At 41.8% G+C, this 144,179-nt stretch overlaps 1 protein-coding gene across 3 annotated transcripts; it reads right to left on the bottom strand.

Moving 5' to 3' along the window:
- Positions 1-47,419: 47,419 nt before the first annotated feature.
- On the bottom strand, positions 47,420-117,324 carry ARK2N (arkadia (RNF111) N-terminal like PKA signaling regulator 2N). Of its 3 annotated transcripts, XM_054583592.1 has the most exons (6): positions 117,042-117,324; positions 92,290-93,073; positions 71,055-71,237; positions 60,384-60,510; positions 57,277-57,337; positions 51,442-51,472 (listed from the first exon to the last, which is right to left on the bottom strand). In XM_054583592.1, exons 2-5 carry the CDS (start codon positions 93,002-93,004, stop codon positions 57,310-57,312), a joined length of 1,053 nt encoding a protein of 350 aa, XP_054439567.1. In that variant the 5' UTR covers positions 93,005-93,073; positions 117,042-117,324; the 3' UTR covers positions 51,442-51,472; positions 57,277-57,309. The 3 variants fall into 3 exon arrangements, with proteins under 3 accessions (XP_054439566.1, XP_054439568.1, XP_054439567.1); XM_054583591.1 differs by lacking the exon at positions 57,277-57,337 and having other exon boundaries at positions 47,420-51,472; XM_054583593.1 differs by lacking the exons at positions 57,277-57,337; positions 71,055-71,237 and having other exon boundaries at positions 47,420-51,472.
- Positions 117,325-144,179: the final 26,855 nt, after the last annotated feature.

The raw sequence follows: 144,179 nt of genomic DNA, 5'->3' as shown, positions 1-144,179 counted from the left end.
CTGCTTACCTCCTGCTGTGTGGCCAGTTCCTAACAGGCCACAGACTGGTACCAGTCGGGGGCCCAGGGTTTGGGGTTCCCTGTTATAGTGCATCATGTTTCTTTGTTTCAAGAACTACTTTGGAACCCAACATCAGATCTGGGGTAACACCAACATTGATTGTCCTTTAAGTAACAAATGGAAATCAATCTACCACACCAGTCATGTAGATCTCAAAAAATTTTCCAAGACTGAGGGCAGAATTCTTGCTCTACTTCAGGTTGAGTTAGCCTCATGTAGATAGAGCTTTCAAAATCTGTGTAAAACAGCTGTGCTTCAACCAGCACGCCCCCGTGACTGGGGTCACGACAGCCCTGCGCTAAACGCGGTGGGGGTTCCGGATGCAGCCCACTGTGGGAGAGGCACGCCCTGGCCACTGACAGTCACTCAGGAGTAAGGGCACAATCCCAAGAAAATGAAGAGGGATTTGAGGGACTGCCCATAACCAAGGATGATGGGCAGTCAGGTGGAAATACAAGTGGCATGACAGGAGAGAGCCTGTAGGCGTGAGTTCATTTCAAACAGGCTGAGAACATAGGGAGACACTGAGTCAAAGAGGCAAAACATAAGCAAAAGCCCAGAAGGAAATGTAGGAGGAGAAGAAGCTAGAAAGAGAAGAGGGAGGAGGAGGAAGAGGAAAGAAGAAAAAGAAGAGGGAAGGGGAAGGAGCGGGGAGAAGCAGCACCGGTAGCTTGTGTTGAGTGAGGCTGTAGAAGGGAGTTCAGCGACCTGTGCTGAACTGGAAATTTGGGACGTGGACTGGACAGGAGCAGTGAGGGCTGGACCATTTGCTTGAGTGTCCCATGTACATTCACTGAGCAGGGAGCCCAGTGCACCGGAAACGGTCTCAGCGCTCAGACAGGAAACGAAGAGGAAGCGCGGGCCGTGACCCCTTCTTCACTATAATAGAAACAGTGTCTGAGCACCTGGCCGTGAGGGTTAAATGCTGAAGACCGCAGACCCCCTGGCAGTGAGGTGGGGTCCTGTGACTGTCCTGGGAAAGGAATGAAAGCAGGAATGCTGTAGAATGGCTGTCTCAGAAAAGAGCTGGTTTGGAGGATGCTAGGAAATTATTGAAAAACAATGACTTCCTTTCCTTCTACAAACTCCCCTTCAGGAGAATGAAATATGTGATTTGGGAAGTTTGTTATGATAAAAGTATTGCCTAGGAAATGAATGACAATGATATAATGAAAATATTGTATTAATGAATTGACAGTTCTGGGCAATGACCATCAACAGCTGGTAATATCACTGAAAGAGAGACACTGGGACATGCCTTTTCCTGAGAGAAGAATGGGCCAGCACCTATGAAACAGACTTTCTGGAAAATGGAAACTGAACCTAATCAAACCTCTAGATTTAATTCCCTACTAAGAGAAGGCACAGGAAACAGAGAAATATAATAAAAGATATTATTGGAGTGCAATTAGCAAAATCCAGATCATGGAAACTCTATGGGACAAATATTTTCTTCAAAAACATAAACTGTAAGAGGAAAAAAAAGAGATGGCGGGGGAACTTACAGAGACATAGGAGACATGTCAACCAAATGCAACATTCAGACTTTTGTAAATTGTGATTAGAACAAATTCACTACAAAAATAACTGAGGAAATGTGAACACTGACTAGATATTAATGAAATTATGGAAATGGTGGTTTGCATAGATGGGATACTAGTACTGTGGTTATGTTTACACAATATTTGCAGATGCTTCACCGATGATATTAAATGATGTCTGGAAGGTTCCTATCTCTCCCAGGAGGAGGGACTTAGATGAAATTAGATTGGCATTGACATGATAGTTGTAGATATTAGATGAAGGATACATGAGGGTTCATTATATTGTTCTAACTTTGTTTATGTGATGGTTAGTTTTATGTACCAACTGGACTGGGCTAAGGGATTCCCAGAGAACTGATAAAACATCATTTCTGGGTGTGTCTGTGAGGATGTTTCTGGAAGAGATTAGCAAATGACTTGGTAGTCCAGCAAAAAAGATCATCTCCCCCACATGGGTGGGTGTCATTCAATCCACCGAGGGCCTGAATGGGACAAAAAGGCAGAGGGAGGGTGAATTTACTCTCTCTGCTTGAGCTGAGATGTCTGTCTTCTCCCCTTGGACATCGTGCCCCCGGCCCTTGGGCCTTCACACTCGGACTGAGACTTGGACCGTTGGCTTCCCTGGTCCTGGGTCCTTCGGGTTTGGACTGGAGCCATTCCCTTTTCCTGGTTCTCCAGACGGCAGACCATGAGACCTCTCAGTTTCTATAGCCATGTGAACCATTCTGTTATAATGAACTCCTTCTATATACATACCGTGTTGTTTCTGTTTCTCTGGAGAACGCTGACTAATACAGTTTGTATTTGAAATTTTTCAAAAAGAAAAGTAAAAACTAAAACACAACAAGACAGCTGGCACACAGCCTTGCCCTTTGCAGGGACACAGGAAGATATCTCCTCCGGTCGGGTGAGTTAGAAAACAGGAGCTGTCCCTCTCATTCCTCTCAGCCCCAGGCTGCGAGCTGGGCTGAATGTCAGACCCTATGTACCCGCTTGGACTGCCTCTGCTCTCCTGCATGAAGCGCTTGGACCACAGGCTGCTCCAGCTCACCAGCCGTGGCTGCTGTGGACAGTTGCCTACTTCACAGCCTTCCTACCAGAGAAAAGTAAACTCCTATCTTGTTTTAGCCACTGTGGGAAGAGGGTATCTAGCGAGGTGGATAGGTTAGTTCTTGCTGCAAAGACATTACACAATAAATAGTTATAAAGTCACAGAGGCACACAACAATGGGCATGTATTGCCACAGACCTGCGCAGGCCAGCCGCACCCCTGCACAGAGGCAGCTGTGGGGAGTTCTGCCTCTCAGGCTGGTGTGTGGGTTGCTGAATGGCTCCGCTCCACATGTCTCTCATCCCCACTTCTGCTGGCCAGGACATGCTCTTCTTCTCAGGGCCAGTAGGGACTTGCTAAGGAGTGTCAGTGGTGATAGCAGCTCCCGCGGAAACCCGGAGAAGCCAAGGCACGGGGTGAGTTTCAGAAAAGAGTGTGTGGTTTTATTTGAAGGGAATTGTGTGTGTGTGCGCGCGTGCACACGTGCGTGCATGCACTCCTGATAAAGAACTAGGAGTGTACTTGGTAGGCAAAGGGAAGCCCTGGAAGTTTCTGAGCAGAAGAGTAAACTGATCAGAAAGAGTAATCTATGCACAAAATGAACAGGGTGTGGGTAGATTCTAGGTCTGGGAAATCAGGGGATACACCATGGGGTGGGGTTGTAGGTCAGACTACAAACAGCACATTGATCCTGATTGCAGGGGTGTGAGGGAGGAACACAGGAGATCCCTGCCGTTTTTAACAAGGGAAAAGAATATTCTGTGGGTGCTGCCCCTCTTATGAGGATATAATATTCCAAAGGTGGTTCCCATACCCAATTGTCCCTAAATCCAGTGATTCTATATATTCACCTGAAAAGTTACACTATACTCCTACTCCTTTGTAATGATCCGACTCTAACTCTTACTAACTTTCCACGTTTTCTCTGAATTTGCTCTTATTAGATGTGAGGTAGTCATACACATACATATTCATAAATCAACTCAAATGTAAGCATCACCATAGCAAACGTCGGTCGGATTGAAGGCTACAATGGTGCCTCACCGTGCTAGCAGCCCCATTTTCTGTTCTCTCCTTTTTGATTATACAACCTCTGGCTTTTAATTAGATATATCACCACCTGGAATAAAGACTCTGTTTCCCAGATTCCTTTGAGTCAGGTGTGGCTGTATGATGAAGAGCTAACCAATGGGATGTAAAGAAAAGTCATGTGTGACCCCCCCCCCCCCCCGCAAAGTGTCTTTAAGGCAAGGAGTGTGCCTTTCTTCTCTTTATTTTTGGTACTAACTGGAAGATGGATATAAGGGCTGGAGCTGGAGCAGCCATATAGGGCCATAAGTGGAAAGTACACAGTAAACCTCATGCAGGTGGTAAAGCCACTCTGAAAGCAAGTTGGATATTGAATGTTTTCATAGAGCCATTCTACAAGCCCCAGACAGCCTCTCTCCATGACTTCTTTAAAATAGAAAATAGTTCAATTTCTATCTCATTGAATTCATTGTTATTTCGCAACTTTCTCCCACTTTTTCCACATGCAGCCAGGTGTAAAAACCACCACATGACCGCTGATTTCTGCCTCTATGGGTACTAGACAGAGGTGATGTGTTTCGGCTTTGTTCAGGTTTATGGAAATGTATCAGTTGAAAGTTCCTAAGTAGAGCACTTCTTTCATGCACGTCAAGAGGTAACAAGCAAGGGAAAAGCAGAGGAAGGTGGCCCAAATGTATTCAACAAATGTTAAGGGCAGATCAAGCAAATTGGATATGACAAATGAATGATTTAGCCTGTCCTTGCAGGCAATGGGGACATTATGACTTTATCTTAGCTCCTTAGTTCCCTCATTCTCCTTCTCTGGTTGGTTGCAGTAGGTGAAGGGTGGAAATCCCTGTGAGGGCAAAGAGCAGTCCATAGACTCACCATCCTCAGGGGCCGGTTCTCATACTTCAGAGTGTGTAGAATCACATGGAGAATTGGCTTAAAATGTAGATCCCCAGGTCCCAGCCCCTGAGATTCTGATTCAGGGGCTAGGGGGCCAGGGCAGGGCCCAGGACCTGTTTTTTAGCAAGTCCACCCTCCACCCAGGTAAATTTCATGCAGGGCCCTTCTGGGAAAACCCCGCTGTAAGATCTAGGCTGCCAGACTATGGGCAGCCTGCACTATAATTTGCTCTGCACCATGTGCCCAGCACCCAGCACCTGGCATGCTGTTGGCACTGGTGGCTCTTCAGTGCCTATCTATTGGCAATGGGGAGCCACTGTGCGTTCTTGAGAGAGAGAATGACTTTAAAAAATGCTCCCACTTCTGTTGACTCTGTTGCAGAACTGGGGAACTACTTTAAAAAAAAAAAAGGTCAGGTTCTCAAGACAGCATTTTGACCCTTAGCCTATTTTCTGACTTTGCAACCAGTGTCTCATTGGCCCGAAATGAACTCTTTGTAAGTAGGTGATTCATCCTTTTGGAGGCTGAGCCTGAGAAGACCTTGAGGGAAGAGACTGCGTGTGCAGGAGACACAGAGTTTACGGCCTGAGGCCTCACAGGTGCAGAGTCTGCCGTTGTGTCCACTGGCCTTCTTGCACAGTGCTCCTTGTCCCTCTCTGGGTGACAAGCATGGTGACTGTCCTTGCCCTCATTTTATAGGTAATGAAACTGAGGATCCAAGGGGTTAGGTCACTTTGTCCAAATCAAAGGCAAAGATTCACACCCAAGCCTGTCACTCCACCATGGGACACTGTTCATTGTTAGTGTCATGTCACTCTCTGTCCCAACCCCTAGAAGCCACGTTGGCCCCATACTTTGTTGGAGGTGTTGGTCTCACTCTACAATGGAACTTGGGGGGCCCAGGATTTCTATCCCCTTAACATTTCTCCCCAAATCAGGCACAGTGTCTTAAGATGCCACCATCCCTCACTTCTTAGGGTTCAGTGACTTAGTCAGTGGAGCATTTTGTTCACTTGCTTAAAATGTGGCCTTGGGACAAAGCATAAAATGTTCAAATAAATTTATGCATGAGCCTCCCTCTGACCTGTCAACCCTCCAGAAGCTGAGTCTTCCCACAGCTCAAGAAGCCCACACTCAACCCTCCTTAGAATGTTTACCAAGTCAGCCAACTTGACCCCGGAGCCTTTTGTTTCCCTTTCCACTCTCCTGAGTCTCCTGTCCCCACTTCTCTGGGTGGTCTCCATGCCTTGGGTCAGATGCCAAAGACAGAGTTTCAGGTGTGGGCCAGGCAGAGGGGTGGATCTGAGAGGGCCGCTGGTCTTTAAGATAGGGAAGGGGGAGGGAAAGGCTTAGGGCAGAAGGCTGGGCGCTACCCCCTACAGAGCCTGAAGGGAGGTGGGAAGAAGTCAGGGCCAGCCAGGCCTCCTGGGGATGTCCCTCTGTGAGACAGATGTGGTCCAGGCTTCCCCACACAACGCGTTCAGGTTGCATCATTAGGGCTGGATTGATGGTTGATTACCAGTAATAACTGCTCCAAAGCAAAGCCAGATGGGGAGTGTTCAAACTGAATGAAGAAGGAAATGAGCTGCCATCCACAGGGAGAATGGCTTCATGGGGGGCCTTGGATCAGACGCTCAGATCCCGAAGACACGGTTCACAAAATCCAGTCTGTCCCTGAATCAGGAAGGAAATTTTCATTGTAGCATCACCCACAAGTAGTCCCTCAGCCTTTGTAAAACTACTGAAGGTAACAAAGGGCTCCTCCTCTCATGTGACTGTCCTTCTGGGTCCCATCTACCCATCTGTACATTGAGGGGGCCGTCCTAGTGCTCTCCCGGGTCCCTGCCTGCTTTAACACTCTCGCCCTCAGAGCTCTAAAGCTTATTGGGCATCGGCCCAGAAGACTTGCCCTTCAATGAGGCTGCAGAGGTAATGGCGATGTCCAGCCAGGGGTCTGCAACCCGTCCCTCCTAGGTGCTTGCAAACAAGGCTGCGAGAGTGAGTCTCATGTTCTTACACAGCCCGGTGAGACACCTGGAAGCCACCTGAGGTGAGAGCACATGGGACCGGAAGCCGTTTCCGGGTGGGTCACAGCTTGGTGGCCCCAGGATGTCCAGCTCAGCAGAAGTGGGGGCTTTACATGTGATTGTTTAGCCAACAGAGGCTTGGTGGTAATTGATTTTTGTGTCAAAGCTTCCCACTCTACCTCATAATCCCACTCCCTATGGTCTTAGTCCCTACCCAGACACACACATTTCATTTCATCACCTGCCTGGCCCTGAAGGCGCTGGAATTCGCCATTCCTGGCTCATTCCTCTTCCAGGATGCCCTCCCAGATTGACACCTCCCTGCCCCACCCCCCCATCCCCCCATTCCCAGGCTCTCCCTCACCCCACTGCAGCATGAGGCTAAACCAGCCCTGGATCCTTATTTTGCACGTGTTCTTAAATTTCTTCACTGGCTTTGCTTCTTTCACGCCCCTGCCTGTCTGTATCATTTTTATTTCCTGACACTGTCTAATGGAAGGTGCAAATATTCTCAACCTGGGAAAAGTCTGAGCCTCACTTTTCTGTTTTTGTCTTGTTTTATTATAGTCAAATATACATAACATCAAATTTACCATGTTGACCATTCTTAGTGTACATTTCTATGAAGTACTGTCACATTAACATTGAGCGCATTCACAATGTTATGCGACCATCACCGCTATTTTCCAAACTTTTTCCACACCTCAAACATAAACTCTGTACCCATTGAGCATCATGCCTCCTCCCCACAGCCCCTGGCCATCTCTAATCTACTCTCTGTCTCTATGCATTTGCCTCTTCCAGGTACCTCATATAAGTGGAATCATACAACATGTAACCTTTTGTGACTTGCTTATTTCACTTATCATAATGTCCTCAAGGTTTATCCAGTTGTAGCCATGTGTCAGAATTTTCCCCTTTTTTATGCCTGAATATGATTCCACTGTCTGGATAGACAAAGTTTTGTTTATCCAGCCCTCTGTGGGTGGACGTTTGGGTTGCTTCCACCTCTTGGCTATTGTGAATAAGGCTCAATGAACATGGGCACATAGTATCTGTTTGAGTCCCTGTTCTCAATTCTTTGGGGTATACACCTAGGAGAGGTAATTTTACATTTAACTTGCTGAGGACCTTTCCGTCTGTCTTCCTGATGCTTGCTTTTAAATCCACAAAGCAACCCCTCCAGTGGGAAGCCTCCGTCTCCAGCTCTCTCCCTATCGCCTGCATCAAAATAACCAGGCCCTTCTCCTTGTTCTGAAGCACCTATGCGCATGACAGTGCAGCCCTTGTCACATTGGCCTCTAGTCGCCATTAGCTGGTGTCTAGGCTGTTGGTGTTCTCATGTTCCCAAAGCCTAGAGCGTGTGCTCTTGGTTTGGGGCAAGCCAGCAATGAAATGAATCCACATTTATTTGACTGGTGGGTGATCAGTTCCTCATTTACTCACTGACTGGCTACCTGGTTGGCTTACTGACTAAACAAACACAGCACCCTCCCTATTATCTCTACCATATTGTATCCTTTTATTCTTGGCTGGAATAGGGACACTTGTTACCTGTATCCCTGAGAGGTGATTAAGTGAGGGCTCAGGGTCCAATGCTTACTAGCTGTGCTGCCATGAAAAAGTTTTTGGAAGCTCTCTGAGCCTCAGTTTCTCCATCTGTATAATGGGGATAATACCACTACCTACCACAAGTGGCTGATGTGCAAACTGAATGAACAATACTTAGCACAACGTCAGCCATAGCACTGCCCCGTACAAGGCCTGATGTCCTCAGTGGCAGCATTAGGAGAATCCTGATTAGTCTCTTTCTGCTTGGTGCCTCCTGCATCTTTCTGGTTTCGTTCTGGCACAGGAGAACGGGACTGCTGTGACTGGCTTGGACCGCTCATGATCGACCCTGGCGCTGGCCCAGTACTAGCCACACCAATCAATATCCTGTTAGGCAGGAAGAGCGGCCATGGCTCTTGAGTGGGCACCAACAGTGTCCCTTGAATTACAAAGTCCCTCAGGGAGAGACACAGGCTTCAGGCTCCAACATACAGGAGGACATTGTCACCAGGAAGGAGCTGCTGACCTGACAGAAAAGAGTCAGCTACAGTTCTGAAAAGAGGAACCAGGGCCCCAAATGACTGGGCTTCAGAAGGCAAGCATTTAAGAAAAAGAACAGAAAGAACCAGGTCTGTGTCTTTCTAGTGAGAGGTCCATCCTCCCTGCCATCATAGCGCTCCGCCACGTGCACATGAAGGCAACCGGACTGCCCGCTCAGGCTGCTGGGCTGGGTTGTCCTTGGCCCTGCCTGGCTGGACTCCCTCCCCTCTCACCAAAGCAGTACCCACTGGTCCATCGCAGCTCCCTGAGAAGGAGCTGCAGGTCTTTGAGGCTCTGAGAGGCCCAGGTCGAGGATGGGGAGTAGGGGATGTGGGGTGCATGGGGTCCTATCCTTAAGAACCTGTCCCTGCCTCCCAGCTGCACCACTTTGAGAAGAAGCCCAGCGGGGGCCTAGCCTAACCGCCAGTCTGCAGAGAGATAAGTCATCAGGACTGAGGCCTTTAAAAGGATCCGATCACTTGATATTGTAGAATAATCAGAGCATAGGGGGAGATCAGGCAAAAATGATAGGCTGAACACACACACCTGGGTTTGTTCCCTTCCACAATTCACTAAAACTAATTTTAAAAAATTTTTAAAGACATAAACCTACAAGGACAGAGAAGACAGGAGAAGATATTGCAGCAAAAACTTTGAGGAGGCTGCAAAGCAAGTGGACAAGAGGTAACTGGACATGCACAGCCCCAAGGGCACTGAATCCTAAGTCAATGGGAGAAAAACACAGAAAGGATTCAGTTGCAAGGCAGAATTCTCAAAGGGCTCAACAGCTGACCGCTATGTTATCCTTGGAACTGGGAATAAGGGGGCTGCTGAAAATGAGGAGATCTGAGCAGCAGTCCACAGTGCTGGACATCTGGACATCAGGGAAGGGAAGCTAGAGGTTTATTCTCCATGGAAGAGAAAGCAGAGAATCTTTGAGCAGGGAATTAATTAGTGCCCTCACTCCAAGTTCTCCCCAACTCAGCCTCCACAGAACTGGCACCAGACACTTATCCTCCAAACAGATCAGACAAGAACTCCCTAGCCCTGGCTGGTATGGCTCAGTGGATTGAGTGCCAGCCTGTGAACCAAAGGGTCACCGGTTCGATTCCCAGTCAGGGCACGTGCCTGGGTTGGGGGCACATGGAAGGCAACCACACAATCATGTATATCTCCCTCTCTTCCTCCCTTCCCATCTCTCAAAAGAAAGAGAGAGAGAGAGAGAGGAAGGAAGGAAGGAAGGAAGGAAGGAAGGAAGGAAGGAAGGAAGGAAGGAAAGAAAAGAAAAGAAAAGAAAAGAAAAGAAAAGAAAAGAAAAGAAAAGAAAAGAAAAGAAAAGAAAAAAGAAAAGAAAAGAAAAGAAAAGAGAGGAAAGAAGAACTCTGGGCATTGGACCATCCATAAGAAAAGACCTAAATAAAGACATTGACCCAGAGGTTCCCCAGCAAAGGGCCCACCAAAATCATCCTACAGTGAAGCTCAAAGTCAAAGTGCCTGACTCACCACTTAAGAGTTCCCAATCAGCGCTTCAGTTCCTCCTCACCACCACCACAATCCATCATAAGCAGACAACCAAAGGTCACCAGACTTCCTAGAAAAGCCTCTCTAATACAAAGACCAAATGGCCTGGCAGCAGACACTGTGCAGGAAGAAGAAAAAAGAATTTTAAGATCATTAATATCCCCAGAGAAATAGAACAAGATGGTGCATACTAAGAATGGAATGTTATTTTAAAAAGAAACATTTAGAGAACAAGAAAAAAAAGAGTTCTTGGAAATAAAAAACATGAGAGCAGACATGTGAAACTCAATGAAGGGTTGGAAGTTCAAGTTGAGAACCAAAAGACAAATACAAGAGAAAACCCAGGAGCTCCAGCATGGGGGCAGGAGGGGGGGAGAGAGAGAGAGATGATTAAATCATTCTCAAGATAACTTAAGAATTTATTTCCCCACCCAAAAGAACGTGAGTTACAGAGCTGGTGTAAACATGGGTCTTCTGTGTCTTCACCTCTGACATGGACCAGAGTTCAAGGAGAATTTCACAACATCTCCCAGTATTTGTAAGACATAGTTTTTCCTGGAAAAAGAAAAACACACACAAGGCCACAGTCTGTAAGAAGAGACAAGAAGATAAGGGGTGAGAACCCTTGAATCTCACATCATTCAAGAGAAATGTGTTGGGGCCAGGGCACTGCAGGGACACAGTGTGAGTCTGGTTCCAGTCGAGGGACCCCCGTCCTCACTGTGGGTCTCCTTTTTATAGGCAACTGTAGGAGAGCAGCCATGGCAAGAGAGTAGCAATAGGCTCCTGGACACCGGGCAGACTGGGTTCAGGGTACTTGATGTTTGCTGTTGTTGGGTAAGGCCAACTGCCCAGCATCTGTGGAGTGTGTGGGAATTTGTAGGTGTACGCCAGCGCCCCACTAGGAAAGGATGGGAGAGAGGAAGCTGGTGGTCTTTTAGAAAGCTCAGCTTGGGTGTACTTCCTCCTGCGCAGAGATGGGGACTCTGAGGCCCAGCTGGCTTATATCTGGGCTACCCAGGGTCTTTTTAGTAATTCTGCACCACGCAGACTGGATAGCCCACTGAGCGTCCAGCACGGAAGCTAAAAATAGTCCCATTCCAATGCATATCACTTGACATTTTCAGAACACTGAAGTCAAGGAGAGAACCTTACAGACTGCCAGGGAGAAAAACACAAGCCACATAGGAGGGGTCAGAGATCCCAATGGATTTGAATCTCTCAGCCTCCACAATGGGAGAGAAGATGATAAAGCAAGACCCTTATTGTTCTAGAAGAACATGATTTCCACCCCAGAATTCTGTATCCAAATAAATTGCCAATAAAGTTGGGAGAGTGTTTGTTTGTTTGTTTGTTTTTTCAGCCATGCCACATCCACAAAATTATCACTCCAGACCCTTTCTTAGGAAACTACAAGAAGCTGTTCACCACTAAAACCCAGAAGGAGGGAGGCAGGAAATAGAAGGTCCAACCAAGAGAAAAGCCAAAGGCATTTCGTGGAAAACACAGGAGGGAGGCCCCGAGGGCAGCCAGGGCAGAAGGGAGCAGCCACAATCACGCCGCTGGCCCACGCTGCCTGCCTGCCCACGCTGCCTGCCTGCCGGCGTGCTCTATCAACCCCGGAGAGTGAACCGAGGCAGCAAAAGCCATGAGATCCGGGACACATAGACTCCCACCCAAAAGGAAGGCAAAGGGAATTTTGGAGATGACAGCAAGATGAAGTCTCAGGATGACAACTGGATGGCAGAGAGAACAAGTCCAGATTGGAGGAAAATGAAAGTCTCCAGGAGGAACGACTCCAGGAAAGAGAGTTGGAAAGGAGCAATTATCTCCTATGATTGACCCTATGGAAGTCTGCTGTGGGAAGAAGATGCAATGGGTGAAGCAGAGCAGATGAAAACAACGAAACTATCATTACCTTCAGAAAAAACAAAACAAAAGAAAAAAGAAAAAATAGTGTGCATTACAATGCTCAGTTCTGAATAATTTTTAAGCACAATAGGCATGATAAGTAGACTCTGAATGTTGATTTAAGGAAAAATTGTAAAATAACCATATTGGGAGGATGGGGAAAGGGAAGGAGAGAGGGTATTGGTGTGAGAGCACTAAGCCTCATCTGTCATAATAAGAAATCAATGGATAAATGCCTATAATTAAACAATCAAAGATGACAAACAGCATACTTATATTCCTCAGACATATAGAAATGGGTAAATTCCAGAAGAAATAGGTAATATAGTCTGCGGTTGCCCTGAAGGCAGAGAACTCGATAGAGCAGGGAACTACACCACATTATGTTATAAGCATTTTAGTACTCTTTAACTTCTTAAAATGTGTATATGCATCATCTTGACTTTTAAAATTAATTAAACAAATAAAAGTATAGCAATAGTAGAAGGCTATGAATTGGGAATTGTTCCAATGTCTGATTTGAGTGACTGACTTGTAAATACTGTACAAAGACTCACAAATTAGCTCTAACTTAATAGCTTTGGGTGTGTGATTCTCCCCAAGGAGGTGAATGTTTCCAACATATACAATAAGCATTTGCGGAGTGACCAAATAAACCAAAAATCCAGGTAGTCCCCAGAAGTATAACACATTCTTAAGATCCCAGTGGACAGGGGTACTGTGTCACAGAAGCCATCGGTTAGGGGCCGAGGCAACGACGACCGCACAGGAGCAGGCAGGCTCTTGGTGAGAAATGGTTGGGACCCAGGAAACTGTCCCTCTCTCTCAGAGGTGTCACAGTCCCAATCCCAGACCCACATAGGACATCTCACCCCATGGCACGAGGGCTTGGGCTTTGTTAGTTGGTCACCTTTGGCAGAAAGATACCGAGACTCACCAAACCTCCTTAAGAAAGGTGGACATGATCACTAGCCGGTGTGGCTCAGTTGGTTGGAGTGTCATCCCACAGAGGTCAAGGGTCAAGCATTCGATTCCCAGCCAGGGCACATACCCAGGCTGTGGGTTTCGATCCCCGGTCACGGTGCATATGAGAAGGCAACCAATCGATGTCTCTCTCTCACATCAATGTTTCTTTCTCTCTCTCTCCCATCCTCTCTCTCTAACAAGCCAATGAAAAAATTGTCCTCAGGTGAGGATAAAAAAAATTCTTTTTAATTAAAAAAAAAAAAAAGGTGGACATGATGATGAGGAAATGTGAGGACCAAATCTAGCATGGGATAGGACAGATGGGGAAGCTTCCAGATCTAGCTAACTGGAGGATGAGAGGCCACATGGAGGGGAACTGAGCCATCCAGCCCTCACATGGGAGCACGGCTGGTGTGAACCCTCTCTCCTGGCCAATCTCCAGCTGAATGCGGGTGCATGAGGGAGCCTAGGTGAGAAGGCGGAAGAGCTGCCAGCCAACCCACAGAATCATGAGAAATAATGAATCATTGTTGTTTGACACCACACAATTTTTGGACAGTTTGTTCCACAGCAATGGGTGCTATATGAATCTAGTTACCACTTGGGACAATTGGAGCTCGACCCTGCTGGGAAGCTCTGGGAGACGCTGCAGAACGAGCCTCAGAGCCCTGGGGTATTTATTCACTGACCCGCCATCCATCACAGCTTGGCAGCTGCTTCCAGGGGCGTGACCACTCCAGTCTTTCTGGTCTGCCCCCCACACAGGTCAAGCATGTCCCTGTGGCCAGAGCTCTGTACATTGTCCCATTAAACAGACTACAGTGGCGAATGCAAGGCAGTCTGGGCAGGGGACTGACAGGGCCTTCCACGGTGTGTTTTTCAGAAACTTCTTTCCTATTTCGACAGCCAGTCAGTGTCTGTTGCTTGCATCCTGGGACTCTGGCTGATGAATGTGCACCTCCATTCCAGTCCTTCCAGGTCACCAGCTGACCTGGCCCCTCTGTATCCCACAGTCCAAGTTCTGGAGGCAGCCAAGTGGGCGGTCCTACATACCTCCCTCGCTCCTGATGGGCTGACTCTTCCAGCCAGACTGTCACCAAGTGGCCTGCGCAGAGGCTGCCTGCAATCAGGGACCAGCATGGACCAGTCAGGGTTCAGTTGCTTCCCTGAGCAAGGCCATTGAGTGTGTGCAGGCACTGTGACCAATCTGCTCCAACGAGGTAAGGCGAAGTATGCATCTGAATTCCTACCCTTGCCCTATCTCACCGTGGAGATTTGGACCATTGTCCCCCCAATTCAGAACCTCTGGGGCATGGAGCCCTGTGTCTACCCAGTGAGGGGGAGAAGTAAGGAGTTCCTGACACCCAAAATAGTTGCCGCATCCCCCAGCCTCCTGATGCCACTTAGAAGTGAGAGGGATACTCGAAGTCCAAATTGGAGCCTGAAATGCACTTTCTCTCATACATCCCATCGTAAAGGTTGACCAAGTGCAGTTAACATTGCACTGTTAATGATAAACTTCAGGAACATTATGAGTTAAATAGAAATCTGTGGACTGGCCTGAAAAACCAACCACCATTTATAACTTGGTTTCTATGGGAAAATGCATTCTGAGTTCCAAACAACTGGCTCACATAGAGATTTCTGGAACAGTGCCTGGTCACAACGTTGGGAACTGTAGGTGGCTTCTCAGTATACCCAATTAACATGGTCATTGTGGGTAGTCAATAGTGGGCTCTGCCTCCAGACTCACAGAGCCCTAAAGAAAGGTGTGGGACACTCTGAGCGCCGGGTGGAGCATCCCACCCCTTCCTTCTGCCAGGGGCGGAGCTGATGGTAGTCCAGGGAGACATCCCTAATAGTCCTTGTTTACATGCCCCCAGGACCAAGGTGCTTCACAAACAGAAATTTTATGGGTCCAACAACTCTTTCTTATATTGAACTGAAATCTGCCCACCTCTTTCTCCTACCCTGATTCCACCCCTGAAATTTCTACTCATCCTTCAAACCAGGCTCAGGTTTTAATTCTCTGTGAAGCCTTTCCTCACCCCCACCTTTCTCCACATTAGTTAATGTTAGCTGCTATAAGAAATAAACCTTAAATGTTTTAGACTATACCTCTCCTTATCCTAGTGTGGGTCTTAGTTAGCTCGGGCTGCTGTAACCGAATACCACAGAGTGGGTAGCTTAAACAACAAGCTTTTATTTCTCACAGTTCTGGAGGCTGGGGGCCCTGTGATCTGGTGCTGGCAGATGCACTGAGCGCTGAGAGCCACATCCTGGTTCCTAGACAGCCATCCTCTTACTCTGGGCTCACATGGCGGAAAGAGATCATCTTTCTCGTGTTTCTTTTTATAAGGACACTAATCTCACTCATGAGGGATCCACCCTTATGCCCTAATTACCGCCCACAGGCCCCACCTCCTAACACCATCACATTGGGGTTAGGGCTTCAATGTATGAATTTGGGGGCCACAGATAATAGTCCACACACAGCAGGGCTGTATCCAGCTAGCCCTTGCCATCTGCTAATTTCGGGTTCCAGGCTCCTGCCAACCTGCCAACCTCCTCTCGGAAGGTGGGAAGGAAAGCAGGCAGAAGGCATACCTGCTTTCTAACAGCCCACATTTAGCTCGGAAGGGAGCCATCACTTCTACTCAATGCCATGGGCAAGAACTAGTCACATGGCTCCATCCACATGAAGAGAGAGGAGAGGCCTGAAAATGTTATCCATAGCTAGACAGGCATTTCTACCAGTGACAACGATAGACCAAGGAAGCAGAAGCACAAAGTTTTGATGGACATCAAGTTCTCTCTCTCTCGTTCTCTCTCCCCCTCCTCTTGCAAGTGTACACCTCCCCCCACACCAAGTCTGCTGTCAGCAGGTCCAGACTTCCCAGCCAGTCTGCATGTGTTCAGCAGTACCTGGAGCTCAGTCTTATTGAGGCAAAAGACCTGGCCAATCTCTTCCCCTCAACTAACCCAGGTGTCCCAGGGGTCACAAGACACCAAGGGCAAAGGAAGAATAATGTTCCCAGAAATCCTTCCTCTGTCTGGACACACCATAGGAACAGAAGCCTTTCTGATTAGGGCTGGAACTACCTGCAAATGCACAAACTTGAGAATGGCCCTGAGAACTCCCTGTCCCTACAATGTTCCCTGTTGGCGGATGCCAGCAAGTCCACCATTAAAGCAGCCCAGCATGGATAATAGGCAACCAATAATAATCGCTCACATTTACCGGGCACTTAATGTGTGCCTGCATTGTTCTGAGAACTTGACACTGTTAACTTGATGACCCCTCTTCCCCCCTATGACTGAGCTCTGTTATTATGCTGTAGATTACATAGAGGAGGGACTTAAGTCACTGAGTTTAGATCACTTGCCCAAGGTCACAGAACCAGAATGGGGAGGAGCCAGGCTACAATCCCAAACTCTAGCTGCAGAGCCAGTTTCAACTAACCACTGGACCCCTCAAGACCTTTGCACATTATTGTAAAGCCATCCTAGGTCCCTTCCATTCCAGGGAAGGTAGAAAAGGGAGGGAGCAAGAACACTGGAAGCTAGGTTGAATTCCTGGGAGTGGATGTCACACAGAGAGCAGCACTCATGTGCCCTGCAGTTTGGGGCTCTGGGCCCACCCCTGGACCAGCACTCTCCAGCTGGCTACCTGTCACCAGAGCACAAGGAGCAGCTGCAAGCCTGGGGGCCCCTCCCTTGAGGAGGCCGCTAGGCTGGGAAGGGGAAGCTCACCCAGGCTAGTAATGCTTAGTAGCTTTTCTGCTGGGGGCTTGCAGCAATCCCCCAGCCCAAGTGCGCCAGGAGGAGGTGGCTCTCTGCCCCGGCACCCTGCGTGGCTTGGCCTGCTGCATACCTCGGCGCTATGGTCTAGCTCACTGCTCCTGGGCTACAAACCTGTACAGCATGTTATTGTATGGGGTCCTGTAGGCCACCATAACACAGTGGGAAGTACAGTACTTTTATACAACTGGCAGTGCAGCAAGTTTGTTTATACCAACGTCACCACACCCACATGAGTAGTACATTGTGCTATGCCTGCATTAAGACCGCTACAACATTACTACCATGTGGTATATGTTTATATATATACCGTGTGGTATACGGTATATATATATATGTGTGTGTGTGTGTGTGTGTGTATGTGTGTGTATATGTGTGTGTGTGTGTGTGTGTGTATAGAAAACTACCATAATGATAATAGCATGGAATAATTATGGGGAAATTTTCATTTTCTTTTTGTGCTTTCCAGCTTTTCAAAACACATTTTCTACAGGTCTTTGGTACCAGATTAAATTTTTTTTTAGGTACCAAAAACTTTAATTTTACTGTGTTCACTCTCCTGCCCCAAAACACTGGGTACCAAAGGCTCTTTTCAGTTCCCATAATGAAGTCAATGAGCCCTGTCATGCTGAAGGCATCTGATTTTTCACCCTGGAGGCCACAGACGTCTGAGAGAGTCTGACGGTGGCTGTGGGCCTCTCTCCAGAAAAAGACACACAGACTTGGCAGGAAGTTCTCTGATCCCATGAAGCCTGTCCACGAACTTCAGGTTAAAAGCTCCTGATCTAAGTAAATCCCCAGATTTTATCAATACAGGTCCCCACATAAGTCCCAGGGCAGGAGAGAGAAAGCTGCTTCCTGAACTTCATGACAGGCTAGTGACGTTCAGGTTCCTTCAAGGCCATTACAGCCTGGCCCCCACCAACTTCCTGGCCTTACCTGCCACCACTCCTGACACGGACAAATGGGCCTCCGCTCAGCACACTTGACCTTCCCCGGTCGTCCTCCAGCCTTTGCTCCCCACTCCTCTGCTAAATGCCGTTTCTCCTCCCCTCTACCTCCCGAGGACCCTCTCCATCAGTATCAAGATTGGCTTCAGCTGCCTATAAATGACCCCCTCCTCCCCCAAAAGAGTGGCTCAAACACGCAAGGATACAGTCTGTCTGAGTAAAGTACATCTGGGAATAGGAAATATTTGGCTTGATGTGTGGAGAAGGGCTGAGGGTCAGCTGAAATTGTATTAATCCAAGTGGCATGCTCGTATTAGTGGAAAAAATTTTTTAATTTATTGCATAGTTTTTTTTCATAATCTATTATGATTAAAATAATGTTTTTGTTATGTGAAAAAAAGAAGTAGAATTATCCCATATTGGAGCCCTTTTTGGACAACCAGCGTGTGGTTCCTACAGGTGAGCAATGCAGGGATGGGGTATGGGAACCCCAAAAACTCATAAGGCTCCCTCTGTCTTTTTTGTACATCCTCGTTGTACACATCCTCATTGGTGCCTCTTAGACCAAGATGACTACCAGCAAGCAGAAAGAAAGGGGGCCACACCTGACCCATTAGGCACTTCTTCTTAAGAAGGCTTTCCAGAAGTCCCACGTACTACTTCCATGGCATCTCACTGATAGAAGCGAGGCTCCTGCCACATCTAACTACAGGGGAGGCTGGGAAATGTAATCTTTTCGAGCGGGCACCCCGCTCAAGGTTCTGCAGCTAGGGAAGAAGGGTGGGGCGGACACCGGCCAGCCGTCTTCAGCCTCCGCCGCACCAGCTCCAAAGCTCACTTTATTTGTTGAAGTCTGGCCCACCCATTCCTAACTGCCAGTGGTCTCAGCCCCCATGCAATCTTCCAGTCTGTGTCTAAGCCTTTTGTTTTCCAGTCCCCATCTCCAGCTATTTTTAAAATACTTTATTGCTATTTAAATGGTTTTCTATCACAAGATATCGAAGTCTATGGAATGCAGCTAAAGTAGTGCTTTGAGAGAAATTTATCATTTTAAATGCTTTGATTAAGAAAGAGGATCTCAAATTAGTAGTCAAAGGTTTCACCTTAATAAAGTAAGAAAAGGGTAAATTGACCCAAAGCAAGCAGAAGAAAAGACATAATCAAGAGCAGAAATCAATAAAACCAAAAACCCGAAAAACAATACATAAAATTAATGGAGCCAAAAGCTGGTTCATAATGAAAACCTGTACCTCTTGAGCTTTCACTAGATCCTAGGTACCATTCTCAGCATTCGCGTGCATTATCTTGTTTGATACCATGATCCTCTGAGGTTGGGACTCTCGTCCCCATTTATAAAGCATGGAGGCTCAGTGAGGTTGCGTAACTTGCCTGCGGTCACAGAACTAAACAGAGGATGGATGCGAGACCCCCAAGGCAGGCACAGCACCTGCGCACCAGCTTCGGGGAAGTGGGGGCTGAGTCAGAAGAGCGTGGGTGGAAGCAGGGGGAGAAACAAGAAAGCAAACAAGAATACAAGAATTTGTATTCCACTAGGAATACAAATGCAAACTCTTTTCAGCCATCTCTAACTTCTGTTCTCTTGGAACCAGTCCTGACTCAGGTGAGATATAGAAGAAAATGGAGCTTTGGGGGCTTCCTCCTCCTCCTCCTCCCCTTCCTTTCTTCTTTCCTTCCCTCCAGGGGTCTGCTTCCCCCCAGCAGGGAATCCAGACAGGGCCTCTCAGAGGCTTCAGTTGCAGAAAGCTGCGTAGTAAAAGCTACTGCAGGGCATTGCAGATCCCCTGTGGATCCGGGCAGGAGCTCCAGACATTAGACCGTGTGTCCAGCGGATGACGACCACTCCTCCTCCAGGGGGAAGGGGTGGATCAGCGCTGCCCTAAAATGAGTCCCCAGGGGCTGGATATAATAGGTGAAATTCCATCCTAAACTCGAGGCAACCTTCCCCACCCCGCACTTAAAACTACAAGTGCCCTGGGGGTGGGGGGAAGGGAAGCTTTGTCATCAAGCCCAGAAAAAAAAGAAAGTTTATTAGACCCTCTAAAAAGTGTTGAAAGCGGCCAGGCTGAGTGAAGGCAGGGCAGGGCTGAGGGTCCTCCAGGGAAACAGATGCCTGTGGTCAGGAGAGGAGACAAGGCCGCACATGGGGAGGTCAGAGGTGGTCTGACTTGACCCTCCCTTGCTCCCTCCTTTGGGCTCCTGGCCAGTCCTGCAGACCCTGCTGCCCACCCCCAGCGCCTGGCCAGACGCCCCACCAGGCAGAGCGGATTCGGCCTCTCTCTCCACTCCACGGGGCATCCTCAGGTCCTCGGCTGCTGGCACAGCTGCTCCTCCTCACAGCGGGGGCCAGGGCGGCCGGTGGGGGAGGTCGCAGCTCAGAGCTCCCAGAACAACCCTTTCAGGCCTGGAGACCTACCTTCTCCCTGCACAGGGCGGATGTCCACGAGGGGACCCAGGAGGTGGGAGGTGGTGGGTGAGCTCTGCCGCAGGAGAACGATGCAATTCAGGAGGCAGTCTCTGGGAGGGACAGAGCTTCTAAGAGCTGTGTCTTTAAAGTCCTCCTGGGCCACTCTGTGTGTCCTAGGACTGTCGTAACAAATTACCTAAGCCTAGTGGCTTAAAACAAGGGAAATTTAATTCCCTCAAAGGTCTAGATGCTAGAAGTCCAAGATCAAGGTATCAACAGGCTGGTACTCTCTCCAGAGGCTCTTGGAAGAAATCCTTCCTCCCCTCTTCCAGTGTCTGGCGGTTCTGGAGGTTTCTTGGCTTGTGGCCACATCACTCTAATCCCTGCCTGTGTCTTCACCTGGCCTTCTCTGGGTCCCTGTGTCTTCTGTCTTCTTCTGTCTCTCTAAGGACACTTGTCATTGGATTTAGGGCCCACCTGGGTAATCCAGGATGATCTTATTTCAAGATCCTTAATTACATCTTCAAAGATCCTTTTTCCAAATAAGGTTATACTCACAAATTCTGACGGTTGGACATATTTCTTATTAATTTTTTTTTTAGACAGAGAGAGGGAGGGGAGGAGAGAGAGGCATTGATTTGTTGTTCCACCCATTCATGATTCATTGGTCGACTCTTGCATGTGCCCTGACCAGCGATTGAAGCTGCAACTTTGGCATATTGGGACAGCATTCTAACCAACTGAGCTACCCAGCCACAGCATAGACATACATTTTGAAGAGCCCGTGTTCAACCCACTGCACTCACCCACGCACATGGGCTCCTCACAGCCTGTCGCCTTCATTTTCAATGGACCCCCCAAAGGCAGGTGACATTTCCTCCCACTTTGCTGGGGAAAGGTACCCAGTATAGCTGTGCATAGTGTCCCCTTCTACTCTCACAAGTGTTGGAGACAAATTCCCTAGTGACACTCTCTAAGGGTCAGATTCCTCTCAAGACACACTGACACTTCATGTCTCCAGCGCCCTGTGCACAGCCTTGTAACAAGGCAAGTTCCTTCCTCTCCATCTTACCCTGGCACCTGCAGGGAGGAAGTCCCAGGTCTGGCTGCAGCCCCTGAGTTGGCGCAAATGCTAAGGTACATGTGCCCAAACACCCTGCTCCTATGACAGTCAAGGGGAAACAAAGCTATTTTAATGACAAGGGCAGCCTCATGATGGAAGGGGAGCCTGAGGGACGGGCAGGGGAGATGGTGGAGGCTTTATTAGGGACCAGGGCAGTGGCTTCCGTGCTGTGCTTGGGGGCAGGGATGGCAGACGGGGTCCAACCACCTTGCGTTAATCAGAGCACCTCTTTATTCTTTTGCCAACAGGGGTTCTGCCAGCAAAAATGTAACATGACCATCCCTGGAGCAGACATCAGGTGCCTCCCTCTTCTCACCCCGACGCCGCACCTGGCCTCCCAGCCCTGCTGGTGGCCAGCCAGGCACCTAATCATCTAGACCCAGCCCACCTGTCTCTTTCATTTTGGTGAAGAATGAGCTGAACGACCCCTGACTTTAACTACAGGAAGAAACAGAACGATCCGCACATGTGGAGGTTTCTCCCTGAGCAGGGCTGACTCCCTCTTGGAAAAGCAGAGAGAAGGCCAGGAGTTATGGTAGGATGTGGCCCCATCCCACTTAGCAGCAGCCTCACTTGCTTCTTCGACGCAGTCCTCTCCCCACCCTCCCCACCCACAAGGAATACCCACTGGCAAGATAGGAGAAGTATCTCTGGCTGATGGAATCAAGAAAGGCTTCACAGAGGAGGTGACCTTTAGAAAGCTATCAACAGCGCAAAACATAGAAAGGCAAACAGGTGCAGGTGGGAAATGAGTTGGGGTGAGAAAGAGGTAGCCCGGACCCCAGGGCCTTTCCCAGCTAGCACCTCTGACCCGTAGGCCTAGAGGCCAAGTTCAGACCCCTCCCACGCAGCCCTCTTCCTGGGCCATACCAGTGTCCTTTCGTGGAGTCATACTTCCGCCCAGCCTGTGGTCAGCCAAGGCCTGCCAGCTGCCACAACTGCTTTTACTTCCCCAAGCTGGCGAGACCAGTGGGGCAGTGGACGCGGATGGCACTTGCCTGCTCTACACCCAAGGGCTCAGCTGTTTCAGGCACAACTGGCCTCGCTGTCTTGTTTGTGGGTCTGAAGACATCTGCGTGTGCGAGAAAGAGCATGAGAAAGAACAAGAGAGAGCGTGCATGGGGCACGTGCCCAGGAACACCCAAGAGAAATGTAATCCATTAACGAGAGGTCATGTTTGCTCCTCACGCCTGCAACCTGTGGGTCTGTAGTTAAAATTAGCTCTCACCTTCCCTCTGGCAGTGGAGACGCCCACCACCCCAGCTGGGGAGGATTCACATTCCCGCCTCCCTGCCTCAGGACCAGGAAAGGAAGGGGCCTTCCGGACGGGCTGGGCAGGGAGGGTCAGACCTACCAGAGGCCTGGCCTGAAGCGGTCAGGGAGGGCTTCCAGGCAGACATGGGGTCTGAAGTGGACCGTGGAAGTTGAGTGGGATTTAGAGAAGCTGGAAAGGCAGTGGGGAGTGTGAGCAACAGAAGGAAAGAACAGGGATCCAGCACTCAGCACAGTGCGGATACTGAGGAAGGCCCATAGCTGTTACGGAGTCGGAAGTTGAGACACACGCAAGAGGGTTAGGATGCTGGGGTGGTCGGGAGGGCAGTAAACTGCTGGGATAAACAGATCCCGGATACAGACTAGGCTCGAGCACAGGAGAAATCCATTTCTCGTGCCCCAGGCTAAGGCACAGCAGGAGTCCAGTGTTGCAGCAGCCAGACACGTTCCCTGTTTTGGTTCCACCCCCCATGACCTGAGGCCTTACTGTGTGCAACTGCCTATTAGAAAGAGAGTTTGGAGGGGACATGCCCACTGCTCAAAAGCCCCAGCCCAGAAGTGACACATGGCATTCCCCCTCACACTCGGATGGCGGCCACCCCTCCAGGCACAGGGGACCCTGAGCCCTCTCCCTTCAATGGGCCCTGTTGGAGTCATGATACTCCGCTCTTCCCTGGCTGACCATGGCCTCTGCAAAACTGGGCCTGCTCCCCTGGGCCCTGTGCTGGGGTTTGCTGGACTGGGTCTCCATGCTTTCTGGTGAGAAAGCTAAAAACTGGGGCTCTCTTCGCTGGTAAGTTTGGCCCCTGACAACCCTCTACATGCCCATATTTGCATGTGCCTGCACGGAGACACACGAGTGCATGCAAGCTGGCCAGCTCGGCAGGAGGCCCCAGCCTACCTTCAACACGTGCATCTGCAGAGGAGCCTCCAAAGTGGACCCAACTCCTACAACGCAAAAAGAACGTCGCCCAGCTCCTGTGCTCACGCGGTGCTGAGAAAGGCTAATTAAGGGAGTATGCCCGGGAGGATGGTCTCACCTGTTCCCCTACAGATCAAGGGCCCCAAATCAGCTGCACCCACTTCCAGAGACAATATTTCCTGCCTAACTTGTCAGCCTCAGGCTTTGTGCCTCTGGCCTCTAGCACTCACCTCCTCCAGGAAGCCTGCTGGATTAACGCCCCCTGACCACAACCTATCACGCAAAGCCTCAGCGAGGGTGTGTATATCTGGCTCATATTTGACCTATGGCAGGTTCCAGGAATCCTCTCCCTCATTATAGCAAAGCTCTCCATTCTTCTTTCTTCTTCTTTCCACCTGGTTCGGGTCCCACCGTGGAACTCTTCTGGAGCTTCACTGTTCAAAGTCTGACTCTCACAGTAGCACTGTCAAATGGTACTGTCGTGGGGACAGTGTGGCCAGTGGTCGCTCACCTGTGATTGGCTCCACGATGCTCCTTTTCCAATACGCAGAGACACTTGTTTCTCTGTTTTGAACTATGTTTTAAAGAGAACATTGTATCCATCCTTTGTCCTTTATTATGCAAGCTTTGAAATGACTTTTGGACGAAAGAAAAAACTATGCCCTTAAAAAATATTAATACACTTCCCATTTTTTGAAAATTGTATGTGCTTTATGTTTTCATGTGAAAAATATGCATGTTAAATATAATAAATCCAAACTTCATTACCAGAAGAAACATTCAGAGGTGGTTTGTAAAGACTTTTCCTTCCTTTCTTTCTTCCTCTCCTCCTTCTTCATCTTCCTCCTCCTGCCCTTCTTCTTCCTCCCACTCCTCTCTTTTCTTTTTTTTTTAAATTTATTTATTTATTTTTAGAGAGAAGGGAAATGGGGGAGAAAGAGGGGGAGAGAAACATCTATGTGAGAAAGAAACGTCGACGGGTTGCCTCTTGTACGTGCCTGGAGGAGACCAGACCTGAAACCCAGGCATGCGCCCAGCCTGGAGTTGAGCTGGCGACCTTTTGCTTTGGGGAACCACGTCCAACCCACTGAGCCACACCAGCCAGGGCTCCTCTCATTTCCTTTAGAACCCACTCCTCCCTCTCTCTCCCTCTTCCTCTTCACAGGGCACCTATCATGTTCCGTATTTGTCCCCCCCTCCTCAGCTCCCAGAAGCAAGGAACAGAAACTTTCAGAGAAGGGCTACGAGCCCCCGGGTTTGGGGCAGAGCAGGCCTCGCCCTAGGTCCATGCCCAAGCTTCCAGGAGTCAGCCTAGCAGGGTGGGCAGCAAAGAAGGCCGCGCCTCGCCCCCAGCAGGAGTCGGACAGAGCTCTGAATTCAAGTCCCCATTCTGCCGGACTGGCTCCAGGAGGGGAAGGGTGGGGAGGGGCCTCGCTGTGGCTGAGGGGGCCCTCTGTGTACAAGCCCTGTGCTCCTCAAAACGGCTTCCCCAGCCCCAGGGCCCCACAGAGCCCTCTCAGGGAGGATGCCCAGCCCTCAGTCTGTCCGCAGTCTGTGCCCTTAAGAGAGAGCATTTGAAGAAAGGACTCCCTGCCATTTGAAAAGGCATTGCCCTGCCTGCAATGAAATACATTCCTTAATCCCTCCATGAAGATGAGTTCGTGAAACTCCCTCTCTCCTGGACGGGCCCTCTGGTAGTGTGAGGGGGGCCTGAGCACCTTGGGGACGGGGCTGGCAGGAAGGAGGAAAGGGGGGGGCTGGGAGCCTGAGAAAAGCTGCCGCCTGCACAGTGGTGCCAAAGACAGCGCCAGGCGCCCCCCCAACCCCTCGCCGCTCCCCCGCCCCCCACCGTCCCTCCCCCCGCCCCCCCCCCCCCCGCCCTGCCCAGCCAGCTTCCTCTCCGGTTCCCGGCTTCACACCTGTTCCTGCTGAAAAGGAAACACCGTCTGCAGGACAGCCCCCAGCTCCCTGCCGAAGGGGTGGGGAGGGGTGGCACCTAAGGCTGGTTCCCCAAACCGGTCTTCCAGGCCCCAGACAAAAGAGGGTGGTCCCTGCCGAGCTGAAAGGAGATCCGTCCGGGCCGGATTTCAGGACAAGGCTGGCCTTTGCCCCCTGCCTCCTCTCTCCTCTGGGTGAAGGAGAGAGAGGAGGCCGCCCCTCGCCTGGGCCTGAGAGACGGCAGCAGACCTTCCTCTTCACCCTGCGCTGGTGGCCACGTAGGAGAGCACAGAAGGCGCTCACATTTTTGAGCGCTCTGTGTCTAGTTCTGCGCCAAGTGCGTTATGCGCATTGTCACATTTGAAGTAAGGTGCGTCATTATTGTCATTTTATAGAGAAGCAAGCAGATTCCAAGGTCAAATGGCCAGCGCGGCGGTGGGGCGGGGATTCGCCCAGGCAGCCTGGCCCCGCGCTGGCTGCACAGGCGGCCGCGGCTCCGCCCTCCGCTAGGAGCGGACGGCTCCCTGCCGCGGTGAGCCGTCGGCGCGCCCCTCCCCGCCGGCTCCTCGTCGCTCCCGGGAGCCACCGGCCTGGTCTCATCCCCAAAGTGGGTGGGTATCCGATTTGCCTGGGAAGTTTCCCAACAGGAAGCTGCCCGCTTCTCACTTGGGCTGTATCAGGACAGGCTGGAGTGAGGGGCACAGCGCATTATTGGAAAAAGCTCCCCAGTGATCCTGCTGCTGCCCCCTCCCGCCCGCTGGCCTGGACGTCTGGAGGCCGGTGCCCGTCGGGCCCCTGGGAGAAGCCGCCTCAGTCCCTTTCCATGGTAGGAAGGGCCCCCTGGGCTGCCTCTGGCTTCCTGCCCGGCCCCTCCAGTCGGAGGTTCTGCCCATTTCCGAGCCGAGCCGGAGGAAGGGAGCAGAGGTGACCACAGTCCTGTGTGTCAAGCGCCAGGAAACGCGGGGCAGCAAGGAGAGAGGATCCGGCCAGACCGCGCGGTTGGACTTCTGGCTCCTCCGCTGCCTCACCGCGCCCAGCCTGCGGCGTGGGCTTCCCGTCATCCCCGCCACCGGTCCCTCTGCCTAAGTTTGAACATTTCTATAATTAAAAAGTGGGGGGGGGGCACTCCCTAATGGTTTGCAGTATGGATCAAATGACATAGTGGATGCCCTGTGCTTTGCTTCTGCAGGCGTGAGGGGCGCCGGCAGGATCAACAAGCTCATCTCTTGAGTTCTCCCTGGAGGGAGGTCTGGTGGGAGGGAAGGGCACCAGTCCTGCCTGCAAGGAAATAAATACACAGAGGCCCAAAGGCAGTGACCAGGCCGGAGATCAGCAGGCAGGGACAGAAAGGATGACGCTTGCACAGTGTTTTGTTTTGTTTTCTTTTCTTTTGTTTTGGTGGGGGGGAGCTGTCAGGGAAGAAGCTCTAACAAAAAGAATGCAAAATTAGCACAACACAAACATTTACCTAGAATGAGAAAAGGAAGCATAGCAAATTACAAATGTTAAAAAGCTGAGACATACCACAAACGTCAGAAAACCCACAAAATAATCTAACATGTTAATTTACAGCCCGATCCACCTCTGTTACACTTCCATTTTGTTTTGTTCTGTTGTTTTCTTTTTGGCCACATCCACGTTGGTTACCTCTTCTTTGTAATTCTTTTTTTCCATAGAGAAAATAGAGAAATATTCTAGTCCTTCCTCAAACATGGTGGATCCAAATTTGTTTGTTTTGTTTGTTTTTTTTTATGATGGATAGTTTGGAAAATGCTCATGTTTACAAATGAGTATTGCTATGTTCATCTAAATGTTTAGGATTGTTACTAAACCTGGGAAAATTTCTGTCAGCTTCTTTGTACGTGGCTATATAGGTATTAGGGGCATTTCACGTGTTCTTGTGCAAATCAGCCAGAAATGTAAACACAAAAATCTAATAAATTCTGTTTCAGGGGATCCCCAGTTTTTTAAAGAGAAGTAAGATATGTAGGTGTTATGTTTAAAAAAAAAATGTATTCATGCCACTAGTTAAAGACGCTAACGAGACTTTACTCAAGGAGGGCTCCTGGGGTTGTCAGTAGGGGAGTGAGATCAGGCTTAACACAAGGGAAAGTGGGAATTGGTAGGAGCAGGGTGAAAAGTTACTAAGAGGAAACATCAGGAGTAATCGGGGACTCTGGCCGAATGGACCTAGAGGCTTCTGACTGAAGGCAGGCCAAGGTGATCAGGCATCATCTGGGGGGGGGGGGGGGGGGGCGGTGGATGGAGGACGAGGGTGATCAGATATGGAATGTGGGGGATTCTGGCTAAACTGACTTAGCAGGAGTCTTGCTAAAATTGGACAATGAAGAGAGGAACGTGGAAGCCAAAAAATGAGGGCCTGGCTGAGAAGAGAGTTCAGAAGAACCTGACTAGAGTTTGGTCCAGGAGAGAATCTTTGTCAGTTATAGGATCGCATTTCCTTTTTGAATAGGGATTGATGAGAACTCAAGTTTCTTATTTTATGCATTCAATGGTCAGAATAATGTTTTCCGGGTTACCTTCTAGCTCCATCATTACAAACCTTATTTCTCCCATGATACCCACATGTCCCATAGTCCCACCACCAAGGACACACTCACGTTGCAATGCAACCTGCGCCTGCACCTGCGGGTCCTGCTGCTCACAGTGAGCCCCGAGAACACTCCCTGGAGCCATTCCTACACTGGGATGACTTGCCACGAGTCAACTAATAACAGAAGTGACTGCAAACCACTTAAATAAATCTCACTTAACCCTAGCTGTCCTGAGTCTGGTTCAGCAAGTAAGGTCATTCTCAGTGCCTCTGGAGTGACCATCAAACCTACATCGTTCTGCCTGATTTTCAAAGCCCTCTACAATCAACCCCACCCTGTGTATCTATCTAGAATATGCTCCTTCCTACCCTCTCCCTAGGCTATTTCTTTTTTTATTAAAGAAAGTATCCTCACATGTACAGGAGACACATTTACTTTACCATAATATGAAATGTAATAGATTTTAAAATAAGCCAATTGTCGAAAACTTGGGAAAATCAAAACAGCCCAGAGGGGGAAAAGCATCTCCCACAGCCCAAGCATGAATAATCATTTTCTTACCATCTCTTCTCAGTGAATGGATACTTAATTGTATGCTTCTAACAAAACCGAGAGCACCCGTTTGCAACACACTCGTTTGCAACACACTCGTTTCTCCTAACGGTAATGGAACACATTTCTTTCTGCCTCCTTGACTTTACCTCTGGATACACGAATGTAGAGTTTGAAAGGAACCAGAGCAGGGCAGGAAATCTTCAGTAACATTCAGAGGAGGATGTGACTAAGAGCCAGCTTCTGCCTGAACACTCCCCATGAACGGGAGGCCCTCCCAAGGCAGCCTGTCCCAGTGGTGGGCCGAACTACTTCCTGGAAGGCTCTGGAACTCTCATGGAGCAGAGACTGGCCTCTGGGAGCCTCCGTGTTCCCGCTCTGCCCCCTTAAACAGTACAAATTAGCCTGCTCATTCTTCCCACAGCCTGTCACGTCTTCAAAGACTGATAGAGCACAAACCGTTTTCTAGGTTCAACAATCCTGAACTCACCATCTTAAATATCACCTAAATTCCCATCTGACCATCATTCTGCTTGGTCGTGCTATTAAACCATGCCATTCACAGGACACACTCGTGGCTTTTAGTTACTTTTTTATGATCTTCTATTTCCTAGATTTTCTACCATAAGCTTGTATTACTCCCATTAGAAAAAAATAATTTCATATGTAATATTTCTTCTCTGCTGTTCTGCAATTAATCTCAGGGCAGGGCAAAAGTAGGCTTACAGTTGTGAGTATGCAAAACAGACTTTATTGTAGTAGTAGTATACTTTCCATACAAACAACTGTAAACCTTCTTTTGCCCCAGCCTTTATCTTTTGCTCCTAATTAGCTAAGTACCTAGGTGCCAATGACACACTCTATTGTGCCTCCTCTCCCTGCCACATGCTTCCTCTGGCTCTTCAATGCCTGGGTTGGGCCCCGTGGCCACCCACCAGGGACAGCTCTCCCAGTTGATACCGACTCACTCGCCCAGTTCTTGGGGGGGACACTGTCCATACTGCCACAGACCTCACCTCACTGTGCATCCCCCTGCCCCCGCTTCTCTCTCCTGTCCACATGGAGAGCGTGGGAACCTTCATTCAGTGCATCGCCAATATACGCTTTGCTTTTCCAATCGTGCTGATAATAAATATGTTGAATGAATTTAAAAAAAAAAAAAAACTTCACTAATGAAATCACTGGGAGTTTAGTTTGATGTGATTTAATGAATTAATTCTGGAACAAGCAGGGTTCTCTGTAATGTGCCCCTAGACCATCTGTTTAATAATTCTAGAACACTGTTGAGTGACATTAAGCTCACATCCCAGGAACCATATTCTCTTTTTAAAAATCAGAACGTTTCGCTCCTTCCGGCCGGCCAAGCCTCTCGGTCTGCTCTCACCCACCCCGCAGGCCCTGTCTCCCCAGGCCGTTCAGGACCGCCCCCGGCTGCGCCCTGTCCTGGACTCCTGTAATCATTTGTACCCAGAAAGAAACAGCTGCAGTAGAAATAGCTACCACTTATTAGAGCCTGCTCTGTGCCAGACACTTCGCTAAGGACTTGACATACTTCATCACATGTATCACCTCATTATCACTGTATCATCCTTTTGAATATATAGAATTAAAAGTTTTAATCACTTGAGTAACAGGTGCTGTTATCATCCCCATTTAGCTGGTGAGGAAAGTGGGAGTCAGGGAGGCACAGTTTCCTGCGTTGCTCACCGCCCCTCAGCTGGGGAACGCCCTTGGTTAGTTTGGGTCCGAGGTCCGAGCTCTAGTCTCCTTACCTAGCAGGTGCTAGCATCTGTGGCACACAGTCTAGCCTTTCATTTTGTGCCACTCTCCTATTGTCCCTGGGGCTTTCATATTAGGATGTCTGGCACCTCCCAGGTAGTACCTAACGTGGCCATAGGTACACAGTCAGTGGGCCCTTAGTGGCTAAGTGGCTTCTCCTGAGCGCTGCCCTGGTCCCACCCCACCCCCCACCAACAGGTGCTGGCAGCTTCTATCACCTGCACTAGCAGGCACTGGGCGAAGCTTCCTTGGAGGGGGCTGGGCAGCGTGCACAGAGGGCCCGGGCCAGGGGCCTCCACCCCTCACTGCAGGATGAAGGACACACCATGTCACAGAAACCAGAGGGATGTACCCATCTCCCTGAGACACAGGGAGGGGACCGGACAACACTGTGAGAATTTTCTACCTTCAGTTGTCTTCCCATGGAGCCCCTAGGGGCTGAGGCCCCAGCTGATAATTCTGATAATCTAATTCTCACCCAGGCCTTCCTGGCTGGTAATTACAATCCTTGTTTCTTGAGTAATTAAATTGTGTGTCTTCCTCCCAATCCAGTCAGGGAGCTTTACCGCCACCTCCGTTTTGCAAAATACTGGGTCCAGCAGCTCGGGAGGGGCCGAGCAGGGAGCCCTTCTCAGCCTGCAGGTGCTTATATTTCTTTCGCCACCAGTGCAGGACCAGCGACAGAACTGAGTGGCACATCTGCGATGGCTCTCTTTTCCAGGACAATCACTGTGGCTTGGAGGGCTTTAAGGAGGTGAGCCCTGGACTGTGTTTGTGGAGGAGGGAGAAGGGTTGAGAGCAGGATTCTGATAGACAGGAAGGAAAGGCAGAGGCATGGACAAAGGCCTGGAGACAGGAAGACGCATCACACATTCAAGGGACAAGATGTGAGCCTGCGTGATGGGCCTTCGCTGCCTTCAACCAAGGAACGACTCCATCGTACTCAAGCAGAGCCTGGGAAGCCCGTGTGCAGGGCAGGGCTGAGGGGCCACTCTCACCAGGCCTCCCGCTGGGCCGCTGTCTGCTTTCTAGGACATTCTCCCCACACATCTGCCCCGGGCTGTCCCACACCAGACTCTCCAGTGGCTTCCCAGAGCCTTTTCATCAGAGTGGGGCGATCAAGCCCTCTGTGACTTTGTTATCCCCTTGTCACACCTAGCCACTTAGCTCCCACGATTTCCTGGCTCATCTCTGGGCCTTTAGCTTCATGTATAATTCAACCCCATCCCAACAGCAATAAGTAACATTTCTTGTATCTGCTGAATCCTCAGGGGAACCCCCCATGGATGAGGAGCAGGGAGGCTAAACAACTTGCCCGTGACCTTGTGAGGAAGGGCACAGCAGGGCTCACAGCCAGTAGGCTTGTCTCCAGAGCCCGGCTTCTTCAACACTGGATTGCAGTCCCTTTGAACTTTCTGTGGCCACCAGCAGCCCCCAGCCCCTCCACATTCCCTCCACCCACCCCATGTTCACTGGCAAGCCCCCAGTGCGTTTACGGGTTCTGCCTACACGACACCCCCTCCAGGAAGCTTTCTCAGTGCCCCACACCCTGGGCTTGGGCTGGGGCACAGGGTCCCCTCCTTGGCTGCACACTGGAATCACCCTGAAAGCTCTTTAAAAACTACAAATGCTTGTGTCTGCTCCTAGATATTGTGATTAAATTGGTACTGGGTGCCCCCCAGATGGCTGTAAAGTACAGCCAAATCTGGTAACCACTGGCAACCATGCTCAGATGGGAGTGGGCGTCCGCATCACCGGGAGGGCTAGGCCCATCCCAAGGGGGCTTCTGATCCTGTGCATCAGGGTAACAGCCACTGAGCGAAGGAGACTTCCAGGTGCCCACTGTTCCCAGATTGCCCGTGCTAATCCCCACCTCCACCCTTACCACATCATGTCCGTCTTAACTGCGCTCCGCCGCCGCCTGGGCCACCGCAGCCAGGCCCAAAGCTTTCTGCTCAGGTGTCTTTGGTAACAGGTGTCAACACGTGTTGGATCACTGAATCCACAAGATACCAGGCAGACTTCTGCGGTGACCGGCACTCTGCGGCAATCCTTGCTTCGCAGTAGAAAAGGAGCTGCTGTTAGAACCAGTGCTGTATTTTACTGAGCACCGAAGGGTAGATCAGTCGCCCCCGCCGCAGGCGAAGAAAAAGGCAGAGCTTGGATTCCACACCGCAGCCTGGTTCCCAAGCCCACACTTCTAACCGCTGTACTGAGAGGCCCTTTACTAGGCGACCCCAAATTCCACACACGCCCCCCCCCTCCACTCCCGAAGCTTAGACTCCCAGAGGGTTTCTGAGTACAGATCTCCATCTATTGGTGAGCGTGAGCAGCATTTTTAAAATGACCAAATGTTGGACAGAACTGAACTAGAAATAGCTCAGAGTACACCCATTAGAAAGGGTAAATATGGCTTAGGAAAACACGCACGTGCGTAAACCTACACTGATGTCAAATGCAGGTCCATCTGCGGTCATGATCAAAAAAGTCTTCCAAATCCTACTGTAAAGAGCCTCCACCAAATCTCCGCGCGGCTCCCAGAGGCGGACGGAGAAGAGCGAGGCCTCCCCCTGCCGGGCGCCGCCAGCACTGCACCAGGAGCCCTCTGCAGCCCCGGCTGGGTGGTCTGCGGGTGTGAGGTTCTGTGCGTCTGTGGAGGCAGTACCAATTTTCTCATGGGACCAGATTAAAACACACACCAAAAAAAAAGTGAATAAAAGAAAAAGATTTAAACAAAGTGTTAATCTATTTTAATTTCCAAAAGGAACACTGCCCTGGTCATTAGTCCCACATTCAATGTACACTTTGTCAAATCATGTCACCTCCCCAGGGAGAGTTGAAGCTCCTGAGGACACCTTGGGTTCTTCTGTCTCCAGCTGAGACTACCTGGTGAGGTACAATGTGGGTGTTCAGCCCTCACGTGCTAACTGACCACCCAGCACTGAAGAAGGAAATTGTCTAGAGTCACCAAACATTCAGCTCATGATTCTGAGCACCCTGGCAAGAAACAGTGAGGCGCTGGTCCTTTTCTGGTTGCAAAAGCAGAGGGAACTGTGGCACCTGGAACATATTAAGTCTCTACCATGAGGCAGGTATTCACAGATGTCTTTCTTCCTCCCACGTCATCTTCACTTTGCAGAAGAGAAAACCGAGGCTTAAGATCACAAGGCTGACAAGAAGAGGAACAAGTTCTAGAAGCAGGGCCTTCTGAGTTGTAGGCCAGTCCTTCGGAGCCAGAGACGGCGGGGGGAGGGGGGCGGGGGACGGGGGGACGGGATGGGTTAGGACCTTTTTCCCTGCAGGGCCTCTTATTTGCCTCTAGCTTTTCTCTGCCTTCTCACTTCTCCCCAGACTGTCCTGGGGGAGCTAATCCCTTACAAGGTGAGAAGATGATCTTGAAAAGTGGGGCCTACCTGGTTTACAGTGGGTAGCTGCTGTGGGTTTGGGCATAAATATTAGAGGTCCCCAAACCCTAACTGCTGAATCTGTCGTCTGACTTTTCAAGCACATTTTCATCATTTTTAACAAACACCTTCTTTTGGAATCTAATAGGAAGCTTTCTTGTCCTCTGTGTACCATGATGGTTTGAGTAAGCCAGTTTCGGGGTGGGGAGCTCAAGAGGGCTGAGTAAATAGAGAGAAGGATTTGGAGATGAGTACAGTTTGCAGGAAACAGGTGAGCAGGGAAGGGAAGAGAAAGAGCCAAGTGCTCACCAAATGGCACAAGGGTAGGCACTGCAAGACCCCAGACCTGGCCCCATGCTCCAATGCTTAGTGTGAGGTGATTTTGTAGAATGAAGGAAGAGTTTCATGTCCAAGTTTAAATCCACAGCAGAACAGAGAGAATACCTATGGACACAGGAACCAGGAGACAGAAGTGGCCCTAAAAAACTAAACCCCCTTCATAGAACCGACTTTCTCAACTACTGACATTTCGAGTTAGTTCTTTGTTATTGGGATCTGACCTGTGCATTGTTGGATGTTTAACAGCATCCCTGATCCCTACTTCCTAGATACCAGTGGCAGCATCTGTCTTGCCTTCCACCCACATTTGACAGCTAAAAATGTCCTCAGGAGTTGTCAAATGGCCCTAGGATGGGAACCACTGACTTAGGAGGGCGATCCTCCTTCCACTGGCCTCTTAAATACAAGTCGTCCAGGGGCCTGTGGTGTTATCTGCCACTTTTGCTAATATATAAGGCCTACATCTCCAAAAGTCCTGTGGCCGCTGCCTGCTCTGAACTTGGCCTCTCCCTCCAGGTCTTTGTGTGGATTCAGCCAGAGGCAGAGCCTGCAATAAGAACTCAGGTGCAGGTGGCTTAATTGGGAGGCAGTCTCAGGAAATAAGTTATAATGAGTGGGAGAGAGAGAGCGAGCGAAGGAGGAAAAGCCACTATAAGGTCTCTTATTAAATTACTGCTGTGAGCAGCGGGGACTCAATTCCATGGGGATCTCCTGAGACGTATACAGAATGCCCCCAATAACTGTCCAATCAAACGTTATCATTTATCCCCTGGCTAAGGTGGAGAGGGGGGGGAGGGCATCTATCCACTGACTCCCATCCTCTGGGGTTGAGGGCTGTCCCAGGGCCATTAACTCCACTAACTTCCGGGCTGTGTTTGAGCCATGGAAGCCAAACAGACTCCTGTGGCTTTGAAGAAGGCCCCAGGCTAGACGTCAGAGCGCTGCACTCCTGCACATAGAGCAGGAGTGCTGTCAGCATTGAGTCCAAGCTCACCAAGAGCTGCCTACCATGGCTGCAGCTGGAGGCGGGGGTTGATGAAAGGGAGGCGAGCAGGGCACCCACAATGCTCTATCCAGGCTGCCCCTTGCACCTCTCTGACCCCTGTATGCCCCATATTAAGTCCGTCCAGTCACTGAGTCTTCAAGGTAGTGGCCAGCCATAAACTAGTGAAAATACATTGTACAGGAAAAGTTGGTGGGAGAAGCTACAACCGCATTCACTGCTGCAGCAGGTCTAGAGACTACACTTGCTGATCATCTTCCTTCTCCATCTATTCTAGATTTGCCTCGTCCACTGATCTCGGTTGCTTGACCAACGCAGATACACACCAGCTATAGTCTGGATAAGAGCATCCAACTTGAGGGCCATCCTTGAGCTGGCACTTCAGCTGAGTTGTTTTAAGATAAATCATTCCATCACTCTATTAGATCCACTGCTTCTAGTGATTTGGTATACATCAAACCAGAGGGGCCTGTGGTCACACACCCATTGTCGCACCTCCGTGCCATAAAATGGGCCTTAGTCTGAGGTGATGTTATAAGACATCATATGTAGAGAAATCAGGCACTCTGAAAACCCTCAGATTAACGCTAGACTAGGTATCAGTCCCAGGAAGAGGATTTGTTGCTCCTCCCACGGTGGAAGGGGCGCAATGTAATCAACTTCCCTGAAGGAGGTGGCCGGCCAAGAGCTCGGGCCTGTGTGCTGACAGATCAGTCAGCAGTGGCTGTGGCCCAACCTCCTTGAGAGGGAGCCTGAGCTGCTGGGCCCATGCCTAGCCTCCACCCTTCACCATGGTTACCCTATTCGTGGGTCCATCTTGCAAGGCCCGGGATGGCAGAGGACAAGGCTGCCCTCTACAGGGTGTCCCGTCATCCACCTGGTTGTTCTGAACCTCCTCTGTGGAGGGCGCCGACAAGCATTAGCACAGACATGGAGACCCACACACTCTGAGCCTGCTCCCACCAGATCATCCACATGCCCCTTCCCCAGACCTCTTCACTTTCCTTCTCATCCTTTTCCTTTCAGACCGCTGACAGACACACCAAGCCCTATGTCACCACCCGAGGTATGTGTCTTTTATCGGATACCCAGCACTTCTCCCTCTAGACCATGCTGATGAACAGGTACACTGCCTGAAGCTCTGCCCACTGGGAGAGCTCCACCAACCACTGCCTTTCAAAGCTACCCTGACTGGGCCTCTAGTGAAGCCATCGGTCTGCTTTTGGCCAACACCAACGCACTGAACCAGGCCTAATGCCTTTTTCCCTCTATCAGCAGGTCACAAGAAAACGCTTGGTGTGAACTGAGGGAGTCGTCAATGCAACAGGGGGCGTGTGCCTTGGAGGTCTGCAGGCGAGGCATGCGCCGCTAGGCCACTTGCACTTCTTACTTGTGCCCTCTGGCCCTGCTCACTCCAATCCTAGGTGTACCACCTCCATCTAAGAACAAGCTGCTGTTGGGCCTGCCTGGATTTACAAGATGAATGGTACAAGACCCAGCTTATGATGAGCAGTTCTGATGCCTCAGTCAACTGATGTCCCATGGTCATCAAGGGCTCAAGAGCATGGTGGGAACTGCTTTTTAAATGGTAAGTAGTTCTCCGTGCACAAGGCATGGTGCCTCAAAACCCGTGGGGGCCATGACATGGCTCTCTTACTGGGGCTTGCCAGAGACTCCACGCTGCATCCTTATCCTCCATGAATACCTCTAGCACCCATGGACCACTAGGTCAAACAGTCCGAGCAGCAGGGCAGCTGGCCCGGTAGCCTGGGCTTGCTGCAGACCCCTCTCTTGCTCCAAGTCACTCAGTGAATGGGCTGGAGCAGTATTTCCAAATACAACCTGTATTGTGTCCCGAAGCCAGCAGGACCCACCAAGCACTGTGCCTCCCTCTTAATGGCAGGGGGTACAAAGGGCAAAAACTAAGATGTCCTCATCTTAGAGGAGTGTGACTTGGGACATGAAAGCCTCTGCTACGTTCTCCAAACCTGACCCCCTTTTCTGCATCTCCTACTCAGTGGGTGTAATACCTGGGAGCTTCTCTTCCTGACCCCTCCTTCCTCATTCACATGCTCTACACGCCCTGGCTCCCCAACACTCGGTCAGCTGAGACCTGAAGACACGACATCTTCCACGTGTTCCTTCGTGCTGACCTCCTTGCTCTCCTGCCCACCCCCTTGATTCAAGCCTTCCTCATCACTCTGTTCAATGGCTGCAGGGGGTTCCTAATCAAATTCTCCGCCTCCAACCTCCGTGCTCCTCTAAGCCACGCCCCCATTTTGCTGTCCCCAAGAGCTGCTCTTATTCTTCCCCTCCATACAATACCTCGGTGCGCCCATCATTTCAAGGGAGTGTATTTATGTATTTGGGTGCTTATTTTCTGCCTCTAAATGTAGGCTTTGTGAGGGTAACATACATGTTCTGTTGGAGGAGACCAGCACCCAGAGTGCCTGGGGGTGTCAGTGAGGCAGTCAAGGCCCTTTTCCACGTGGCTCCCAACTATGTCTCCAACTTACTTCCACTACTCAGCCCTTCCTCCAACTAGCAGTTCACCTACGGAGCCCTGCTCTCTTTCCTCCAGGCTTTGCCTGAGCTTTGCACCTGGAATGACACCCTTGCACACCCTCCCCTCTCTACTTCCCTTGACCACACAGTTCCTCCCCATCCCGCTAACTTGGCTTAACCATCACCCGCTGAAGGCACTTTTCTCCCATTTGCTCATTCCACCCCAACACCAGCTTACAGAGCCTTCTCTCCCTGCCACCCCCAACCCCTGCATTGAGCTGTCTTAATGCTTGTCAGGCTTTGTGGCGATGATTTGTTACACCAGACAGAGCAAGCTGCTTGAGGGTGAGGACTGGCTTCCAGACACCTTTGTGTCCCTGGGGTCTGGCTCAGTGCCTAGCTCATAGCAAGTGTTTACCCTTTGCTGAACCAGTGAAATTTGCATGGTACAAATGTAGCAAACTGGCAGCCTGCAGGCTAAACCAGGACTGCAGACAAGTTTTGTTTGGCCCACACACTTCCCAGCTGAGCTAGGCCAAAGAGGATTGATAGGTTACAGGGTTAGTGAGACTGATGACACAGAATTGGCCTCCATTCCCTTTGGCTGACTGTCTAACCAACCAGAGAGATGTACTCAGGCAATACACCAGACCAAGGACACAAGCGACCACAGCTCCCTGGGGTGCACTCTGCCCCTTACAGCAGAGACTCACCTGCAGCTCGAAAGTCTCAGCAGCCGCAAAGAATGCAGGTGGGAGCACCGCAATGCCCCAGGCCCCCTTTCTACCCGACTCCAGAAGGACCCAGGGGGCGAGGAGTAGGGGAGGAAGGGGCGGCACAAGTCCACCCTATTTTTATTTCTCCTGGTATCAACATGTCTATTCAAGCTGTATATTCAACAGGTCTGACCATGGCCACACTAGAGTTTCTATACAATAAGAAATCTCACATTTATATTTTTAAAGTTCCTTTGTTGTTGTTGTTGAAAAACCCATTAATTTGGCAACACCAAGCCTGTGCTTTCTCATGGCAAGAGATACCGCTTTCCCCCGTGTTTGCCATACTCCCCGCCTTGCCGGCCCAATGCTTTATTACTTCCCCTACAAGCCTTGCTCCTGTAGTCATTTGAGTCCCCAACTTCTAAAGGGCTTTGAATCATCCTATGCTGTTCTATTACCTTACATGATCACCTGGCCCCTCCGTGGTGGTAAGACTGAAAGTATCCTCCCTTCGTAGATGCACTGAGATCCAGAGGTGACTGACCTTGGTCAGTCACACAGCTGGTTGGCAACGAAGGCAGGACTTAAACCAGATCTTGGGACTTTTTTTTTTTTTTTACCACCCCATGCATTATCATATACCCGAACAATTGCTTGCTTGCTTGCTTTAAAGTACTTCACTTTGGTTTCCAAACTGCTATTGTGAAATTGTCAGCAGCCTACAGACAATTTTTATTTGGTCTGCATGCTTCCCGGCTGAGCTGGCCAAACAAGGACTGCTGCCAGGCTGGCAAGATCGATGGCATGGACTTGGCCTCCATTCATTTTCACTTTATAATGATGGCATACGGTGGGTACTATTATTCCTATTTTATGGGCGAGGAACCTGAGGCATAGAAAGGCCAGATGAATGCAAGACTGATATTCCAATGGTATACACTAGTTTGGCCCTATCAGTTGCTAAAATAATGACATATTTAAATTGTAGTTGGCAAACAGCCCCTGACCTTCCCCAACATCTCAGTGGCTCCCCCAGGATCCAGAGTCCTGCAACGATTGGGTGACTCCCGTAGCCGCCCCATGAGCCTGGACCAGCCACACTCCCAGTGCTACTTCTTGACGGGTTGGTGTCTGTGCTGAAAGGATTTTTAAATAGTTCACTGCGGAGTGGTAAGTTTGCATTTTTAATGATACACATTTTTAATGTCAGAACAAAAGCTTGAAGAGCTTATTAGAATTTAGCCACCTCCTTTAGGATGTAGAAAATTGCTAAATGGATGAAAGGGAGAGGTGCTGCTACCCAGTACTGCCTAAAGCCAGAGTCCCAACACATTCTGCCTCGGTATCTCTGAGGGACTCCACAAACTCAGAGCAGAAACAGGGAGTGACTGGGCAGCTTGTGGCAGCAACTCACAGGGGAAAAGGGCATGTATAGTGTGAAACTGCATCCCCCAACCCCCTTGTCACTCACAGCCAAAGGATGGCTGCAGTTAGGGCCACTTGGCAGGATGTCAGCTGTCAGAAATGGTCCCTAAGGGGAGCTGCACACTTTCTGAGCAACAGCTGGGGTGGGTCCCAGGAGCTCACAGGCTGTGGCCCTGCATTTGCCCTGAGGGTAAGCACTCACATTTCAGTGGGCAACGGTGGGTTTTCTCTCTGAATCATCTTCACCCTCAGGTAGCAGGCTGCGACACCAAATGGAAACCTCAGCAAGCCACATTTCTCTTCCTAGAAGGTAGGTCCCTCCTAAAGCTGCAGCTCAGGGTGAGGGCAGTCTGCGCTCAGTGGGGAAGCTGATCGTTCTTGCCTTCAGTTACTGTCCTGTCATCTTGGTCTCCGGGGTCCCCTTCATAGCTCGGGTGCAACTTCCCCTACTCTTTATGCCGTTATCTAAACCCATTTTCCATACGTTAACATCTGAAAGCATGGTATCCTCAATTCCAAAGGTAATTGGCATTTTTGTAACAGTTTTATTGATATGTAATTCACATACCATAAAATTCACCCTTTTAAAGTAAAGAGTTCAGTGGTTTTTAGTCTATTCAAAATGGCGTACCATCACCCTATGGAATTTTAGAATATTTTCTTCACCCCCAAGAGAAACCTCTTACCCATTAGCAACCACTCTCTATTTTCCACCTCCCCTCAGTTCTTGGCATCACTAATCTACTTTGTTTCTATAGATTTGTCTATTCTGGACATTTTCTCTAAATTAAAAAAAAACATGGTCTTTTGTAATTGGCTTCTTTAACATTTTTTCAAGGTTCATCCACGCTGTAACATGTACCAGTACTTCATTCCTATTTATGGACAAATAGTATTCAGTAGTATGGTTACAAGACATTTGGGAGGTTGCCATTCTTTGACTATTATGAATAATTCTGCTACAAACATTTGTGTTTTTGTGTGGACACATTTCATTTCTTTTGGGTGTATACCTAGGAGTGGAATGTCTGAGTCACATAGTAACTATGTTTAACCATTTGAGAAACAAACTATTTTACAAAACAGCTACTCCATTTTACATTCCCATTAGCAATGTATGAGGGTTCTAAGTGCTCCACTTCACCACCATCTGTTGACTTTTTGATTCCATTTATTCTTTTAAGTGTCAAGTTGTATCTCATTGTGATTTTGACTTGCATTTCCCTGATGACTGATGATGTAGCGCGTTATGTGTTATTGTCCAACTGTGTATCTTCCATGGAGACACGTCTGTTCACCTTTGTTCACTTATTAAGTTGTAAGAGTTTTGTATTTTTTTTAAAGATTTTAAATTTATTTTTAGAGAGGGGAAGAGAGGGAGAGGAAAGAGAAACATCAATGTGTGGTTGCCTCTCACATGCCCCCTACTGGAGACATGGACCTCAACCCAGGCATGTGCCCTGACTGGGAATCGAACCAGTGACCGTTTGGTTTGCAGGCTGGCACTCAATCCACTGAGCCACACCAGCCAGGGTTGTTCTTTGTATATTTTAATACAAATCCCTTATCAGATATAAGATTTCCAAATATCTTCTCCCATTCTGTGGGGTGTCTTTTCACTTTTTTGATGGACATTTTTGAAGCACAATATTAATTTTGATAAAGTACAATTAATCAAATTTACTTCTTCTTGTTGCTTGTGTTCATGGTGATACATCAAATAAATGTTCAGGGCTCCTAAAGGGAATCAGCTTCAGATCTTATTCATTCCCACTGATACTATCTGAAAAGTCATGAAGAGCTTTTATTCTTTCTACTTGAGACAGAGGGAAAATTTTATTATGAAATATTCAAGATATACATAAAGGTACAAAGAATAATATACATCTACCCACCTTAAGAAATTTTATCAATAAAGTCCCTATGACCCCTCTGTACCTCCACTCTGGAGGTAACCATTATCCTCAATTGGGTGTTTATTATTCTCACGCACTTATTTATACTCTTACTATATGTGTATTTATCATTTTATCAGTAAGTAGCACTGGTCTTTTTAAACTTCATGTAAACAGCATCATGTAGTACATATTCTGCAACTTGCTTTCCTCCACATTGTTGAGATTTATTCATGTTGATATAACTGGGGTAAGCTTATAAATATAGTTCTAGGCCATTTACTTCCACAGTGGCTGAACACTGTATAAAGACATTGATTACGCATCCTGTAGGTGGATATCCATGTTGAAATAGTCAAAACTGGGGAAAATGACACATGCTAAACATTTTTGAGCACATAAAACTAGTTTCCCTAGAACCACGGCTTTATGTATCTTTTTGACTACAGCCCACAGTAAAAAATACATTCTATAGCTCAACCTTATGCACATACATACAGTTGTAGACAGACGTACAAGGTCTGTCCGGAAAAAGTCCAGCCATTGTTAATGTAATAGGAGTGCTTTGCGCCCCATCGATGTAATCTTGCAGCCAAGGAGAATGGACTGGGATGCGCATTCATGAACAATGATGACTTCACTGTACTAGTCAGTGGGGGTGGTAGATTCCCTTGAGTGAGCATGTGTACTGTGTGGCTGTCACATTCAAAATGACTGAGCAAGTCGAGTAATGAATCTGTATCAAATTTCCCATTTTCCTCCAAGGAAAATTATTTGGGTGATTTGGAAGGCCACAGCTATGGGTAACTGGTAATTGGCAGCTTCATCGTGACAACGCGCCCGCTCATGCATCACATCTCATGCAGAGTCTTTTGGTGAAACATCAAGTCACCCAGGTGACTCAGCCCCCCTACAGCCCAGATTTGGTGCCCTGCAACTTCTGGCTTTTCCCAAAACTACTGTCACCTTTGAAAGGGAAGAGATTTCAGACCGTTGATGAGATTCAGGAAAATACGACAGGGCAGCTGATGGCGACTGGGAGAACTATGTGACGTCCCAAGGTGTCTACTTTGAAGGGGACTTATGTATCATTGTCCTATTTATCATCTTTCTTGTATCTTCTTCAATGTATGTCTCTTTCATAGTGTATGGCTGGATACCTTGTGGACAGACCTCAAATATCAGTATTTAATAAATTTCATGTAACACCATTATCCTTTATGTTACTGTATTTCCTTAAACATATAAACAAAAGATGATTTAGACACAATGAATGGATCCCATGACTTCCCTATATAGGTTAGCATCAGTTTAAAAGCTGCTCAAGGGTAGCATTCCAAGGAGTGGAAGAGTGGAATTTTGGATCATGGGGTGTCTTACTTAGCTTGGGTTGCCATAACAAAATACTACAGAATGAGTGGCTTTAACAGTAGACTTTTTTTCTCTCAGTTTCAAAGGCAGGAAGCCTTAGATCAGGCTGCCACACGTGGTTGGATTCAGGTGAGAGCCCTGTCCCGTGTCCTCTTGTAAGACTCTCCTTCTCTTCTGGTAAGAATACTAATCCCATCATGGGGGCTCCACCCTATGACCTCACCTAAATGTAATTACCTACACCAAGGGCCCCACCTCCAAACAATATCCCTTTGGGGAGTAGGGCTTTTTAACAAACAAAATGGCGGGGGGCAGGGGAGGCGGTGAACGACAAACATTCAAGCTTGAAGTATACACATATTCAGCTTTACTAGACAATTCCATTCTTTTCCAAAATAGCTGAAGCAAACTATGCTCACTGAAGCAAGACAAGCAAGTTGCCACTGTTCCGCCTCCTTTTTGGATCTAAATGTACTTCTATCTGATTCTATGTGGCATGGCCTCCGGTAATGTTAATATATGTTTCCATAATTAGTAGTGAGCCCAAGAATCATTCCTATGTTTACTGGTCATCTATATTTTCAAGCTCCATAAACTGTGAGACAGGAAATCTATCTACAGAAAAAGTGCCCGTGGCTATTCCAAAGCCTGAGCTGGAATGCATGCTCAGGTGTGTGGTTTTGGTGTGTAAAACTGCAACTGTTTGCCAAAAAGAAAACTCAGTACGTCTTTTTTTGTCAGGCCAGAGCAAGTAGAATCAGCAGCAGCAGCAGCAAAAAAAAAAAAAAAAAAAAAAGAAGAAGAAGAAGAAGGAGGAGGGAGGGGCCGGGGGTGGGGGTAGGAGCAGCTGGAGCAGCAGGAGCAGCAGCAGCCAGGTTTTTAAAAAAAGGTTTGTTTTTCTTAAAGCTAAAAAGCCCCAATTTGAACCTTAGGAGAAATAAATTTTCTCTTACATAAATCTAGATAAGCTGTTACTCTTCTGTTCTCAGTCTTCCAATATGCAAAATTAGGCTAACAATCTGTACCATTTCTTACCCTCAAGTGGAAATTTTGAAAGAAACATTCTTTTAAAAATGTGGAAATAGTTTGTAGAAATTCGAGGTTCTGTGAGTGATCCAAGCTTTTCTAAATCTTTTAGTCATCTAATGCTTTTTTCTAAAGCTTAAAGTGAGATGATGGAACTGTAGTCATCTGAACAGCTTTTCGTAGTAGGCAGTTCTGCTGAATTCCTGCCTAAATAGCTGGATGGCTCTGCAGAACAAATTATCTCCCTTTGGTCTGAGAAAAGAAATCTAAGAAATTCTTCATTTTACAGGTATAGAAATCAAATCCCTCAGTGGTCAGATGGCCTTTGGAGCCTCCCGTTCCCTGGTGCAGGCTTTTTATACATTAGTACCTCCACCCGCTGGGTCTGACCCCTCTCAGGCTGCAGGTGCCAAGATCCATCCTAAAGTCAGACTTGCTTGCTTCAGCCAGGTGGCTCAGTTGGTTGGTGCAAACCCAGAAAATTGTGGGTTTGATGGTTGCAGGTTTGATTCCCGGTTGGGGCACGTATGAGAGCAAACGATCAATATTTCACATCAGCGTTTCTCTCTCAAAATCAAAAAAACATATCCTCAGAAGAGGATTTAAAAAAAAAAAAAAGTGAGGAGTCAACAATACCTTCTTTACCTTTCCACTCTTAGAATGAAGCTATCACAGAAAGGAATCAAGAAATGACTGCTCTCAGGTGTCAATTACCAAATCACAAAGGAAAAATCTGGTACCAAATAGCTGCTTTTACCAAAAAATAAAAAGGAAGGTTGGTAACATTTACAACTAAGGGGTGTTCCCAACGAGCAGGCCAGGATCTGGAGCCGATCACACCTGCTGCTGCCGCCATGCCGCAGCTCAGAGGTTGACTTCTCGGCCAGGAGGCACCTCTCATCCTTTACTCACATCCACCCTGCCAAAGGGTGGGGCCTGGCAGGAAGAGATCCAAGCTGCCTGAAGCCACCTCTAGCTAGAAGGCATGCTACCTGCAGAGCAGCACAGTGGCAGCTGAACTGAGCCAACAGTGTCACAACCTGTTTTGGACCAATGGGTGGGTACTCTTGCTGCATCTCTGTGAGGTTCGTGATCTTCACTAGCATTTTTTACTGAGTTCCTTGCTCCTTGCAGTATTTGCTCCTGCCCTCTTTTCCTCCAAGCAGATTCTCTCAGCCAAAGTTCCACCGTAGCCCAAGACCTTCTCTAGTTCTGTTAATCAGTGTTCTCAAACATGCAGTCAAGCAAGTAAAGAAAATCATACCTACCAATGACCTAAGAGGATTCACTCCTTCATAGATCAGCAACATGGTTAAAACAAAACCTAGAAAAAATTCATTCTGGTTGCAAAATTGGAACTGAAGAGAGATTTATATATTTGGTAAAGATTTATCTATAATTTTTCTGTTTGGACTATACTTATAAATAGCTGACATCTAATACAGGGTCCCCAATCCTTGGGCCATGGACCCAACTCTTGGGCCATGGTTCCTAACAGTCATGGCCTGGTAGGAACTAGGTCACAAAGCAGAAGGTGAACAGTGAGCAAGGGAAGCATCATCTATGTTTACAGCCAAGCCCCATTGCTCACATTACCGCCTGAGCTCAGTCAGGTCAGCAGTGGCATTAGATTCTCATAGGAGCTCGAACTCTACTGTGAACTGCGCATGCAAGGGATCCAGGGTGTGGGTGCCCCTTATGAGAATCGAATGCCTGATATCCGAGGTGGAGCTCAAGTGGTGGTGATAGCGCTGGGAAGGGGCTGCAAATACAGATTATCACTAGGCAGAGAGGTTTGACTGCAGAGAGACCATAAGTCAATTGCTTGCAGACTCCTAACAAAACCCTTTCAGTGAGTGGCAAGTGACAATTAAGCTGCATATGGTGGCCTGCTATAAAGCCATCTCCCTTTTCTCCTCCCTCCCCACAACCCCTGTCCGTGGAAAAATTGTCTTCTGTGAAACCGGTTCCTGGTGACAAAAAGGTTGGGGACCACTGAGCTGATTTGAAAAACATACAAATAAGGGAAGGCAAGGCCAAAAGCCAGCAAAGAAAAAAGGAGGCAGCCAGAATGAGATTATGTATTACCCATGGCTTATTCTACTTACTCAGGCCTTGTCTAGTATTCGAAAGTATAGCATCCAAAGGCAAAAGGGTTTAAGAGCAAGGCCTTAGGTAAACAATTTTCTTCTCAGGCCCATGGAAAAAAAGTGTTATATCATAGCACTACTATGTCTAGGTCTCAGATACAAGATAGTATACAAGAACCATTTCAAATAACTGAAAATATTTCCTAATTGTTAATAGACATCCTTCTAGAACAAGCAGAACTAAAAATTCTTGGGGAACATTAAGAGATCTAGGAGTGTATGTTTTAATAAATATAGGCCTCACTCTCCCTGGTTCCTCTTTCTCCTTTACATGATGTTACAAAAGTTTTGAGATGTTAATATGGTAGCTCCTACCATTTTGATACCCAAGTAAGAAAATCTGAAAATAGAATCAAATAAGTGCAGAAAAGTTAGGCTACTGTATTTTGCTGTGTACAATGCACTCCTGTGTATAATGCACCCATGTTTTGGGCCCAAACCTTCAGGAAAATAAATTCTTTCATTTTAGTTTCTTAATTAAGTAATTCATCCATTTATATTTAGGAACAAAACTGATTATTGTATTTCAGGGTATTATTTTGCATATGGATATTGTTATTGCTTTCTAGAGTTACGCTTTTAATGTATAAGCACAAATAAGAGAGTCAAAAACATTTATATAGATACAGAATTAGTACTACCCACATATAATATGCATCCTTATTTTTCCCTCAAAAATTTAGGCAAAAAAGTGTGCATTATACACAGCAAAATATGGTATTTTTGAAACACCCTGTATTTGCTTCAGTGTTCAGCCATGTGCAAAAGTGCATGCAGTCACTACATCTTACCCTAGTGCACTGGCCTCTGGGAAGGCACTGTCAGCTGATTTTTAGTCCCAGGAACAAAGGTGCCCAGCACGAGAGAGCCTTCAGCACTCTTTGAAATCTCATGGTCCTAGCCAAAGGGAGGTGGGGGATTATAGGAAAGCTTATCAAAGCTATTTTTATCTAGACCTAACACACCAAAGGTTAAGTGCAAAACATTTTGGAAGTAGGATACAGTTATTGCTTGGGAAAAAACAGGCATCTTATAACAATATGACCTGTTAACAAAATATAATCCACTTTCCCATCCAAAACTAACTTGGGAGCTGCTCCAGGCACAATCTAATTAACTGAAGCAGATAGAAAAAAAAAATCCTCAGAAATTATCATTGTTTAAATACACTCTATTTTATTTTTGTCTTAAAATAGTTTAACCTTTATGCTACAGACTTATTTCAAAAAACAGAAAATCTTATCTTGCACCAAAAAATATATATATAACACTCTGTTTTATTATTTTTTTTTCTCCAAAGACCATTAAATACTAAATGGGAACAAAAACTAAATAATGAATGTAAAGAAGAACCAAATTTTGTTTTAAAAACTAGAGTTGCACATTTTAAAACATTAATTCTAAGCAATGATTTGTCGTCACTGCATCAAGTCCACTCTCACACTCCAGCAACAGCAGATCTGTTAACCACCAAGTGCATTGATTCCTAGCCATACAATGGCTAACATTTCATTTTCACGGTAAGAGGAGCAAAAGGCTTCAATGACCTTTGTACTCTCTTAAAAAAAAAAAAAAAGCAAAAAACAACAACAACAACAAAAATATTTCCTAGTTATCCAGTGATTTTTTTTTTAAGATCACTACCATTTAAAGTTTGTTAAAAGAATAGGTACATAGTGTTTTAAATAAAATGAAAAAATACAACAGCGTTGGACTAAAATACGTGATTATTTTAAACAAACAGTGCACAATCTGAGGAAGTTTGGTTAGGGTGCAATCATTTTTATATATACATCAAAGTCACATCATACATATACTGGAAAACAGGGATTAGGGGTTCTTTGCCTTAAAAAAAAAGTTAAACTGAAAGACAAAATTGTGTCCCCAGCTTTTTCACAAGCCTTGTGACACTGTACAAAAAAGCAGGCAACAAATTCATTTTTAAGTTACCTATGGTTCTAATCTGCTAAAAAGTAACATTGATCAACTGACTAAATTAGCAAATCAGACAGTTATATTCACAACTGATGATAATAAAAACAGAGTTTATGGGACACTCAACTGTAAAGAATAATGGAGTCCATTCAGTCTGGCCCCTTCCATCAAAATGAAAAGACAACTACTGGTGAGCAGCAATGACATGCTATAGGGCAGTTGTGATTATGTAATAGCTGGTTATTACTGCTCTGTGGTTTCAAATTGGGTGGAGGGGAGACAACCAAATTAGTTCCATAAACCAATCTGTGACCCAAGCGCACCATTTAGCAGAGATATTATTTTAAATGGACAATGTCCTATGAAGCATAAAGAAGTATTTATGCTACTGAGTGCAAAACTTTGGTTAAAAAAGATCCCCTTACATAAAGAAATTCCAAATGTTACAGGAGATGTTTACCACAGAATTTTCTCATCAATACCTTGCCAGAAACCACATCCCCACTCTACTGGATCTGGCAATGAAAGAACAGTTGGAAGTAGCCTCTCTAGTTAGTAGGTGGAAAAGTTCCAGTCTAGTAGGGGGAAAAGCTGACTATCTTTACCATCCCTTCCACTCCCCATTCTGCATCTAATTTCTAAATCTCTATTCTGATGCATCAACTCAGGTAGGCAGGGTGCTGAGAGGAGGACAGGTGAGGGCCAAGTGCAACCTAGTATAAAAACAAACGGCCAGAAAAGAGCTTGGTTACAACTTCACTCTGCTCTCAATCTGCAGTGCACAAAGCACACCAAAAGAATTCTTTTTAGAGGGTGACTATTAGGGGCTAAAGAAAATATGTCATGGGAAATTGCCTGCTCTATGGAACTGGACAAACATACTGTTAACATGAAGAGTACGTAATGCAAAACATTCTTTAAAACAGGGCTCTGCCCTGATATTGGGGACAAAATAAGCTGCAAAAAATTCAAGTCAAATAATCCATTCTGTTCTTTTCCCAATGATTTTCCTGGAATACACAGACCAGAAATTGTACATTTCTGCTTTGTCTAGCATTTTAATTCAAGTCAAAAACAATGTGTAACAGTAAAATTTAATAAATTAATCCTAAAGTAAAATGTGAAGGTCTAATGATACACCAGTAGTGAATCTGCAGAAGTTCCTATTTCACTCTGGCCTCTGGGTCTTTGGTTTTTGTCTAGAACTAGGGCCATGTGAGAGACTTGAGATATGAGGTGCTAGAAATAGAGGTTAGTAATCTTTTAAAGACATGATCTGTTAATAGTAGATAGAAAAATAAGACGTTGATGAAGATCAGAGGCCAGGTCAAATGAGATATTATCAGAGAAGCTCAAAGAACACATACTTTCATACACTCCCAGGGAAGAAGTGTATGGAAGAAGTACAGCAGCAGGAAGAAGGGTAAAGGAACAACTGAGTCTTTCTGAAACATAAAAAGCCAGGCAGGCGGAGCCAGGCAGACTCTGGTGCGTGCACACGCAGTGGGTGTCTCATTCATCTCAGCAATGCCATAGCACCCACCCCGCACAATGCCTTATGCGGGACAGGCACTTAGTAAATGAGTGTCCACTGAATGAAAAGTAAGTAATGGTAGTTCTCACGCTCTTTTGATAAGGAAGAGCAAACAATGTATTTGGGGAGGGAGGAAAAGGGCTTTAGCAACATTATATGGTAAAAATGGAACCAAAACCCCCCAAAAAAGGCCAACAAAACTCCGGAAAAACAAAAGGTGAGGTCTTCTAAGCCAGTATTCAATCCTCCTGTGCACAGTATATAGTGTTTTAACTCTAGGTATTGCTTGTAAAATAATTCACTAGTAACTACAACATGTCATAGGAAAAAAGGTAGTAACTAATGCCACAGATTCCAACACTGGCATTTCTTGAATTCCCTGAAGCTTAAACTACCCTTTGTTATACCTTTTAGATACTGTAAAAACTATAGTGCCATTAATGTGCTTTGCATCTGGTTTCTTATGGTGCATTTTGGTTTCTCCAATTTTAGAAGGTAGAAGAGAAAAATACCCAAATGTAGAATCAGATCAACTTCAGCTCAAGTTTGAACAGTTGTACATCCTTTTTGGAGATACCAGCTATGAAAAGAAGGCATTTTCCTCTCAGATTCCCATGTGCCCATAGCCTTAGAAGCCATACGACTCTTTATATTCTACCTAAGTAACAGGTTTCTATGTTCTGTTTTTTTAATAAACCAGGGGAAAAAGTTTAAGGGAGAGAGATTTTCTTACTGATCTCTCAATACTTTCTTCATATGCCCAGAAAACCTCATGGTGGTTATCGATCTGAAATGCCTCAGCCACAAAAGGAGACATTTTCCAAAGAATTATCAATTATTGCAACAAAGAGATCAATTAAGTCACCTTAGCAATATTTATAAACACAAAGGGGCATGTCAATTATATGTGTTGTGGGAAGTCAGCCAGGAACAAAGTCAGGAAAGAAGTTAGAAGACTTAAGCTAAAAGAAAAGTAACACTTCTGTTTCCTATTTTTAAGAACAGGTTTCCAAATGCACATGCCCTACTAGGTGCCAATAAGGACCTGACTAATATGTGTGCAAATGCCCTAAGGTGGGAGTGCCAATGGGTGGGCTGACAGTGGTCAAGTCTAGATATTAATGTTATTACACAGAAAAAATAAATACAAGAGTCAAACACTAAAATTCATTTCACCTGGTAATTAAAATATTATTCTAAAGGAAGGCAGAGTTTCCTAAGAAAAAAGTCACCAAGTAAAATGAAGTTGTCTAATTCATCATTCTCATATTCCTACTTAGGGAAAGAAGAAATTCTTTTCTCTGTGATAAGTTATTTTCCTAAGTGACTTCTTTTAATTTACCAAAAAATAATAATAATAATAATAATATTAATAATAAAAAAAGAAAAGGAGAAAAAAAAGGAGGGGGGCAATTTTCCATGATTTTTGATTATACAAATGCCACAAACAGCTTCTGAGCCTGAAGCTATGACAATGAAATTCCATGTCACAAAAAGGAGGAGGGAGGAAGCAGAAGGGAACAGTGCAGAGGGAACACAGTGACATTGTATTACAGTAGGTATTTACGTCGGCTATCCTCATCCAAGGTAAGGTCAACAACTTCTGCAGGGGAAGACCAAGTCTGCTGGGGAGTCACAGCAGTCCATGACTGTGTTTGCCGGCTGCTAACATACGGCGTGCCCGAGCCATGCTTCCATGAAGAGACACTCTGAATCACACCTCCTCGAGGATGCACACACCTGCAATTGAGATGAAGAGCAAAAGCATGGCTGACCATACCACAGGAAAGACAGAAGGCAATGTATGTTCACTAGTATTAATCCATACTTTTACTAAGATCAAGCTACTATGCAAGTTCATGAAATCACAACCAACCTCCTTCCCTTTTCCCCTCCTTCCCCCTCCTCTCAGTTTGGCCTAAAAAAAGGCCAGGATTTTGTCTCAGTCAGAAACTCCAGAGTTACATCTAGGACTGTTACTGACAATGGATAAGATGATGTTTCTCTGAACTCATTTAAACCTCTGGATCTTAGGGACAGGGCAATATATAAATCCAGAGCAAAATGAGTATCTTAGTGTGAACAATCTTAGTGAGGACAAACGAAATAGTAAGAAATATAAATGAAAATTGTTCTTAACCTAAGTTCTGTGCCATATTTGGTAATAGTACCTTCAAAGACAGTAACATTAATATCCCTTTACAGATGAGATTTCTAAAAGTCTGTAAGTACTAGATCATGCATAAAGAATCAATTTCCCTCATTGTGAAGGTCACAACAAACACTTGGCTCCCTCATCAGAATTTCTTATGCTTTAGTTCAGTATAAGTAACAAGCCCAGTTGAGATTCTCTAAAAGTCACAAGTACTCAGTTTAGCTTCTCTAAAAGTACTCTATCAGAGGAACAGAACTGCCCTGCTGATGAACCTCACCAGGAGTTCACTGGAAGCAAACTGTTTCAGAAGCGCTGAACTGAATTTCACATTCCAGTCAAATGAAAGGACTGTGACCTCCAGTTTGAATGACGAAGTTTTGATTCAAAAGAGAGGAAGGCAGGCAGCTCAAGTTATCTTTGCTACTTATGTCCTCATATCTAAATTACTGATGAAGAAACAATGAATCACACCTTGAGGATGGACACACCTGCAGTTGAGATGAAGAATCCCTATGTAGCATATGATAGGTGGCAAATGGCATGATTCTAGTCCCATAACCTACTACAGTGGATCTTGAACAGCTGTTCTCACAACGAGTACATAGTGAGTGATGCTGGATCACCTGAGTATTCCAGCTTTGCTTCAACGCTCCCTGCACGACCAAGTTCAAAAGAACATTACAGTTAACGATGGCCTCGGTTCAGTCACAGAGCTGCCACCAAGGGCCTTCAGCTCCTTGAAAGTGGTTCTGCTCCTACAAAAGCTAGCCTAAAAACAACTTCCTTAACAAGAGAGGTGCTTACCAAGAGCAGGGGCAGACTACAGACTACAGATTTGGTACAGTACCAGATACCTATCATCTGTTCAAAAATGAGTTAAGGAGGGTCATTTTCATTACTCATTACATTTTCATCAATTTGCTAGTAAAGAGCATTAAATTAAGGGACATAAAGTCCAAAGGGTAATCCAAACTTGTCCAATCCATTAAGTACACTCAGGTTAACTGATCATATAGTCATGGAAGAATGTCAGCCAAAGAAGTCCATTCAATATTCATAGAAATGTTTTTGATGACTGATGGCAATAGAATACTAAGTTTATTAAGCAGTTTTTCCTCATTTGACACTCCCAACAGACCTATGAGGTAGACATGGAAGATACTATCCATATTCTACAGAGAGAAAAACTAAAGATTAAAGAGGTTACATGATTTGCCCAGAGTCACACTGCTTGAAAGCTGTTGGCAAAGGGACTTCAAGCCAGGTCTGATTTTGAGTCCAATGGTTTCCACAACCTCATATTGTCGCTTTATAAATGTGTGTGTGTGTTTGTGTGTGTTTGTATTTTTTATTGATTCCAGAGAAAGGGAAAGGGAGGGAGAGAGGGAGAAAAACATCTGAGTGAGAAACATCAGTTGCCTCCTGCACACGTCTCTACTGGGGACCAAACCCGCAACTCAGGCATGCACCCTGACTGGGAATCGAACCCGTGACCTTTCGGTTTGTGGGACAATGCCAAACCAAATGAACCACACCGGCCAGGGCACAACTATATATTAAATTACACTAAGGCAAACAGCAACAATCAGCAGTGTGAAGATAGGCTCAGATTAACAATTTAGAAATAAAACTTCAACAGTTCAAAAGTTCATCTGTACAAGTAAAACTGAAGTAAAGCTGGCTACAAACTTGGGAGGAATTCATGGAATGAATAGCGAAAAAGAAAATCAATGTAATCTTTGGCAGAATTCCTAGAAATATCTCCTTAATAAAAGAGATATTTATTCCTTTATTCTCAATAAAGTAATCATACAATGTAACATCAGGTAGTTGCTTTAAAAGGGATCCTATCCAATCTGCTCATTTTATAGAAAAGACAAACCCCAGGGTTTTTTAAGCAAGTTAAGCATAGAACCAAAATAAAATCAGGTCTCCACTGGGGAGCCGCCCCCGCCACCCCCCGCCCCTGCCGCGACTATACAGCTATGCCTTCCTCAGACTATAACTGCAGTACTATACTGTGCTTGAGTGTAAGGAGCAGCACCTCTTCCCTGGGGGTCATTCAATAAATAGTAATGCAGATTCTAGAAGGTGTCCAGAATAGGAGAGTGAGTGGTTTGGAGACAGTATTTATTACTGAGGAATGAAGTAAGACTGCTTCTGTAGGTATGTTACAAATGGTTCTGGTTACTGGAAACCGACTTGGGCTACTTTGAGCAAAAAGAAGAATTTGTTGGAAAGACACTGGCATGCCACAAAGAACATGAGGATGATGAAACAATTAAGCCTCACTCATTTGACTCATGCCCCAATCCTCTCAGTCTGTTTCTCTTGGTTCAAATTTTTAGATTCTCTGGAGAATGTGAGGATCCTATCTTTGGTCAAAAGCTTTCCATGCCCCTATTAACTGACACTGGAAGGGCAGTGCCCCAAGAAGAGAGAAACACCATGGAAGGTGGCTACTCTACCTTATACAGAGATCTAGAGAGAAGACTAAAAACCATGAATCAGTTCCTGGAAGGCAAGTTTTGGATGATTGTTACTATACAATTACAGCCACTATAAACTGCCTTTTAAACATTCAAACAATTGCTGGGCCACCATCAGGACTGTTAAAGGGGATTCTAAGATGACTTCTAAGGTCATGAGTGACTTTAAGATTTTGAACAATACAGGCAAAACCTCCCTGTCGGAAGTCAGAATGGTACTTACAGGGAACAAAGTGGATAAGATTATGACTGGAAGGTGGTAAAAGGAGGATTTCTGTTCTATTTCTTAATCTAGAACTGGTTACTTGAGTATGAGCAGTTCGCAAAAACTGAAACGTAAGCCTATGGCCCTGGCCAGGTGGCTCAGTTGGCTGGTGCACTGTCCTGTACACCAAAAGGCTGGGGTTTCAATCCCTGGATAGGGCACATTTTGAGGTCACAAGTCCAAGGGAGGCAACCTGTCAATGTCTGTCTGTCCGTCTCTCTCTCTGTCTCTCTCCCATCCCCTTTCTTTTTTCTCTCAAATCAAAACATTATCCTTAAATGAAAATTAGGAAAAAAAGCACACTTATGACCTTTTTGTGTATAAGCCAATAAAACATTAAAAAAAATGTTTTATGATTTAATGACCTCAGCCATATTGAATAAATGGAAGCTAGGATCTGGATGAAGACAGAACCAGGCTTTTCTATTAAGTACAGAAAAAAAAGGTCAAGCTAGTAAACAAAAGGTTGCTGGAATAACATTTCAATTATTTTGTAAGATGATGTGCATTACAGAATAACTTATACCAGAAAAAGAAGAAAAAAAATTTTAGCCCTGGCTTGTGTGGCTCAGTGGACTGAGCACTGGACTGAGAAGCAAAGGGTCGCTGGTTCAATTCCCAGTCAGGGTACATGCCTGGGTTGCAGCTCAGGTCCCCAGTAGAGGGTGTACGAGAGGCAACCACACACTGATGTTTCTCTCCCTCTCTTTCTCACTCCCTTCCCCTCTCTAAAAGTAAATAAATAAAATCTTTAAAAAAAAAATCAAAAAACAAAAAAATGTCTTCAAAAAAAATTTTTAGGGGAGAATAGAACCATAATTGTCATAAGCCCTATAGAGACGCCCTATAAAGAAAAACGTGAGAGGCTCAAAATTTTGTAAGGCAACTAACATAAGGCACAGATTTTCATGTATTATCATATATTCTTTTTCTACATTATAAAAGACATGTGATAGGAGCATATTCAGCTTTTTAATTGGTCCCAATTTTAGTGCAGATATAGGTTTTGTTCTCACATCTGCATGACTGGCAATAGGTATAAAACACTACCTAATCATATTTTGAGTCTTAAACCAAGAAAATGCTTAGGTCATAACTCTACCTTTTTTGTTTATTTTAATCCTCACCCAAGGACATGTTTTCATGGATTTTTAGAGAGAAGGGAAAAGGGGGTGGGGAGGGAAACATCGATAGGTTGCCTCCCATACACATCCCAACCAGGGATCAAACCTGTGACATAGATATATATCTTGACTGGGAATCAAACCAGCAACCTTTCAGGTGCATGGAACAACACTCCAACCAACTGACCAGGGCAGGCCTTTCCTTAAAAACAAAACGAAACAAAACACTTTAGCTTCTGAGATCAGACAGGACTGGGCGCATTCAGGGTGGTATGGCCGTGGACCAAAACAAAACATTTTATAAACAATAACTTTTGATAGAATAATTTCCTGCTGTTCATACACTGAAACCAATAAAGGAAAGACTTCATAGTATAAAAGAAGAAAAATAAACACAGAAAGAGGGCAGGTTCTGATGGTCAACTTTTGATACAGTTAACTTATTATTCTAAGAGAACATTAAAAATTAATCATTTTTGCTCTCATTTACAGAGCCTGAAGGTGACCCTCTTAGATAACACTCTTACTTTTTTTTCCTAATTGAGGACGAAATGATTCCTGAGGCTTTAGGAGAATATTCATCTGCCTCCCTTGCTTTTTTTAGGATTAATGTTAGCAATTAGTTCTAGGAAGCAACCAGCCTAAAATGCAAAAGCCTTCTCATATCAGTTTTTCTGCTGAGAGATGAACCAACATTAACACCAATGAATATAGAACCAAAGACTACAGTGCAATGAAGGGTCTGATGATCACAAAAGCTTCGGAGAATAGGTACTGAAGGAACTGTCTCAACACAGTTCCATGACAGAAAGATCTGTGCTACATGGATTCAATTTCCTAGGGCAATTATCAATGAGGCTGGTAAAAGAAGGGAAGGAGAAAGGATGAATAACCAAAAAAAAAAAAAAAATATTGGCAGGGGGAGGGGCATGAATTAAAACTGCTGACAAAATGAAGTGGCACAGGACTAGAGGGGTTCGAAAAGTCTCTCATTGGCAAAAAACATCTTATGAAACTGGACTGTCCAAAAATTAACACCTGGAAATGACAACATTTAGGTCAGGAGTTCATCACAGCAATACGAAGCAGCCATAAAAGATGCATTCGATTATTAGTTCAGAAAGCATGCTTTCTAGTCTATAACTAGAAGGAACATAGAAGTGAACACGTCAGAATCCAAAGTAAAGAGCAGGAAAAATATTAACATGCAAGAAAAGAAAAACAACTGCTTATCAAAAAAAACAAAAAAAAGGAGCACATTGCAACTAGAATTACTAAGTACAAGGGTCAAACAAAATGCTTCCAAATATGGAAGTATGGCACCCAACACAAGTCAGAGCAATCACAGTCCCCAAGAGAACAAGTACCAAGTCTGAGTTTTTAAAAAACTCTTAGCCCACAAGGCAGAATATCATAAGGAAAAAAATAAGAACAGGACAGCTAAGTCCAAACAAAACATCTGTGCATGCAAATCAAATTAGAACAAAAAGATGTTGATTAAAACCTAAAACCTTTTTCCAAGCGATAACCCTGCCAGAAGCCCATCAATACTTCATAACTGCAACCCTAGACCTGTAAAAGAAATAAATTCCAGATGAGATACAGGCAACCACAGGGGCAATTCTGAAGCAACCAAGAAAGCCTCTCCCCAACCAGCTTCTCAGCTATTTAAACTCAATATTTGAAAGCTTATCAGGCTTCTTTTAAAGAAACTGCTGAAAGTTTTCAGAAAGACAGGAGAGTCAGTGAGACTCTATTCAGCCTAGACCCAAAGACCAAAATAAAAGAGAGTCCCCAAATGATGCAAGAGTCAATTCAAAGTACTCCAACAGGATCTGTCAACTCTAAAGTCCATTCACTGTACAGACAATGTAATCCCTGAGCTCTCAGAATGGATTTTGTCATCTCCAAGATATGATTTCCCCAGGATTCAAGCCAGAGAGTCAGAATAAAACACATTTTTATACTTCAAATCCTGTAAGAAAAAGTCCTTGAAAGTAATGTTATAGCATGTCACTTAAAATGCAGCCAAAGTCACTTGACTTAGTACAAGAGTAGAACACACACGTCTATAGAGTAAAATGACAATCTTGATAAAAGACCTAACAAGGTCAAAGACGTGTGTACTAGAGATAATCTGCGCGTGTGTGTGTGCGTGCGCGCTCAAGGTTAAGAGGGACTTAGAATTTAAATTTCCAAGTTTTAATAGAAATATAATGATAATTTTAACTCCAGATACCAATAATATGGTAGAAAAAGAAACAAAAGGTATCATGATAGAAGAAAAGTTGAACAAAGAAGCTGAAGACAGTTGGCTCACTCTGTGACATTTTAGGCATAAGAAAAGAATAAAAAAGGGAGACTTGGTAGGAGTTTGAAAGATGCTGCATTAGAGAACTGGACCAAATGATGTCTGAGCAGAGTAAGAGATTACAACACAGGTTATTACCTATTCTTTCCTACTTAAATAGAAACACATGAGCAACAGTGAATTAAAAAGTGAAATGTAACTCAAAAGGAAATTTATGAATGCATAACGTGTTCCTGGCACAACTGAAGATAATTTACCTATATCAATCTGTCAACAGACAGGATAAGTTTTATAGTAGGGAGTCTGAAATAGAAAGTATTATAATATTCTAAAAAGATCCTCACATGGAGCTTGAAAGGAAAATAATGTCTTCTATATTCTAAGGAACAATGCTGAAATGAACTAACAGCAAACACATGCTGAAGTAAAGGAATAAATCAGGAGTTCTACTTCCTCATCTAACTGGTAAGGCAGCTTGAAGAACAGATTGAAAAATGGAAGAGAACTTAATAGGAAAAAGCTTTTCAATAAACAGAAAAATGGAGGAAAATATGAGATAAAGAAAAGATTAAAGAATGAAAATTCTTTCCCACCAGAATAGGGGAAATAACCATTTAAAAAAAGAAAGAAAAAAAGCAACAGCTATACAGGAATATATATGGCATAAATATAGGACAGAGAATAAAGTGCTAAGATAATACTAGCTATGATAAAAAGAACTGGCCCCTTTTGAGGAACTAGCATGTTAAACTATGGCTTAACTCTCTATCTTTAAAGTCCCAATTGTTTAAATGAATAATGTTCTCAGAGTATGATCAGTTTTCATTAGAAAAAGGCACCCTCAATTTATGTGCATGTGTATATCACCCCCTCTCTCCATGCCTAAGTTCACCTGTTATAACAACAGAAGAAACGCTGGTGAATGTTTTTATTGCTAACTAAAGAGTAAAATCAGATCTATGGGCAAGGTAATGTAGATACTGGGGAAATCAAGAAACCACAACTTAATTCTTGTGGCATAGAAGAAAAGTTGCTATACAGAATACAGATCTTCCAAAGTCTAAATCTTTGCGTTATATCTACGCGTACGTGTTAAATGTTCCTCAAGAATACCTCTGAGAGGGCTGCAACCAATCCTTACCTAAAAGCAAGAGTTGGTAAATTTTTTCTGCAAAGAGTGAATATCTTAGGCTTTTGAGGGCTATATCTGTTGAAACTTCTCAACTCTCACTGGAGTGTAAAAACAAACCATAGGCAGTATGTAAATGAACTAGCATGGCTCTCTCTCAATAAAGTTTAATTCATGAATAAGTTTTATTTGCATTTCATATAAGTTTCACCTGTCACAAAACATTCTCCTTTAGATTCCCCTGCTCCACCCAACCATTTAAAACTGTAAAAACTGTTCTTGCCCTGGATGGCGTAGCTTAGTGGATTTGAGGGCTGGCTGCCGGTTCAATCCCCAGTCAGGACACTCGCCTGAGTTGAGGTCCGGGTCCCCACTGGGGGCATGCGAGAAACAACCAATTGATGTTTCTCTCCTTTTCTTTCTCCCTCGCTTCCCCTCCAAAAATAAATAAATAAAATCTTTAAAAAATAAAAATAAAAAAACCAAAATGTAAAAACCATTCTTATTCTTGGCTCAAGGTCCATACAAAAACAGGCAGCAGGCCAGAATTGGCTAGTGGGCTAGTTTGTTGACCTTTACCTTAAAAATCCCAAACTTCATAAATTATTTTCTTAGTACTACAAACTAATTGGATATCTTATAGCTCTTTTTCAATCCTAAGAAAAAGGACTCCCTGAGTCAAATAAACATCACTAGAAATAATACAGTCTGTTAGATAATGACCAAAGTAACTTGCAAGTTTTAATGAAAGACAAGGAGAGGTGCTCTAAGAAACAAGCAATAGAGATGTGATGTCAGATGCATATTTCCCAACTCTTTGGTCCCAATATATTCCAAGATAAAGTGAAAGGAAAGAAAATATAAATAAGAGGGGGGAAAGTACAGTGATACTTATGCCCTAAGAGAAAAACCCGTCAAGCACTCTAGACAAGAAAAACACCAATTCTAGTTCACATACACAGATGGTCACAATGTTCTTGATATGAGACAATATGCAACATGTTCTGAAACTCATATCATGTCCAATTAAAAAGTGTTTCTTAAGCCAATGGAAGCGGAGAAATAGCTCCCGCCATTCATGCCAGCCATACACTGTGATGCCTGCCATTTTCTTCTCACTTGTTTTCTAGTTAAAATTCACAATTTAAAATATCAGAATACTCTAATTAATACTCTACCTTGCATGTTCCTGAACTCCCACAATCTCCACTTCACTATCTGAAGAGGCAATATTAATTTCTTCATTGAGTGGTGCATTGCCAGCAGATGTCTTGTCACTTGCTAGGAATCCTGGATCCAAATGACCTGAGAGAGAAAGGGGGAAAAATAAGCACTACATTTTTGACTTCTTACAACAGCAGAAAACAACTCATTGACATACTTCTCATCCAGGTTCAATCATAGATACAGAATGGTCTTATGAGATCATGCCACAGCAAAACTGTTACCCATGTCAAATAAGCTGGGGCAGTGTTCTAATTTTTGAAAAGTTTTTAAAAAATTAAACAGACCACATGTCCATGGCTAAAAGAATGTTCAAACAACATGGAAGTACATAAAAGAATGAACTCCAAGCCTCATTCGGTACTCGTATTCTTTAGGAGGAAAAACCTCAAGTACTTTAGTATTTATATCTCAGTATCAATAAATTATAAACTGTAATAACACTCTATATTTTATTCTGTAATATTTTTTGCATTCAACTACAGTATGTCTTTAAATGACCCACACAACAATTTTGTCATCACCTAGAGGGCAATGGAGTTCTCTATTGCTTATCATTTTAATAAAATAAAATTCTACCAAAAACTCAAAGGCATAAATGGAGTCGAAGTAGTAATTAATTTCATGTTTATACTAGGTACTTTATGAAAGATTTAACAATTTTCTCTAAATGTTAAACAAATTTAACTACTTTTCTCTAAAGGACTGCAGATTTGACAGAATCAGACCCAAAACCACATCTAAAACAGATTACAATATTTGCTCCGAGCTACTAACATATAACCTGTATGTTGTTGACAGTTCTCATTAGACAGACACAAACCGCATAACTCAGGAAAAGCACAATTTGTGGCACTGGTGCATGTAAGGACTTTTTCACAAGGGCCTTCATAAAGCCATCTATTATATATGCAATAAAACACATTCTCCAACATCACAGAATGCATGAGTTTCCACAGAATCCTTTAAAGGAAGGCTCTTGACATAGCATCAAAGTATGTAACTCTATAAACTATTCTAACAAGAGTTAAAATTCAGCCCATGCTCCCAGTTCTTGAATGTTCTGACTTAAAAGGGTGAGTTTTAGAATATCTAGGAGTTAGCATGAAATAAACACAACAGGTACAAATTTGCCTTTAGTCTTTAAAGGGTATTTTTATTTAAATATATTGTCATCTGATACCAAATTATTTCTCCATATTTAAAAAAAACCCTGACATCTTATATAAACTAAACCAACACCAGTAAGATTTACACACATTCAACTCTCCCTCTCCCCATCTCACGCCTTCCAGTTCTTAAAGGTCATTAAGAAACTGTACTTCCATACTCCCGCTAACTTTTAATATAATCCTTTGACCCTCTCTAATCCCAGCCTTGACAATTCAGCCTAATGGGAAAAACTTTGAGGTAAAAAAAGTTATGATGTCTACAGGTAATCACTACAGTGCTATGTAGAAATCTGGGTAAATATATGAATGTAAAAGTAATGTACCTAACACTATAAAGATATGTAGGTGCAGGGTAAAAGCTGTGAAAAGTAATCAAGTTTGAATATGACTATGGGTCATTTTTATAATTCTTTATATTATTTTTACTTTTTTCTTTTTAAAATGATGCATATATGAGAAAACAGAAAACAAAAAAAAAATTTTAAATGGCTTCTAGATACAACTGGAGAGAGTATAGTCTTCATGGTCTTGTTTGCATTCTGTATAAAAATACTCTAGATAGGATAATATGTGGCGTTGGCAGTGGATACTCACCTTTGAACCCTACAAGCATACAATAGATGGCATTCAATAGACAAAATACAGTTTTGTTGAATGTAGGGTAGCTGCTTAAATGGAGTTTAAATGTAGATTTGGTAAACCTCTTACTCTGACTCTAATACCTTGCTTGTGGCCAAGTCTTTTATCCAATTTCTACTTCAGTGTTGTAGTTATCACTATTGTCAAGCACACTATTCCTACTCCAACTATAGCAAGGAATACAAATAGACAAGCCTCTCTTTTTTCAAACCTTCACTTTGTCCACGTGAAATTATTTTTTGCTTTGTACAGCTATCGCAGTTTACTTCATCTATTTGCTCTTATAATAAATACATGTTTATTTATTATAAGATAAATATATCTTATTTATCTTATATAAATAAGGGGGGAGGCAGAGACAAATGTATTTAAAAAGTAAATTAAAAAAAATCATGAAACAAATAAAAGCTTACTCACATAAAAAAAAAAAGAATGATTCTTGCCTCATATAGGTTTGTTATAACTGTAAGAGAAGTATAAATGTAACTTGAACTGTTAAAAAAAGATACAAAGTTAAAGCAATAATATTAATGTTACACACATATTCTTTCTGCAACAAAGATATTTGTTAAAGTTCATGATTGTGTGAGAATAGCTAGGAGAGAATAAAGTGAAGTGTATATAAAAAAAATAATAAAATAAATACATGTTTATAAGATGCTATGCACTGCACTAAGTGCTAAGAATACTACGAGCAACAAGGCAGGTGTACTCTCTACCCTCAACAAGCTTACAGTATATTTAGGGATAATAAAAAGCAGTCCATTGCCTGATGGCTTGAAAACTGCTGACAGGGAGGTAAGGAGTGTCCTGGAAGCACACAGAAAAGGAACATTTCCCAGACTCGAGGATAATCAAGGAAGCTGAGTTCTCAGGGAGAAGGAGCATAAGAAACAATTTATTACTCTTTAGGGTATAAAAGTTTGTGGAGACTTGGAGTTATAGTAAAATGAGCAACGATGCTGGCAAAATTAGCAGAAATGAGATCATTGTAAGGAGTCCGGACTTGACCTTGAGAAGTAAAAAGTCACAGAAGGATTTTAGCAGAGAAGTGACATGAGCTCGTTTTCCACTTTTTTTTTTTAAGATTTTATTTATTTATTTTTAGAGAGAGAAGAAGGGAGGGAGGAAGAGAGGGAGAGAAACATCAATGCATGGTTGCCTCACATGCAGCCTCTACTAGGGACTTGGCCCGCAACCCAGGCATGTACCCTAGACTAGGAATCAAACCAGTGACCCTTTGGCTCGCAGGCCGGCACTCAATCCACTGAGCCTCACCAGCCAGGGCTGGTCTTCCACTTTTAGAAATTTTCTTTTGGAGTATAAAAATGGAACAAACAGGGGGCAAAGAATACTACAGGCAAGGAAAATAGACTACTGTAGTTTCTTGGGTGAGAAATGATTACGGCTGAACTAGGGAAGAAGCAAAATGGGGAATACTCTGTGCATGTTTGTGCGGAAGGTTAGTAATGTTCTGAAAAATCAAAGAACACAAGTAGTAAAAAATGATGTCTAGGTTTCTAATTTAGGTAACTGGACAGAATTACAATGCTATTCAATGCACCAAAGAATAGCTCGGGCCAGGCTGATTATATGCCTCTAAAGATGTTCAACAGGCCACTGGGGGCACTGTTCTAAATCTCAGATCAGAGGTCTACAGGGGAAGTATAGATTTGTTACGGAAGATAAACGTCATCCAAAGGAGTGAAGGGGGGGTCTTGAACAGAACCATGATGAATGTCAACAATTAAGGGATAGACAGAGGAAGGGGAGCTCATCAAGGTATGCAAGGAAAAAAGAAATCCCAAAGATATGAAGCCAGGACAACAGGGAAAGAGTATTTCTAGGAAGAAGTGCTTACCAATGCCCAATAGAGCAGGCTGACAAGGAATCAAGTAGACCCCACTAGCATCAGAGATAACATACCATATATATGACCTTTGCAAAAGGAGCCTCAGAGGGATAGATAGGACTTAAGCCAATGCAAAGATAGAGCAAGAAAAGGAAAAGCAGGTACATTTTTAAGAAGTTTGGCTATGGAGGAAAAGGTGTTAGGATGGGACTGAAAGAGGAATATGAGTGTGAGGGAGGAAAATGTGTATACATACACAGTTTTTAAAGATGGAGGAGACTGGGCCATATTTAGGAAAAAAAAAAAATCAGAGAAGAAACAGGTTTGCTAGCAGGAAGCTGAGGTAATTTTGACCTGTGAAGAATGAAGCAAGCACAGGTGTGGGTAGGGTAGTCACTACGAAGAATGTTGCCTACAAAAAAGCAGGAGCTGCTGAACAGTACTGAGAGCCAGAATGAGGTTCCAGATTAGAAAGTTAACGCAATCCTTAACTCTGCAACCATGTGACTTTCTCCAGTTATGCTTAGCACTCTGAATACAGGCTCCAAGTATGAGTCCAGGGATCAGGTTTTGCCAGCTGGGTTCAACAGGAAAGACAGCAATACAAGGAGCTGAGAATATTTGGCAAAGGAGAGCTGGGCTCATATATACTAGACAGTGATAGATGTGAGCTAGGAGGACTGATAAAAACTGGCTGATGGGTTCAATGAAGTAGAACAACAGTGGAGATAACAGTATGAGAGTACAGAAAAGCCCTCAGTGGAAAAGGAGAAAGCATTAGAAAGAGGAAGGAGGAAAATAAATGGTTATGAAAAAATGAAACACTGTATTTCCAGCCTCTCAACCACCCACAAAATACAAACTTTTGGGATTATCTGTTTTTCCTCTCATCGCATCCTCCACTCTGGTGTTACTCTCCTTTGCCCCAGCCACGCACTACTCACCTTTTTTGAACTTTTCCACTGTCCTCTGGAATGGTAGCTCCATGGAAAACTGCACTGAACTTTCTTCACCTCCTTGTGGAAACATGACTCTCCAGAAAATTCCACCTCCCCTGCAGTCCTCTGAAGCTACTCCTACACCTCAGCTTTGGTATCAGGATTACTTACAAATTACTGTCCTCCATCCTCACACAACCGGTATCCTCCAGCATGTTTTCCTTTCACTGTCATATGTCAACTCCAGGATGTTTTCCTTCCTCTTTCTTTCTCTCTCTTCATCACCCCACACCCCACTTTATATTTTGCCATCATTATTACTCATTATATGAGTATTCATTATTTATATGTACATTCGCCTCAAAATTCTCCAGGCCTACTAAGAAGCAAGGAGCTGAGCCCCAAGAGACACTTAAACCCCCTGTGGTAAGACTCACAGCAAGGAGCTCAGCCCTTACCATCCTAAAAATAAACAAGCTAATTGAATTAAACCAAACTACAAAGGCAGATTATAGGAGTCATGGTTGCTATAACCAAACTGTTCCTCCTTGATTACTCAATGTTTTTAAACAACAGTAATTAAGAAAACACAACAATACAGTGTAATAAGTTAATTCTTATTATCTGTACACAGTTCTGTCTCCATAATTCTAACTTGTAATTCCAACTTGCGGAATGTCTCAGACATCAATATTTCTGAATAACCAGTCACCACTGATTCGGCCCCTCATCCTGACCATATCACCTACATAGCCTCATTTCAGATCTGGAAATATCATCACTCTGCCTTTATTTTTTTTAAAGAAGGGGGCAGAAATGATAAATGGCTGGGCTAATTTTGCTCATAATTTTATAATATCTTAACAAAAGCAAGGCAATCACCTCAATATTTAAGATTCTTTTAACTTCATCCATTATGGATCCAGAAACTAATAATTTACATATTGTTTTTGTATTATTAGATCAATCAAAACCATTTTGACAGTTATTTTTTGGCCACAAAAGTCATAATCCAACCCTTTTGACATTTAATATTGCTACAGAATTTGTATAATGCTCTAAAATTGATCACTTAAATTCAGGGTATGCTCTTGTAGCCAATATTTGTCATTACTTTGTCTAAAAATCAGTACAAGATAAAATAAGACACGTGAGGTTAAGTGATTGGGGGGCTAAATACAAATTTTCTGGTGAATGTTAACTCTAGACTAATGGTGTGAGTTTTGCCAAATTTCCTACCAGAGCCATTAGACAGAATATGCCACTCAGGTAACAAGTCAGCTGAAACCCACTCCAAGTCTGTGGGATGCCATGCTCTTCAAGAGACACCAAGGCACTCTCTAATAGCCGGGGATGCATCCCCTCTTCTGTCTATTTCAGAGCCAGGACAATCAGTTGTTCTTTCTCAACGTGACACGCTTTAGCACGGCACACATTCCTCTGGGCCCTCCTGTGCAGAGCCTGACAATTCTCTGGCCTTTGAACCGTTCCCCATTGCCTCCCAATCCCATGACATCACAGGAATCCAATGGCAGAACACTGCCTAAAGAATACAAAACAGCCAAAGATACTACGAGGTTCTTTAAATACTGTCAGTGGTTGTAATCTTTTCCCGTTCTAAGACAACCATAAGCCCTGTAGAAAAAGTGTAAATACCAAAATTACCATATATTAAACTAAAAATAAATCAGAGGACTTTATATTTAGCTATGTGACAGCTGGCTATCTCTGTGGAGGTCTTTGCCTGGGTAGCTCTCTGAAAAGATAAATTTTTTCACTCCGAAAACACTCTAAATTTTTCTTCTTCCACTACAGACCTTTCCAACACATAAGTCTGAAAAAAGTATAGAAAAAGTAGTAACTAAATTATTGTGACAAACATTCTCTTTTTGTCTTCAAAAGAAATAACGTAGCTACTTTTTAAATCACAAATGTACTGGAGAAGAACTAGTCCTAGGCCTATTTGTAGCACATTAAAGGAAAGTGTTACATACTGGATGGCAGGGGCATGATAGCTATAAAACAGGTTAATATCTTAAGTCACTACTCACTTAGCTTTAAAACAAGTTATTACCTTGTATTTGGTTTATTCAACGAGAATTTTAAAAACAACTTTACTAAGTGGAAGACAAAGTCAGAAATCTAAAATTTTACTGTCCATATGAAGCCAGTAAACAAGAGGAACCTGACCAAACTTGATCTCCTTCACAAGACTGATATATTGACTTTAAAGTGCTAATAATAGAAACATGGCCATTGTAGTCTGATTATAAAAAGCCCTACACTAAGGACAGGAAACCCAAAATTTGTTTCTCTGCACTACAACTAAAGTTGTGTAATGGACAAATCAAGATTACCATCCCTATTTTAAGAATGGGAAAATACTCATAGCCTACCTTCTTGACAAGAAGGCTGATGGAAAAAAAATGAGACCATTTCTTTAGAGTTTTTAATTTCCTGGGGGGCAGGGACTCTAAATAAATTTAGTTCACCAGAATTATAAGCCTTCTACAGCAAAGAACTTCAGACTTCTGCTTCTCTTAGCTTCATCTACATTTATGTTTACAGTGAGCTATTTCTAACAATAAACAAAAATTAAGCCATTTTCAGATACACTGGTACAATTTCCTAAACACATCCAATGAAAGAGTTACCTGGAAGTGATTATTAAAAACAGATTCCTAGACACCATTTCAGATCTACTGACAAAACCTTTGAGTCTGAACTTTTGTAAGCACCACAGGTAGTTTCTATGCTCAAAGTTTAGGAAATACTATAGCAAGAGCAACTCATTCCAGGGTAGGAAAGGTAGGACAGTAAATTAGAAATCCATGGAACAGTTTCATCAGTCATTCATTATCTGGTCTATTTCAGCACAAATATATTAACTTAATGCTCATTAGCATTCCTGAGGGCCTACAATGTGCTGTATCCTGTACTAAGCACTTTATATGTTATTTCACTTAATGGTAACTAACCTTTCGGGGTGGATATTAGTTTTACCCCAGTTTTATGAATAGGGAAAATTGAAGCTTTACATAAGTTACCTGAGATCACATAGTTTGTCAGTGGCTGCTGGTTCAAAATCAGGATGTTTGTTGCCACCTACTATACTATTCAATTCTAGCATCATGTAACACATGACAACAGTTGAAATGGAAAGTTTAGGTCTTTTATTAACCAGGGGCTTTCCTAATTTCAACTCTTCTGCCTTGGTTAAAGTTAAAACTAAACAGTAAAAACTATTTTGCATACAAGAACATGATCTAACTGCTTGGAAAAAGAGGGAAACTACTCTATCTCTAATGATTACTTATATGATGATCCTACATGGAGTAGGGCTGCTGACTTGGTCTGAGATGCTGCTATTGATTAACCCCTGAATAGTCTGTTCAGTAACTGTATTTTTATTTTGTTGGGAGGGAAAGATTAACCTTTAGAACATTTATCTTAAATTCAAACCACAAGAATCACCATCCAATTGATACTAATAGTTCAAGTCTCAAAACTATAAACTGGCCATTAAGGCTAACTTCTTTCAACATTTTTTGTAACACTCTAAGTATACTCAAAAACCACAAAATGAGTTTCTAAAATGCCAATTACGTTAAAACTCAAGTGCATTGTTTTATTTTTTACTCACATACCTGCATTGTCATATTTGGAGGAAAAAAAGACTTTGAATGAGCCGATAAATGGTTTCCTAAGAAAATGTCATGGGGATCTGCTGAACAGTGATGAACAAGTCCTATGATATACAAAAATCTACACATAATTTATGGCCTGATACAAACATATATTCTCTCTATATATCCTAGAGAAATTATCACACATGTACCAAAAGACACATACAAGAAATATTATCGGCAGTATCATTTGGAATAGCACCTTAAATATCCAGTAAGAGAATGGGTAAGTCAATTCATACAGCGGAAAAGAAATAGCAGTAAAAAATGAATGAACTATAGCCACATTTATTAACAAAAACAAAATTCACAAAATGTTGAACTAAAAAAATCAAGATGCGAGTGATACCTTCAATGTAATACCAATTAGTATTAAAACATGCTCATTTACAGATATGTAACAAATGCAATAAAAATATAAAAAAATACAGAGTAACACCCAACATCAAAACTAAATTCAGGACAGCTTTGGAGTGGAAAGGGGGAAAAGGAAGGTGAGCAAAGTTGAAGCTATGGGTGTTTCCATCCTCACATACTTTTGTCATGCTTTATTTCTTAAGAAGAATGGTGGTAGTTACCTGAGCAATATATTCTTTATAACTTTGTGGTGACTGAAATTCAAAAAGACAATCAAATATAGAATTAAGCACACAAAGCCTAGTGATGCTTTGAATACTCAGGCTAACAATTATTTGAATCTGAAAATGTGATGTTTTCCCCAAGGCTGGAAACTTGAATGATACAAGATCCCAAACCTTGTACCATTAGGCTGAATCATATGGAATTGCTGGGTTTATTGTAGGTCAAAAGTCAAATATTAACAATTCGAACTACTGGTAATATTAAAATTCTCTATATGAAAAGGAAAGGAAAAGAAAAAGATAATTGTGCATGTTTTTCTCAAGAATCTACAATAAAGTGGTCTACTTAATGGCAAGACTAAGAAAACAGGGAAATGAAATTGAAATACAACGGACCACTTAATTGTCAATGGACAAAAATTGAAGATAAACTACCCAGTATACAGAAGAAGTTATAAAACTTAGAAACACATATTGCAAAAACTGTGGTCAAACTATTGTCCTTTGAAATAAAGTATTGTTAATTCTTTTTAAAGTACTTATACATGTTAATAAATCCTTAAAAGACTTTTGTTGGGCAAAACAAGTTATTTATACACATAAAAACTGAAGAGGAGAAATAGCTTGTATAAGGTCAAATAGGCAGTTAGCAGTCAAAATATAATTAAAATTAAATCCAGGTCCTGCTCCAAAATTAGTCAAAATAAATTAATTACAAGCTCAACAATAAGATTTTTATTTATTTCCATCAAAAAGTACAAAAGGAAGAATTGACAGTGATCTGTGGAGTCGTCTTTTTTATTTCTTAACTATTTCAATATAAAAAGTTATAAACTAAAACCCATTGTAATTTGTGTAATAAAAAACTCATTTCCCATAAACATTTTAGGTAGTGATTAAAAGTTACTAGATCTGCTCATAAAAGCCAAGTCAATTTATATTTTAACTAGAAAGCTATAATCTTACCATGGCACAAAAGAAAGCACACACTACATACAGTCAGTCAACAGCTGCCCCTCTTTTCTTAAACTTTAGTACTTCTAGAAATAGGTTTTAATGAGAATGTTGAGAGAGTTTTGAGAAACACTGAAGGAAACTTGGAGGCACCTTTGTAAGGTTTCAAAGGTAAAAGCAATGGGGTTTTTAGTGAATAAATAACATCACTCTTAAGTATCATCAAAGAACCAAAATGGGTAATGCAAAACAGGGAGAGAGATTTTCCTGAGATAACAGAGGCAGAAACTGAAAGAAAACAGCTAGAAAAGACAAATATGAGAACTACAGCAGAGGAAGTAACAGGGACACTCCACACTGAGAGGTGGAAGAAACAGTGCAGTCCTGCACAGGAAGAGTGCCCTCCCCAAGCTGCAAGGCTGCTGTGCAGCTAAGTGAGGGAAACCATGTGCAATGGGCATGGGGATGAGGGAGGGGGGTTGAGGGGCAAGAGTAGGTCATCTGGGTGGTTTTTACATGTCAGGTATTTTTAACCCAAGAAATATGCATACTAAGATCTACCTATGCCTACAATTAATGTCTTATGTATTGTTTTTGCTTCCTCCTGAGTAGGAAAAATAAATGACGTTACCCAAATCCCCTTTCCAGTTAGTTATAAATGGCACCCTGGATGGTCACAATCACATGATGTCAGATGCCTCTAGTTAGCCTGCTCACCTCAGCAGGGCCCACTATAAGGAACACAGCTGCCAGGACACATGCACATTACATTATTAGAGAAGGGGAAGGGGAGGGAGACCAACCTGCCTCCGCATTCAGCTCCTCTAGAAGCCCGCTGGTCCTCCAGGTACCTCCTGTGTCCTGGCCTCCTACAGAATTACTGTGCTCTTGAACTACTGCAGCCGCCATTAAAGTGTCCACATTTACCACTTCTGGGTCAGAGCTGGTGTCAGACATATCATAATGAGCTACAACTGGAGGTCCATCTAGGGAGGAAAGAAAATGTATACTTGTATCTAACTTGTGGGGTGAAAAATACCTCTAAAACTAAGAGCCCTCTAAATGTCATGTCTTTATTACTCTAGCTGCAGGAAAGCTGCACTTTATACCTCTAATATTTTGTACATGATGTGAAAGTGGAAAAGAAAACCCAAGCTTACAAAGATGAGGGACACATTTGGAAAGGAGGAAAAGGAGTGTTATGAAGAACAGAAGACAAGACTATATTGAACAACGTTACACAGAATCGACATCTTACTCTTAAAGAGCAAATGTTTAAGAAAAAAGGGAAGACTCCACAGATAAACTGATTTTTAAAGGAAAAAAAATGATGCTAACTCTTAAACTTCAGTTTATATTTTTAAGAGAATGAATTTAGTTCTTCCTCTTATTAGCTAATACTGAAACTCCCCAGCAGATGCAGAGAAGAAAATCAAGTATATATTTTCCTACTTTTAAAGAAATAAGGTTAACTAACACTAAGAGCTTTACTTGACTGATTTATTTATTTCCAGGGAAGCCCTTTTATAGTATAAGCGATGTACATTTTATAACATTCTACAAAAAGACAATACAACATCCATCTTCAGGATTTTGCTTTGGATGTCTTGTGCGGGGACACTTACATTTTCTTTTTCCTGAGAAAGACAACCAGCTCACACCCCAAGGAAATGATATACAATCTTATGGGTTATTTTAGAGGAATATATGAAAGTTCTTACTGGAAATATAAGAGATCTCGTCTACTTCCAAATCACCCTATCTAAAGAAAGGCAGCTGAGTTCCAAAGTAATTACACTTTAAGAGATTCATGCTAAAATAACTCAAGATGCATGCTTATAGAATAGATACATGCTTTAAAATGCTAATGTTACCCTTTTTCTAATATAAGAGCAAAAAGTAAAAGTTTTCATTTGAGTATGAAACACATTCCTTACTACTACCTCCAATTTAGAAGAAAGCAGAAACGACAGAATGCTGTTTCTCCTCCCAACAACTATTTATGAAGTGCAGGCAAATTATTTCCATAAAGATTTTTTAATATCATCCAACAAATTAACATTAAACACACCTTTTTTATGAGACTTTGACTATAAAAGAATACATATGCCAATCAATCCTTATCTAAAACACAATGAAAGATTAAATTTTTAATATAAACATCCATTGTGTAAATTGTCACTGAACAAAACATGGAACACACTTGGGGTATTTATCCCTTAAAACTAAGTTCCCAAGCCATAGGTTTATGTAGCAACATTTTAAAAACAAAACAAAAGACCAAACATAAAGGCAAATGAGTTGTTAGGTGCCACTATATAAAGAACAGACATGTCACAATATGAAATTCTGACGATCATAAAATTTGTTGACTTTAAAATAATTTCTAACTCCCCCAAAAGGGTAAATCAAGTTCATAAAATTCAACAGTGTGACCTCAGTATCAGTTGGCAAAGGATTTTAGTTCAAACAGGAAAAAAAAAAAAAAATTGGCTCATGTTGAGGTTTTTCTTTTCTAAAAAAGACAGCTGTATCATTTATGGAGTTCTCGTCAGAGTTCAAAATGATTATTATGGAATAAAGATACTACTATGTGATGTCCAAATTTGAGTGCAGAAGATATGAAGGTCAAGTACAATATTGACTATTTGACCAAATGTGCTATTTTTTAAAGGGCTTTATTTTTTAAGTGTTGTTTACAAAAATTTAGTGATTTATTTTAAAATTTACATCACTAATACCATTCACAACCACTTGTCCCACATTCCCCACTACAATCACCAAATTGAGGCAACAGGTCAACAGTCAAGTCAAAATTGTACCACTCCTACATGTATAATCATGCAAAAAAGTATTAAGTGTATATGTACATGCAGGGTGATTATCACCTACCCATGGAAAAAACTTGTCTGAAAGTCTTCATCAGTAGGAAATACAAGCATAAACTTGTTATCTGGCTTCATTCTTGCATCTTCCATATTTCCAAACAGCACACCTTATAGCTTAGCTTAAATTTAGTATTCATCATAAACAAAGACAGTAATATTTTCATATTTTAATTATACTTAACAGTTAAAACAAATGATTATCACTGTCACTTTTTGATTTCCAGGATAGTCAAATGATGACAAGTCAATACTATACAAATTTTAATAAAGGATTAGTTGCCTTTCCAGCTTTGTCTTTCAACAAAAATACAAAATTAAGGATGTGTTCCAAGGTCATCTTATACTTATCATTAGCAAACCAAGATTCACTAAGATATGTTTAATGCACTTAGCACTAGGGTTTTGGACTTTGAACCACTGAGTGAGTAACTAATGGTGATAATCTGTAGTATTCTTTTAAAACGTGACTCTTACTGCATGCCTGAATTAAGATCCTATAGTGGTATTATCTGCCTTTTAAAAGAAGAATCTCTTGAAGAAAAAAAAATAAACATCAAACCACTGAGGAGGAGGTAGGAAAACTCACCCATTAATATCGGAAGCAGCAATCTATGCTTCCAATGACTCATCAACTTATTACAGGAGAGAATAAACATGGAGATACTCTCCTTCCTCTCACTTGATTATGCCACAATGCTGTTAAAACAGTAGCGCTGATACTAAGATTTTGACTTTCAGAAACATCCAATTAGTCACTTCAAGTAATGTTTACACATAGAAACATTTCCAGTTTAAAACTGTCACTAACGCAAGCACATTCCATGTTATTCAAACTACACGTTCTCCTATCTGCTAACTCTGATCTCTGTCACAATCTTAAAACAGAAATATATAATAATGAACTCACTAGTTTTTCTACAATTAAAAGCATCTCTCTATAAAGGTAAATTTAACACAATTAAGAACTCACCGGTGTGTGGCTAATCCAAGTCCTATTTTTCCTCCTGACTGGAATATTTTGAAATTTTGCTGTTCATTACAAGGCAAAAATAAAGGTTGAGATATCCACTGGCTACTTTTTTATTTAAGAACATTAATTCATCCTTTTTATGCTAGAAATAGGTTTGTACCCTCTCACTGACTTACTAGCCTAAAAATAGGTTCTAACTTTTTAAATACCAAAATGCATCACAATCCTGACACAGTGAGGTTTCCTGTTTTCCCAGCTTAAACCTTCTGCATTATTGCCATCCAATGTTTCATTTTGTGAATTCGTTTTCTTTCGAATATGTTATCTTCTTAATCTCATGGAAACAATTTGAATCACAAAAACAAAAACCAAAGCAAAACAAAACCTAAAATCCTTTATTTACATTTATTCCTGACAAATCCCTCTTTTCAAATCTGACAGTCAAAAGCACAGAATTCTGAAACTATACAAGGTAATTACATAATTTACCACTCTCATTTTACAGATATGAAATTTGTATCCTAGTTAGTTGGAACCAGAATAGATTACAGTTGTTCTCCCTGTTGAAGGAATGAGGAATATACAGAATTAGACTGTATAGGAAGTACACAGATTTTTGGTAACAGAGAGGTTGAAGTCCTGCCTACTTCTTCTTAGTTGTATGACTCAGTGTCTTAACAGGGTTATGGTGAGGGTTAAAGAAGATACAACACAAAACACAACAGGAATTCAAATATCAGGTCCTTGCACCCACCTTTCCATTATAATTAGCACCTGTCCTGCTTCATTATTTGTTTGCTAATCTTAATATGTAAACTCTGCTATACGTGGCATTCATGCAAGAAAGCCCTGAGAAAACTTCTCTGCCTGAGCTGTTACCTTATATTAGCCATAGATTAACCCAACCTGTTAAGGAAATGATTTGCTGGAATTAATGAGATCATCACAAATGTGGCTTTCCTATTTTTGTTTCAAGTGAAACATCAGCTTTGATGTATTCATGTAAAAGTGTTTCAAAGCCAAATAGAGATTATTTTGAATTACTTCATATTTAGCATCATCCTTGCCTACAGAGAACCCTTCCACTAGCCCAAGTGTTATCCCTGGATGAAGTCTGATTAGACCTAGGAAAATGGAATTTCTCTCGTATCCCCTGGGTACCTAGAAATGTGAATTTTTATTTATTTATTTATTTATTTATTTATTTATTTGCAGTTAACTTACACCTTAGAGACAATCTGGAGCTATGTTGAAATGTTGGGGTGATACTATAGCTAGACAGGCTACTAATGAGTATTAATGTCTATGGGGTATGATCAAAGGAGGGAAGGAAGAGGTGAAGTGCGCTTACTGTCAAAAGAGAGAGGGAGGGGAGAAGGGGGAGAGAGAAGGAAAGAAGCAAAACATTACTCTTCCTCATTTCTCTATTGCTAAGTCCAAAAGAAAGGTGGGGTAATGAACCAATACATGGTTTTCCACTTCACCTCCTATTTCTATGGCTATAGCAGCATACAATAAAGCCCAGACAAAATTCCTTCTCTCCACCCTACTACAGCCAATCTTCCAAAACCCCTCACTAGGAGAGGAAGTATCGACCTTGTTGCTGCCAAAGATGCCATACAGGCTTTGTCACCCCAGTCATTAGAGGACCTAGGCCCAGTGTAATTATCTACCACATCAAGGGAAGGGGGAGGGGATGGAAATTAAACTCAGCCTCAATCCAGAAACTAGTGAGATTCAAAAAAAAAGTTACACCTGAAAAGAAGAGTTCTTAGCACTTAACCTAGCCAAGCATCTAAGGATGAGGACTGTGTATATGGCCAAGTAAGGGGACGAGCAGCAGCTGAATGAGGTGTGGGCAGAAGGAATTGAGGAAAAAAAGAACAACCTCAAGAGTTGCAGAGAGGAATCTGCATTTTTAGAGGACCTATTCAAGAAAAAAACAGCTTTTTCATTACACACCAAAATATTTCCAAGATGAAAATTTATATTTGCAAATAAGACTACTTATGAGAATACCTATGCTGTATTTTTACTATAATTAATCAAAAATTTAAGTCATTTTTAAAATAAAACAATCAATGTCTAATTTGTATTTTTCCCATCATACTCATCTCCATCACTAGAAATTTAGATGTTAATAGTGTTTCCAAGGCAAAAATTAAAATTTTAAGGATATGTCTGTTTTTGCCCACTCACAAAAGTTACCTATGACACTGATGAAGAGTTAATATTGAAATAATCAAAGAAAACGTAAAAGCAAATATTTAAGATTATCACAGTAGTTAAAAAGTTGATAACAAGAAATAAAAACAATTTAAATTTAACCCTTCACCATTACCACATACATGGGAAAACTGAATCAAGAGGTTATTCAAAATACAACAGGTAATTTATATTGATATTCAAGAGGACCTATAAATACAGAAAACAGGGCACTGGAAGAGGTCACCATCTTTCCATTCATCTTTATATTTCAAGGGAGAGCTCCATGACTTGCTACTTTAAGGGTTCAGATTTATAGAGAACAAAACTAAAATATATGCACTACATACATGAAGGAAAAACATCAAAATTAAATATGACTTTAGCCATATCCAAATGTTTGTTGTACTCTGCTAAAGATTCATCCATTCTAGCATTTTGATTACTCCACAAAGTAGTGTAAATTTTTTTTTCCAAATATTCTTCAATTTTTAATAGGAAAACCTATAGGACATATAAAGGAAAAGAACCTTGACCTTTAATGTTAACATTGGTATTGTTATTTTCCTTTTCAAAATACCAATTACCAGAAAAACTAAAATTATCCCAGGAACATGAAAAATCTATCATTAGTTATACTAACAACAAACTGATACCATCCATTTCATTATGGAAAAGCTGCTCTTAATTCAGAACACCTAATGTGAATTAAATTGTAGGAAATTGCTAAAAATAACAACACTGTCCCCAACAGAGTAAAAAGAAACATTTCCTTTTTAAAATTTTTATTTATCTAGGTTAGCTGTTATACTTCAAATGCAAAGTTAAATAAAGGATATAAAGAAAATGCAATAAAATAAAAATCAAAGTAATTTAATAACATTCTTCAAAAATAGTTATAATATGAAATGTTATATATTTTAATATGAATATATAACATGAATATTATATTATTGTTACCAAGTAAAACACCTCCTCGTGGATTATTCCTTCTTTCTTTCGGATGTATTCTATCCTATGTTGTGATAATTTAATATATCATGAAAAGATCAACTCAATAGTAGTACACTAAAATTTGGTTTCAATCCCTACTAACTTTCTTAAAGCTCAGAGGAATTAAAAACAGTAATAGAAAAAATTAGAAGTATGCATAGAAACTTGAAACTTATTCATGCTGTTTACAATTCATAAACTATTCTAGATACTTAAAACACAGTTTTTGTACCTATACAATGATTGACGGTATATACCCCATTTTTGGAGAGGATTTTGAAAAGAATTTTTCTTTGAAAAAAATTTTTATGTAACAAATTTAATAAATTTTAATAAATTTCTGTTAAACTTTGATGCAATTTTCTGCCATGTTGTATTCCACAAAATCTTTTTCATTGTGCTCTCACTGTACCATTTAAATAATACAAACAGGAGAGAAGGAAATCAATACAAGCTAAACAAAATATAACAGATACAATTACTTAAAAGGTCACCTTCTCGAAGATAACTTGCCTATAATTTGTTATTCTAAAGAAATGAGGATAACACAAAGCCTGTGCCAGGGGTATCCAACCTTTTGGTGTCTCTCGGCCACTCTGGACGAAGAGCTGCCTTGGGCCACATATTAAATACACTGCGACATGTAGTCAATAAAAAAAAAATGTTTAAAGAAAATTTACGATTTTGTGTTGGGCCACATTCATAGCCATCCTGAGCCATAAGTAGCTCACGGGCTGCAGATTGGACATCCCTGTTGATACCATCTTTCCTGTAACTTTCAAGTAACTATACCATTAGGCAAAATCAGTGGATAGTTTTTTAAAAATTATCAGTAATAACAATTTTGGATGCTTTCTTTGCTCAACAAAAGGATTACTATAGCATTTCTTTCATTAATGAGATTTAAATGATTTCATTTCTGAAATTTCATTGCTGGTTTGCATACAAATTTATGTCAATTGAGATATACCTATATTCAAAGACCCTTGCTGTTAAATCTATATACCAGTAGGGAATGACAAAAGCAATGAAGCAAAATAAATTCTTGTGTATTCTTTTACTCAGTCTGCTACTGAAACAAACAGAAGAGATCCAAACCCTTCACTGACAATTTTTAAGAGAAAAAGATAAAATGACATTTTCCCCCACCAATTTAATCATCCTAACTAGGTTTATCTGTGGACATTTTTTTCTTACATTTAAGCAGCCATGAATGAATAGTCTATTAATGACCTGAATCCATTAAAATCCATGTAGTTACTACATAGTTCTGTTTCTAGCAACTTGTCAACTATAATGTTAATAAAAATACAGAATTAATTATTAGAGGATTTGAAGGAGGTCCACACGCACACACACCTGTGACTAGGCTCAGCCTCTGAATTGAAAACTAAAAACACAGGCTTTTCTCTTGGAGCCCCAAAATGACAGAATCCTTTATTCTACTTCTAAGTGGAAAAACAAAGAAACAAACAAAAAAACACTTCATGCAAAATATTAAATCTTAAGATTTTAATTTCACTGTTATGTTCTAAATTAAAATTTCATTTGTGCTTATATTACACTCAATTTTAATAATGCACACTAATACGCATCAGTATAATTAAGAGCATTATTATTATCTAATAAGTGGCTCAAACAACCAGATCATTCTAAGCTGCAGCTTGAAATCTCTTAAAATGATTAGGTTTCTATTGTTCTAGAATGCTGAATTAGTACAAATTAGGCAAAAAGTCTGCAGACAGATTATCAGAAAACACATTTACATTTAAGTGAGGAAATAATGCCTTTTTCTAAATACCAGCAACTAAATTCTGTATGTACTTATTAAGAGAAATGAAATAATCCAGATACGAGATTTTATTCTTAAAAAAACAGCATTTCAACCATGTCTAGATTAATGTTATAGGTTGAAAGAAGTTTCTTTCAGCATTAGCCCTTTATAAGACTACAACAGAGTCCAAACAGGATCATTACTTACCCTTCTTAAAATTCCAGAAAAATTAAGGAAATAAAGAGAAATTAAGGGAAGACCACTAGGCACTTATAAAACAATGCCTACATAAAAATGTCATGCCCTGGAATGGGTGGCTCAGTTAGTTGAAGCATCATTGTCCTGTGTTGTGAGTTTGATCCCTGGTCAGGGCACATATATAGGTGGGGGGTTCAATCCCCAGTTGGTGAGCATACAAGATGCAACCAACTGCTGTTTCTCTCTCTCTCTCTCTCTCTCTCTCTCTCTCTCTCTCTCTCTCTCTCTCTCTCTCTCTCTCCCTCTCTCTCCCCCCCCTCCCCACAAAAATCAATAAGTATATCCTCAGGTGAGGATTAAAAAAAATAAAATAAACATTTTTCAAAATGCCCCCACACAATGCAAAAGTAATTCCCACCTCCGTATTAGTAAGTACTTATAATCCTAGGGATACAGACTTTGTCTCAGTGAAAGAGAATTCAGCAATGCCCAGCAACAGTCATGTGAAAAAACAAAACAAAAAACAAACAAAAAGTATTAAAAAAACTACTGCAAATACTTGATGCTTCTTTAAATGTCCTTATGTTTCTGTATTATTATAGAACAAGTATTTTTGAAAGAGGAATTTTTAAACTGTGCAATCTGGAAGAGGTGTACTTATTTTAAAACACAACTCATAAAAACATTGTTTTTCAAAATAATACTCATTAAAGACAGCAACACATTTTCAAGACCCTATGAGAAACTGAAAACCAAAATAAAATTTGGATATATGTTTCTGCTACATTGTTCTTAAGGTTAAACTCTCTAAACCAAAAACTATTAAATTGTACTTTAAAATAAATTTTAACATTTTGGCATATATTCTATGTAAATCAATGTATTCTAGTGTTCCACTTCTTTTTACAAAAACCTCTTTCCACAAAATATTTATCCAAATATTTTTTATGTATTTTTTATGTACCCAAATATAATTTATGTAGGTTTCCCAAAATTAGTGTTTAACATCTTCTAAATACTCAAAATGTTATTCTTACCTTGAATATCAATTACCAAAACCTATGTGTAAACCCTTGTGTACAGCTGATGGGAATGTAAATTGGTGCAGCAACCATGGAAACAGTATGGAGGTTCCTCAAAAAAATTAAAAATAGACTACCACCATTTGACCCAGAAATTCCACTTCTGGGTATAGATCCCAAGAAAACAAAAGCACGAACTAGAAAAGATATATATGCACCCTCATGTTCACTGAAGCATTATTTACAATAGCCAAGATGTGAAAATAACATTATCTATCAATGGATCAATGGATAAATAAAATGCAGTGCTACACACACACACACACACACACACACACACACACACACACACACACACACACACACAATCAAATATATTTAGCCATAAAAAAGAATGAATTCTTGCCATTTGTAACAACATGGATGAACCTTGAGGGCATTATGCTAAGAGGGACAAACACAAATACCGTATGATCTCACTTATATGTGGAACCTAATAAATTAAAACCAAAACCAAGTTCATAGATTAGTGGTTGCCAGAGGCAAGGGGCAGCAGGCAGGAGGTAGGGTGAGAGAGAGAGGGGTGGGTGGGAGTGAGGTACACAAGTGAAGGGAGTCAAATGGTATAAACTTCCAGTTATAACATAAGTCGTGGGGATGTAATGTACAGCATGGTGACTACAGTTAACAATACTGTATTGTATATTTGAACCCTGCTAAAAGAGGAAATGTTAAAAGTTCTCACCACACAAAAAAATTCTGTGACTCTGTATGATGGATGTTAATTAGACTCTGATAAATCTGCAATATACACAAATACTGAATCATCATGTTGTACATCTTAAAATGTTTTGTCAATTCCATCTCAAAGAAAATATAACCTTTGACATTCCATTCCATTGTAATTTTTCACTTTTATCTTAATGAGAGAAAAAAAAAAAACCTCTAGACCTCTTATCTAATAACTCAGTCAATACTAGGAATAATTTGTCTATATGTTATTCTTTAAAAATGAATTCATATTTCCTATTTTAAAAATAAAAAAGTATTTCAGAACATGCTTAATACATCAACTATTAAATCATAAAACAAAAAAGAAACCTGTTAAGTGCTTGAAGCAGTTTACACACGAACAGAAAAAATAGTCATGTTAACACGAGGAAATTAAATATTTTCTTTTGTCTAAAACTCCATGTCTAATAAAATCTGTGACCCCAGGAAAAAGTTGAAGACAGAACAAACTTCCCTGAAAACATCTCAACTTTAAGTAAAGGTTATGAAATTAGTTAAAATATAGTCAGTCATCCAAAACCAACAAGCTCTTCCCACTGATATAAAAAAATTTTTTAAGTATATTAACTGAAGTAGTTTACAAGCGTTGCACTATCATTTCAGAGAAAAATCCGTTATAATAAACTCATGTATTTTAGGGTGAAAATTCAAACTAACATGTTGTGCAAGGACTCAATATACTAAGAAGTTTACTTTAGGTTGCACTGGTGTCCAAACCTTACCCGTATTTGTCAAATTTTATTTTTTTTAAGGTTTTATTTACTTATTTTTAGAAAAAGGGAGAGGGAGGAAGAGATAGAAAGAAACGTCAATCAGAGCCTGGGGATCGAACCTACAACCCATGTATGTACTCTGACTGGGAATGAAACAGCAACTTTTCACTTCATAGGAAACACCCAACCAACTGAGCCACACAGGTCAGGGCTCTGTCAAATTTTACATAAAGGAAATCTGACAGTCATTACACCATAGAGAAGAAACCTCTAGTCCTTTTCATCAATTCATACATATATTCTTAGATGAACTGAACACATTAACAAGTCTTCCCCAAACTTAACTCCCAATTCTCATATATCAAGTTCTAAAAAGAAAACATCAAATCACAGTTATTCTTCAGTTCAAAGCTAGGAAAAGAAAAAAATGGGCTCGGTCTATTACAGCGAATTTACGAGTTGCAAATATGTGAATTACAACTGAATAAAAAAGTGGTGACCATTTTTCTAAGTTACTGATAAATTAAGTCTTAATTGTTTCTACACGAAACTCCAAATATTACCTATCCTCCCTCTTATAAAACACAGAATTATATTTTTCCGAAGTTGCAACTTCATAAAATTTTAAGATAATTACCCCTTTACAGCCCTAGGTGATGTGGCTCAGTGGACTGAGCACCAGCCTGCAAACCAAAATGTTCCTGGTTCGATTCCCAGTCAGGGCACATGCCTGGGTTGCAGGCCAGGTACCCAGTAGGGAGCGCGCAAGAGGTAACCACACATTGATATTTCTCTTCTTTCTCCCTCCCTTCCCCTGTCTAAAAGAAATCTTTTTTAAAAACCTTTTTTCATACTGAGGAATGATTGTTATAAATCTGAAGGGAAAGACTAATAAAATTGTATTATAAATAAATCCAGTAGAAAACACAATTAAAAAAAAAAAACCAGCATTAGCAAAGTAACACACTCCTATTGAAAAAATTCATCCTATTTTAGCTGTTTCTCACAATATTCCCAGCAATGCACAAAAGATAAAATAGCAGTATTTCCCAATCCTAAACTACACATACAAACAAGATATCATGTTGCAAGACTCTGAATCCTGTGATATTTTCTCCCTTCTGACACACTCCATGGGCCCTTTAACATGCCAAAGGCCATTTATTTTCAGTTCATAGATTGAGAATATTAAATTGGTAGTACATTAGCTAATATACTCAGTCACTAGTAACTTAAAACTCAATGTATACCCTTAACAGCGTGACCATGTCAATCAATCTCCTCTATAGGGTACTCTTTACATTAGGGTACCAATTCCCCTAGATGGTGTCTGCCAGACTACTGCCTCAGGCACTGAGCTTTAAGTTAAAACTCAAGATAAAAATTCATCTATGGAGCAATGGAAAATACTATTTTTCTCATGCATGATACCAAATGCCAGTCTAATCTGCTTTCCCTGCATTATCTTGCACAGTAGGTACAGGGTATATATTTGCTCTAATATTAATTCATTCTTCCTGCATAAAATGCTACTTAATATTATAATTCATTAAAGACTAGAAACTAGTTCATTAAATGATACATGGAAAAATGATATAAAAACATTCGTGTAGTATATTCATTCATAATCTTCAGAATGAAATTAATTACATGATTCTCACACTGGAATCAGAGGCAAGTCAACAGTGTAAAAAATAAATGCTAAGAGGAATTAACCACTTACCTATTTGTATTCACTAAGATTCCCTATTTTATATCTTATTTATATTTTTGGCATAAAAAAGCATAAAATGAGGACCATTGTTATTATCATATAAATATGGTTCTATGTTCCAACCATATTTGTCAAACTGTTTTCCTTTGTTTTGCGTATCTAATTAAAAAAAAAATGTTTACTCATAACTTTAACACATCATCAAAAGAAACTTACAATGGGCAAAAGCATATGTTTACATAATCCAAAAAACAGATAGCACAATTAATTTTGTGATAGATTCAAAGGTTGTTCTTAAACAGTCCCATTTTTAGCAAAGTTAATTGAAAAACTGTTACAAGTCTTCAGGAATTCTAATGTACTGTCAACATTTGGGAAAGTCACAGAAGAACCAAAGGGCTGCTGTGGCAGTTCTTGGGAGCCAGGCATCTGCATGTAAGTACCTGATGGAGTGACAGGGGAAATGCTTTGGCCAACTAGACGCATTTTAAGTTCCCTGGGTTCCAGAAGCAGCTTGTTGTTCTCTTCACCAGTGTCAAGGTGAGTTAACTTTCCATCGACATGCGGAACTTCTCTGTCTGCCTCTGCATCGTGGAAAAACAGCTCATGGTCTCTTCAAGGACACTGCCTATACAGTTCCTATTACACACAGAACCCCTGTCAAGTAATCCTGGAATTTCCCTGGGTGCTCCTTCAGATCCCCCAGCACGACTGAAATCAGCTTTAAAAACATTGAGGCCATTTGATAAAACATCATTAATCCAGAAAACTGCATTTTTAGTAAGACACACTTATTCAGGAAAACAGCATAAGCATTACCAAAAATAGCCATATAGAGTATTGATGCCCTGGCTGGTGTGGCTGAGTGTACTGAGTGCCAACCTGAGAACCAAAAGGTTGCCCCAAGTTCGATTCCCAGTCAGGGCAAATGCCTAAATTGAAGGGCAAATGCCTAAATTGAAGGCCAAATCCCCAGTTGGGGGCATGAGAGAGGCAACCAGTCAATGTCTCTCTCACACTTCGATGTTTCTCTCTCTCTCTCTCTCTCTCTCTCTCTCTCTCTCTCTCTCTCTCTCTCTCTCTCTTCCTAACTGCCCCCTCTCTAAAAATAAATAAACTCTTTAAATAAATAGAGCATTGAAAAACAGCACTTAATTAACCAAACAAAAGTAATTCCAAGAAAAATAACACTACCATTTTTCATAGCTTCAATATATTTATCTAGGAACACATATTCTGTAACTATACAACTAGTATTAATCAGTAACTGTGGTTTTCAACAGTGGCTAAACACATGAAAACTAGGAGTGTTTTAACAAATACCAAAACCTAGAAGGGCTCCAAGGCATTGTAGTTGGTTTTCCTTTGTTTTGTTTTAAGCTCTCCAAGTAATTTGAATGTACAGCCTTGGTTGAGAACCACTAGATCCTTGAATATTTTTATTGCTTTGACTTTAAAATTCCAAAAGTTGTTTTGGTAGCTGGCCTGTAATCAATCAGTATACAATAATTCTCAGCTGACAGTCTTATCGAATGCTCTTGTTTTAAGTTTATAAAATTGCTTATGGAAAACCACATAAAGGATATATATAATCCATGTATATTTCTGAGCCAGGTTTTTACAAACTCTAGTCTGTGCAAGGTGATACAGGTATGCCTCAAAAAAAAAAAAAAAAGAAAGAAAGAAAGGTTTTGTGGTTAGGTTTGGGGTATGCTACAAATCATATCCTCCCCACCAATGGCTGAGTTGTCTTACAGCAAAAAAAAAAACCCGTTTCCACATGATGCATCACTTCCCAAACATGTGCATAGTGTAATAATATCTAGTAGAATAGTGATTTCAAGGATTTCAATTTAGGATATTCTCCTTTACGTATACTGTTTCATTCTTGAACTAGGCCAGATCCTCTTTGATTTGGGTCTCTAAAAACCAACCAACCAACCAAAAAAACCCTATACTGAACTCTTCATTTCTTCAGGGAGCTATCAGAAATGTTACCTCTTCAGACCACTTAACTACACTATCTAAAATGGCTTTTCCATCCCATTTCTAGTCAATCTTTATCTCTTATAGCCTGCTTTATTATCCATAGGATATATTCCTGCCTGATAGCATGATAAATTCATTTATTGTGTCTCCTCGAAAAAAAAAATTAAGTTCAGTGAGGGCAGGGACCTTATTTACATTCACAATTGCATTCCCAGTGCTGCACATATATTTGCTGAATAAATGAATGGTTGATGGAATCAACCAGTCATGGCCTTATACCATCTACCTGTATCATGAAGTCTTATAAAGAACAGCCCTATCAAATGTTCTGTGGGAATACGGTTCACTTTATCTCACAGTGGCTTTTTATGAAGATGCAAAAGAAAAATTTACCAGTTCTCAGTGTTTTTTTTAATTGAGAAGAGAAACATTGATGTGTTGTTCCACCTAGTTACACATTCACTGGTTGATTCCTGTACATGCCCTGACCAAGTACCAAACTCTCAACCTTGGCGGACTGGGACAATGCTCTAACCAACTGAGCTACCCAGCCAGCACCCCAGTTCTTGGTATTAAGTGTTTCTCTTAGACAATGAGAACTGTTTAATCCATCATGCCACCTCTCTTCAATGCCTAAAAAGCTATGGGACAAATTTTTAGCCCCATTCTACCTAGCAAATAAAAATTTCATGAAGTTTGTTACCAACCTTCCCAGTTAACTTCATTTTATTTCCTTTTCCCTTTATTACTCCATCTCCTTTCTTCAAATTTAAAAAAAAAAAAAAATCTTGTTTATACATAAACTTTCTCAAGAAAAACATACCTTTCACCAGAGGGTAGTATATTTAGCTTATGGAAAGACTACAGAGAATTTAAAGATTAAGCTTTCTTTAAGCTGTTTATTCCCACTTGAAAAGCTGGGTAAACTTAACTGTATAGGACAGGAAATCAGATAGCTACCTCAGTTTTGTTACAGATTCTGGCATTACTTAAATACTTATGTTGGATAAGAGAGAGGCTCATAAAAATGACTACCAGGAATAAACACTGATATTTCCAGATCTTAAAAAAAAAGAGATCAATTACACATTTGTCAAAACTCACTGAATGTACAACACCAAGAGTACTCCCTAATGTAAACTACAGACTTTAAGTGACAATGACATCAATGTAAGTTCATTAATTGCAACAAATGCTGGACTCTGGTAAGGGAAGCTGATAGTGGGGGAGGCTGTGCATGTCTGGAGGCAGAAGTATATGTGAAATCTTTGTACCATCTGCTCAATTTTGCTATGAACCTAAAACTGCTCTAAAAAATAAAGCCTATTCAAAAACAAAAAAACAAAAAAACCCAAGGACCATATTCACACCTTAAACACACATGTTCTTTTATTAATACTAAGATATATCCTACTTTGAGAAAAAGAATTATATTGAAAGCTAAGCTTATGCTTTTGTATATAAAAGTTAATACAGGCACTCACTTTAGGAAATAAGGTAGGGAAAGCAGGCCAAAAATAGTACTTTAGTGCTTTAACATTTAGAGACTGCCAAAGGATAGCCAGCAGTAAGACATCAAAGATTCGAACTTTAAGGTAACATTATCCAGACACTGTAGCATAGAGAAACCACATTTAAATCATGCATGCTTTTAAAATTATCACTTAAATGCAGTAAAAGGGTTTATGCTTGTTAACTAATACTGAGCTATGCTGTGGTCTTTATAACTAATAAGATTTTTTAAAACTAGATTCCGCTGTTCAGAATTTGATACCCATTAGCAGTAACAAAACTTACCTGAACCATACTACCAGCTTCACAAGTGATGCTTTAGCTATGACTTAAAATATCACTGCTCAACTGAGTTCTCAGCCCTGGCTGCTGACTATCATCAATGGGGGAACTTGAAAAATGCTGATGCCTTTACACTAAGTGAAATAAGTCAGAAAAAGACAAATACTGTATAATTTCACTTCTATGTGGAATTTTTAAAAACTAAACTCGTAGAAATAGAGCAGATTGGTGGTTGGGGGAAGGGGGTAATGAAGGTGATCGGGTATAAACTTCCAATTATAAGACAGTAAGTTCTAGGGATGTAATATATAGCATGGTGATAATTAACAGTATTTACTGTCTTGTATATCTGAAAGGTGCTCTGAGAGCAGATCTTAAAAGTTCTCAATACACAAACTGTTAACTATGTGAAGTGATAGTTTAAATGACCTTGCTGTGATAGTCATTTCACAATATATTTATCAAATATTCATGTTACACACTTAAACTTACATAAAGTTATATATGTTGATTATATTGCAGAAAAGCTGGGGGGTGGGCGAAATGCTGATACCTGAGTCAGACCCAGAGATTCTGACTTAACTGGCTTAGAGTGGGGCCTGGGCACCCCGTTTTTAGTGCTCCCCAAGTCATTCTAATATATAGCCAGATTGAAAACCACATGGATTTTTCCTGCCTCGTTTGCATTTACTAAGCTGAAAATAGGCAGTTACCATCTGATTACTCCATCTCAGTGTTTGTTACCAACGTATTAGTGATTTTTCCTAAACAGCTACTAAAGTACAACCAGATTATAAAAGGCTTACAGTGGGGATGTGGGGCTTTTAGCCACTTCATATTCAATCTAGGAAAAAGGTCATGGTATTCCCAGTGTGAGTTTGTGATCTTATCTTCTACCATGAGTCCCCACTGCCTAAATTAGTATTAAATTTTTTCCAAGTAATACAATTCCCAATAGGTTAAGAACCCTCACAAATCATAAAAACAAATGTGGCATGAGGAGAATGTGCAAAGAACATGAATAGACTGTTTACCCAAAGAATACAAATCACCAAACATGAATTTTCAATTTCACTAGTGATCAAGGAAATGCAAAACAATTTTTAAAAAACACTCAATAGCAAGAATGTAATGTAACAAACACATAAGCTCCTAGATGGGATAAACAATATATTCTTAAAAAGCAGTTTGGCAGTATGTGTCAAGACCTTTGAAGTGTTTATATACTTTTTAATAACAGCAAAAACTAAAAACAGCCCAAAGAACCAACATTAGGGAAGTTCTCTTAGCTAGCTAAATTACTTTAATACATTTCAGAGAGAATACTGTGTTTTGGTTAAATGTTCAAAATGCAATTAAGAGGGAAAGCAAAATAGAAGTACATAAATATGATAAATTTTGTTATATATTATTGCAAGCAACATACTCAATGTTAACAAAAGAAGGATTATGAATGATTTTAAAATTCTACTTCACTTTTTATTTTCATAATTTCTACAAAGGATTTACTACTTCAAAATTTTTATTTTTAAATTTCCAAACAAGAGTTAATTGATCAAGCCTAACTCTTTACCTCAGAAAACTGTGAGGTAAGATGACAGAGTATCACAATGCATTTCAGTGCACAAATGTGTATGGTGAATAATGTGAGATCCTGGCTTCAATGGGGCTAACCTGTTCTAGCCTGGCTACAGTTTGAGAATTGAGGTGATCTCAGGAGGCTGTCCTCAACAGCTTCCCTGACATTCTCAAAAATGACCAATTAGATTTCCTAAATGCAAACCAGCCAAGACAACTGACCCTCATCTACCAAGGTGGGTACATTTTTGGAACCTCAATCTGAGTAGGCATTTATATGGTGACTACTGAACAACAAAAAAGGTTCAAAACAAGGTGCAGTGACCCTAAGGTTTTACTCTTAGGGTAAACAGTTATGAAACACAACAGTTACTGAAAAAACTTTTCCACGCTATCCCTGTACACTGATGCACGTAAGTTAGTCTGTTCAGAGAATTTCCTGAACTGAATGAAGTCTGATGTCCATTATTCATATTCACTAAAATTAAAATTTCCTGCACACACTTTTACAAAATCTAGTCTCAATTTAAAGTGATTTTACAGAGAAAATCGTTCTACTTGTAAAACTGCCAAGTGATTAATAGTATAAAAAGATCAGTTATAAGGATAAATGAGACATTTGATAAAAGCCTTGAACACTCAAGACTACCACATACAGAGTATTCTTATATTAATATTCATTACAAGATATTATAGTTTTGCTCATCTCCAAATTCCCCAAGTGAAAGAACTGCCAGAATTATCTTGGTATGATACCTCCAAACAGATTCTTAAATCAGTAATTTATTTTAAAAACCTTTAATCTAGTGTGCACACTAAACTGCCTGTTAACTGTGAACTAAAGGAAAGTCTTTATAAACACCTGTTGCCCAGATATCAAACTCAATCATTAAGTATTACCATACATTATATAAGCCTGCATCATTACTTATTTTCACTCTTTAAAAAAACACATTAATTGTTGAATTATTTGACATAAGAGAACATTTAGCATAATTCCTTCAACACTTAAGCTGCTGTGAAACAAAAGCTTCTAAGTAAAGCATCTTCTGAATTATTAAATTATTATAGATTACCTTGATGAAAGATTTATAGCAAAAATCTTAGTTTTTACTTTTCCTCTTGGTTTCCATTCTGTGTAAAAAGCTGGAGTCAAATTTCAACATCCAAGAGACTGTGTTAGGCACATCCAGTTTAAGGTTCACCTGAATGTCCACGTTGTTGCACTCAAGTCATTTCTTAATTTATCCCAGCTTTATAACGTATACAACTTTTCAATTGCCCTTGCTATGAGGTTGAATGTATCGCCTTTCTCCACAGTCATGTGACTCAGGAAACTGAGGTATAAATTTTTATATAAAAAATGCAATGTCGCAACTTTTCTGGGATAAAAATACAGACAGTTGAAATGAACTTCCTAATATTTAAAAGTAGGCTGTTCCATCTTCGCTGCTTTGCATAATTCTAAGAAAGACCATTCATATCTGTCTTTGGGAACAGCACCTACTGAAACTGCAGGGCACAGCCCAAGCAGTCATACACAGCAACCCTGCACCTGACCTACCGTCTGATTCTCCATGATTACCTTAGAAAATTTTATGTTTTTTCAAAAGCCACAAACCAAATGGTGTGAACAACAGAAACTAAATTATAGATCCAGATAATTTATTGAGGTTTTTGTTAGTATACAACTCAGAAGAGACAAGAAACCAATGGCATTTTAGTTTTAAAAACTGGTCAAGGTAGTCAAATAGCAAAGATATTTGAAAAATATGAACAAAGAACACCTAACCTGTGTAAGCCAAACAGGGAGAGTACCTATGGAGACATTTATCATGCTACCTCTACAATGGAGTCTATCATCATAGAGAATTTTGTTCACCCACCTTCTTCTCTCTTCCCATAAACAGGCAAAGTACTGAGATGGTTACACAGAAATTTGTTTAGTGAGTGAACTTAAGCACTGTATCAAGAGATGCATAATGTTGATTAATAGATTAGAACAGAACATAAGAATGCATGAACAATTTTTAGAAGTATTAAAAGCTTTCCTAAAAATATCAAATGCAAAACTGAAATATACCTGGAATCTGCCTTAGAATCTCAAAGTCTGTTTCTCTCATGCATTCAACTGATGAGCTTCAATCAAATCCCTCCCCATTAATTTTAACACAAGGAACTACCATAGGAATTCAGTGGATATTAAAACAGTAAGCATTTCTAATTACTGTAAAACTCTATTTAACATACCATATGGATGAGATTTTTATTATAATTTAAAGACCTATAAAGTGCTTTAAAACTAACCATTCTTGTTATTGAGTTTATAAGTTTGGTTAGCTACAAGTTTAATTAACCAATATTTTGTTCTTCAAATAGTCTTTGTTTATCAACAATATGTTGTCTTCATGTGTAGAAACAAAAAAACCTTTCAGAAAACTAGAATATAGAGTCACCCATAAAACTTTGAAAACCAAAACTTCCCCCTTTAATGTAGTAATAAACAATGCTGCTGTGATCTATTAAGTGCCATGTAGTTTACAGAATGTTCCTAATCGTTAGTCTCTTCAATAATGAGATTTCACCAATTAAGAGGCATTCAGACCTTATCTTTCTTTCACTATGAAATCTTAAGACTACCTTTGTAGTGCACAGTACCAGATGTATTAATATGGAAAAAGCAGATATGTCAAACATGTAATAAATTAGTCCCTTATACCAGTGAGAGCTGGATCAAGCAGATTTCTATTAATCGAATTTTTTAAAGCTTCAGAGAATAAGGGGGAAATTTTGCCAAAAAAAAAATAAAATAAAATTCTTTTCAATGCAAGTGACAACTTAGAATAGAAAAATGTGCAATAAGGATAACTAGCTTTATCATGCACTGAATGAGAAAAAACACATAAACTACTGTTTCGGGAGAAATAGTTATCAGAAAACTGCAACAAAAGATAGGACATGTTATTTTGGACACCATAAGCTCAAGTGCAGTGGCTATATAATAAAGCAAGGTGCCTATTCCTGAGGATAATGTACTTACTAATAATGCTGAGCAGTGAGTATTAAATCTAAGTAGTACTAAAAAGGCAATAATGGGAGTGCAGGTAATGTGTTACAGAGAAAAAGCCATGTGAAATTCCATTACTTAAAAATAATCTTGTCCCTATCGTTAACCATTTAATTTTTTTTCTTTTTTCTTTTTTTTTTTTTTGCTAATGTGCTAAAGTGCACTGGAAACCTCAGAACAGGTTTTTTGAATTGGCCATGTCTCATAATACACTGCAGTCTTCAAATTTACACAGAGCTGCAGGTCTCCTGGATTTTTTCAAGTGTCACTCATCTAACTGAGCCTGACAGCTGAGAAATGCCATCAGGTGCTCTACAGTCAGTTTAAAAAACATCCTCTACCTGGTATCTCTGCAGTGATTGTCTTGCTGCTCCCTGAAACCTCTTCATCATCATCTGATGAGCTCGTGCTTGAGTCACAAGTCAGGTCACTATCACTGGTACTACTGTCCTGCAACAGGTTATATTTCTTACGCGCAGCAGCCTCCCGTTTCTGCCTCAGTAGCCTGATTCTCTCCTTGTGCTTTTGGCTCCGGTGACCTTTAACCTTGGCAACTCGGCCATTCTGTTTATCACTGGATTGCCGATTTTTCTTGGCAGCCATTGTAGATGTTTCACTTTCAGATCGAGACCGCCGAGACTTGCGCCCAACTGTGGCACCAGACACTCCAGAAGGGTCTCCTTCTACAGTTGTTTCTGTCTGAGAGGGCTCATTCTCTTCTGCAGAAGACAACGTATCTGAATCAGCCAGGTGACCACTAGAGGAAGGGGAAAGCATGCAGTGATTAGAGGAGTCACTCTCATAAACCCGGCCAGCTGTTGGCTTGTCACTCTCTGTGGATGCTAACTGAGACTCAGAGGAGTCCCTTCTCAGTTCCATCAACAAGCAGGGCATTGAAGAAAGAACTGCAGAATCCACTACACCATCTTTCTGAACTTGAGATTCCAGTTCTACAGATCCATCTTCTTCCTTAGCTGTCTCTTGTTTGGATGTTTTTGGTGGGACTTCAGACTCAATGAGTTCTTCGACTTTTCCCACTGCCTCCTCCATCTTCATTTCAGACGTTTGAGTTAATCATGGAGCAGGGTTTAGGAAACTATGTCAAAGATGCAACAGGAAAGCAACCTGGACAAAAACACACAAAATCAATAAACAGAAATGGCAAATTAAATAACACAACATGCCTACCTTTCAAAGTGGGTAGCAAAAGTTATCATACAGGCCTTTAAAAGAGATGTATTTTCATATACTCATCAAGAGTTAAATTCAAAGAACTTGGTACTATCCAAATACTAGCACATACAGCTACCAAAAATGGCACAATATTAATCCTCTGTTGCTAAACTTGTAAGGCCAGCAAGCAACCAAACAAGGATTTTCAACTTTAAAACTTAATTTAATGGGTTTACAAAAAAAAAAAGGATCCTCAAAATTCTGATATAGTTATTATGTACATTTTGACTTTAATGTAAACGAAAAAGAATGCTTAAAAAACTGGTCTAGAAAACAAGTTAACTAAAATGATTACTTTTACACTCAAATCATCAAAGACAGACAAGGGGGGGAATTACCGTGGGATAGCATCAGACATACACTTATGTTTAAAGAAAAAACCTTCAACTAGTTGCAATGCTCAACCAAAGTAATTACAAACATCAAACCTGTCATTCCTCTTAATAGGAGTCGCTCTAGAGGGCATTAGGATGAAAGGCCTGACTCTTCTGCTTCCTCAGTCGTCCCAGGTCCCAAAGACCTCTCATCATGCTGAATGAGTCTAGTGTTTAAGCATGTTTTATTTTATAAGTAATAGCCACTAAATACGGATCAACTACTTTGTAAACCCAGAAGACCTAGTGCACTCCATTCCAAGAATGAGATAAGGGGTTTAAGAGAAAACATCCTACACACATTTTCCACCTTATATGCTAACTTTAGAACCTAATACCCCTACCCCACTGTGTGTGCTACAATTCCACTTAAACATGATGAAGAAACAGGACATAATCTTTAACCACAGAGCTATGACCTAAACAGTGTGAACTTCACTAGCTGATAGTTTTTAAGAGGATGCTAAGAATATGTAAAGCAAGTAAACACCTCATCCTGTATACGTGATGTTAAAGAAGGCAATTATCATGATGTTCCATAGGTCACACACACACAAATATTAAGCTTGATGGTATGCTACTCAAGTGAAACAAGACATCTCCATCACTTCACTCCAAGTTACTTGATAGTTAAATATATAGTAGGCAGTAAATAGAAAATATCTGAAAAATCCTTTTATTAATCTAACATGCCAAGCCTACTTTTTGCTTAGTATTTAACACAAATTTTCTATATACCTGTGTTTTGCTTTTCATGTCCCTCTTCTCAGATGCTGATAAAACAGGCATTTGGATGAAGTTTCCTTCACATGTTCATGAAAACCAAAACATTCATAGCCACTAGAAACACTTATTAATTAAAAACAATCCTGCCCTGACTGGTATGGCTCAGCTGGGCACTGTCCCACGCTTCGGAAGATCACTGGTTTGATGCCCAGTTGGGACACACGCAAGAGGCACCCAATCAATGTTTCCCTCTTTCTCCCTCCCTTCGCCTCTCTTAAAAAATAAATGAATGAATAAAACAATCCCAGGTGTAGCCTATTTCATAAGTATATCTGCATCATGACTAATTTTTAAATTAAAATAAGCATATAAACGTTATTCCTAACACCAGTACCAAAAGAATGTTACATCTCTGAAAGCCAACAGAGGGAGTAAAAGTTAAACCAACAAACTGCCAGTGTCATAAATGAAGCATGCTGGCAACACAAACAGGAAATGAAATATTCGTAAACATGAAATACCCCTGGGTATGAGGAATAAACCAAGGTCTCCTAACTAAATCAAAATGAGAGTTAATTCTTCTGTAGAGGATGAAGTTATATATTCTGGAATAAAGCTTTTTCCTAAGAGTTGAAATATCTGAGAAATATACTCATATGAAATTAATGTCAGCCATAAAGCAGAAGTGTCAAAAGCCTCAAATTAACTTCTGAAAGCAGAAGGCACTGGACCTTTTTAAACTACGTAATACAACACTGGGTTGAAAAGTAAGTTTATTAAAATGACCATAAAATTTTTGTTTCTTCTGTAAATAATTGTGTGGGTAGTGAGTCTATTTTTCCCTTTAAGCAAACATAATATCAATGTCTTTCAATGACACACCAATCAAATTGCCTTTCATTTCAAATTTCTTAAATTTAAATAATATGATTTATAATGACTTTCACTGCCTAAAAAAATAACCAGTATTGCAGTCAAAACTATTTATGTCCAAATTAATCATAAACACTGGCATCAAACATAAACAGAACACAAATAATTAGCTTATTATGGTATGTCTTTACAATGTCAACACAAAGGATGAAAAAATTCTTTATATACTATTATGGAGCAGTTTTAATATATAATGTTAAATTAATAACAAAGTTACATTATACCATTTGTACAAATAAGGAATGAAATTATCCGTAAGTCTGTCTGTAGATGCCCAGATTTCCTGGGAGGATACTTAAGAAAATGGTTAACAGCAGCTGCCTTGGCAACAAAAGAGAATAAATGAGGACAGGAATCAAAGACTTCTTACTGTATGTAGTTCTGTACCTCTTGACTTTTTTATCATGTACAAGTATTCTCTATTCAGAAATCCACTCTAACATAACAATCTAATGAACAGTCTTCTGAAGAAAAAGGAATTATGCTTCTGCTCCTGACACCAACTACTATTCTGGTCAAATTTGGTCAGTGAATTCTACTAGAATTTCCCTATATAGGGAAATTTTGTTATAATTCATAAAACACAAGGAAAAAAGGTTACAGGAAGTAGAAATACAAGCTGTGACATAATCCCTGCAGTGGAAAAGAAAGTACCCTAAACACAGGGGGAAAAGATGTCATATGCACAGATTAGTCTTTCCAAACAGCCAGTTTACTGCATATATTGTTTTTGGTTAGGGGTGTGTTTTTTTCTGGTACAGATAGTCAAAAGTAGTAGATGGCAGTAAAAAAAAAAAAAAAAAAAAAAGTGAAATTACCAAATGGGAGTTGCATGTTAAAAATGCGATAAAAAGCTCAACCCTCTTGTTTATAGTTCACAGAAAATTTACAATGAAATAGGATCAGAAGAGCATTCCGCCCCATACTGTTCTTCCCTCCAATCTAAAGCCAATCCTCTTCAATATGGATATGGATATGGATATGGATGTGATAATCATCCCCCATCTCCCTAGAACCTTACATTAATGATTGTTCTTTGACACTCACCAATATCTCACATTCAACTGGACATCCATCCATTCATTCATCGTTTATTCATTTTTTAAAATCCTCCTTCTTCCTATCATCTCAACCTCCCATCCCCCGCTCCAGGTGTACTACTCTCCTTTCAAAACCAACCTTATTAAGAAAGTTGTCTAAACACGCTGCTTCTATTTCTTTACCTCTTCTCCCTCTCCAACCCATCCCCATGTAATATCTCCTTCTATAAAACCAATAGAACACTTCTTACCAGGGTCATTAAAGACTCCCATATCTCTAAATCCTATAGACACAGTTTGGCCTTCATCTTACTTAAGGTCTAAGCAGCCCTGGCTGGTGTGGCTCAGTGAATCGGGAGTGCTGGCCTGTGAACCAAAGGGTCACCAGTTGGATTCTCAGTCTAGGGCGCATGCCTTGGTGGCATACCAGGGTCCCCAGTTGGAGACTGTGAGAGGCAACCACACACTGACATTTCTCTCCCTCTCTAAAAATAAGAATAAAATAATTTTTAAAAAACTTAACGTCTAAGTAGCATTCTTCGCCTAACTGCTACCTCTCCTCCTTAAACTAATGTATTTGGCTCCCAGGTCTCCTATTCTTGCTGCTCCTCCTCTGCCTACTTTGTAGGCTTAGTTTCCTCTACCAAATTTCAGCAGTTAGTTCTAGGGCTAGGTCCTTTACTCATCCACCCAAGTGACCTCTTCTACACCTAGTGCTTCCAATACCATCTCTATATTAATTTTTGTTGCTCCATCTCAGAAGTTCTCTGAGCTCTAAACTAGCCCACACAAACAGCCACCTAACATCTCCATCTAGATTTCACAAGGGCACCAAAATCTCTTCATATCCAAAACCAAATCAGTGATCTGACTCTTTCTCCAGCTTCTCTAGCTCAGTAAATAGCATCACTATTATCTCATCTCCTCTGTCAAAAACCTAAGAGTTACCTTTGATAATGCCTGTTCCCGTAATCAGAGCATCCCATCAGTCACTAATTCCTATCAATCCTACCTCCTTAAATTTCCAGCCTGTCCACTATTTTTCATCTCCATAGTCAGCCACTCTGAACACAACTTTCCACCACTTATTCTTCAATGGAATGACTAATAATCATCTCCTGTCTCTCTGTATTCAGTTCTGCTCCTACCAACCAACCTGTTCATTCAGCTGGCAGAACAGTATTGTCATAAGGCAAATATGAGTGGCCCTTATAAGTTTATGACAAAGCATTTTTTTAAAATTACACCTATATAGGAAGTGTTTTTTTAAATGTCCTATAAAGGTCGAGATGAGAAGGATGACCAAGAAAAAAGTAGTTAAAGGCAACTTGAGCTTTATCTGATGATCTTTCTTTCCCTTTAAAAAGTATTATATGCAGTAATTTTTAAAACCAGCTGTTAATTCTGGACAATTAAAACGCAGCATTTGTTTTATCAGTCCTTGTACTCATTAAGAAGTTAAGATGAGGACAGGTATAGAGTTAAACCACAGAAAGGAAACAGTATACTGCCCCCTTTGAGGAAGCAGGGAACTGGAAAGTATAAGGCTGAATGAGGCTACTGTGAAAATCTGGAGGGTGTTTGTTTCATGTCAGACCTCCTTCTTCATCAGCAAAGTTTAATATAAGGTGAAAAAAAGGCACGTTTGGGAGTTTGTGAAAAATGGAAAAGGGTTGTAACATTTGTTACAGAAAAATCTGACAGAGTCAGAAAAGAACAATTCAGCACTGGTTGGGTGGCTAAATTGGTTGGAGCCTCATCCCATACACCAAAAGGTTGCAGGTTTGATCCCTGGTCAACATACATACCTAGGTTATGAATTCGAGCCCCGGTCAGCATGCATAAGGGAGGCAATCGTGATATTTCTCTCTCATATCAATGTTTCTCCTCCATCTCTCTCCCTCTCCCTTCTCTCCCCCACCAAAATTAAGACATATCCTTGGAAGAGGATTTGGGAGGTGGGGGAGAACAATTCACAATACTCAACTGCCAAACTTCATAAGGACCATTAACACAAACTTAAGGGAGCAAAAGGGAGAGATGTGATCGCTCTCCCCAGCTCAAAATCTCTGCCCACATCTCTAGTTTCCTCTAGGGCCACTCATACCCTAGCTCTCTCCAGCTACAGAGAATGTCAAATGAACAGTTTCTTCACACTCATTTTGTGCTTGCCTTCTTGCTGCTATTCTTCACACTTATCTGAATAAATTATTACTTCCTTAGGGTATAGTCTTTGGTACTTTACAGACTAATAAAATCCCCATAATAAACTGTATACACCTATTTTCCCTCACAACACTTCACATAACTGTAGTTGAGTAATTGTGTTATTATTAAATGTCCATCCCCTATACCTAAGGACATAATAAAGTTTTAAGGAAGAGAAAATTATGTAACCAACATGCAACTCCAGCTGATTTAACACAATGATCTTAAGGCAAACATTATTATCAAGACAAAAAGTGTCATTCTAATTTTACATGGCTCGATGATAGACATAAAGGGAATCTGTGGGAGTTTTCTTCTGACAGCAAGTTTATCAAGGAAATAGACAGCAAGGTCATGAGTAAAGAGTGGTGTTGAGGCTGACTTGAGCATCAGGTGTGAAACAGCACTGAGAATGTGAAGAAACTAGAAGTACAGTATATGCTTTCCAGACAATACAGTCCCATTTTAAGGGCGCAGTGATGAGCTTAGAGTGAGACTGATACGGGTGTGTTTTTCTCCTTTTAAGTTCAGCTGTGCAAGTCCAAGAGCAAAGGAGGTAGAAATGGATTTAACCAGACTTGTAGTTCTGCCAAGCTGGTAAAACAAAGCAAGAAAGCAGCAAGGAAGTGTATGTGCAAGGAAATGATTTTAATGATCATGTTAAGAAGGTACAAGGCAGTGAAAAATGCAGAGGGAACAATGGAGCAGACAACCCAGTGGAGTCAAGGTACTATAGAGAGTGAGCTGGAAAGATAAAAGTAGTAATCCAACAGCACTGTGACTGAAACTGAGATGTGGGAAGGGTTACTGGTAACTGACAAGATCTAAAATAGCATACTCAAAGTGTTACCCTGAATGACTGACTGACAAGAAAGAAGTGTAGAAATTAGAGTAAATGATTAGAAATTTATAACAATTTGGCATTGTCATGACAACCAAACACTTCAATTTTCTAGTAACTGACTTTGACTGTATTTTACCCAAAAGAATCTACCAACAATGGATTAGAAATAAATATACCCTGGATTTCACAGCGGACAGAGAAGCATTGGTTAAAGTGTGACTATGGAAGTACATAGGCTGAGGTAAAGTGGAAAATATATCATAATGGGAAAGTTCACAGAATGAATGGGCAGTGTCGGAAGAATTATCTATGTGTATACTAAAGCCACTAAAAATTAAGGTAAGAGTACTATAAACAAAATGACGCTAAGCAAGGAACAAAAATCGTCACAATAGAAAGGGGTCAGTCAGTGGTAAAAAGATGATAACAATATGAGGACAAATGGAAGAGAAAAATTACCTGAAAAGTGGCAGTAAGGAAAAAGGAAATAATTTACCTCTCTTTCTGCAGGCCAAAGAAGCAGGGGAGTGACTATCAACTAAGTTAAGAAGTTTAGATCCAACAAAAGTACTCTTTCAAAATGAAGGGGGAAAAAAAACAACAAAGAAAATTCCCAGCTAAACAAAGACTAACAGATTTCATTGGTAGCAGACCTGATTTACAGGAAATTCTTTAAGCTGAAAGGAAATGACACCATGTTATGATTCAAATTCATGAAACAAATGCCAACAACAAGAAGTGGTAAGTGTGTACATTAACATAAAATGCTCTACAAATAATTTTTTCTTACCTTTTAAAAAAAATGGTAAGACTGTACAAAGCAGTAATTATTAACACTGTTTTGCTAGGTTTATAATACAGATAGATGTTACATTAAAATAACAGCATAAAAGGAAGAAGATTGTGCTCTCCCATACTGGAGCAATGTTTCTGTATTTTATTAGAATTAAATAAATATTGATTAGAAGACTGTGATTACTAAAAATACAGATGCAATCTCTAAAGCAACCACTAAAAAAACTAAAGAAATATCATTTAACCACCCCCACCCCAAAGGCAATAAAAAAGATACAGAGGAATAACAGCAAAAAAAGAGACATTAGAAAAAAAGAGAGGCATTAGAAAATAAATAACAAAACAGCAATTATAAATCCAACCACATTAATAATTATATTATAATAATTATGTGAATGTGAGTGGTCTAACCACTCCAATCAAAAGGCAAAGATTGCCAGGCTGGGTAAACAAGATTCAACTGTCGGCTCTCTACAATAGACATACCTTTGATTCAAAGATACACTAGGATGAAAGAAAAATAATGGAAAAGATATATTAGGCAAAGAGTAACTACAGGAGAGATAAAATGTCTATAAACTTCAGACAATATTACTAGATACAGAGGATCACTTCATAATGATACAAGGGTTAATATATCAAGAAAATATAAAAATTGTACATGTATCATATACAAAATATATGAATTTAACAGGCTTAGAATACATAAAACAAAAACTAACAGAGTGGAAAGGACAGAGATAATTCAACACTAACAGATTTCAATTCCTCATTTTAAGCAGATAAAACTAGACAGAAAATCAACAAGAACATAGAAGATTTGAACATCATTAACCAACTCCACCCATACAAATTACATATAGAACACTTCAGTCCTTGGATGGTTACACGTATATACAACTGGATACAGAAGAAGATGTGGACTACAGCCCTGCCTGGTGACTCAGTTGGAGCACAGTAGTGTACACCAAAAGGCAGACGGTTCAATTCCCAGTTGGGGCACATACATAGGTTGCGGGTTCAATCCCCAGTTGGGACACATTCAGGATACAACCAATTGATGTTTCTCATGTCGATGTTTCTCTCCCCCTTCCTCTCTTCAAAATCAATAAAAATAGCCTCAGGATTTAAAAAAATTTGCTAAAATGTGGACTACAGGAAGAGGAAAATAATCAACTTTAGTTTGAACTAGATAATGCTCACAGGAACAAAGGTCTCAAAGAAGAGAAGTACAGAAATACAAATTTGGACATTATCAATATGAATAGAGATGGTATCTGGGTATAAGAGTAAATCCAGGAAGAAAGCATTGAGTGAACAGCAAAAAAGACTTTAATAGACTTTAAAGATTAAAAAAAAAAAGACAAACCAGTTGCTTTATTCTATAAACTGGTACAAAGAAACTATCTTGGAGGAAAAAGATATAAACATATCTACAAAGCACACACACAGAAGAAAGTCTTCCTTCTTGCAATATATTCTCAGATGTTTAACAACTTCCTATAGACTTAGAACTCTGAGAAAGAACTAAGATTAATGAGGTCTTATCTAAGACCAACCATACAGGAAACCCTCCTGAGGCCTTTGACATAGCAATGTATATAAAATCATTAAGCATTCAACAAAATAAAGGCTTGCTTTTTACCCCTTTCAATTTTACCCCTTGTGAGCAACAACCATATTTAACACCACCATACTGACACAAAAATGAATAAGCTGACATACTGTATTGTCCTTCGTTGTGTGACAAGTGCAAAATGAAGTCATTTGCTGTTACAAGTTTACTGTTGCTACAGCGCTTTCCGTTGAAACCACAAGCTGACAGAAGCACAACCCATTAAAATAAACTGCTTCTAGGCAAGATTTTGCTCTACAATTGTGTAAAAAGGGGCATTCTCATTGCTAGCACTCCTGCATCTGTTTACTTCATATCACCACCCAAGAACTCTAAGAAATACAAGCAGCTAATGCTTCAAACATGATCTATATATGAACCAGTTAACTTACAATGATCCTCTACATGTACGGACCATAGTATTAGGTAACTCATGAATTCCAACTTTGCTTTCTTGCTAAAAATAATATTCTGAACTAATATTTAGACAAAAAAACAAAAAAAACTTTGAAGAGGGTCAATGTTTTACTGACAAAACAAGAATGCTTTTTCACACCAAGTAGAGGCTCTAACATTTCCTCATCACAGAAATTTAAGTTAAAAACAAAAAAAGCCTTACAAGTGATCCTGCCTATTCCTTTGCAATGCAGGATGGTCCAAATAGGACACCTTCTTCTGTTTTATCTAATTTAGCTTCAAATACCAAGTGATAGGATGTATACCAACGTCCCTTGAGAACACTGTTTCGAATAGAATTTATGGTATAGTTTTTTCCCAAGATTTAGTCTACCGTATCCTTCATTTAAAATTGAGAATAAAAATTCCGCCTATATCTGTGACCAGCATATGTAGCCTATATAAAAACAGTACACAAGAAACGCAGTAAAGATTAGCCTTTAAAGTGAGTTTGCTTATTTTCAATATTTAAATTCTTTACTAAGTTCCCCTCCCCCCAAAGAATCTATACCCACAAATTTTCAAAAGTACCAGTAAGTGGGTGTTAGACCATTACAAAACAAACTTGTATGCTGAGTTCTCTGCTCTTTAAATCAAAACTGATTCTGTCCTCTTTTTTCTTAAGAAACATTTTGACTGAAATATTAGCATACAAAAGTATGGACATCACAAGTGTGCAACTTGATGGATTTTTTAAAAAAAATTAACAGGTCCATGTGGTGAACAAATGGATACAGAATGTTTCCAAAATTCCAAAACCTTCATGCTACCCTCTGGTCATTATGTGCCCCTCAAACCTCCAAGATGATATAAATATTCTGTGTTCATGGACTGAAAGATCATATTGCTGAGACGGCAATTCTTCCGAACTTGATTTACATATTCAATGTATTCCCAATTAAAATTCCAGTAAGATACTTTGTAGATAATGACATTATGGGTCCTAAAATTTATTTGGAAAGGCCCAAAATAGTCAACACAATACTAAAGGTTGGAGGGCTGACACTACTCAATTTCAAGACTTACTGTAAAGCTACAGTAATCAAGACAGTATAAGATGAGCCAAAGAACTGAATATGAAGAGCCCAGAAATAGACCCATATAGTCAACTGACCTCTGACCAAAAAAAAAAAAGCAATTCAATGGAGAAAAAAATCTTCTCAATAAATGGTGCTAGAACAATGGATTGGACATCCACCTGATAAAAAAATTAATCTAGACACAGGCCATACATCTTTCATAAAAATAACTCAAACTGGATTACAGAAGTAAATGTAAAATGAAAAACTATAAAATTTCTGGTTGAAAACAAAATTTAGCTGAACTCAGGTTTGGCAATGAGTTTTTACATACAACACCAAAAGCACAAACCATGAAAGAAAAAACTAATAGGTAGACTTTATTAAAGTTAAAAACTTCTGCTCTGCAAGACACTATCAAGAGAATAAAATGTTTAAAAAGTATGCCGAAGTCTTACCTTTAAAAAAACAAAAACAAAAACAAAAAACACACATCTTTCTTGCTCTATCTTCACTTCAATCCCCAAACTTTAAGAACTGTCAGCATTTCCAATTTTTTTAAACTTTTTTTAAATGAAAATATGATCTTGTACTACTGGCTCAACTCATTAAAATAATAAAACTATTTTAAAAAGAAAGATGAGGGCAAAAAATATTTAATTCAACTAAGAGGTATCAAATACCTATTGTGTCAGGCAACATGCTAGGTTTGAGATTACAAAAATTAACAAATCAAGCCTTGGCCTGGTATCTCAGTTGGTTAGGGCATTGTCCCAATACGCCAAGGTTGCAGGTTCAATCCCTGGTCAGGGTACATACAAGAATTAACCAATGAATGCATAAATAAGTAGAACAACACATCGATGTTTATCTCCCTCTCTTGCTCCCCCACTTCTCTCCCTAAATCAATAAATAACTTTAAAAAAAAAAAAAAGTAAGTCACAGTACTCACACTCAAATACAATCAAGAACAAACATCTGCTGAAAACCGACTCTTCATTTGTTTCAGGGTAATTAAAGACAATAAGCAGCTCACACAAATGAACTGGGTGAGTACGAGCAGGACAGAATTGGGAAAGTACTACATGAGAGGTGTGAAGAACTCTAGAGTCAGAACTAGAAAGAAGAGTGTGTATATGAAGAGAAGAGTAATTTAACTGAGCTTGTAAAAGAAAGAATGATTTCAATAAATAAAAACAACAGTAAAAGGAGCGACTACAGAATCTCAAAGCTATATTCCATAACAAGAGAGACATGAGAAAAATCAAAAGAAACAAGAAAGTTCACAGCTACTAAACTCAAAACCCAAGAAAGGATTTCAGAAATTCATTTGAGATCACTCAAGGACTATTAGATTTAGATGAGAGTTCTATTTTGACAAAGACAATAAGCCTGCAGAAACAACACTGATGTCATTCTCAGCACTAATACAGTATGGTGTGTTTTCATGGTGATAATCATGAAATATGGTGATCACACAACTTTTAAAAATGAAAATAAATAAAGTTCATAAAAACACCAGTCCTAAGGCTAGAAAAGAAGGGAACCTGAAATGATGCTATGTGTTCCTGACAAATTATTCATGTTCTCTAAGTCTGTTTCCTTGTTTGTAAAACTTCAGTCCCTGTAGGATGAAATAAGTAACACATTAAAGCACATAGTGCAAAACAAGCACAAAGTCAAATATCAAGAAATAGTAGCTTTTAATCTTTGTAAGGCACTTCCCTATAATCAAAGTCATCTGGATTCATTCATACTTTCAACACTTATTTACTGAATACACAGTGTCAGCTACTATGCTAGGCACTGGGAAATATATACTACCTTCCTAACAGAACTTACAGTTTAAAGAGGAAACAATCAAATAATCACACACATAAATATAAAATGTATTACTCTGGTAAGTTTGGCACAGAGAAGGTATGTTGACACCATGAAAGGAGAAAAAGAAGAGGAAAGTAACATAGCCTAGGAGATCTAGGAAGTTTTCCCTGAGGAGAAATAAGAACCTACTAAATAAAAGAGGGGAACCTAGATTTAAGCTGATTTAGACTTCAAAAGACCACTCTGGCTACAGTGGAGCCTGGATTTAAAAAAAAAAAAAAAGAGTAAATGTCAATAAAACAATTTGAGGCCAAGGCAAAAAATATTCGGTAGTTCTGAACTAAATGGTAGTGGCAACAAAGAGATGCGGATGAATCTGAGAGATCACAGAGTAAATATGGGACATGAGAAAGGATGGTGTCAAGTAGGATATTAGACACTATTAGACACTGTAAAGATGGATAGGCATAAGACATTTGTCAAAACCCACAGAACTGTATTCCATATTATGCAACATAGTATCTGTTTTTCAACACAGAAAGTAAGCCCTACTGTAAACTCGGACTTTAATAATAATAATATTAGCTCATCCATTTTAACAAATGTAAACTAATGCAAGGTATTAATGAATGGGGAAAACTGAGAAGAGGGTATACAGAAACTCTGTACTTTCTGCTTAATTTTTCTGCAAACCTAAAACTGCTCTTAAAAAGAAAGCTTATTATAAAGTTATTCTAATGCTGAAGAAACTTGTTAGCTTGATGTCGATGGGGGCCAACTTTGCCCTCAGGACAGAGGAGCCTAGAGGAAAATAAAGCTGCCAAAGAAAAGCAACAGAGAGCCAGTACCCAAAGAGAGAAAAATAGTGCCCAGATATCAAATGGGTTCCTAGATCCAGCTAGGCCAAAGGCCAGTTGCACACTGGATTTATCACAGTTAAATGAACCTATTAAATCTCATTTCTGCTTTTAAAACAATGCATGTGAAGCTACTGTTTGTTTTACAGTTATCTTCTGAATAAACATTTTCATAGGAGTTAGGGTCACAGGATACAGAAAAACCACTGCAGTTAAGGCTCTACTTGTAGACTTCATGGAAAAGGAAGGTTAAGAACAAGCTGCATTACCTTGGCCTTTGCTTCTCAACACTGGAAAACTAGTGCCTCCAAGTGGCACTATTGGTCGCTAAGTGATGCTGTTGGTCAATTTTAGACACAGCATAAATACTCAACCATGAATTCTCTAAGCCTCTGAAGTTTTCAAAAAGTTTCAAGGGATAGTTTAAAAAAAACAAAAAGATACAGGCAATTTCAGTTTAAAATACAACCCACTAAAAGAATGTTTAGTCACTAGTAATTTTTTTAAAAGATTTTATTTATTTATAGAGAGAGGGGAAGGGAGAGAGAAAGAGAGGGAGAGAAATACAAATGTGCAAGAGATACATCGATCAGTTGCCTCTTGCTCACCCCTAACTGGGTTCCTGGCCTGCAACCCCAGGCATGTGCCCTGACCCGGAATCAAACCGGTGACCTTTCAGTTCGCAGGCCAGCACTCAATCCACTGAGGCACACCAGCCAGGGAAAAAAAAATTTTTTTTTAAATTGATGAATGTTTTGTTGCATACCTGTGTAGCTTTTTAAAAGTTATATTCTAAAAAGACACACAGAAGTGATCTAACCACACTGACAACTATCTAAATAATTTCATTTAGGTTTTTGGAACTTTTTAATTATTTTTATTAATTATTGCTCATAGTTAACCTGAAATGTATAATCCTCATTTCTCAGAAAAGAATATGTAGGTCAATGGCCAAGATATTTAGATAAATTTAGACAGATATATTTAGAACAGTTTCTGAATTTCCAACCTGCTTGTGAACCTAAGACTAGATTATGCTTCACAAGTAGCTTCCCCTAACAAAAATAAAAGTTCTGGACATCTGGATCTTCACAAAAGTTAAATTAGTTTATACATTTAAAAGGTAAGGTTTTAATACATACTCCTTTAAAATACATTTTCCTAATGTATTTGAAATTTGATATTTAAAATTTAGGCCTTGGCTGGTATGGCTCAGAGAAGTGAGTGCCAGCCTGTGAATTGAAAGGTCGCAGGTTCAACTCCCAGTGGGGGCACATGCCTGGGTTGCAGGCCAGGTCCCAAGTTGGTGGTATGTGAGAGGCAACCAATCTCTCACACGTCTATGTTTCTCTCCCTCTCTCTCTCTCTCTCCCTCTCCTCCTCTCTAAAAAAAAAAAAAAAAATCTTTACAAACAATTAAAAAAAGAGTAAAATAAACTAAAATTTGGTTATGCCCACAAATATATAAGAAGATATCCTTTGTATAAATTAAGGCATAGACACTTAAAAAGGTAAAGACTACTTCGATCACTTTCCTTAAAAACAAAATATCCATTGTTTTGATTCATTTTATAGAAACCACACCATTTCTTTCTACTGAAAGAAAGTTATATAGTATCCATGAGCTTATTTTAAACTATGCCCAAGGTATACCAAGTGGTTAATCAATAAAAGTAAAAATTATGCCATAGAAAAAGGGATGGGAGTTATTAAGCAAGAGAGTTGCAGTTTAAATAACCTCTAACAGTCTAGAATAAACACATTTTTTAAAGTTATTTAATAGGCTTACCTTCAAAATCTTTAGCTGGCTTAAGAGTTTAAATACTCAACTATGCATGTTTATTACTGAATCTGTGAGTCAAAAACGATGCACTCCTAACACTAAAAATCAAAGCAACTGGACTATTTTTAAACTGATGTAAAAATACTTCTTATACAGATCAGACTTTTAAAACAGAAGAAAGTCATAAAACCACCAAAAGGAATATTGCTAACCAAGCTATTTGTGTAAATATTTTCACTCACCCCCCTCAGCCTCATTATATTACAAATCTCCTTAGAAAACAGGGATTATGTTAATCATCTTCAGTTCCTAACACATAATATTTAATAAATATTTGTTGAATTGATGAAAATCATTTTTAAAAATCACCAAGACACTAATGAAATACCTTGTTTGCTTAAAACTTACTACTGCTTTGTATTTAAAAATATATTTCATTGCATAGATCAACATGATTTCTAATAGAGTAACTCTCCTTTTATCTTTCCACATAAAAACATAAGACAAAACTGACACAATTGTTAATAGTCTAGTAAAGTTGTTTGTACTTAGAATACTGTATAATAAAATGATTGTGTGTTTATGCATAAAGATGCAAAACCAGACACTAGAAAACTAAAGAGGTAGAGAACAGTATCTTACTAAAAAAACAACAACAAAAAAAAATGAGGCCCCCTCTCCCTAAGCATTTAGATTTTGGAAGAGATTCCATTGCATCTGTAACAAAGATGTTCCAAAATCTTCTGAAATAGAAAAATTAACCTCTTCTCTAACTCATATATAAACACTAACTTAACTTAAAATGAAAACATACTCTTAAATAAACACCAATACTGCAAACAAATTTTGCTTTCGAAGGATGTCTTTCTGTTATGGGTCAGGATTTGAGGTTAGTTTTTCCACTGAGATGCTGTAGCATGGATAGTACAGGAACCAAAGACCAGGAATGAAGTAAAAACACTATAGAATTACCACATACAGGGTCCAGCAAAAATAACGCCCCTTTTTTACTACAAGATCATAAGCATGCAATTCTGTAATGTAACAATATCACACTTGAGCACATCATATGACATTACAGGTAAAATGTTCAAATTAAAACTATAACTTTATACATTTTATTATGCTATTACAGTTGTTCCATTTTTTCCTCCCCTTTATTCCCTTCCACCTTACACTGCCCCACACCCCCAGCATTCCGCTCCCACCCCCCCACCCCACCCCCATTTAGTTCATGTCCATGGGTTGTACATACCAGTTCTTTGGCTTCTCCATTTCCTATACTATTCTTAACCTCCCTCTGCCTATTTGGTATCTACTATTTATGCTGCTTATTCCCTGTACCTTTTCCCCCATTCTACTCCCTCCCTCTTCCCTCTGTTTTACTGTTCATAGTTTTTGATATTTTTTTTTCTTAAATAAGTTCCTGTAATAGTTCATATAATAATGGCTTGGTGATGATAAACTCTTTCAGCTTTACCTTCTTTGAGAAGCACTTTATCTGCCCTTCTATTCTAAATGATAGCTTTGCTGGATAGAGTAATCTTGAATGCAGGTCCTTGTCTTTCATGACTTTGAAAACTTCTTGCCAGCCCCTTCCTGACTGCAAGGTTTCTTTTGAGAAATCAGCTGATAGTCTTATGGGGACTCCTTTGTAGGTAGCTGTCTCCTTTCCTCTTGCTGCTTTGAAGATTCTCTCCTTATCTTTAATCTTGCATAACTTAATTATGATGTGCCTTGCTGTGTGCTTCCTTCAGTCCAACTTCTTAGGGACTCTCTGAGCTTCCTGGATCTCCTGGAAGTCTATTTCCTTGGCCAGTTTGGGGAAGTTCTCCCTCATTATTTTTTCATGTAAGGTTTCAATTTATTGCTCTTCCTCTTCTTCTGGCGCCCCTATGATTCAGATGTTGGACGGTTTAAAGTTGTCCCAGAGGTTTCTAAACCTCTCCTCACTTTTTTGAATTCTTGTTTCTTCATTCTGTTCTGGTTGAATGTTTATCTCTTCCTTCTGCTCCAAATCATTTATTTGAGTCCTGGTTTCTTTCCTTTACTGTTGGTTCCCTGTATATTTTTCTTTATTTCACTTTGCATAGCCTTTGCTTTTTCTTCCATTTTGCAACCATGCTCAACCATTTCTGTGAGCACCCTGATTACCAGTGTTTTGAACTGTGCATCTGGTAGGCTAGCTATTTGTTCATGGCTTGGTTCTATTTTTGGAGCTTTGATCTGTTCTTTCATTTGGGCCATATTTCTTTCCCTCAGCGCACCTCCTATGTTGGAAGGGGCAGAGCCTTAGGTATTCGCCAGGGTGGGGCAACCCAGGTCGCTGTGTTGGACCCCGTGTGTGGGGGCGGGGTCCGAGAGGAAACAATGCCGTTTGCTCAGGTCTCCACCAGCTTTCAGTTACTTCCTCTGCTACCCACAAGCAAACTGGGACCATCTGGTGCTGACTCCCAGGTGGGTGGGTTTGTGTATGTTCTAGGACCCTTTGTGTCTCTCCTACAGACTCTCCTGTGAGGCCAGGAGTTTCTCCTGCCGCTGCAATCCCCACAGATTTTTACAGCCAGAGGTTTTGAGACTTTCTTTTCTCACACTGGAACCCTGGTTTGCATGGTCTGTCTTGCTCCCCAGCTGTTCCTGCTGGTTTATCCACACGCAGACGTGGCACTGCCTGGTCATCCAGCTGTAGCCTCACCCACTGGTCCTTTAACTGCTGCCTTGCCACGTGTCCTCTCTGCTCCCACTGCCCATCTCCTCCCCTCTTACCAGTCTCTGCCCCTCCAACCCATCTGGATGAATGTTTCCTCTTTAGCACTTTGGTTTTCAGCCTTCCATACAGTTCGATTTTCTGGTAGTTCTGGTTATTTTTTGTTTTTAAATTTGTTGTTGTCCTTCTTTTGGTTGTGCGAGGAGGCAAAGTATATCTACCTATGCCTCCATTTTGGCCAGAAATACTAGAACTATAAATTATTACACCCATATTACTACCATACCAGCCACACTCAAGCAGGCCTTACTTCTGCTGGACCCTGTAGAAGATGGCTCTTTTCTCCACAGCAGCTTTTCCCTTTCTTTCACTTAGCTCTCAAAAGGAAGAGGTTGAACAGGCTATAAACAAGACACAGTATAAAAGAGTCAGAACTGAGAATGATGAAAGGCATTCTGAGTGAAGAACTATGACTAATATATTGAAGGAGGTAGGCAATAAGCATAACAGCTGCTAACACCACACAGAACCAAACATTACATGCTTCCTGATACAAGTATTCAGCATCACCTATGGAGTATTTTTGCCCCTTAAAGGGGAAAAAAAAAAAAGGGAGGGGAGAGGGGAGGGGAGAGGGAAGGCGAGGGGAGGGGAGAGGGAAAAAAATAAGTAAGAGAGATTGTATCTTTTAGAAACCAAATCTAATCAAGCCTAATACCAACTAGCAAGAAATCCAGGGGACAGAGGAACATGTTCAATACCACCAACACAGGAATTAATTGGCAAATTCAAACTAGAAAAATCCTATTTTTTCAACAATTTGCCAGGAATAAGAAATGGAGTAGGGTCCTGGCTGGTGTGGTTCAGTGGACTGAGTACCGGCCTGCAGACCGGGGGTTCACCAGTTTGATTCCTGGTTGCGTACGTGCCTGGGCTGCACACTGGATCCCCAGTGGGGAGCACGCAAGAGGTAATCACACTGATGTTTCTCTCCTTCTCCTTCTCTTTTCCTTCCCCTCTCTCTACAAATAAATAAAGTCTTTAAAAAGAAGAGAATGAAAGAAATGGAGGGGGTAACCTATAGTTTATAAAACAATGCACAGGTGTTACTTGACTCTTCACCTCAATGATTGTAAAAACATATTTATTAAATGATAGAGAAAGCTGAACACCAAATATCATACAATGTTAAGAAATTATTGCTAATTATTTTTCAGTATGATAATAGTTATTCGGTTCTCTTTTTTTCCTTCAAGAGTGAAGCTGATTAAGAAACTGAGTGCTAAAAGGCTAGTGGACAGAAAGGGAGCACTAAAAATTAATGCAGCTCAATGATCTGGCCTACCCAGAACTGAAATACAAATTCTGAGATTGCAACGACAGAAAGAGAGCAGCTTAGCTTGCTTGCCAGCCAACCTTTTCTGCACTGATATAAGCTCTATAAATAGGCCAAAAGTGATAATGGCTGCTCGAATCACTTCATGTAGCAGATACTACCACTACTGACTTGTATTTGGCCCAGTACCAGGACTGTACATAAATTAGCATCAAGTAAGATGACCAGAAATTACCAAATGCAAAGAATGTACCATGGCTAATGAGAGACCCTCTAAGTACTCAAGCACCAACAGTGTAAATCAAGAATAATTTAAAACATAGGTTCTAGATTTCCTCCAAGAATTCTGTTCTGGCCATTTTCTGTCTCCCTCAGAAGACAGTAGACATTAAGATGGGTCACTACATGCTGGGACCTGAGATCCCCAAGATAAATGTTGCCAAAAACCTATCCACTATACATGCCCTCAGACTCATACTGTTCTGTGGATTGCAGTGGAGAAAAATAATGGGAAACCCTTTATGATAAAATGTTGATTTAAGAATAAACTATACATCTACACATTGGGTTAAAATTAAGGCAGACAGAACTCTGCTTAAAATCTTAACCACATGAGGTTTTTGTTCTTAATACAGAAAGGAAAAGAGTCTTGTTTTCCTACAGTTTTGGTCCACACCCAACTTCCCTCTCCTCAACAATATCTTTCTCTAATTATAAGGCACCTAACAAAATGCTGACTCTGGACATCATAAAAGTTTTTCTTTTTAAACCAGGCAACTCTGTAAAAAATAACTTCCATTAATCCTTTTGGTATCTTGTTTCCTAACGGTAACCATGTTAATGAAAACTTTAACTTCTAGACTACCTAAATACAATCCTAGTTAATCCAGACTCATGGGAATGGTTGTAAAAGTTTTTTTTTGTATACACTGTAAATTTTAACATATTTAAATTTTTTCCCCTTTGAACAACAATCAAAACTAATTTAGTAATGCATGGTCTCAAATCCAGGCAGAGTAAAAAGTATTTTGTAAATGAAATGGTAGTACAAAAAGAACACTCAAGACTCCAATCATTTTCTTTTAAGCTGAGAGACCCATTTAAGAGCTATCTTCCAAATCCTTATTTAAAATGATTTATAAAGGAAAAGACTAACTCCATATTTATAAAGGAAAAGACTAACTTTTTTCCTACATACTACAGCTGTTTTGTTATACAGTACTTTTTTCTCCTACAGCCTACTTTTCTTCTCCACATTTTAGAGCAGGAAAGAAACTTAAAAATCATCTGATTCACTACATTTGAGTTCCCTGGACAGAAATGATTTTCTTTTATCTTTTTACCCATTCCCACCTGGCACCTAAGTGCTCAGTACATGGTTTTGTTTTTTGTAAATCCTCACCCTAGGATACGATTGAATGATTTAATGATTTTAAGTGGGGGATGGGGGAGCGGGGGTGGGGGGAGACAACACACAGGAACTACATCCATGTGAGAGACAGACATTGATTGATCAGTCGCCTCCCGCAAGCTCAACCCCTAAACCTTTTGATGTACAGGACAATGTTCCCCAACCAACTTACCCACCTGGTCAGTTCTATGGAAAGAGGTCTACTTTTTATTAATCTTACCTAGAAAATACTCATCCAGGTAGTTTTAAAATTAAATAAAGTCAAATTAGTAACAGGATTTACATCATGTCTGCTGGCTATTAAGTGACAGAATCAGAGCAAAGAGGAATGAGGTCCCTATTTTGACTAAAGACATGAAAGAGACCAGGAACAAAATTTAAATTAAACACTGTAAATTAAAGCTACAAATCCTAAATAAGACAACCATCAAATCTGAGTTACACTGGCTATTTTACAGTGTTTTTAAATTACATTTACTTTATCAGCTGCTACTAATACGTTATGATAATTATGTATAATATATACAACACACAATCCTCCCTGGAAGTTCAGGAATACAGAAGAAAATAAAACAAGGAAGATGCTTTTTGTTTCACCCTGCTCCTCTCTTTTACCACAAGGACCTGTAGGTTGAGTGTGAAAACTGACTGAACATCAATTCCAGTTCTGCTGAGAAAAGCTGCCCACACAGAAGCAGCAAGCACCGTTTATTTCCCTTAACTTCAATCATGAGTCCTTAAAGAGTAGGGAAAGTAGGTACAATTAAAGATAAATGCTAAGGATTTAGAAAAGTCCATGAGAACAGTCAAATTTAAATTTGACTGAAATTTGACAATTAAAAAAATACCAAAGAATCAACTTCAACTCCAAATAAAAAAATAAAACTAATGAAATTCCTACTCACTGAAATAAAGGCTAAAAGAATGCCTATTTCATCTTTTATATTCCACCTGAGTTCCCGCCCACCCCCCAAAAAAAGACGTAGTTACTCATTAACAGACTAACTCATTAACAGACTAACATACTGTACTTTCACAACTGGCCACACTTAACCATTCAAGATTACTGACACTCATGACTTTGCTTAGGCTGTTCCCTAGCCTGGAACGTCCACCTGGAAATCAGCTAAAAACCTTCGGTTTAAATGTGTAAGTTCCTGTAGCATCAGGACCTTGTTAAGTCTCATCCACCACTACAGCTCTAGCAAATAGAGCACTACCGGCACACAGGAAATAATCAATAAATTAGTGTTGTGAGAATAAAGAGGTGCCACTGAATGTTTTGTCGTCTGTGATTTCTCAATAGCTTTTTCACCTTTCTAGTCTCATAGCTTTTTACTCAGTTATGAATATGTCTACTTCAGTTTTACTTTATAATTACAGCTACCCAAGAAATGTTGTTTGGACTCAAACTCTTTCCTAAATAGAGAATACTGAAATCAATATGGTTCAAAAGAAAACATACCATAGTGCATTTTTCAGCTTTTACAGGTTTTCTCAAGTATCATTTCAGTAAATATGTCCTTAGTTACACGCAGAAACATCAGGAAGTTCTAAAGTGATTTACCAAAGTTACAAACACAGGGTTTTTGGGGTCTCTAGAATATACCAATTCCAAACTTTAAAGAGAAAAAAAACATAAATACCCTAATTACCCACATATCAAGTCTATTCATGCACACATCAGAAGAAAACCATAAGGTCAAAGGTCTCAGCAAAACAACCCCTTAAATAATGAGTGACTACACAAGCTCCCAGAAGTTAATAGTTATATAGTAAGAAAACTTAAGGTACAATGTCACTTATGAAAATAGAAACCTTTGAAAGACATACACTGAGCACTCAGTTCTAAAAGAAATGTCTTAAACTAGAATTTAAAGCTTAATTTATCTTTACTATATGGGTCTTGGATAAACCATGAAGACTATAAAACAGAGTATTATGAGACTTCCATAAATGCATTTAAGAGTAATATAAACTGAATTAGTGAGTAACGTAACAGCTACACTACGAACTTAACATAAGTTAATTAACAATGGGAAAGTTTCCAGCTCCAAAATCCTGTCCCTCCCATTAAAAAAAAAAAAAAAAGGTCGGAAAAGAATTTTTTCCATTAAGAAACTGTATTTACTTGATGCTTTACGTATAATGACCATGACATTTCTCCCTGCCTTTCTTATTGTATACACCTATTTTGAAGTTTGTATCTATAATATTAACATTATGAAAAAGATGTGAAGTTTAAAGATTACAGTGGTACTGAAAAGTAATCTGAAATAATCTAATTTAGATTAAATAATCTAAAAAATTTTTATTTCTCGTTTCATGGAACTGCATGAAATTTCACTAAGGCTTTTTTTAAAGTAGCATACCGATTACCTAAATTTCAACTAGTTTCCTGAATTCATATTTAACTCATAGTTTTATATGTACTGAGCATAAAGTTCTCAACTATGCATTGTATTGGCCAGGTTACTCTGCCAAAATATTAAACTTCTTACTAAAAAACGGTTAGCGTTGAAACTCCTCAGGACATCGGGTAATAACTATCAATTATATGCCCCTAAAAATGCTCGTTAAACCAAAAGGCAATGCTCTTGCTGGAAAAAATCCAACTGGCAGGATCAACAAAACTACATTAGAAAAGTTAATAGTATCCATCCTTATATACCTCAGGAGAAGGAATGAAAAGATTCAAACTGTTAGCATGTGCCCAACGACACTACAGAATAAAAGCCTAAGCAAAACCACCAGATGTAGTTGTAATCAAGAGGTCCACCTTGACAAATTAACATCAGTGGAATTTTTATCTTACTGGGTGGAAGGATTCAGAAAGCAAAAGCTCAAGCAAGAAACCAAAAACCCATCCAAGGATAAACTGCTCAAGCGGTTCAATCTGGGAGAACAAGTACAGACAGGCGTTCACTCCTTCCATCTGTGAGTATCTATTCTGTGACAATGAAGAGGACGATTGAAAAGGCAGAATGAATGACTTGCAGTTGGTTCTGTTGGGGGCTGCTACTCCAACAATACACTGAGATGGGTATTATAAGGAATAAAGTACAAAGTGCTGCTGGGGAAAAGAGAACTCTCTGGGAAGAGTCAGAGAAGATGATCTTTCACTTGGGGCCCGTCGCTTTACATCCTCGCCAGCTTTCTAAATAAAGTTAACAAATTCCCCAGAAAAGATCAATTTTGAAGATGGACGTACCCCTCCCATGGACCAGAGGCGTCTGCCGACCGAAAGAGCGAGCCAAGAGGCAGAAGGCACCACGCCTGAGAAAGCTTTTCTTTCTCCCTTCTCCTAGGCCACCGCGGCGCTGGGGAGGCCACCTGGGCTCTCCGGAGTAGGGGCAGGTGTCGGCGCCAGACCCCAGCCGGCGGAGCCCGCAGAGTTGGCAGAGGTGCAGCAGCAGCAGCAGCAGCAGCAGCAGCCGCCGCCGCCTCCCCCGCCTGCCGGGGCGCCGGAAAGTTGCGTTAAAGCAACTCCAGGGCCGTAAAGCCGCTGCGCCGCGCGGCCCATGGGCTGCGGCACCTCCAACCTACTCTCGCCAGCCGTGAAAAGGGACCAGCCTCGCCCGAGCCCCAGCAGTCTTGGGGGAGGGTTGGGGTGGAAGGTGCGGGGGAGGTGGCGGGGGGCTCGGCCAGCCAATTCGGGCGAGCCAGGAGGACGAGAGGGTCACCAGCCAGCAGGCGAGCAAGCCACCAACCCTTTTAGTTAGCCCCCACCAGGGCCGCGCCTCCCTGCAAGTCCAGGCGCGAACCAGGCACCCACCAGTGGACCCGTCACAACCCCGGCTCCCGAACGCCGCAGAGCCCTCGACCACGGCCCGTACCCCTACGACTCAACCCGACCCCTCCCCGGGACGCAGCCCGGGTGCCGCAGCTCCACTCGTAGCTTGACCGCGGCCTTACACCCCTTCACGCCTCACCTGCTCTCTGCGGCGGCTCCGCACCTCTGGTCCGCTCCGCACGCCCCGTCGGGGCACGCACTGACCCCCCGGGCCGGGACTCTCCCGGCCGCAGTGACTGGGAACGCGACGCCCACCGCCGCCTTCTCCTCCTCAGACCAAGCCCCGCCGGCAAGCAGAAAGTCGCGGTCAGAGCCCCGCCAGGGCCACGAGAAATCTCGCCGCCTCCGCAGGCTACACCACCAAGTCCCTTCACTCGTCCGCGCCGCCCGGAGAAAATGTCACCAGAGGCCGTTCCGCTCGGCGCCTCACTTCCGCCCGGAACCACAGAGCCCAAGCCAGCTGGCTAGAGCGGCTGCTGCAGCGGGAGCCTCTAGGGACAGGAGCAGGAGGCCAAGGGCCAGCCAGACAGCGCCATCTGGCGAGAGGGAATCCGCGCTCCTCCCAATGCAGAGAGCCGGGCGCGCAGGCAACCGCCTTCCCAGGATTCTTTCCCGCTCTCCCACCATCTGATCAGGTACCTCCGTTCCAGAAATATCTTCCTCGGAGGTTCGGAAAGCCAGTCAATCCAAGACAAGGACAATGCCCTAAGAAAAGGACGGTGCTCCCTTTTCTGTGGGCTGCTCCGTACTCACCTCTCTTGAAGCCTACCTGAATGAACCTGCTGAATGCTTGAGTCACTCCAGCAGGGAGTCTCCACCTTTCTCTCCCCTCTTTTTCGACAATGTCCAGACTCGGGAAGACTCGGCCGTGATCTACGTACGCAGTGCCATCAACATCCCGTTCAAGTTTTCCGGACGGGAACCTTGCAGGTCTCGCAGGTAGACGGCCACCTGCTGGTGGTACAGGGTCCGCAGGGGAGACCGCCCCACCCCTAAACGTGTTGCAGACGCCTAAAATTCCACCGCGACACCGTCACTCCTCTGATTTGCAGTTCTCTCTGGAAGGCGTGACGTACCGGTGCACAATGTGAGTTGTCGAGTCTCTTCCTCGAGGTCTGAGATGGGAGAACTGTGCTGGACGCGGGAACCGGAGGGGAGGTGAAGTGGGCGCAGGCCACCTAGCCGGTAAAAGTGCCGAGTACAGACCACACTACTCAAGACCTGGCCAAGAGGCTGCGCTCCTTAAAAGCAGGATTTTGAGAAACAAATAAGAGCTTGAGAAGAAAATGTAAAAGGTAGTTACATTTTCAGGAGCCATGCTGGGGACCTGGTATGACAATCCCCAGGAGGAGATTCTGAAAACAGCAGCGCTGGCCCAGCACTCCCATTAACGTCAATCTCCTTTTTAAATCAGGACCTTCAGCTGCACCCAATTCACTCGTTTATTCTTACTGCCTATAAGCCTGCCAGTTTTCCATCACTAACTACCTGAATAAGTTGATAAAATATTCTTACAGTAATAGCTAACTTTCACTGAATGCCTACTATATGCCAGGCACTGTCCTATGCATTTAAGTAGATTCATTCATGTAAACCTCACAACAACCCTATGAATTTGGTTGTATTACTAGCCCTTGGTGACAAAAGTGGAAACCGAGGCACAGAGTGATAAAGGGTCCTGCCCAAGGTTCCAAGGTCAAATATCAGCAAGTGGCAAGACGGGACTCCCACACAGACAGCCCAACTCCAGAGCCTGCTTTCTCAACCATTACCACCAACTGCCTCCTTGAAAGTAACTGAGAACACACTGTATGTCAGGTAAACATTTCATCTATGCAGGTTCTCTCTTTCATTCAGTCAGTCATTCCTCTGCTACCTTAGTCCTCAAGGAATTTGAGAATTTATGGGGTGGTGACAAGAGCCTAGGCTCTTTCAGGAGAAACAGAAAAGAAAATAATTACTGAGGTCACAGCTGTCAGCCTTGAATGTATGAATGTGGACTAATACATTCAGTTTTCAAACAACTCCTTGGCAGTCTTATTTTGTTAATACTATAGAGATACTGGTGTAGGGCCCTGATGTACCCATCTTGGCTCCTTCTCCTGTTTAATACGGTTAACTTAAGAAACATTCACATCTGTAGAGAATTTTTGGTGAGTTTATTTAGGTCAAACTGATGACTAAAGCAAAATCCCAACATAGCAAGAAATGCTCGGCGAGAATGGCACTTTAGCACCTTATTTTATATATTACAATCAAAAGGGGATGTTTAAGAGGTTTACAGGAAATCCCTTGGTGGTAGATTAGGGAGGCTGGAGAAAACAAAACAGGGAAACCTCTGGGATTGGGTAAAAAGTAAAATGATAGAACTTTTACACTGGTGGGTACAGGATAGTTAATAGTCAACAATGAACAAAATAACAATAACAATGAAGGGATTTGTGGTCTCCCCCTGGTGCAGTGCCTGTGCTTTGATGGGTCCGGAAAAAGGAAATTTGGCATTCCAAAGGCCTGTCAACATAGAAGCACAAAGACAACAGACAGGCTCAATTAAGTTAAAGATTGACTTTGTTAGCGGCCTAGAGCATGCCACCTGCGGCGAACTGCTTTTAGTTACAAAGTTTTATTTTCAGACCATCCTTTAGGTCTCTGAGTTTGTAAGGCTGCCATACGAGCCTCACCTGAGCTTGTCAGGTTACTATGTGGCCCTTTTTTTCCCACAATACCAACAGACCAATTCCTTACAATGAATGGACTGTGCATATTTTTATTACTATTATCCCTATTACTGTCATATTTAGATTGCTATAAAGGGCAATTGCTTTCATCTACCCCCTCTGTAGGAGCATGAAGAGCTGGACAGGTGATCCTACTGCTGCCTTGGATTTGGCTCCTAGAATCTCCTGTGCCTCATATACTCAGCTCTCCTAGCTCCTGAAATCCCACCTGTATAAAACCAGCCCAGTCCTAACACTGCCCACATCATCATCACCACCTTACCAGCCACCACCCCCTCATCCCCCTCTATGGAAATTTTTGTCAAGTGTTCTCTGCTCACAGACACTGTCCTACAAATATGTCTACCCCTTGGCCTCTCTGCAGTGTCACTACTGAATCATCTTGGTCATTCTCCTCTCAACTTCTGTTATTGGCCCTAGAGGCCAAGGCCAAGCCTGTCAGCTTTATTGTTTGCTCATGATGCACCACCTGGAATGGGTCTGGGCCTGCAGCAGGTGCACGTTAGAAATGGGGAGTTGAGCAGTAGCATCAGAATGTCACTGGCCTTGCTTTGACTATTCTGTAGCCTGTTCCCTCCCGACCCAGCAGGTTACTTCTACCATTTGCTCTTGTAAGGTGGACACTATTATTAGAATCACTCTGGAGATGAGAAAATGGGGGGCCCCATGGGGCAGAACCCTCATCTCTTGACTATCCCCACTTTTTGTGTCAGATTGCTGAAAACGGAGCTACCCCTTCCTCAGCACAACCACCTCCCGTGCTCACCTCCCCCCCATCCCCAGTGTAACCAGTACCCGTGCAAGGCAGCTGACTCGGGGCTGAGGGCAGGAATGAACCTCTGCACTGACGTGGCCACGTAACCTCAGACAGGTCACCACTTCCAGAGTTAACCTTACTTGCTCCATCTCCGAGCATTATTCCACAGAATTTAACTACATGCTCCATATAGAAGGCCACCAAGAAGCATTCTAAGGATTCTGAGTCGCAGAAGGTGTCATGGTTGTCAGGACCAGGGGTTCTGGAATCTGACAGATATGAATTTGGATCTGGGTCTTCCTCACTTTCATAACTTCTCCAAGCCTCAGCATCCTTACCTGTCAAATACATATGACCCCTGATACTACCTTGCAGGCTCTCCTGAGGGGTATGGGTGAAACGGGTCATGTCTGTAAGGTCCTCAGGACAATCCATGGCTCAGAGAGAACACTCTATAAACAGGACCATTATTCTGATGGTGACACTCAGGCCGGCACTTCCAAAAGACACAGACACACTGGTCAAGTACAGTGGCATTTCCATCTCAACGGACTCATTTTTCCAGAGCAACAAGCTCATGTGTAACCAGAATGAAACAGGGCACAAGGGTGTCATGAACATGGAGCCATTCAGTGGCCACGGGTGACGGAGGAACACCTCCCTCAGCTCCGTCCATTCTCTGGGATGGATAATCGAGGTTCCTCGACCTTGGGCTCCAAGTCTCTCTTTCCAAATCAGGTGATGCTTCTGATACTGTCTCCATATTGGAAGTCTGTAACTAACTTCTAGTAAAAACTGGGAGTAAAAGCAAAGGACAGTTTTAAATTTTTCATCAAGAATGTATTGGCGTTTCATTTTCCCAATGAGAAGAACATCTCTGTATGACACAGCACCCGACCTCGCGAGACATCCACTGCGGGAAGAAGGGAAGAGGCTCCCCTGATACCTCCTCTGAACCAGTACGCCCACTGCCCGTCACGGCACCTGCCCTCCCGTGCACCTGTTAGGCATATTCTTCTTTCTTATCCATCTGGCACACCAGACCATAAGGCAGGGGCTAGGCCACGCTGTTCTGCTCTGGGGCAGGCACTCAGTACACAGATGTGAAAGGAGGAAGTCCGGCTAAGCGTCTAGCTGGGGAGACTCAGAAACCTGAAAGGATGTCAAAACAAGGAAGTGGCGCCAGGTGCCAAGTAGACGAGAGGCTGGGAGGGAGGCAACTGGGGAATGCCTCGGGGAGGACCTGGAACCTGCCTGGCAGTCGTTTCTAAGGAGGAAGAGAGTCCATGCCTCCAGGACAGAGTTCTGTCATCCTTCCTCTAGGCCTCCTGGGATCCAGCACAGGGCCTGGTAGGCAGCACACATTCCCTAAATTTGTGTGACTAAAAGACCAAGAGCGCAAAGTCCCCAACCTGGGAAGAAGGGATCAGGGAAGAGATGGGGAAGCCCCTGGGCTGCTTGAAGGACAAGGACTCCAGGGTACGGCTGCCTGTGGCTGGTGGCAGAGGACAGATAAGGACCGATTAGGCCAGAAGGGAAGTGGGGGAGTTGAATGTTAGCTAAGGGGTCTGAGCTTCATTTTTTAAGCACCAATGGGGAAGCAGGTATGACACCCTCGCCTAGTCTTCTACCGAGTGGTATTGTTACCAGCAGAAAGTGGTCCCTCCCCTGCCTACCTGGCCAGTGGAAAGCACAGAGGGCAGGGTGATTAGGCCCAGGCTGAGCACAGAGGGTCTCTGGGAGGGGAAAGAGCTAAAACTGAGGACTGCTGAAAGAGAAGAAAGAAGGGAAGGGCCTGCAGCCCTAGGGAGCTTCCTTGTGGGTGGCAGATAAGATACATTTCAAAGGCACATTGTGATTTGGAAGAAAGGACTTAAGGACTTATAAGGACTTCAGAGCAACTGAAACACCAACTTTATGGAGGATGTCCCCTGATCTCCACCCTCTCCTCCTCAGCTCTGAAAACCACGGTGTTTAAGTAAGAACAACATCGGGGGATCTGTGGTACAATTTAAAATATGTCTATGGTCTTTGTCCTCAGTTCCTGGTACAGAGGACAAAATCCTTGGAATTTCCTGAGTGATAGGAGTGCCTTCCGTTATTAAGAAACCCCTTTCAACCTGAGTTGATGGCCATGAGATGACTCTCGGTGGGCCCCTAGGTGGCTTCAGAATGGGGACTGGTTGCCAGGGGAACCAACCTCAGGCTGAGAGAGTTGTCATTTTCATTCCCAAACACACCTCTGGGAAGGGGAGAAGGGCTAGAGATTGTGTTCAATCGCCCATGGCCAGTGAGTTCATTAATCATGCCTACGTCATGAAACCTCAGTAAAAACCCCTCAATCATGGAGTTTGAGGAGCTTCCAGGTTGGTGAACTTACAGAGACGCTGGGAGGTTCGCTCATCTGGAGAGGGCCCGGAAGCTCCGTGCCAACCCACTGCCTCCCACCAGGACCATGTTTCTCTTCCATTTGGCTGTTCCTGAGCTGTATCCTTAATAAACCAACAATAGTAAAATGCCTCCCTGTGTTCTAGAACTTGAGGAGGAGTCATGGGAACCCCCGAAATTAGAGATTGCTGAGCATTAGTATGGGAAGCCTGGAGATCCCACTTGCGGCTGGCATCTGACGTGGGACAGTTTGGTGGGGCTGAGCCCTCGACCTCTGGGGTCTGCATTAACTCTGGGTAGTTGGTGTCAGAATTGAACTGAACTGTATACCCAGTCATTGTTGGAGAACTGGCATTGGTATCAGAAAACAAGTACACAGGATCCTGAAACTTTGGCTTTCAATAAATATGTTATATTTAGTTTTAAATAAACATGTTGTATTAAGTAAGCCCAGTCCTAGGCCAACTCTCTCTTCGACCCCACCTTCCCTATGACTATGTCCACCTTTTCGTTGACAGCCAACGCTGCCATCACCCAAAATTCAGAAGGTGGATTTGTTTAATGCTTTGCCTTTCCCAGTAATATTGAAACATAAAGGAGTGCCTCTGAGGAGGAATTAATCTTTCCTGGTGATATTTCAGGTACCAAATCCTGGTGGGGAAAATATTACTAGGTGGTGATTATCCCAATGCCCCTTGTTTGCATGTATTAAGTGGCCACCTTGTTAGGGGAGCCCAAGGAATTATGCATGCCATTCAACTTCATTCAAAAGGCATCTATTGGAAGCCTGCCCACTAAACTCAAGTGTTAGGCCCTTAACATGTGATATTTCATTAATCCTCAGAATAGTCAGCAAGGGCAGGCAGGTTTTACAGAGGAGGAAACTGAGACTTGGGGAAGGCAGCACACTGGACCAAGGCCACATGAGCTAAAGGGGCAGGGGCAGAATTTCTGGAAGAGAACAGTCACCTCTCTCAAGAACACTATTGTCCAATAACAGGGCTCAGTCTGGAAAGAAATTGCAGTAATTCACGGGTGGAATGTGGTGATCTGTGAAGCAGAGAAGGGGCATGTGGGAAGGGGAAATTAATTCCCAAGAACTAAGGGGACTTTGTCAAAGAGAAGGCTTTTGACCATGGCCTTGGGTGAAGAGCAGGATGTCCAAGGACAGAGATGAAGAGAAAGGTATCTAGACAAAGTCCAGCCTTGAGGGCATAGCTTGAGGGCCCAGAATAGGTGTCTTTCTCATAGAAGCGATCTACCAAGTGCTATGGTTTGGACCCTCATCCCCTACCTCTCCAATTCTGTTTTTATTTTTTTTGCTGATTAATACCAAAAGCATACATTTGTATAGAGCTTACCCTGAACACTTCAGAGTATGATTTCATTAGTTTTTCTGAACAGTCTTAAAAGGTAGGAAGGGTGGGACTGTTATTATTTTGCAGAGATTACATGAATAACTGACACAAAGAGAGATTCTGAATAAATGATGAATGAATGAATGAATGAATGAATGAATGAATGAATGACTTGCCCAAGGTCATCAGAACTAAATAGGAGAGTCAGGACTGAATCTTGTCTGCTGTCTCCAATCCCAGACTCTTTTTACTACTGTACATATATATCTGGGGGACTTAGCAATGCCATTGTATATGCATGTTAGGGAAGGAATTAGACTTGTTATTGTGTTGTATAATGTGCTGATCATTTGAAAAAGACTCTGAGCATGAGAACAGTGTAAGCATTCATCAAAGGACTTCAATAGACTGACAGCAGCAACAATAACTTTAAATTAAAGGAAGGAGAGTACTTCATGTGACTCCACTCTTGAGGAGTCAGTGCAAAGGCATCAGGATTCGAGAAGAAGGATGGGGCCCTCTAGAAGAAAGACGAAGCAGAGATTTACAGAATGGGTGTGGAGCTAGCAGGCTGAACAGGCCCCCACCAGCCAGGTGAGCAAGCACCCAGAACAGCAGGACATCAACCAACTTCCAAAGGTTTTTCCACCTCTTAAGTAACTGTCATTTACTGGTAACCATCAGGCCAAAAAGGAGGCCTTAGAAGTCACTTTATTTTGCAGAAAAATGGTATCTTTTTACTAATTTTACTTTTTGGAAAAATGTGTCACTTAATGTCCTTAGCAGAGCTGCTCTGTCTTTTAATTCTGCTTGTGGCTTCTACCATGAGTCCTGCAAATCACCAGATGGGCAAAAGGCCTTTCTTCTTTTCCCAAGATTTCCACTTAAACCTCAGAAGCTTTTAAAGCGTATCTACTCAAACCCATGCAACATCAGGGGTTGGGGGAGGACATGCATAATCCAAACTGGATTTCCCATTGCCACAAGGACTGCAGGTCATGATCATTTTGTATGATCATGTGCCCAGAAACGCCAAGTCAGTGTTGTTGAACTGGAAGAGCCAGAAACACGAAGGACAGAGCTTATCTTCCTAGGAGACCCAAAAGAGACTGCCCCTGGCTACAAGAGGGTGGGGTTGTACAGTCATGCCAAGGCTACCCTGTCGCTGCACAGAGGCCTGCCAGAGGCTAATGGCAGAAAAGACAGTGACATTGAGGGCTTACTCCCATCAGTCCCAAGAGCTCTGCAGAGAGTCCCCAGCTGCTTGCTAAAGGACTGCCTCTGCCCTGCTGGGTCTTTCCACAAAACAGGGACTGTTCATGTTTGTCCTGTCCTTCCTTTCCCATTACCTCCCTCTCTTTTCATTCCTGTTTCCATTCTCTTGCTGTATCTTCTTTCACACTCCTCTCTCGTGTTGTCCCCCAGTTCATATTATCTATGTAAGGAATGTCCAAACCTCTAAGAATTTTTATGAGTTTATTGGAGCCCAACTGACAACAATTGCTGGGAAGCAAAACCTCAACAAAATGAGAAACTGCTCTTGAAAATGGCGATTTTAAGCCTTATTTTATACATTACAATCAATACAGGAGGCATAAGGGAGTTACTGAAATCCATTGGTGATAGGCTAGGGAGGTGGGAGAAAGCAAAGTGGAAAAACCTCTGGGATTGGATAAAAAAGTAAAATGATAGACACATAGTTCTTTTACATAAGTGGATTCCAGATTCGTGGTCTCTGGTGCAGTGTTTGTGGCCCAGAGGTTTGGAAAAAAGGAAGTTGCCTTGACATTTTAAAGGTATGTTATTGATAGGAGAACTGGAGCTAAAGATTTTAGCCTTAGTTGATTGGCTTAAGTGATTAATGCATGTGGAAAGCTGTTATTCCAGGAACTGAAATGCATGACCTGTGACTCCAGGAAGTGACAAGCAATTCATCCTTTGTGTCCCAAGGGTCTGCATGATGGAAATGGCATCTGAGCCATTGTGTTCCATGGAGGGAATGCCTGTGATGCAGATAAAGAATTGTTGATTGACAGATAAAGAAGTACTAGGAAAGTTGTGCCAGACTGCAACTCTTAACCAATTAACCTTTCCCCCAAACCCCTTACCTACCCTTTCTTCTCCTTATGAAAAGGTCAGCCTGAAATGAGACATGAAGATGGTCTTTGAGGGTACATAACTTGCTGTCTTCTTAAACCGCTGGCCATCTGAATAAAGTACCCATAAAGATTCGATCCTTGTCTCTACTTATTGGTTCTGGTAGTGACAGGCAGCATAAATACTGACTTTCCCAGTTTCATTACCACATATGCAAAAAGACAGTAGACAGGCTCGATTAAGGTAAAGGTTGACTTTTGTCAGGGATTCTAGCCTAGAACCTGACTACCCTCCATAAACTGCTTTTAGTTAAAAAGTTCAAATTTCAGAAAACCCTATGAGCTTACTTTAGATCTCTGAGTTTGTAGGGCCACCAGGCACACCTCTCCCGAGCTTGTTAATGGTAATATGTGGTCCCTTTTTGTCCACAATATCTTCACTCCAGCTGTGCGCTGATATCACTTGCCCTGGGACTTCCTTCCTGGGACACTGGGGCTGACTGTAGACAAACCTGGAAGAAAGAAGGGCCACAAGATGACAATTGGCCAGCAGGGGCAAGAACTCATAGATAAATGTCTCATCTTCTTTCCCTTGGGTGGGCATTTCTGCATCCCATTCTGTAGGGCTCCTCAGAGGCAAACAGCAGGACCACAACCCAGGTGTCCTCCTTGAGACTAACTTGGTCACACAGCGCCCCAGGAGTTCTCCTTCCTTCCTTGTGCAGCAATTCCCTGTCCCTCTGTCCTGTTCCTGAGGTACTTCCCAAAATTGACTGCCTGTGTGCAAGCCTTTGTCCTCAGCTCTGCTTTGGGGGGAACCCAAAGCCACAAGTCTCCTTTCCTCCCCAGTTCCTGATGGGCTTCCATCCTCTCTTTACTGCTCTGTTTGCCGCTCAATGTATATTTTTCTCCCTGGTCTACCTCAGAGACAGTGCATCACAGGTTGACTGAGAGTGAGGAAATCAGAGATTCTATCAGCACAATGTTCCTTGGGAGCTTTGGTCTCTGTGTCATTACATCATTAAGATACAGGAGGGTGGCAGGGACAAGGGGCTAAGGAGAGGAAAGAGATGCTTCCAGGTTCTGTTACCAGATTAAAGGGGTTTGTTCACCTGTGTGCATCAAAGCTCAATCACATTTGAACAGAAATGAGCAGCAAAGAAAGTAGAGGCTTATTAGTTGAGGAAATGGCACCAAACCTGGAGTCACAGGTAAGCAAGAGCTCTCCCAATGGCTTCCAAGGGTTAGGTTAAGTAGGAGAAAAATCATTAATCCTGGTGACTAAGGGAGTTGGGATTGCGGGCTCTACTGATTGACTGGAGCCAGGGCAGGGAGTCGTTGATCATTGTGTCCGGTCCTGAGGACAGCCTTGGCATTGTTCTGTCTGGTTTCATGAGGGTGTGGTCTGGAGGGTCATTCCACTTCCCTGGGCCTGGGATGAACCACAACTGAAGTCAAGATGTTATCCTTAGCCTGACTGAAACTCTTTCTGTGAAACTCTTTCTGTGGTCAACAGAGCTGAGGCTTTGTTCATAAGACAATTTGATACTGACCACAATCTGATTCCCTAAGGCTTAATGATTAAGGAAGGAGTGGACAGACAGAAAGGAGAAAGGGTCATGTTAAAGAAATGATGTTTCTGTAAAGTTGCATTTCTAAGAAGTCTTAATTAGGATAGAAGTAACCAGTGTCAGAGATGAGGGAACCTTCTTCCCCTTTACATCTTAGTCCTTCTGGCTGATTGAATAACTCAGATGGCATACAGCTGACTAATAGGAGAAAATTAAGTTTTAAGACTAATAGGAGAAAATTAAGTTTTAACACTTGCACACAGGGAATTCACATGCCCATGAAGATTCCCAAGATAGTACAGCAAAATGAGGTCTATATGTCATTCAAAGCTACAGAGGGGGAAGGCAATTCACAGGAGATAAGAGTTACTGTTTAGTAGACGAATGTGTATTGGGCCCTCTTGAAACAATGGGACATAGAGAGGACTTTGGTCAAATGGGTTGTGCTAGGTTCCTCCCTGTCAATCACACCTAGTTGATGTTAAAATACAGTCATCTATGAGGATGGCTCCCTTCCTGGAACAAGCCCTTTGTCTAAATTCTCTTAGGCAGTAAAGGGGAAGGTCAAAGTTTCCTCCTGAGCCTTCTGTGCCTTCCCCGATTGTTCTCAGTCTGAAATAATCCACATGCCAGAATGGCATACCTTGGGATGACTCATTCTGAATCCCAACACTAGTCAGTCTGAGAGAGTGATCTATTTATCACTTGTTCTTTGGGGTACCTTATTCTCTGGAGGTAGGTCTGCTGCTGGCTGGAGGGATCCTTCCCACCCTGCACAACCTCTCCCCCGCAACCCACCCCATCTCACCTGGTCTCATTTTCCTGGAAGCTTCTTCTCCAGCCTCCCTGGGGTGCTTCTCCCTCTGGTGGTTGCATCTTGACCTTGAGCAGCCTCTCCACTCTCCACCCTCACTGAGGCAACAGTAGAAATTCTTTGCTGGGGCCTTTAGTCTCTGGCTGGAAGCACCCCTCAGCTGGATTTAGTCTCTGGCAGGATTCCCCTTCTGGGGCTGTCCCAGGCCACTGCAAGAACATAGTACCATGAGTCTAGAGAATCATAAACGCTCCCCAATCTGCCACATTCTAGGCAACAGGTGAGGGGAGAATGGAGTAAATTCTGGGTCAGCTCAGGCCTTGGCAAAATTTCTGGAGTGAAAGAGGGGGAGAAGGAGCAACAATTCAGGACTTTTTTTTTTAAATCCAGAATTTATTTGTACTGGATAATAATCTAGTCCTCCTGCTGCAGGTGTTCTGAGGATCCAGGCACCTGAGGGTCCATGACCCACAGTGGGCTCTTGGCTTCACACAAAGAATTAAAATATGGATCAGCAGAGTTTAAAGTGAAAGAGAGTTTATTAGCGAAGTGGTGGGACGGAGAGAAGGATGCTCCACAGGCAGTGCTGCCCTTCCCCAGTGGGATTCGCCTCTTTCATTGGGGCTCATTTAATCGAGGGGAGGGGTTTTCAATAAGGGAAAGGAATATTCAGGGTTTTGGGGGGGAGAGGGGTGGAGACTTCTCAGAAGAGCTCGAATGGCCATTTTGTGACTTTTTAAGGGCTTTTCCATTTCCCACCATAGTAGCATGGGTTGTGTTGTTTAGAATGCTAATATATTATTTCAATGAGTGTATAATGAGGCTAGGGGTTACCGCAAGGTGAATTTAGTCACCATGTTACATCGAGCTTGTCTTCTGCTGATTCTAAGCCATCAATCCTTTGGTGGTTGGTCTTACTGCCTCCATACTAGTACCTGGAGCTCTTACTGGTTACAGCCGTTTTGTTTAGCCACATACGCTATCTCACTCCAGTTCAAGCATGCAAGAAGCATCTCTTTCTTTATGTGCTGTAAATCAATTAAATGTCTACCCTAAGGCCCCCACCTGGCAGGAAAATCCACATCAGTCATTGCTGTACCCTCATTTCCTGTCCCCATTGAGGACCCCCGGAACCCAAGCACCTGAAAAGTTAGGGTGTCGTTTCGACGTCCCTCCATGCAGTTATGTCATTTTCCAAAGCACAGTGGAAAAAAGAGTAGCTGTGCTCTGTTTTCATATCAAACATGGGGAGGAAAAATCTTTGCCAAGGCTGGGATTTTCCAAAAGCCTCTCCATCATGGATGACTGTGCAGGGGTGAGGGCACCTCCAAATTTCTCCCCTTCCAGGCCCTCATGATTTCTTCTCTCCCAAAGGTCATCTTCCCTCCCTCTCCTTTCCCTTTACCCCACAAGACACATAAAACCCAGAGACTTCAGGTTTGTCTCAAAGGACAGGAGGAGTCATTGACCTCAGGCTCCTTTCTGCTTTCCACCAAACCCAAATCTCTGAGACAAGGAATCGCCAACCTGGCAGTCTACTTAAAATAGAAGAGCAGGAAAAATACTATGAGAAACACACAAATGAATATGTCAAACTGTCACCGTGCCACTCATTCATTTTCCAGCACTTTGTGGACACCTACTCTGGAGCCAGGCACCATGCTAACACTGGGAATACAGATGTGACCAAAGGAAGTTCTTCCAGGTTCAGTGTTCAAACTAGTCGGTCCTAATAGGGAAGATAGACAGGAAGTCATCTAATATTAGGGTGATATGACAACAGAATAGAAATATGTACCCAGAGTCATAGGAGCTGAGACAAGGAAGTTGCAAACTTGGCCTGTGCCCCAGGGAGTACTCACCTAGGAGGAGACCTCTGAGCAAGACTTGAGAATGAAGAGAATTTTGCAGCAGAGAGAAGACAAAGAAAGGCATTCTAGGTGGATGTCAAAGCAGAATCAAAATGCTAAGCCATTCTTCAAGGAACAGGTCGGCCTGGAGGTAGAGTGTTCATTGGGTGAGGGCAATAAGAAAAGAGGAGTTTAGAAAAAAGAACAAAATCCCCAAGGAGGGCTGTGATGGTTTTTTCTTTTTTTCTTGCTGGGGTGGGAGTGCAAATGCAAAAAATAGCCCTCTCTCTTCTTCTCCTCAAGTTTGGAAGCAATTGAGAACTAAGACAGAAGAAATGGGTCAACTTTACGGTAGATAAAAACTAGATTGGAGGACACATGGCAGATATGCAGTCCACATGGAATTTCTAACATGTCATGGCCACTGTAGACAGACATTCACTCAGCTGCAGATAGACCTGGACAACCTCAGCTCTTCCCCTCTCCACCCAGCAGATTTGCTATGTGTGAACATCCCAGAATATACTCCCTTTGTAGGCAGACACATCCTAAAGAAAGTATTGTATCACTCCTCAAATCCTAGAGAGTATTGCATTAGTTTGCTGGGGCTTGCATAACAAAGTACCTCAGACAAGGTGGTTTAAACAACAGTAATTTATTTCCTCACAATTCTGGAAACTAGAAGGTCAAGGTCAATGCGTCAGCAGGTTTGATTTCTTCCGTGGCCTCTCTCCTTGGCTTACAGATGACCTCCTTCTCCCTGTTCTTCACGTGGTCACCCCTCAGTCTGTGTTGTCTGTCCTAACCTGCTTTTTAAGGATACCAGTCATAGTGAATTAGGGCCCACCCTAACAGCCCTATTTTAACTTAATTACCTCTTTAAAGGCTCTATCACCAAATACAGTCATATTCTGAGGTACTGGGGGTTAGGGCTTTGATCTATAAATTTGAGGGTAACACAATTCAGCCCATAATGAGTACCCAGCAGGTCTTAGCAGAGCATGCTCAGTTCTTTCCCTCAGGCTTTCTAATCAGATAGGTCTTTCTTCCCAGAAAGGAGAGAGACCAGAGACTGCAGGAGTGTGGCTCCATAGAATGCCCTCCACACAAGAACACAGGAGTGCAATGGAGGTTCTATGGCACACTCCACACCCAGTCTGTGTGTACTCACATTGGGTATTACTGCTTTCTGAAATAAAGGGCTATCTCACACTTATGCACAAACCAAACTTTTCAAAGCTCTTTTACATCCATAACACAAAGCACAGAAAGAAAGATGCAAGAGTTTTTGAAAAATCATCTAATCCCCCTCCCTGCTCTTACAGATGAAAGAATCCAGGCTTAGAAGTTTAAGAGACCAGCCAAGGGTCCCAACTAGTTAGTGGTCACCTGTCTTTCAGCACTACCAAATGTACAAGTTCACTTGACTTAAGATCCCCAACACAAAACTTTCTTCCATCTTTACATCTTCTCTGTAGCATCTGTCCTAAAGATCAGCATACTGTTTGAAAGGTAACTTACGTAAAAGAGATGCTGATAGTGGTTAACTTCTCTGAATGGACTTAAGTCACTTGACCTAAGAAGTATATTTGTTTATGTTTGCATAGGGTCTGATCCACAGTTCAATTCATGTTAGCTGCATGCATGCATGAATGAATGAATGATTGAAGGCTGGAGAAAGGAGGAAGATAGAGGCATAGGTAGATACACTTTGCCTCCTCGCACAACCAAAAGAAGGACAATAACAAATTTAAAAACAAAAAATAACCAAAACTGCCAGAAAATTGAACTGTATGGAAGTCCAACAACCAAGGAGCTAAAGAAGAAACATTCACCCAGACCAGTAGGAAGGGTGGAGACGGGCAGCTGAGGTGGAGAGAACGCACAGCAAGGTGGTGGCTGGTGGACCGGGAAGTCCCACATTTGCGTGCAGATAAAACAGAAGAACAGCTGGAAAGTGAGACAGACCAGCAATCCAGGGTTCCAGAGCGGGAAAAGAAAGCCTCAAAACCTCTGGCTGTAAAATCTGTGGGGGATGCAGCAGTAGGAGAAACTCCCAGCCTCCCAGGAGAGTTCATTGGAGAGACCCACAGGGTCCTAGAACATACACAAGCCCACCCACCAAGGAGTCAGCAGCAGAAGGGCCCAATTTGCTTGTGGATAGCAGGGGAAGTAACTGAAAGCCAGCTGAGAGCTGAGAAAGAGGCATTGTTCCCTCTCAGACTCCTCCCCCACAGACAGCATCACAATGCAGCAACCTGGGTTGCCTCGCCCTGGTAAACACCTAAGGCTCCACCTCTTCCACCTTAACAGGCATGCTGAGACAAAGAAATATAGCCCAAATGAAAGAACAGATCAAAGCTCCAAAAATAGAACCAAGCCATGAACAAATAGCCAACCTACCAGATGCACAGTTCAAAATACTGGTAATCAGGATGCTCACAGAAATGGTTGAGCATGGTTGCAAAATGGAGGAAAAAGCAAAGGCTATGCAAAGTGAAATGAAGAAAAATATACAGGGAACCAACAGTAAAGGAAGGAAACTGGGACTCAAATCAATGATTCAGAGCAGAAGGGAGAGATAAACATTCAACCAGAACAGAATGAAGAAACAAGAATTCAAAAAAGTGCGGAGAGGCTTTGAAAACTCCGGGATAACTTTAAATGTTCCAACATCTGAATCATAGGGGTGCCAGAAGGAGAAGAGGAAGCAAGAAATTAAAAACTTACTTGAAAAAATAATGAAGGAGAACTTCCTCAGTCTGGCCAAGGCAATAGACTTCCAGGAGATCCAGGAAGCTCAGAGGGTCCCAAAGAAGTTGGACCCAAGGAAGCACACAGCAAAGCACATCATAATTAAGTTACGCAAGATTAAAGGTGAGGAGAGAATCTTCAAAGCAGCAAGAAGAAAGGAGAGAGTTACCTACAAAGGAGTCCCCATAAGACTATCAGCTCATTTCTCAAAAGAAACCTTGCAGTCAGGAAGGGGCTGGCAAGAAGTTTTCAAAGTCATGAAAGACAAGGACCTACGTTCAAGGTTACTCTATCCAGCAAAGCTATCATTTAGAGTGGAAGGGCAGATAAAGTGCCTCCCAGATAAGGGAAAGTTAAACAGTTCATCATCACCGAGCCCCTATTATATGAAATGTTAAAGGGACTTACCAAAGAAAAAGAATATCAAAAACTATGAAGAGTAAAATGACAATAAACTCACAACTATCAACAACTGAAACTACAAACTAAAAGAAACTAAGCAAACAACTAGAACAGGAATGGAATCACAGAAATGGAGATCAGAAGGGAGGGGAAGAGAGGAGAATGGGGGAAAAGGTTCAGGGAATATGAAGCATAGATAGTAGATACAAAATAGACAGGGGGAGGTTAAGAATAGTATAGGAAATGGAGAAGCCAAAGAACTTAACATGTACGACCCATGGACATGAACGAAGGGGGTGGGGAATGCTGGTGGGAGGGGGGTTGCAGGAGGATGGGAAGAAAGGGAAGAAAAATAATGGGACAACTGTAATAGCATAATCAATAAAATATATATTAAAAATAAATAAAATCTTTAAAAAAAAAAGACTGGAGACAGGAAATGAATGTCATGTTGTCAGAAGTGGATGAAGAGGGATTATTCAAAGAGTGGAACTGTGAACTTGGCATTGATCCCAGGCCAATGCTGGGCCTTGTACTCTGGTACTTCTCCCCTTTCTCCAGGCATCTTTTAAGGTCATCTTGGGATCTTTCCTCTCCTCCATCCATCTCCATATCAAATTTGTTTCCAAGTTCTTTCCTATCTCCTTCTTTTCCATCTCTGTTGCCACAATCCTGGCCTAGGCCCTTATCACTCCATGTTGGTCTGGACTCAGGTGTCCGCGCAGGGTTGAGCACGGAGGCCTGGGAGGCAGCTAGGAGGCTATCTTAGCAAATCAGGCTGTGGTGAAAACTTGGTCTGTGCTCCCTTGCCCTCCACAGCCCGTGTCTTCTTCCTTATCGGCTCCCCTCATATGGACCCTCTCTCTGCCTTCTTGTTTCAACTAGATCCCAGCTTCTAATTCAGCTAGTCACACTCCCCACCCTTTCAGGCATTCTCTACCACCCCACCGAAACCCACCCTTCCCCCACCCTTAGCCACCCCTCCCCCACCCTCTACTTAAGTTTCAATTAACTAGCTGCCCATAGAAAGATGCTTGCAAATTCGTTCTCCCTGAAATAGAAGTGACCCATAACAAGACTTAATGAGATCATCCCCCAAGGAATTTAATAAAGGACAATTGCTCTAGCCAGTAGAATGAGAGTGTCAGCTGTATCTGAGAGAGCAGGAAGGCAGCAATTTAATGCTCCACCTCTGGGACACGTTGGTGGTCTAGGACCCCTGCGACAGGCAGAGGGGTGTGAAAAGCAGGGACACGGGGCAGATCAGCCTGGTAGGAGAACAGAGAAGCACAACCCCACTCTGCAGAATTTACCAAGAGCTCACAGGAAACCCGATGCCCTTCTGACTCAGCTTTCTGTGAATTCCCTAGGTCAGTTTCCATGGTCACCAGCTTTAGGTGTCTCAAGATGAAGATTGCTGAGGATGGACACTTTGCCCCCTCCTAAACTGGCAGACATGGGGTCGGGTGCTCAGCGTGGTGGAGCTTCCCTTACAGTCTCTCTTACAGAGCAGGGAAAAGAGGATGCTTGTTTTTCCTGCTTTTGAAAGCTGATCGTCTCTGCAGCCAGGAGCGGTGCCAGCTGTGGTCGGCATCCAGCCTGGCACATGGGTCATTGGGAACTCAGGGTGAGTCCTCAGCTGTCTGCACTTTTCTCGGCCTGTGCACCATCCACCTCAACAGCAAACCTTCTTGGCACACTCGGCCCCCTAGCCCCGCATCTGCTCATTCCCAATAGGACCAGCCTCCCTTCTCCCAAAACCAAAACAACCAGCATTTGCCTCATCCAGAGACTCTCCAAAAGGTAGAGCTGAAAAGACTCCTAGGTATGACCTAGTCCAACCTTCTCCCCAATTTACAGAGGAGAAATTGGAGCCCAGGAGGGTAAGGGGAGTCTGTAATGTATTAGTTCTTTCTATTGCATTACCAATGACCCTAGTCTAATGGATTAACACGACGCACACTTATTAGTTCAGTTTCCATGGGTCAGGAGTCTGAGCTTGGCTTAGCTGGGTCCCCTTCTCAAGGGTTTAGCCAGGTCAAGGTATCAGCCAGGGCTGCTGTCTAATCAGAGGCTCAAGTAGGGAAAGACTTCCTTCCATTCTTCGTCATCTATTGGCAGAACTCACCTTCTTGCAGTTGCAGGAATGAGACCCCCATTTTCTTTTCTTCTTTTTAATTAAAATTTAAAAAACATGTTTGTTGATTTCAGTCCTGGAGGGTGTGGCTTAATGGATTGAGTGCGGGCCTGCAAACCAAAGTGTCATTGGTTCGATTCCCAGTCAGGGCACATGCCTGGGTTGCAGGCCGGGTCCCCAGTGGGGGGCATGTAAGAGGCAACCACACATTGATATTTATCTCCCTCTCTTTTCTCCCACCCTTCCCCTCTCTCTAGAAAAATAAATAAATAAAATCTTTAAAAATATGCGTTTATTGATTTTAGAGAGAGGAAGGAAATTTGACTTGAGATCTTACATCTTCAAAGTCTCTTCATCTTTGTTATATTCTGTTAAAAGCAAGTCACGGGTCCCAACTGCACTCTGAGGGAGGGGACTACACTGGGCATGAATAATGTATACAAATCCTAGGGCTACCCTAGGGTCTGTCTACCACATCTAACGTCTTATGGCCAGATAGTAGCAGAAATAAGATATCGGACCTGGGTTTCATATAGAAATAGGTCCCAGGGGCTGGTTATGTTTCAGAATTCAGAGTGTTCCTGATTTTAGAAGTCAATCAGATGCTTACACCATAGACTCACGATACCTACAGTGGAGTCTGGACAGCACCCTGTAATCAGTGAAATATATGAATACTTATGCCATGCGGTTAGCTGCATGGTGGTTCAGGTGAGGTTTTGCCACCAAATGAATTCAGATCAGATTAGGTTTTGCCAAATAACTTATGAAAGACATGACTTTTTAGAGCCCTGTGGGGCTTTGGAAACTCCAGGAAGGAAGGGACTGTGGACATATAATTACCATTTGTCGAGTTCTTGTCCTATGTCAGACTTGGGCTAAGTCGTGTGCATTCTCACAGCTCAGTGGAAGAAGAATGTTTTTGAGACATTAACTATTTTCCTCCCCTTTTCTTCTCATTTAAAAGGGCTCTGCATTCACTGATGTGGGGTGGGGGAGGCTGTGGAATGAAAGAGCCTGTAAATCTTGTGTGTTCCTGAAGATGCTCAAGCCCCAGACAGATGTGGGAGGGGATGTAGAGCTTCGGCAAACATTCTGGACAAGCAAACCACTCCTCTCCACCCCCCCGCAAAAAAAAAAAAAATAAATACTGGAAATAAATCCCTCAGCCTAGGCTTAGGAGAGGAGCTAGATGGGCTGGGGCTTCTGGGAACACGCCTATGTGGGCAGAACTCCACGCAAAGGGTTGCCTGCTGTCTTGGGTGGCCTCCTACTGGGGAGGGGCAGCCTGACTGGATCCTGGCTTGGGGCTGCTTTCTCAGAAAGCTGTGCAAGTGAGCCATCTCTCTGTAGCCAGAACAAGCCTGTCGACGGCCCAGCACAGAGCTGGCTTTTGAATAGAGGAGGTAGTACACAACAAAGCCTGACTGACTCTTCAGCGAGGACTTGAAAGGTGGTGGGAATGCCTCCCTTTATGGGTTCCTGGGCAGCTAACTTCCTCTGAAGTGTTTGGTTTGGGACACCCTCTGATCTATTTCATTATGGCCTTGTCAAATTTCATTACATAATCCTCCACTTAAGGGACTGAGCCTGGTGATGAATTGGCGCAATCGGCAGGTCTGAAGTGGGACAGTGTTTGGCTGGTCTGTGCTCCCTGTTGGAGTGAGCCCCACCACGTCATTTCATTCTGGCTCCAGAACCCCAGCTATATAGCCTTTTATGAAATGGGTTTGTCCTTTTTCCTCTCCTTTAAGAGTATTTTTAAAATATGACTGCCCTCTGGTGGCTAAAATTATATATGTAAATAACCCATGCCCTTCAAATACGATCCAGACAAGTGACTTTGTGTCACAGGAATGAGCTGCTGGATCAGGTTACTGAGTTTGTTTGGGATTAGGTGCGAGAGTGGGAGGTAATACCTCTTTTCTGTGTTTGTTGGCACAAAAACTAGACTTTAGATAGTTAATTGGATCTGGATCATTCTGGCTATAAATTTGATGAGGGCTGGAAACCACCTTGATTTTGGCCCAGTCCTCCGTTAGTTTTTATCCTAATGCCCAGCAGAGTGTCTTGGCACACAGCAAGCGCTCAGAAATACTTATGGAATGAATGGATGAATTGCAGGCATGCCTCGAAGGGAACAACCACAATCTCATTTATTTTTATGTTATTTTGCTGCCTCTTCATAGATGCTTCATAGGTGTTGAAAAGGCACTTGAAAAATTCACCATCTATTATTTATTATTTTTAAAAAGCCAGTAAAATCACAACAGAGTGACTTACTTGACATGGCAAATAAATAAATCTGAAACCAGGTTTACAGGTAAAGTCCTGCCCTGACCTGTGTGGCTCAGTTGGTTGAGCGTCATCCCACAAACCAAAAAGTCAAAGGTTCAATTCCCGGTCAGGGTTCATGCCTGGGTTGTGGGTTTAGCCCTGATCCAGGCATGTACAAGTGGCAATAGATTGATGTTTCTCTCCCTTTCTTTCTCCCTCCTTTCCCTTTTATAGAAAAATAAATAATTTTTTAAAAAAGTGGTAAAGCCATGTTAGCAGAAGAATTTCCACTCAACTCAGGAACACAGCAGGCTATTCTTCTAGGCAGACTGCAATTTCCAAAGGTGGCCACAATCTCTCCCATCCCACATGCTCCTCTGAGAGTGTAATCCTGACAATTCACCCACTGGGTAGGGAGCCTCTGCCCCTTTCCCTCGACTCTGAGGGTGGACTTCTGTGACTGCTTCAATTGATTTAATATGATGCAAACGATGCATTGTGACTTTTAAGGTTAGATCATAACAATGCAATACACTTCGGCCTTGCTCTGTTGAGATGTTCACTCTTAAACGCCAGCTCCCATGTTGAGAAGAATCCCAAAGTAACTCCCAAGGAGGGACCACTCAGAGAGGTCGTGTGTCAGTGTTTTAGCCAGAGGCCAATAGCCTAACTGGGACTCTTGCCAACAGCCAGTTAAAACTTTCCGACACGTGATTTAAGGTATCTCCTGCTGATTCTACCCCTCAGCTATTAAATCACCTCCAGCCTTTAAATTTTCCCAACTTGAGGCACTAGATGGCAAGGAGAAAAGATAAGCCATGTCCCTTGTGCCCTGTCCAGATTCCCACCCACAGAACCTGCGACTGTTTTATGTCAGTTTGGGGATATTTGTTACTCAACAATAATGACTAAAACATTTACTGTTACTGTCATTACCACATTGGTATTACCATAACATGATAGTACCTCCTGAGGAAAAAAAAAAATTAGAAGAACAAAAATTGAAAAGGAGGAGGTAAGTTTATCATTATTTGCATCTGAAATAATTACATATCTGGAAAAGCCAGGAGAATGAATTGAAAAAGGGTTAGAACAATAAGAGAATTCAATAAGCAGCTGGGTTCAAAACCTAATTTCTTTCTACTTTTTAGCTGCATCAATGACCAAAGTTGTGACTCCTGTTGTCAAGATTTCTATAACATTGGCTGCTCACAACTGGAATTCTAATTTAGAGAAACTATCAGTGTTGAGAATACACAAGGGTTGCTGGTTTAGCAAATAAAAATAGAAGATGCCCAGTTAGATTTGAATTTCAGATAAACAACAAAGAAAGGTTTTATATAACTATGTCCCATAAGTCCCATTTATTATAAGGAAGTCAATGAGCCCCACCCACATTTGAGATGAGGCGTTTAGACAAAGAGTGTACCAGAAGGCAGAACTCATTGGAGGTCACCTTAGAGGCCCCCTGCCATACCCCTCTTCATAATTTTTCCTGAGAAATCCATTTTATTCCAAATAGAGACTGTTGCTCAGAGAGCCAGACTGGACACCTCCTTGCAGAAATTTCTTCTGGAGGCAATGATTTTATTAGATGAGCCAAAGATGGTCCGCCCACCAGGTTTTCATCTGCCCAGTGTTGACTTGAATGGATGTGTTGTTACTTGCTTCCCATGTGAATAATAAAAGGGGAGATGAAAAATGAATCATAGGGTTTGCATTCATATGTCCACAGTGCTGCTGACGTTTGTAAGTCAGTTATAAATATATGTCTGATTGATAGCACGGTTGTGAGATAACATTTGATTCCTATAAAAGGATGTGAACTGAAGAGGTAAACTTCAGACAAGGCAGGGTGGTACAAAGAAATCTATGTGAAAGTATAAATGCAGGCCCACGTAGTGCACCAATCCTTTGGCTGATAACCACTGGAATGGCTGGAAAAGTGAAAAAAGAAAATTCTCTTTGTAGGTACCAGAGAGCTGCCCAGGCAGCTAGAATTTGAGGAGCCAAGGTTCCAGAGAGAAGGGAAACTCTAGGAGTTGAGTAGTGTCTTCCCACTATGAGGAATGTGCTGAATCATAAATGGTGTGGGATAGAGAAGCTGAAGAGCTGAGTGAAAATTGGTTGCCAAGAGGCAGGACTCTGAGCAAAGCTTTTGGTTGTCTCAATGGGCTGGGAAGAAAAAATCTGGAGTCTTAGAAAACTGAAGCAGTCAGAGATTGAGATGCCAAGATCCCAGAATAACAAGGAAGCTCAGAAAAGTGAACTCAATGGTCTGAACTGCTTTCTCTCCTTAAGGTCAAGAGGTCAAGAGGTAAAGGACTGAGCTCTGGAAGCCGCAGATTAGAGTCCTAGAGTGCAGTGGCCTTCAAACTTGAACATGCTTCTTTTTTTTTTCTTTAAGATTTTATTGATTTTATTTTTAGAGAGAAGGGAATGGAAGGAGTTAGAGCAGGAGAGAAACGTCAATGTGTGGTTGCCTCTCGTGTTCTCCCTACTGGGGACATGGTCTGCAACCCAGGCATGTGCCCTGACTAGGACTAGAACAAATGACCCTTTGGGTGGGCAGCTGCTAGGAGCTAAGGGCAGCACTTAATCCACTGAGCCTCACCGGCCAGGGCTGAACATGCCTTTGAATCACCTGGAAGGCTTATGAAAACACAGATTGCTGGGAGCTGTCCCAGAGTTTCTGATTCAACAGCTCCAGGTTAGGACTGAGAATTCTCATTTTTAACAAGTTCCCAGGTGATGCTGATGCCCTGTATTAAGAGCCACTAATCCAGAAGTTCTCCAATTGTTCATACTCAATGTCTGAAATATCCAGTCAAAATATTACAAAAAAATAAAAAATTTACCATGCCAGGAGAGAGAACCAAGCAAAAGAAGAACAGCAGCAGACCCACTGGACATGAAGATATTTGGGTTGTCAAATATGGGCTTTGAAATAAGTAATTAATGTGTTCAAAAAAAGAGAAGAACATTTCATCAGAGAATTGGAAGCAATAATACATGTTTAGAAGAACAAAATGGAAACCATAAACTGAAAAATGTAATAACTGAGCTTACAAATGTTGATGTTCTAACAACATATGAACCAGAAACAACATTACTGATCTGGAAGATAGATCAATAAAAATATCCAGACTGAAGGGGAGAAAAAAAGATAGAAGAAATGAAGGAGAAAAAGGATGGAAAATATAGGAAATAATAAGAGATATACGGAATACAGTGAGAAAGTCTAACATTTAGGTAATTGGGAGTACCATAAAGGGAGGAGAGAATGAAGCAGAAGCAATACTTGAAGATGTAATGGCTGACCTTTCCCAAATCGCTGAAAAATACCAACCCATAACATAAGAAGTATTATGAACTTGATTAAGAGGCATTCAAAGAAAAACACCTAAAACTTCATAGGATTACTGAAAACTGAAGATTAAAGAGAAAACCTCAAAAACAGCTGTGAAAACATACACACTACTTTTAAATGAACAATGTTAAGATGGAGGAGTGACTCTCAGCAGAAACGATATGACAGGGGCAGACTTTTAGGGTGGTTGGTCCCCCATGAACCAACCAATATGCTTCCTAGTGCTCATGCACTTGTGTGATATACCACTGAGTGTGAGGCAGGGCCTGTGGCTTGCTTCTAACCAAAAGAATAAGGCCAAGGTGACGATATATACTTGATTACAGGTCTGTGAGTACATGAATTATGAGATTACCTAAGTATGTTACATGAGATGGTGCCCACCTTACTGAGGTCTCCCCCTCTTTGCTGGCTTTGAGAAGTGGCAGTGTTGGGGAATCTCAGCTGTCACGGGACCACGGCAAGGACAGCCTCAGCTGTTAGCTTGAAAGAAACTGAGGCCCTTCTTCCTACAATCTCGAGGAATTGAATTCAGGCAACAAATGGAAGGAGCATGGAAGAACATCCTTTTCTGGCCAAGCCCCAGATGAGAACCCAGCCCTCACCAACATCTTAATTGCAGCCTTGTTGTAGGACCCAGCTAAGCCGTGTCCAGACGCCTGACTCACAGAAACCGTAAGATAATAAATGTGTTTGGTCCTAAGGTGCTGTTTGTGATACTAGTTATACACTGATAGAACACTAATACATAGTAGAAGTAAAATATCTGAATCATATATTTAAAGTACTAAAACAAAATATTTGTCAATATAACCATAAACCCAGTGAAAATAGCATTTTAAATGAAGGTGAGAAGCGTTAACCAAAAAGGAAAATGTGGATAAATTGCATGTTAACAATAATTCTGTCCTCAAAAGATGCTCTTGATAGAGTAAAACAGCAAGCCGCAGAATGAGAGGCAGTATTTACAATATTTATAGCTGATAAAGACCTCACATCCAGAATATATGGAGAACTCTTACAAATCAACTTTTTTTTAAAAAAGGCAAACAGGCTAATAGAAAAATGGGCAAAAGACTAAACAGGTAATTCACAAAATAAGGTACCCAAATAGTCAATGAGCACATGAACATGTCCTCACCCTCTTTAGTCATCAAAAAACTGCAAATTAAAACTATGATGAGATATTACTTACAGCCACAAAATGGTTTAAAAAATTTTTAACTACAAATAGCAAGGATTTATGAAGTTGTGGAGAAAGCGAAACTCTCACGCACAGCTGATAAGAGTGTAAATTAATACAGTCATTTTAGGAAATGTTTTGGCAGCATTTTCTAAATTTGAATATAGAAGGTATATACATCACATAGATGCATACATATTACACACCAGAAGACATGAGAACATACTTAGCAACTTTATTCGTAAGAACCCCAAATGAAAGCAACACAAATGTCCATCAATAGTAGAATAGATTAATAAAACAATGAAGTATTCTAAAGTAGAATTGTTGTAATAAAGGGCACAATTGACATTTTGGAGTGGCTAATTCTTTGTTGTGAGGGGCTGACCTGTGAACTGCGGGATATTTAACAGCACCCCTGTCCTTTACTACCAGAGGTTGCCAAATGACTCCTGGGGACGTCAACCCTCACTCGCTTCCAGCGGAGAATCACTTCTCCAAAGCAATCAGAATAAACAAACTTCAGCTGCATGCAACACTGTAGACAATTTCAATTATGTAATGAATGTTGTATCAAAGCAGCTGGACAAAAGAGTGCATGCTGTATGATTTCATTTAAGTAAAGTTCTAAAAAAAGGTAAATCAATCTATGAGACAAAAGTTGGGATTTTCAGTACTTTGGGGAGAGTAATGACTGGGAGAGGTCTGATGGAAGGTGGCCTCTTAGTAATATTATATAGATACAGATATAGATTAGAAATAGATAATCTACCTAAATCTGTATCTATATCTATATTGATTTCCTAATCTGGCTGATGATCACCTGGGTGCATTCATGGGTGTTTGTGAAAATTCATCAAGTTATACCCTATGATTTTGCTATATATCCTCTGTTTCCAAAAAAAGTTACTTAAGAATATATACTTATAAATCTAGAAATGAAGAGAAACATAATTCTAGATCTAGAGATGAAGAGAGATATAATTCTAGAATATGAAGCAACTGTTAAAAAATGAGTTACTTTAGAACTACAAACAAAAGGGAGTCCAAATCTCAAATTAGGAGTGAAGGAAAAACTGAGCTTTGTTAGAACAACAACAACAACAACAAAATGGTACAAAGAGAAGTGGCAAAGCTAAATGGAAAAAAAAAAAAAAAAGGAAATCTTATTTCCACAAAGAACAGGAATGGAAGCTAAAAGAGAAAATGCAATCCAGGATCAGTAAAGGTAAAAGGATTTCTACCGTGGTAGGGACCTCTAGTTATCCACTTGTTAATCATTACTTCCACTCTGCCCTAACTAACAATTCCAAATTTATTCTGTGCAAAAACGTGCCCATCAAAAATGCTACATTTTCCAGCCCTCATTGCAGCTAGGGTTGTCCAAAGTGATGTGGACATGGAAGTTGGTGCTGCAGCAGCTAGCATATGACTATGAGGTGATCTTGAGAATGGAAGCCATTGCTAAAACATAATGGATTGCAAAAAAGGAACCTGAGTCCCTGATGATCAAAGAGGTCCCATCTCCACCCTGGACTGCCTGATTCTGGCTTTTTATATGAAAGAAACATAAACATCCCAT

This window comes from Pteronotus mesoamericanus, unplaced genomic scaffold (assembly GCF_021234165.1).
Source record: "Pteronotus mesoamericanus isolate MK-2021 breed Mesoamerican mustached bat unplaced genomic scaffold, CSHL_Meso_final contig_74, whole genome shotgun sequence".
NCBI classification, from domain to species: Eukaryota; Metazoa; Chordata; class Mammalia; order Chiroptera; family Mormoopidae; genus Pteronotus; species Pteronotus mesoamericanus.
The sequence above is the reverse complement of the archived record's forward strand: the minus strand, read 5'-3'. Positions and strand labels throughout refer to the sequence as shown.

Bases quoted from the DNA above. Each gene is read 5' to 3' on its own strand.
- ARK2N (XM_054583591.1), bottom strand. From the start codon at position 93,004: ATGAAGATGGAGGAGGCAGTGGGAAAAGTCGAAGAACTCATTGAGTCT. The intron at 71,238-92,289 runs GTAGAGGATGTT...TTTCCTCCCTAG, and splicing joins AATCACTGCAGAGATACCAG to ATGGACCTCCAGTTGTAGCT. The intron at 51,473-60,383 runs GTAGAGTATTAA...TCTCAATTGCAG, and splicing joins GGAGTTCAGGAACATGCAAG to GTGTGTGCATCCTCGAGGAG.